Raw genomic sequence first — 124091 nt, forward strand, 5'->3', positions numbered from 1 at the left:
CCACATATTAAACCTTTATTAAAAGGACAGGACATCTTTCTTCTCCCTAATCACGAATCCTAACTGGATCAAGGTCAGATACCCATCCTTGGATTGGGCTAGAGCTGCCAAATAACCTATTCTCTATTGTTATGACAGTTTCCCCATTTCTGGCTAGCTGCCACGTGGAGTTTTTAATATAATGAAGGGAATAGGAGAGACTCCTTTTAAAAAAGTGGTTAGCACCTTTTAAGGCAAAGCAATTTGCTATACTTTACCTTAAAGACCTTTGCTTGCAGTCAGCTTTAACTTTTATTTTTCGTCTAGGCTCTTCTGTGCCTCAAAAGCAGTTTCTCTAAATCCCATAGCTGTTTTTGCCTGCCTTTTCTGCTTTGCTTTCCCTCTTTGTAGCTTTGCAACTGGTTAGAGAGAGGTGCCTTAGATTAATTAGTATTTTCTGCTGGCTTTGCCCTTTGACCCTCTGGGCTCCTTCCGTTACTCTTGACTCCACTAGATTGAGTGATTCATTCTCTAAGTTGTGCCTTCTAAGTAGTTTTGCCAAATAAGATGTTAGGCTTTAACACAGAGCAATATCCATTTGACAAAATCTTTCTAGGTCCTCAAGAAAAGCTAATCTCTAAACTATATGCATACCTATTACAGATGAAGATGCAAAATGAGGTAGTAAAAGATTGTATGGTCCAATGGGTGAAAAACTTGGGTTATAATATCACATTAGAAGAATGGGAGAGGTTGTGGAAATTCAATATTAAATTAACTAAGTCAGTAGCCTTTAAAGAAAATCTGTATAAGATGTTTTATAGATGGTACATGACACCACAGAAATTGTGTAAGATGTATACTAATATGTCTAACAAATGTTGGAAATGTGCTAAACAGGTGGGTTCTTTTTATCATACGTGGTGGACATGTGAGATGGTGAAGGACTATTGCAAAATGGTTCATGAACTATTACAGAAAATTACGAAGACACAGATTTAATTCAGACAAGAACTATTTTTATTGAATATATTTCCTGAGGATTATTCCAAAGAGATGAGACACTTGTTGGCACATATTTGCACAGCAGCCAGGATTCTTCTGGCACAGAGATGGAAACTTCAGGAGACTCCCATGAGAATGGACTTGGTGGGAAAAATTCTGGAAACAGCAGAGCTGGACTACTTATTCCAGCTGTTGGCTGGGAAATCTAAGGAGGAAGCAAGAAAATATTGGTTGAAATTCTATATTTGGCTAGATACTCAAGACTCTTAAGATTCTTTGGTGTGAACTTATATCTCCTTTCCCCTGTATTCTGTACTATAAGATTCTCTTTGTTGGAAATGTCAATTTGAATAGGTATTTTAATAAGAAGACTTACAATATAAAAATATCAAAATATTGATGATGTAAAGTTAAGAGATAATAATGTGTGACAATTTATGTATTTTAAGAAAGTATACTATATGCAGACTAATATTGATTTGTAACTGTCATTTCCTGTCCCCTCTTGCCCCTTGTCCTCAATTTCAGTTTTATAATTTTTTTATTGATTTAAACTACAAAAGAAAGAAGCATTGCAAAGAACACATTAAAAAGGGGGGAAAGAGGGATTGACAGAATGGTGAAAACAGAAACAGAAAGCAGTACAAATATATCAATTATAATTCTACCTCCCCATAAAGTACTCAAATCATTCTACCCACAAGTATAAAAATCTCCATATATTTTACCTTCCTTTCTTTCATTACCACAAAAAAATTCCTTTTGATAAACTAGTAGTAGCAATATGAATCTAAACACTTCTTCTTAAACACAAATAGGTATAACAAGTTAATTTTTTTTTCAAAACTGTCTCAACGCCAATTTTATCTGATTTAACTTAAGCCTATTATAGGCACAAATTAGATTGTTGGTTTAACAAAATCCTTATTAAAACAAGCATATAAAAATCATATCTTTATCCTTAACAAATTACATAGGATATAACTAAATAATTTGTCTATCTCAGCCTAAACCATTTCTCCAAAAAGCATATTAAAAACAAATCTACCAAGTTACCAAATCTACCAGATACACAACAATTATGCTATCTGCCTTTAAAACTGTTAATCCAACTCTTACAACAATATAAGCAATCTCACTAAGTAAGCATACTGTAGATACATCTACTATATAAAGAAATATGTTATCTGCATTCTTTAACATTAATCCAAATTGATTATATATTTAATTACAATTTTACCAGCTCTCTTACTTCTTCAAAATCTCCCTTATTTTTTTAAAATCAGATAGCTGTTCATTATTAATAGTTACATGTTTGTTTACCCACAAACCGCCCCCCCCCCAAAAAAAAATTCAGGAATCCTTCATCCCAGTGATTAAAAACTTTTAAGTTCCTTTAATTTCTGCATCCATATTACATCAGAGTCAGCCCATTTGATCACAGCTTGCCTTTTAAAATCACATACCACTTCTTAATCAGAGTTCCATATCCAGCCATTCACAAAAATAAAAAAAATCCAGGATCCTTCTTCCGGAAAACTTTCCCACATTTTGATTTGTTGATTGGAGTGTACCTTTTCTCTTCTCAATATGGCCTGCCCCCTCAACAACGGGAGGAAGAATTCAACACCATTTTTCCCTCTCCGGATGACTTCACTGGATCTTGATTTCTGGTCGTGTTTTAAAACTGCGACATAGGAGACCATTTTAATTTTCCTTTGTTTATTTCGGAGCATATCACTTTCCCATTCCGATTTCACAGCCGTCAGCATACTCTCTTTAGCACTCAAATCCTGTAGGATTGCAATTTCATTAGCTTTCAGCATAAAACAACTCATTTGGTCTTTAATGAGCTGCATAAATGAGGCAAGATCTTGTTTCAGAGAGATTATATTCAAAAAGATATCTTTTTCATGAGACATTTCGCTAGGCAGTGCCATTTTTCTCTGATAACAAACTCAGTCTCTTAGTTCAGATTGTAAAACAGCTTCAGGCTCCTGCTAATCCACATTCCATGACAGCTCCAGCTGGGATTTCAAATGCCATTCTTTCAAATACAGTCAGGCGATAGAGACAGATATCTCTGGAATATATCTCCTTTGTATTCAGATCGTATTGCAACCTAATAGTAATCACTTTAGTATAAGTCCAATTATAATCCGGGTCAATTTTAGTAGTTATATTCAATCCAATTTAAATAGTTAAGACTGCTCATAACTTTCCGAGGCCTCCTTTGTCTTCTTTTGAGCTAGTCTCTTCTTTTGAGTTATATAAAGTGACCCATCAGAGAACGGAATTGGAAAAGCACCGACTTGTTAAGTAGAATCATCACATTAGGAGTAGAAAGACGCTACTTCAAAGTCGTACTGGAGAAAATGAAAGCAAAAAAGCAGTCGGGCATTCTTCTTTTTCTGCTGGTGCGCCAGCTTTTCATGGCTGTGGAAAAGACAAATGCCTTCTTCAAGCTGGCTGACGGGGTGGTGGGGGCTTCAAGACATACAGGAAACACAGGGGCAGCTGCCGCTGAACCCCTCTCTTCCCGTAAAAATCCCATGCCAAAGAAAAAGCCTCTTCTGGGCTTTTTCTATGGATGCATCACTTCTGTGACACCCCTCCAACAGCCAGAGTCAGGGTTGCCACAGGAGGACAATCTGCGGACCCCTCTGAAGCCAAGATCTGCTTATGGATGGCCGGCCCGCCTGCGCCCCAGAAAATTTGGACCGAGCGTTACAGGCAGTGGCTAGGTGGTTTAGGCTGAGCGGGCTGAAGCTGAATCCGGCGAAGACAGAGGTCCTGTGCCTTGGTCGCTGCGGCCCGGGAAGGGAAATCCCCCTGCCAGTTTTTGACGGCGCGCCACTAACAGCGTCGGGCAGGGTTAAGAGCCTGGGGGTGCTGTTGGAGCCTTCACTGACAATGGAGGCCCAGATAGCAGCCACTGCCAAGTCCGCGTTTTTTCACCTTCGGCGGGCGAAGCAGTTGGCCCCCTTCCTGGAACGTGACGACCTGGCAACAGTGATTCATGCTACGGTCACCTCGAGGTTAGACTACTGTAATGCCCTCTACATGGGGCTACCCTTGTGCCGGACCCGGAAACTGCAGTTGGTGCAGAACGCTGCTGCCCGGCTGTTATTAGGGCTCCCAAGACGGGAGCACATTCGGCCGGGGCTCCGGGATCTGCACTGGCTGCCAGTAATATTCCGAGTCCGGTACAAGGTGTTGGTTATTACCTTTAAAGCCCTATATGGCCTAGGACCTGTCTACCTTAGGGACCGTCTTTCCCCACACGTTCCCCAGAGAGTACTACGCTCGGGTTCACAAAACCTGTTGATAGTCCCCGGGCCAAAGGAGGCCCGTCTAAAATCCACCAGGGATCGGGCCTTCTCAGTAACGGCACCTTATTGGTGGAACCAGCTGCCGGAGGAGGTGCGGGCCCTGCGGGACCTAGGGCAGTTCCGCAGGGCCTGTAAGACAGCCCTCTTCCGGCAGGCCTATAATACTGACTGACAAGGAAATCTTTTGGATGGAACAAAATGCATCTGTAGACCGCCGGTTTTTATCTATCTTGCTTTTATTAATTTATGGTTTTAATTTTACTTGTAAGTGTTTTAAATTGTAGTATTTGTATTATCATGTTGTAAGCCGCCCTGAGACACTTCGGTGCGAAGGGCGGGGTATAAATCCCAATATAAATAAATAAATAAATAAATAAATAAATAAATAAATAAATAAATAAATAAGATGACGGAGCCCGGAACCTCGCCATCAATTTCTAGAAAACTAATAAAACTTTTAAAATCTAGTTTTGCCATCCCATGGCTGGTAACTGGCGGGAGATTGTTGGGTGGGCTTACTTTTTCACTGTCATACTAATGACATGATGCCAGTTCCATTTCCCAGTTCACCTGGCATCCCCCTCCCCACACACACACTGTTGCACTGGTGGGGAAGAGGAAGTCTTCCACTGGGGCTTCTAAGACAACTTGAGATTGGGCTGGGGCTGCAAGGGCTTTTGCTGTCCATAGGTTCTTCAGACTCTTAATTTATAATTTTCATTTACAGAGAAGCACAGCCCAACTAGAACCTGCCTAATCACAAGTAAATCCAAGTGGAATGGTATACTATAGCCCAGAGGTGGCCAAACTTGCTTAATGTAAGAGCCACATAGAATAAAATGTGGATGTTTGAGAGCCCCAAGACATGAACATCTGATGTTTGAGAGCCACAAGGAAGGAAAGAAGGTAGATAGATGGGAGGGGAGGGGAGGGAGAGAGAGGTGGAAAGAAAGCAACTTTAACTTTAAATGCATTCTCCAAGCCACTGGCTGGCTTGGCTTGGAGAAGTAATTAAAAGAGACAAATGCCTTCTTCAAGCTGGCTGACGGGGTGGTGGGGGCTTCAAGAGCCACACAATATGTTTGAATCATGTTAGTCATCATGAACAATAAACACTAGGGAATCTTCTACAATGTCAGGCAATCATCTATGTATTATGTATTATTTGTGACAATTAGGCTACATGTGAATAAAACTGCAGGAATATTTTCCATCTGCATATAAACAGTACTTTCCAGGTTACATTTGTATCTGGCCTCTGCATCCATCTCTAACCACATGAACTGCTGATCTCTGTTCTTTATCCCAAACACATTACTTCAGTGGAGTGCAAAATGATTGATGCTGTTAGCACATTAAGATTCCTGTTCTTTTCTCACAAATACAGAAAGAAAATTGGGGGAGAGATGAGAATGTTATGTTCACATTTTCTTTTACCTGAGAAAGGTGCAGCATGCACTATATTTAAAACAGATCAGAAGCTACTTGCCATGTTAGTATCTGGCCATGGACCCTTGGTGTGCTACAGCAGCTGGTGTAGAAGATGACAATCTTATTGAAACATGACTGTGGAACTGTCACTGGTAAGGCTTTTTGCCCATCTCATGTCACTTTGAACTTGGACCAGAGTGTTGCCCTGCTGCTTGATCTGAGCTGGGGCAAGACCTGGCTGTTAGCCCCTGGCTCTGTTTTCCTCAAGGTCTGTGTTGGAAAATACCTGGAGACTTAGGGGATGGAGCCAAGAGAGGGTGGGGTTTGGAGAGGGGAGGGGCCTCAGCATATGCCATAGAGTCCATCCTTCAAAGCAGCTGTTTTCTCCAGGGGAGCTGATCTCTGCCAGCTGGAGATCAGTTGTAAAAGTGGGAGATCTCCAGGCCCCACCTGGAGGCTGGAAACCCTATTAAGTTCAGATCACACTCTGTGAAAATTAAAGCTTGTTACTGACACAGACAATGTAATAAAGTGATTGATATGAAAGGGAAGTATTCTGGGTGGCTCCCCTTTAGACTTCAGGTAGCAGGGATGGGTCATATTTATATGTATAACTTTTAATGTCTTTCCCCTGTAAGGGGGTGTCTTTGTATCCTTTCAGTGCTGTGTGAAAAGTTGCAGACATGCACTGAGCTAATGAACCACAGAGAGCTTTTTAGCGCATTCCTTTTCCTGAAGTGCCATTTTACTACCTGCAGGGAGCTTGCTTGTCACCCAGGTAGAGGGGGCATTCGGAAAGACAGCATCCTGCTTGCACTCCACAGTGGTACAATCCAGAATTCTGTCACTTCAGTCTACCACTCCAGGGCCAAATCACACATGCTTGCTAGAGATCAGTCCATTGATCCCCAAATGCATACTGTAGTAGTAGAAAGCATTGAGGGGAGAGGGTTTGATATGGAATGCAGCCGTTTCACTGAAGAAAGTGGTGTTTAATTCTTCCTCCCATTTCATTTTCTGGTTTTCAAACATTCCCCAGCTATTTTAATCCTTGGAAGAAAAAAAGGGGGGCAACAATGACTTTGTTGCCTCTCTGGACTTAGAGCAGAAAAGGGAGGCATTTTAAATCCAGGAAGTTGCACAGGGGCAAAGTCTAGATTTATTCTCCATCTCCCAATCAGTTACCACGATCCATATCCATTCTCCCCCGGCTGTTTCTATGCAACTCAACTATACATCTGTGGATCTATCATACAAACTCAGTATCATCTATAATTTGACCCTTTGTCTCTTTCTATGGATCAAAAACTGGCTGAGTAATAGGAAGCAGAGAGTGAGCATAAATGGGCAGTCTTCGCAGTGGAGGACAGTAAGCAGTGGGGTGCTGCAGGGCTCGGTACTGGGTCCCATGCTCTTTAAAGTGTTCATAAATGATTTAGAGTTGGGAGTGAGCAGTGAAGTGGCCAAGTTTGCAGATGACACTAAATTGTTCAGGGTAGTGAGACCCAGAGAGGATTGTGAGGAACTCCAAAGGGACCTGTTGAGGATGGGTGAGTGGGCATCAATGTGGCAGATGCAGTTCAGTGTGGCCAAGTGCAAAGTAATGCACATTGGGGCCAAGAATCCCAGCTACAAATACAAGTTGATGGGGTGTGAACTGGCAGAGACTGACCAAGAGAGAGATCTTGGGGTCGTGGTAGATAACTCACTGAAAATGTCAAGACAGTGTGCGTTTGCAATAAAAAAGGCCAACACCATGCTGGGAATTATTAGGAAGGGAATTGAAAACAAATCAGCCAGTATCATAATGCCCCTGTATAAATCGATGGTGCGGTCTCATTTGGAGTACTGTGTGCAGTTCTGGTCGCCGCACCTCAAAAAGGATATTATAGCATTGGAGAAAGTCCAGAAAAGGGCAACTAGAATGATTAAAGGGCTGGAACACTTTCCCTATGAAGAAAGGTTGAAACGCTTGGGACTCTTTAGCTTGGAGAAACGTCGACTGCGGGGTGACATGATAGAGGTTTACAAGATAATGCATGGGATGGAGAAAGTAGAGAAAGAAGTACTTTTCTCCCTTTCTCACAATACAAGAACTCGTGGGCATTCTATGAAATTGCTGAGCAGACAGGTTAAAACGGATAAAAGGAAGTACTTTTTCACCCAAAGGGTGATTAACATGTGGAATTCACTGCCACAGGAGGTGGTGGCGGCCACAAGCATAGCCACCTTCAAGATGTGGTTAGATAAAAATATGGAGCAGAGGTTCATCTATGGCTATTAGCCACAGTGTGTATATGTGTGTGCGTGTGTGTATGTATATATACATATATATATAATTTTTTTTTGGCCACTGTGTGACACAGAGTGTTGGACTGGATGGGCCATTGGCCTGATCTAACTTGGCTTCTCTTATGTTCAATGTTTTATACTGTGCATTAAACCAAACCATCACTGATACATTTCAGGGGAAGAGGGAATGCTGAAACATCTTTTCAGCATTCTCTTGTATGTAACATCTTTTTATAAGGTGTAAGCTGTAACACCCATCAAAATAACACAAAACAATTTTTGAGTCTCCTAGAGCTCTTTCTCACACTGGATGTTGAGAGGAAATTGGAAAGATGTTTCAGGTCATGAAGGAAGAATCTTATGCACATTTACTATGACTGAAGCCCTATTTAATTCAGCAGGGCTTACTGTTAAGTCTTCAAATGGACTACAGGATATGTTGCAGACATCCAGGTTCATTACTGCAATATACTGTATGAATCTGCCTTTGAAGATTGTCTGGAACCTTCAGTTGTCAATTTTCAAAATATAAAATTACAAGAGAATGTCATAATTTTTAAAAGTCCATTTTGCTAAAATCAACAATTTTCATCTTTTAACTAGGAGGCAAGGTTGCAGTTTTAATGACATTTGGGAGGGTACACTCCACAGTTCCCTGTACTTCCTGTTGTACAATATTTCTATTCTGCCTGTTCCAAAAATCCTTGTCTAGTAATCAAAAACCAGTATTTACAAAAAACAGGGTATAAAATTGTATACCGTTATGAGCAGCAGTTTGTGGGTATAGGGTGACTACATAAATTGGTGGGGCACCAGACAATGTCCTGCTGCCCTGTGGATCAAAAGCAAAATAAAAACAGGACACAAGTAGATTCTGAAAAGGGATAAATCTGGGGCAAAAAATGGAGAACTGTATAGGTTTGAGATCCATCAGTTTCATTCATCATGGACCATGAGTTTCCACAGACCTTTTAGTTTAATGGACCACTTATGACACAATCTGGAGAGTCGCCTATTCAAAAAGACATGGCTGATGCTGGCCTATCTAGACTAAGATATTGAAATCCAGCAGAAGATCTGCACAAATCCTGCAATCACAAAATTTTGATCTAGGGAGTGGAGGTTTTGAATATGGATGCAATCAGTTCCACCTGATAGTCATAACCTGATAAATTCCAGTGAAATACCTGCGGGATTTGACTTGCTAATAGAATTCAAACAGGCGTTGATAGTTTTGCAGATCTGTTGCTTACCGTAAATGGGACAAAATACCTCAGCCTGAATGCAACTGTGGTGGGGCCTGCAAAACTGTTTTCTATCTGTCACAGGAATGTAAGCATCATGCTTTCCAGGGTGATATGATGGAGCTCTACGAACTGTCCTCAGCTATGATTGAGTGGATTGAAAATGTAGACTTTAGTACTTAGGGGAATTGCTCAATCAGTCTGCATATCTGCTGTATCAAAGTGGTTATGTATGTTACACACAAAGCTATCTAAAAGGCAACCTTGGTCCTGTACTCCCAGAGGTGCCTTTGGAAGATTATGCTGCATACAGATGGGCACTTTAAATTATATGAAGACCCCCTCCACTTTTTTTTAAAGACAGGAGGATTGGAACTAGAAATAGTGAACAATATGAACCACAAAATTCCATCTTTCTATATTATCAGGACCCACATATATATAACATACCCACAGTCTTACAACCTTTCTCAAGCACTGAGAGCTTAGTCTTAAAATTACAGCCATGGATCTGGGAGCTGAACATATACCTAGGTAAAATGCATACCTAATTCTCCAGATTCCAGAGCACATTGTTTCAATCCGCAGCTCCTTTTAGACAAAAGCATTTACACTAACTTTCAAAACCTTGAGGAGGTATTCATAGCCTGAGTTTTAGCACCACCTGCTGGACCAGATTTTCAATATAATAATACCCACAAACACTAAAGATCTGCGACAATACAGAAAAACGCAACACAGATATTAGTTCGAATGAGACCTTATTGCAGAGAGCTACTACATGCAATACCATAGAATATAATGGTAGATAAAATTTTTCTGCCATTCTAGGTGGAAAAAACTCAAAATTAACTGATCTGAGGATTTTATCTTGTTAAAAAAGGAGAAAACATTACCTGCTAGTGTCAATGAATTGAAAATGAGAGAAATGGCCAAGCACCTAAAATAAACCAAACCAAACCAAAGCATCTTCATATTCCCAAGGCAATGACTTTCACACACAAACAGCACCTACATGAAATCAGCATGAAAAAACAGCCTGTGATGCTTTCCTGACCTGGAGTGGAAGCAACAGCTGCATATCTGTACAGCTGAGGCTGTATCTCCTGATTGCAAAATGGATTCCACAGAGTAAAAAAGAGCCAAGTAGTTCAACACAGGGTTGAAATGGCAAAAGCCACAGGACAGAGAAACACAGGACAGTACAAAACTGCACCTTCCCAAGAATGGGTTGCCTGACGCTCGAGTAAACGAGGCTGTGATCACACACACTAACTCAGGGGAGGGGTGTCAAACGTGCAATTCAGGGGCTGGATCAGGCCAACAAGCAAGTCTGCTTTCTTCTCCCTCTCTCTTGCTTCCTTCTGTGTAACAGCATGCTTTGCCAGGCTTGCTCAATTGTGCAGGAGCTAAGAACAAGGCCTCTATTTTCTCTATTGGCTGAGGCTCCTCCCTTGGGGAGGAAGGGGGAGAGGAAGAGCTTACTTTGCCAGACTCCCTGAATTGCACAGCAGAGCTATTGAGGCAAGTCTCTTTTCCTTCTATTGGTTGAGGCTCTGCCCCCTCATTATCCCCTGGGGAGGGAGGGAAAGAGCCAGAGCTTCCTTTGCCCAGTCCCCTTGATCACATGGGAGACAAAATCTTTAAATTGTGTTTGTTTGTGTCCTTTATAAAGTTTTATATCTCCACTACCTGGCATTACATTTTATGACACACATGGCCTGGCCTGACAAGGTCTTATTTATGTCAGTTCTGACCCTCATAACAAATGAGTCTGACAGCCCTGCACTAAATAATGCACTTCCAATCCACTTTCAATGCACTTTCCAACTGGATTTTGCCAGTTCATACAGTGAAATCCAGTTGGAAAGTGATTTGAAAGTGCATTATTTGCTAATGCGTCAAAGAAAAACAAGATGCCAAAGAAGTATTTAAATTTTATTTTGTACTGATTTAAGCTTCCTACCACTAAGGTAAATCTTGAGAGTTGGCTGTGAGAATTGGAGTAGTAAAAGGTAAAATTTGCTTTTTTCTCCCCCCCCCCTTTTTTTGAGAGTCTTTATGAGTGTATTGGATTAATGATATGTTTTCATATATGCATTATTGTAAAGACTATATTTTTTGAATGGAGATATTTAAAATAAAAAAAAACTGCATTTAAAAAGAAAGTGCATTATTAGTGTGTGTGATGATAGCTTGACTCAGCATGCCTGGACCCTAAGAGAGGCCCCCCCACTCCTAACTTCCTGCCCTCCTCCGCCTCACTCGCTACCTGCTCAGCCTCTCTCCAAGGGTGCTGGGGTGATTGTGGGCGATCCACTCCTTCACTCGCCTGCCTGGCCATCTCCTCACCAGCCAACATGGGCAGCAGCTCCTCCTCACCACCAACCCTGCCTCTCTCCAGGCTTGGCAGAGGCTGCCAGCCCTGAGAGGAGAGCCACCAGCCAAAGGTGCACGAGCCCTGTGGCTGGCCAGGTGGGCATGCCACTGCATGGTCCGGGCCAAGGTCACCATGGCAACGGTGGGCTTCGCCCGGATGTGCACTGGCTGTGGCAGGAAAGCCTGTGAGGAATTTAGTGTGAGGGGTGAGTGAAGCCAGGGGGCATCTTAAAGGGAGCTGCTTCTATGAGACACCTGTATGTGCTTTGCCACACCAGAAAAACATGAGCAAGGATGCCTGGCCAGTGAACCTGAGGTGGGGAGAGGAGCTAGCACGCAGGTCTGGCCAAGGGGCCTTGGAGAGTGGCCGGGTGAATCAGTCAGTGGCTGTCATGAGCCCTGACGAGGAGGAGCTGGAAGGGTTAACAGACCTTGCCAGAGTTGCCAGCCAGTTCCTCAGCTGAACAAACAGCAGCTGGCCCATCAATCACTCTCCAGGCACCAGTGTCAGCTGTTGACAATCAATCTCCTCCAAGCTCTCCTCCTCCCATCTCAAGAGTTTGAAGCAGGCTCCGGAAAGAACTTTCAGAGCAAAGACATGAGGCATGCCGATGCTTCAGATCTCTCAGTCCTGAGTTCTAGCAGAGTCACTGCCACCGAGGGAGCAAGCTGATTGAGACTCCCATATAGCTCCCATCCAAGACCTGGTAACCTTGTGTAAGCAACAAGTCTATTCTCTGGCTTGCATCCACGCTCCTTCCTGATCCTGACCTGCTTGATTTCCTTGGCACCGTGACCTTTTGGCTTTTGAACATAGACTTCTGATTCCAGTTTGTGATTCTGCATTGGTGATTTGGCTGCTGCTTGACTTCCTGGACTTTGACCTTGGACAGGCTTTGGACTCCTGCCTGCCTGCACCCTGAGAACGTGACAGATTGCTTCCACCCACACTCTCACTCCACAAGATGGATGAGGAGGCAAGCGGAGGCTCTGGGCAGCTAGCAGCCTTGCTCATTCAGGTACAGCACCTCACTCAAATGGTGGTTCACCTGCAACAGCAGCAGCAAGCCACTGTTGCTGTTCCACCCAAGTGCCCGGTTCTTCCCCCAGAGAAGTTCACTGGGAAGGTGGAGGAGTTTCCTGCATTCCAGGCACAGTGCCAACTGTATATTGAACTACGTGCCTGAGACTTCCTCGATGACAAGACCAAGGTATGCTTCATTGTCAGCCTCTTAAAGGGGTAGGCAGCTAAATGGGCTACCCCTTTGCTTCTAGCCCCATCGCCCCTGCTGACTGACTACCAGAGCTTTCTGGATCATGTGGTGGTAATCTTTGCTAACCCCCAGCAAGCAGCCACCGCCAGTCAGAAGTTCCGGACCCTGAAGCGGGGTAGGGACTCGGTTTCCCAGTACTCCACCAAGTTCAAGCTTCTGGTCCAAGACCTGGCCTGGAATGAGGCTGCCCTCATGGACCAGTATATGGAGTGGATGGCTTACGAAATCCTTGATGAGCTGGCACGAGTAGACCAACCAGCCACACTACAAGGCCTAATCATGCTGTATCTCTGCATCAATGGCCACCTGGAAAGCCGCCGCCAAGCACAAAGCAGCACCCGTCCCTCTCAGCTGCCCCACGGCCTAGCGACAGTGACAACCCCAATGCACACCAGTCCTGAGATTGATGACCCTGAGCCCATGCAACTCAGGGCTGCATGGCCCCGGCTCACCCCCAAGGAAAAAGCACAGCACCGTTCACAGTATCTCTGCTTGTACAGTGGAGGGGCGAGGCACTTCTCCTCCGGCTGCCCCACCAAGCGCACCCAGCCCAGTACTGCCGCCAGTAAAATACCAGCCCCAAGTCTGAGTGGACCCCCTGACTTGGGGCACCTAGCCAGGTCCTCTGAACCCTATGTTACTGGCCAGGGTCCATTCCTCGTACCGGTCACACTTGACTTACCGGACGGGTGCTGGCCGTTTGTCTACGCCATGGTCGACTCTGGGGCCACCCGCTGCTTCGTCAATGTGGCCTTTGTGAAGCAACACCAGATCCCAGTGCAGGACAAAGACACCCCTACCCTGGTCAAAGCCATCGACGGGCGCCTCCTCTGCTACAGTCTGGTGACCCAGGAGACCCACCCAGTCATGCTCCAGATCCAACACCATCATGAGCAAGTACAATTTGATGTTGCTCGCATGCCCCGCTTTCCCCTCATTCTGGGACTCTCCTGGCTCATAAAGCACAACCCCCTCGTGGACTGGGCACAGGGAAAGCTGAGCTTCAAGGACCCTTGTCCTCACCAGGCCTGGTTGACCGCACTGGCCACCGCTGCCCCGACTGCTGGTCCTCTACTTCCCCCGGCCTACACAGACTTTGCCAATGTCTTTAAGGAAAAGGGGGCCAAGCAGCTCCCCCCGCACTGGGCTTATGACTGCGCCATCAATTTGGTACCAGGGGCACCCCTGCCTATGGGGCGACTCTACCCCATGTCCGAACCGGAGCTAGCAGCCCTGCAGGGCTTACTCGCCAAAAACCTGGAATGGGGTTTCATCCAGCCATCCACGTCCCCGCTGTCCGCCCCTGTTCTCTTTGTCAAGAAGAAAGGTGGCGAGCTCTGGCCCTGCAATGACTACCGGGCCCTGAACAAAATCACCGTCCGGGACCGCTACCCCTTGCCGCTGATCCCAGGATCACTGGATCACCTTAAGGGGGCCCAGGTCTATACCAAGCTGGACCTCCGGGGCACTTACAACTTAGTGCGGATCTACACTGGAGAAGAATGGAAGATGGCTTCCGGGACCCGTTATGGCCAGTACGAGTATCTCGTGATGCCCTTCGGCCTGACCAATGTCCCCACTGTCTTCCAAAGGCTGATGAACGACATCTTTCGTGACCTGCTTGACCGCTTTGTGATCATTTATTTAGATGACATTTTAATTTATTCCCAAAGCCCTGCCCAGCACGCAGGGCACGTCCACCAGGTTCTGCAATGCCTGGGCGAACATGGTCTCTATGCCAAGCTAGAGAAGTGTGCCTTCGATTTAACAGCAGTCGAGTTCCTTGGCCACATAGTTTCACCCCATGGGACTTGGATGGACCCGAACAAAGTCAAGGCGGTCCTGACCTGGCCGACGTTGTGGAACCACAAGGACGTACAGCGGTTCCTTGGCTTTTCCAGTTATTACCGCCAGTTCATCCCTGCCTATGCCGATGTAACCACACCTCTGACCCAGCTTCTCCGACCCAAAGAGCCATTTCACTGGACTCCAGAGGCAGACCATGCCTTCACTACCCTGAAAACCTGCTTCACCACCGAGGCGCTCCAGTGTTACCCAGACCTGCAGCTGCCGTTCACAGTAGTGGCCCTCAGCACAATGCTATCCCAGTGGGAGGACCCCTCCCAGCCACTACAACCCTGTGCATACTACTCGCGGCAGCTGACGCCCACAGAGCGCAACTACACCATCTGGGAGCGGGAACTCCTGGCCATCAAGATCGCCTTAGAGGTTTGGAGGAATCACCTTGAAGGGGCCCACCACCCCATCCAGGTCCTGACTGACCACCGGAACCTGGAGCATCTACAGACTGCTCGACGCCTCACCCAGTGTCAGATCCGGTGGTCCCTCTTCTTTTCCTGGTTTGACTTCCAGATCACTTACATCCCGCACAACCAGAACCAGAAAGCGGGTGCCCTCTCCCGAAAACCGGAGTACGCTGTGCCTCTAATGGAGGAGACCCCAACTGGGCTCATACTTGCATCCCTGGTCTTCGCTGTCACCTCGACTTGCCCGACCTTGGCTGTAGACATCCAGGCCAGCCAGGCCCAAGACCCCTGGGCTCAGCAATGCCTCCTGGAAGTGCAAATTGGCCCAAGCTGGGGACCTCTCTACCCACCAAGGTCTCCTCCTGCACCATGAGCGCCTATATGTGCCTCCAGGGCCCCTACGGATTGACGTGCTCCGCTTGACTCACGACTCCCCTCCTACAGGGCACTTTGGCCGACACAAGACCCTGCACCTGCGGGGGTGGGGGGATAGTGTCATGAGCCCTGATGAGGAGGAGCTGGAAGGGTTAACTGACCTTGCCAGAGTTGCCAGCCAGTTCCTCAGCTGAACAAACAGCAGCTGGCCCATCAATCGCTCTCCAGGCACCAGTGTCAGCTGTTGATGATCAATCTCCTCCAAGCTCTCCTCCTCCCATCTCAAGAGTTCGAAGCAGGCTCCGGAAAGAACTTTCAGAGCAAAGACATGAGGCATGCTGATGCTTCAGATCTCTCAGTCCTGAGTTCTAGCAGAGTCACTGCCATTCAGGGAGCAGGCTGATTGAGACTCCCATATAGTTCCCACCCAGGACCTGGTAACCTTGTGTAAGCAACAAGTCTATTCTCTGGCTTGCATCCACACTCCTTTCTGATTCCTGATCCTGACCTCCTTGATTTCCTTGGCACCCTTTTGGCTTTTGGACATTGACTTCTGATTCCAGTTTGTGATCCTGCATTGGTGACTTGGCTGCTGCTTGACTTCCTGGTCTTTGACCTTGGACAGGTTTTGGACTCCTGCCTGCCTGCACCCTGAGAACATATGGCAGCCAGCCCCCGAGAGCCCCTCTTGCTGGCAGCAGAGTGGGTGAGGTTTCCATTGCTAACCTCCCCCCTGTGGTATCTGTTCATGTGCACCACTTCCTTTGTGTCCAGCTGCTAGTCCTCATGGTTCCAAGGGAGAAGCAGCTGTGGCAGCTGCTGTTGTTGCCACAAGTCATGTAGGGTGCTCAATTCAGTGCCTCCGAAGGCCACCACCCTACATGATCATAGAATCATAGAGTTGGAAGGGACTTCCAGGTTAATCTAGTCCAATCCCCTGCACAATGCCGGAAACTCTCCCTAAATTCACAGGATCTTCATTGCTGTCAGATGGCCATCTAGCCTCTGTTTAAAAACCTCCAAGGATGGCCTAAGATTGCCTAGTGGGTGCACTGGCCCTAGCCCTCACACTTTTACACACAAGATGCCAATGAAGCTGGTGGTTTGTGATAGGGAAAGGACTCTTTAGGTTGGGCTTCTTTCTTTTTTGTTTGCAACCCAAATGTGAACTTGACCTATTTGAATAAATGTAAGTTTAGGTATATTTGGGAGATTTATTTACTGCACTCAGTATCACACTTCTATGACTGGGCAAACTCTGCTATATTAATCAAATATCTCAATAGTGTTATAGGCCCAGAGGGAGTTTTAAAATGAAATTTTCTTCCATCTCTTGCTTGAACAATTACAAGAACGAAAGATGCTGGGAATTTGCTGAGCAGCTGGTCCCAAGCTCAAGTACAGAAAGAAACTTTCTCTTTCTCTCTTCCTTTTGGATTTGAATAGTGGAGATAACTTCAGTGCTTGTCTTTTTAGAATTGAGCACCAGCTCAAGGATGAAAAAACTTAATTTTTCATTAACTGCTCCACACAACTTGGAGGTCTGAAAATGAGATCACAAGATGGGAGAACGCAGACCGTAAAGCGTAAAATCTGATAATTAGTTCACTGGCTAATTCCCAACTGGTGTACATAAAAGGACAAGAAACTGCAAAAGGGAAAATTGAAGCCTTAAGAAAGCAAACCAGGTGAGCAAGATGTCTTTGTTTAGAGAACTTTTCTCAATTGGGCTAAAAGAAAGTGGAAATGCAGAGACCCATATAGAAATATTATTAAGTCTAAATGATAAGCTTGCAACTGCTCTCAGAAATAGAGTCTTTGGACTAGACCATCAGGAACCAAAGTTCTGTACAGCCAAAACAACTGCTGACCAGAAGTGCCTGGAGCTTTGGCAGAGGAGATTTCCTTATCATGACCAGAAGCCAACTTAAAACTTCAAATAAAGGATTTGATAACAGGTATAAAATGCCCCGTGGCGCAGAGTGGTAAAACTGCAGTACTGCAATCTGAGCTCCCTGCTCACGACCTGAGTTCAATACTGGCAGAAGCTGGGTTCAGGTAGCTGGCTCAGGTTGACTCAGCCTTCCATCCTTCCAAAATCACAAAATGAGTACCCAGCTTGCTGGGGGGAAAGCGTAGATGACTGGGGAAGGCAATGGCAAACCACCCCGTAAAAAAAAAGTCTGCTGTGAAAACATCGTGATGCAATGTCACTCCAGAGTTGAAAATGACTGGTACTTGCACAGGGGACTACCTTTGCTTTTTTAACAGGTATACACATAAGTGATTGTGCCAATGATAATCAATTGTGTGTAAGTTTTATAAAGGGAAAGACAACTTGGCCTTCTGTTCCCCAATGAAGTCAGAGATGCTCTAAACAGCCACTTGAGCTAATTCACACTGGCTTATGTGGGCCTATCGGGGGGGTGAGGGTGGGGCTCCCTCTGGGTGTCCTGCCCCCCCGGGGAAAGTGCACGCACAATACATCGCCTCTCCTTTCCCGGTGTAGTGAATGCTGCGTGATCACTGTCTGGCTATGCCTGGCAGATGATCACTGCAATGGCCTCTCCTACATTACTGCATCCGTGGCAACACCTTCTCGCTGGTCCCCCCCGTTTTCACAGAGTATGCCACATCATGGTGCGACCGAATATCCGGCGGTATAACCGGATGGGCAGGCTGGGCTCACCAACCTCGCCAGCCAAGAGAAGGAAAACTCTAACATCAAGCCCGGGCAGACAGAGCTCGCTAATGTAACATCTACCACCTGGAGGACTCGCTGCCGGCGTCCCGGCTAACTGGGCCATGGCAGATGACCCCATGGTGAAAGGGTGGAGCCAGTACTGCGCACACTGCGCTTCACCTAAAAATTCCTCTGCGCAGGCCTGAAGGGTATCTACATCCACAACCTACAACATACCAAGTCCTGCAACGATGGGCAACGGGCGAAACGGCAGGTGGAAGATGCCACTGGAAGCCGCAGTCCCGATCCTGCATGTAGGCGGTTCAGGGTATTGGTCGCCTGATGCTGACACGGAGACGAAAGCATTTTTCAGCAGCACCCTGAACGACCAAGCAGCCTTATTTAGGGACAGCACTGCTTGCTCCGTATGGAGAGGGGCCTAGAAAAGGTGGCCTAAATAAAGCTCGTCTCCTCCCCCCCCCAGTTGGCTAGCCGCAGTCAATGGGCATCCTTACTTACGGTTGAAAAATAACAACAAAGAAAAGGCATGCACCTGCCTCACAAAGTGTGCAAAGACTAAAGCTTGCGTGTTGGAACATCAGAACCATGCTTGACACAGTAGACAGTGGTCGCCCTGAACGACGCTCTGCTCTAGTTGCCCACGAACTTCTCAGGTTGAATATCGACATAGCAGCTCTCAGTGAGGTCCGTTTCCCTGAGGAAGGTAGTCTTCAGGAACACGGTGCTGGTGATACCCTATACTGGTTGGGTAAGTCAAAGGCTGAGAGCCGCCTTTCTGGGGTTGGCTTTATGGTCAGGAATTCCATTGCCTCTAAACTTGAAAACCTGCCAACAGGTCACTCAGATCGCATCATGTCTATGCGCCTCCCACTTCAAAACAAGCAGCATGCAACACTCTTCAGTGTGTATGCCCCAACCCTTCAAGCAGATTCTGCAGAAAAGAACAAGTTCTATGCTGATCTACGCTACCTCGTATGGAAGACCCCTACAGAGGACAAGGTGATCATCCTTGGCGACTTCAATGCCAGAGTAGGTAAAGACTCGGAAGCCTGGAAAGGAGTACTTGGCAAACACGGCGTTGGCAACTGCAATGATAACGGGCGCCTCCTGCTAGAATTCTGCACGGAGCATCAGCTCACCATTACCAACACTATCTTCCAGCAGAAGAACAGTCTGAAGACAACCTGGATGCACCCATGGTCCAAGCATTGGCACCTTATCGACTACATTCTGGTGCGCCAGAGAGACCTTCGAGATGTCTTACACACCCGAGTAATGCCCAGTGCGGAATGTCATATGGATCATCGCCTTGTACGCTGCAATCTCCGTCTTCACTTTAAATCTACACCCAGGAGAGGCGGTATCCCCCGGAGGAAGTTTCAGATTGGCATCCTTCAGTCAGCCGAAGTTAAAGCTGCCTTCCAGGCAAAACTCCAGACAAGAATTGGGGACCCCAGTTGCCTCACAGATCCTTCTCCAGAAGCACTCTGGGAACATCTAAAAACTACCATCCTGTTGACCTCTGAAGAAGTCCTCGGGTTCTCCACAAGGAAGAACAAGGACTGGTTTGACAAGAACAATCAAGAGATCCAAGAATTACTGGCGAAAAAGAGATCTGCCTACCAAGCACATCTTGCTCAGCCCTCCTGTCCCAGGAAAAAAGCAACCTTTCGCGCTGTATGTAGCAACCTCCAGCGCAAGCTTCGATACATTCAGAACGAGTGGTGGACCAAGCTTGCAGAGAGAACCCAGCTGTGTGCAGACACTGGTGATTTAAGAGGGTTCTACGAAGCCCTGAAGGCAGTATATGGCCCATCATATCAGGCTCAGAGTCCCTTGCGTAGTGCAGACGGCCAAGTGCTCCTCACAGACAAGGCATCCATACTGAACCGGTGGTCGGAGTATTTTCAGGTTCTCTTCAGTGCCAATCGCGTAGTTCAAGATTCAGCAATCCACCTCACCCCACTTCAACCAGTGAAAACAGAGTTGGATGAGATCCCCACCCTAGAAGAGACTGTTAAAGCCATCAAGCAACTGAAAAGTGGCAAGGCAGCGGGAGTTGATGGAATCCCACCAGAGATCTGGAAGCATGGGGACACAGTACTACATAGCACACTTCACAAAGTACTTGTCACCTGCTGGGAACAAGGCAAACTACCACAGGACTTTCGCGATGCAATCATCATTACTCTACATAAGAACAAAGGGGAAAAGTCAGATTGCTCCAACTACCGGGGGATAACCCTGCTCTCCATCGCAGGCAAAATCCTTGCTAGAATACTCCTGAACAGACTGGTGCCCACCATTGCAGAAGAACTTCTCCCAGAGAGCCAGTGTGGCTTCAGAGCTAACAGGAGCACCACCGACATGGTATTTGTTCTCAGGCAGCTCCAAGAGAAATGCAGGGAACAGAACAAGGGTCTATATGTGACTTTTGTCGACCTTACCAAAGCTTTTGATACCTTTAGCAGGAATGGCCTGTGGCAAATCTTGGAATGTTTAGGATGTCCCCCAAGGTTCCTCGGTATGGTCATCCAGCTACATGAAGACCAGCGAGGCCAAGTTAGACACTGCAACTCTTGGAGTCCTTCCCAATAGGCACAGGTGTAAAGCAAGGCTGTGTTCTCATGCCAACTCACTTTACAATCTTCTTTAGCATGATGCTTCAAAGAGCCGCAGTAGATTTAGAGGACGACGATGGTGTCTACATCCGCTATCGCACCGATGGCAGCCTGTTCAACCTGAGGCGACTAAAGGCCCACTCCAAGACAATGGAAAAACTTATCCGAGAGCTACTGTTTGCTGATGATGCTGCATTTGTCTCCCATTCGGTATCAGCTCTGCAGCATATGACGTCCTGCTTTGCAGAGGCTGCCAAGCTATTTGGCCTAGGAGTTAGTCAGAAGAAGACAGAAGTTCTCCACCAGCCTGCACCCCAGGAAGATTATCACCCTCCTTGCATCACTGTGGGTGAATCAGTTCTGAAGACAGTCCAGCAGTTCAGCTACTTAGGGTGCATCATCTCCTCAGACGCCAAGATCGACAAGGAGATTGACAATAGACTGGCAAGGCAAACCGTGCATTTGGCCGACTGCATAAGAGGGTGTGGAGCAACAAGCTTCTGAAAAAAGGCACAAAGATCAATGTTTACAAAGCGGTTGTGATGACAACCCTCATCTACGGCTCCGAATCGTGGGTTTTATACCGTCATCATCTGCGACTCCTTGAGCGCTTTCATCAGCGCTGCCTTTGCACCATCCTCAACATCCACTGGAGTGACTTTGTGACCAACACTGAAGTCCTCAAGTGGGCGGAGGTTACAAGCATCGAGGCATTGCTGTTTAAGACGCAGCTGCATATCTTCAGGATGGAAAACCACTGCCTTCCCAAGATTGCCCTGTATGGCAAACTTTCCACTGGCCATCGAAATAGAGGGGCACCAAAGAAGAGGTACAAGGACTCCTTGAAGAAATCCCTTGGTACCTGTTGCATTAACCATCACCAGTGGTCTGACCTAGCCTCAGATCGCAAAGCATGGAGGCACAATTATATCAATTATATCATTGAACTGGTTTTTAATGTTAGTAGTTTCATTGTTGATGTTTTATATTGTTGGATTTAAATGTTTTTATAATATCACTGTATGTTTTGTAATACGTTGTTAGCCGCCCTGAGCCCGCTAAGGTGGGGAGGGCGGGATAGAAATAAAATTTATTATTATTATTATTATTATTACACCATCCACCAGGCTGTCTCTTCCTTTGAGAACGCACGCATAGCTGGTCTTGAGGACAAAAGGAGATTGAGGAAGAATCATACTGCTACAGCAGCAACCCCAAATCAGACTTTTCCCTGCAGCCACTGTGGCCAGACCTGCCTGTCCTGCATTGGTCTTGTCAGCCACCAGCGAGCCTGCAGCAGACGTGGACTACTGCACCTTTCTTAAATCTTCATTCGCGAAGTCAAGCCGAGAGAGATGTGGGCCTATCAAATCAGCATCAACCGGAAACAATACTCATTTGTTATGTTTTATTGATGATTTTTCAAGATAGACCATGTGTTATTTGCTGAAGGAAAAATGCTAACTGAACAGAAACTGAGAGACTGTATTGCCATAGTTTCTAACAAGTTCAAAAGGAAACCCCAAGCCTGACTGTGGTGGTGAGTAGATGCCTAGATCAGTGCAGGCATTCCTAAGAGAGCATGGAATTCAGCATAGCCTTACTGTACCACACGGACTAGAAAGGAATGGGGTTGGTGAATGCAATAATTGCTTTATAACTGACACGGTCTAATGCATGTTTATTGACTCAGGCCTTCCCTACAAGCATTTGGAAGAATCTGCAACGACTGCAGTTTACTTGCAAAACAGATGCCAACCAAAGCCACAGAGAGAAAATTCTTATATGAGTTATGGCATAACAGAAAACCAACTGTAGAACACATTAGGGTATTTGGATCCAAAGCCTAAGCTCACATACCAAATGAAAAGAGATCCAAACTAGAACCCAAAGCTGAAGGAGGCATCTTTGTAGGCTATTCTTCAGTGATCAAGGGATACAGAATTCTAGATCCAAGCACTAACCAAATTACTACTTGCTGGGAATTTGCTTAACAGCCAGTCTCAAGCTTTGAGTGCAGAAAGGAATTTTTTCCTCTCCCTCTTCCTTTTGAATTTGAGTAGCAGAGATCATTTAAGTGCTTGGCTTTTTAGCTTGGCTTCTCTTATGTTCTTATAAGAGTTCGTACCCTTGAGGCCGGTGACTGACCTGGAGAAGCAGAGACAGTCAGTTAGGCACTCGGAGAAGACTCTCAGGGACGTATTAGATGAGCCCCACTCTTAACGTGGCAGCCCCATTGCTGCCAGGGAGCATGAGGGTCAAGAGGGAGCAGGGCACTGTGCTGAGGATAAGGGGAATGCTGATCAGGGTCAGTTCTTGGAAGGGAGACCTCCAAGGAGGACTCTGCAGAGGAAGGCAAATCACCTTGCCTGGTCACATGCCTTTGATATGGGTAAATACAGGTCTCTTGACCAACGCCCCTAAAGGACCCCCACACCCAAGGAAAGTCCCTAAGAAAAGCATGAGGTTATAACATGTATACATCAGCAATTGCTTAACTGACCAGACTATGAAGGTAAATGCCTAACCAGCAACTATTCATCCATAGCAACTGGAAAGCACCAGTTTGCTAAAATGCTGTGTCTGCAGATAAAGTATTTTTTTTCTCTTTCAGGATATGTTACGCAAAGAACAGAATGTCCATTTATGACTGTTATAGAATAAGACTGGGAGCCCTCCGTCTGCGGCCTGATTGGTCAGAGGGACAGAGAGGGGGGGGATGTAGCGTCGAGAGCCTTAAATTAAGCTGGGCTGCGACACAGACTTTAGAGACTGCCCCTGCCTTGGATGCATTCTCTCCATGCTTTTGCAAAAACATGTATTAAAAATAAACCTGCTTGTTGCTGACCCTCCTTGTTCGGAGTTTTCTTGGTAAGATGAAAATTGCCCATAACACCTTGAAAGCCCCTTGCTAGGGTCGCCGTAAATTGGCTGCAAATTGACTGCACTTTACGCACACATGACACCAGATTAGTTATTGTTAGGAATCCCAAACCTTGCTAAAAAGTTCTGAGAGTATCAGAAACATTTGAAAGCTGCAAAGAAAAATGATTCATCTTCTATTTTCTTCTATGTGTGCAAAACCATCACTTGGGGAACCACAGCAGGGAAGGGAGAAAAAACCTTCAGGGCCTGTTCAAACATACATTTTAATCAGTTGCCACTGCTGTTTCCTACTGGATTAAAAGTGGCTGATCAGACAGCAACATCTGCCTCTTAGTAGTCAATCGCTATCACACCCCTCCCCCCTGCAAACCGGATTATTTTGTTACCTGCTCCTTGGTGGTGTTTTTTGAGTTGTCCAGTTTCACCTCGTAGTTTTCTCCATCTGGATAGTTTTGCTGCTATATTAACCAACTTCCTGATGTCTGAAGGCTGTCTCAGAGCAAAAGGAGCCTCATACATCTGGTTTATGGTTGCCATTTTTTTTACTACTTAGCGATATGCGCATAACTGCATAGTGTTTTCTGACCTATGCACACAATGTGCTTATGAGCATTATGCGCTTATGCACATAATAGTGGGGGAAACAAAAAAAAGAGCTGCATGGTGCCATCGTGCGGACGGCAGAAGACGGTTTCACTGCGGAGTCCCGCATTGGTCTTGTCAGCCACCAGCGAGCCTGCAGCAGACGTGGACTATTGCACCATTCTTAAATCTTCGTTCGCGAAGCCAAGCCGAGAGAAATAGGATTCAAATTGCAGTATGGCAGTCTGATCAATAATATCAGGAACAAAGGTACTCAGAACAGAACAAGGTCAGTTTAACACAGATTCAACATGCTGTGTGAACAGGGCCTCAGACTGAAAACCAAGATAAATATGAATAATGTAGACCATCATCATGGAGTGTTGTTTATTAAAATATAATCTCTATAAAGATACCGTATTATACAAATAGAGAGACAAAACATTACTTCTATAGTTACTTGCTGTACAAGATTCAGAGGGGAACTATACATGACTGGCTTTGCATGGCTCGAACAAGACAAGTGGCATGTCTGACAAAATTATTTCTGGCAAAGGAGTTCTGATCTTCAGCCCACAAAAGGTCCTATTTTTGCTTTCACAGCAGAATTTTAGAGTCCTCCAAAGAGTCATCTGCATACAGCAGCCCATCCGTCAGCGTGCTTCCTACGGGAAGTGTGCTATCTTGAGACCACAACCTTCCATTTTGAGAGAGGGTATGCTGAAGCAGAGGAATATCTTCCTCTTCTGTTCTCACAAGACTGGCTATGTGTTCCTCACTCACTCCACTTAAAATGTACCTGTCTCCCATCCCATTGCTCTCGTGGACATCAACAGTAACCACTGTGGTCTCTGGTCTTTGGGAACAGGATTCTATGATGTCATGAGGATCAAGGTCTATGTCTATCTGAGGAAACTCAGAGTCTTCCATTGTCTCATCTGCATTCTCCTCTAGAAGATTAGTATTAATATAAAAAACACTGTTTGGTTCACTCTGTTCAGGTAAACTTTCTGACAGTTTCTGTAGATGAAACTTAAGTTCTGAGAAAGTGGGTCGGTCCACAGGATCCGCTCTCCAACATGAATACATTATTTCATACCTGAAACAAAAAAGGAACATGCTGAAATAAAGTGCCAAACATGATTAATGGAAAGCATCTTTCATCTCATTTTCTCCTATATAATTTATCAAATTGCCTTTAAACCTTGGAAATACCCTTAGTATTTCCTGACCAGTTGTAATTTTTTTTTTTTGGCAGACTGCAGAGATGTGTGGGTCTAGAACTTTTTCCACTTAGGGCATTGTCACATTTAGGCTGTGATCACACACACTAAATAATCCACTTTCCAACTGGATTTTACTGTGTGAACTGGCAAAATCCAGTTGAAAAGTGCATTGGAAGTGGGTTGAAAGTGCATTATTTAGTGTGTGTGATGACAGCTGTATAGTGCTAAACAATGTCTCCAAAGTATAGCCAGTTAACACAGTTTGATTTCTGTACGTAGAAATTTTAAAGAAACCCCTAGGCCAAGGGTGGCCAATGGTAGCTCTCCAACTGTTTTTTGCCTACAACTCCCATCAGCCCCAGCCATTGGCCATGCTGGCTGGGGCTGATGGGAGTTGTAGGCAAAAAACAGCTGGAGAGCTACCATTGGCCACCCCTACCCTAGGCTAAAAAACAACCCTAGAAATCTATCCGTACAGTTTTCAAATCCAAAATATCTCAGGAGTTCATTCAGAAAACTCGATCCAAGGAACCATTTTAAGTGCTAGGGGAGGGACAGTGGCTCAGTGGTAGAGCATCTGCTTGGGAAGCAGAAGGTCCCAGGTTCAATCCCCGGCATCTCCAAAAAAGGGTCCAGGCAAATAGGTGTGAAAAACCTCAGCTTGAGACCCTGGAGAGCCGCTGCCAGTCTGAGAAGACAATACTGACTTTGATGGACCAAGGGTCTGATTCAGTATAAGGCAGCTTCATATGTTCATATATGGAGAGCTAGTCTTTCTTGACAACTGAATATTTACTTCAGCAAAGAGAGATATTTATGATACAGAAAAATGTCCTAGGTATCAAAAACATTAGAAATTATCATTTAAAAAAAAACCTTTAAAATTCATGAACTGTTAGTTACCTAATAGCTTAGATTCAAACCATAGTTTTTGTTGTTCCCTCCTCCCCACAGCTTCCCAAAGGAATCTTTCTAGTGTGAGTTATTCAGTAAACAAAAGGGGAGGGGATGACTCTATACAAAGGAGACATTCTGCCTCATGCCAAAGTGCTTTTTCAAGGTCTGGATTGTTTTAATATTGGGAAACACAATGATTCTTATCACCAGAAACAAAAGCAATTGTGTAGGACATTGGAATTTGGCTTGGGGTAGATATATGTTCCAAATGCCATATGTGTAAGTACTTTACAGTATTCCTGGCACAAGGCTGAGATATCCATTAACTCCATCCGTTAATCTCTTTTCCCTTTGCAGAAGGGTACAAAGTTTAGTTTTTAAAAACTCGTTACTTCTTATTTAGTGGATGGAATACAACATGAATGAAACAGAAAGAGTGTTTCAGGGTTTAGGGAGATGCACCTCAGATGCACCTCCACTTTGGCAAGCAGTATTTGAGAACCACAATGCAGTAAGATCAGCTTCCCCTGGGACAGGGGAGGCGCAAGGTGAACTGGTATAATTCTGTTTCCCAGGGGAAGAAGCAAGCTGTTGAACTTCCCAAGCAAGCTGGTGAAAGTCAAAAGTCCAGCCAAAGAGCTGCAGGCAAAAGAGGCCGCAGAGAGTTCAGCTTCCCAAGATGGCACCATGTATTCTGCATAATGGTAGAATTACTACAGAAGTATTAATGAATGATTATATTTTCAGCCAAGGTAGGTGAAATATATTCATATATTTATAAATATGAGAGAATATGCAGAAATATGCGGAAGCAAAGAGCTCCTAGTGGTCTGGATCATGCATACAGGAAAATGAAATAGGAATGAGGTGGCCAAGTGCTGAGATGGTAGAATGGACTGCACCACTTCAGATGGCAGGTGGTGGATTCCAACTCCTTTCATAAAAATCACAAGCAAAGTAAAACAACAACAACACCTTAGCAAGCAGGGAGACAGGTTCTTTGCTTGCTGTTTTCTGTTTCAAGGGAGTTTTTAACACAGGTGAGCATTCCAGTATCTGTGCCTCCACAATCCTGTATTTGCAATCTGAAATGGAACAATTCTTCTTATTCCCTCAGCATTCTACCACCTCACTTCTAACCTCATTCTCTTGCTTGTATGAAAACCAGGTGGAATTGATGAGCAATGGCTTGAAAAACTTACCTGGGGCAGCTGTGTGCTGCAGAGGAAAGGATGAGAAGAGCAGCCCAGAGGCTAAGTAGTTCATACTTTTGGCTGCTAAGTGGCTTGAAATATTATTTTGCCTTTTAATATTTTATGCTGTAAACCATCCTTGAGTGCCTTAACAGAAAGATGGTAATATAAATGCAGTAAATAAACAGGACTACTTACAGTTCATCCAAACAGCCTTCTGGCTGCTTCAGTCTGTGTCCTTGAAAAAGGTAATCATATATTTCATGGTTCTGCACTCCTGGGTACGGAGTCATCCCTCGGGTTGCGATCTCCCACATTGTGACACCAAATGCCCACTATAAGAAGGAAACAAAGAGAAAACATACTCAGATGTCATTTCAGGAAGAATGAGTTATCCTAAATATCTGTTCTGTTCCCGCATACATACTGATTTCTTACTAGTGTTGCTCCGCTCCCAGGCTTCTGTTTCCCCCCAGCACAAGTGATATTTTCTAATATATTTTGGTATAAGAGGTTTATCAGTTGTTTCTTATTGAAGAGCAACACTACAAGAAAGCCAGTTATGAGTGTTGGACTAAGTTCAAATCTCCCCTCAGCCCTGATGCTCACTGGGGATCCTGGGCCACTCAGTGTTTCTCACCCTAACCAATATCACAGAGATGTTATGAAGATAAAATATGGAGTGCATGTTTACTACTCTAAGTTTGCTCGAAGGAGAAGAAAGCTTTTGCATTTTGAATAACAATTACAGCACTTTCTTCAAATGTAGGGGCTCAGAAGTTCCATCTTTTGGATTCTCCACTCAGTTCACTAGAGAAGGCCATTCTGCACATGGATTCCTTGTGCCAACAGAGATATCCTTTCCAGCTAGGGAAACTGGCTTGTGCAGGAGTGCCTAATGTTAAGAAATGGTGGTGGAAAGAGCCATCTTGTCACAGCTGAATTATAGTGACCCTGCAGGGTTTTCAAGGCAAGAGACATTCAGAGGTAGTTTGCCATTTCCTGCCTCCACATCATGGCTTGGGTATTCCATGGAGGTCTCCCTTCAAAATGCTAGGCAGGGCTGACCGTGCTCAGCTTCTGAGATCTGATGAGATCGGACTAGCTTGGGCCATCCAAGTCAGGGCAACATTATGAAATAGTGGATGCTTATTCCCTCATATTTTGGATATTTGCATTGTTTCAATAATCTTCCATCCAACAGGGGGAGCTGCAGCAACAATTTATTAACATAAGAGAGCTGCATCTCTCGACTGTCACATTTACCACCTGTCATCTCCTTGGTTCATCTGCTCACCCTGCCCCAAAAGGAAAAATCCTGGAATCTGAGGTCAGAAGAGAACGCCATGCATGAATTCCTGACACCTTATGTTGTTATCTGGGTCCTGTAATTTACCTATCTTTGCATGTAGTTGGCTGAAAAACCAAATGTGAATATAGATCCAGGTGGGCAGCCGTGTTGGTCTGAAGCAGTAGAACAAAGTTTGAGTTAAGTGGTACCTTTAACCTATGACAGGCTCTCACCACAATTAAAGATACATCAATCTCCAATTCTGACATATTTATAACCTTTGGTATGACCCCCCCACCCCGTTGAACCCAAACAGATGATAACTATATCATTATTCTTTTAATCTGTTAAAAACCCCTTCATTGTTTTTTATAATGACTGCCCACCCTCTCTATGTATGACTGTTACTTCTGTTTTCATTCCATTGTATCTGAAGCAGTGTGAAAAGCATACGGAAGCTCATACAGATGTAAATATAGTCAGTAGTCATTCAATCTGACATACAACAAAGAACTGAATAAGCAATTCCAGGTCAAACACTTGCCAACATTTCAACCAGTGAATACAGCTGTGTTCTTAAAAGAATTTTGACATAGTTAGCTATAGATAATTATCCCTGAGCTACAAACAGTTCCACCTGATTTCCTCACATCAAGTTGCTGTCAGTCTTGCACTGCCTGCTGGTCATGCTGCAGCCTATTTTTGAAGAACGATCTCCACATTTACATACCACATCACTTTTTGTTGTGTAGACTCGATCAGCAAGGCTTTCTATTGCAATCCACTTAACAGGCATTTTTGCAATGCGTCCTTGCCGATAATAATCCCCGCTATAAATCCTCTTGGACAAACCAAAGTCTGCTACACACACGGTCATATCATCCCGTAACCTGTTGGTTGATTAAGGCTCACTATTAATATGGATTAATTTAAAAAGAATAAGAATTACTTGAATAAAATTACGTTATGCACATGCTTCAGAACCAGAAGTCCTAGATTAATTTAGGAAAGCTGAATCAGTTAAAATGAGTTGTAAAACTACTTTAATTTTGTAACTTGTATGCATCATTACTGGTTCTTGGACAGTTCCAAAATATTAGGCAAATTCAGAGGAGGAATTCTATCAGGAGCTCATTTGCATATTATGCCACAGACCCCTGATGTAGCTAATCTTCCAAGAGTTTACAAAAAAGAACTGTGTAAACTCTTGTAGGATTGGCTACATCAGGGGTGTGTGGCCTAATATGCAAAGGAGCTCCTGCTAAAATTCCACCCCTGGCTAAATTATTATTTTGGAATCTCCTGCCATGATTTCAGTGAACACAAGAAAACAGGTTCCATAGCTTCACAGATGCAGGAAGATGCTGGAATAGATTATAGACTACTAGGGATGGACATGAGCTGCATTTTTGTAGTTTGGTTCATCGTAATAGTTTTTAACCTGATAAATGTATTATGGTTTTATATGTTTTATGAAATTGATTGTTTTTATGATATTGTAAGCCGCCCTGAGTCCGCTTGCGGAGAGGGCGGGATATAAATATAAAGTAATAAATAAATAAATAAATAATAAATAAATAATGGCTGAGCCACAAACTGAACCATGAACTGATACACTTTGGTGTATCAGTTTGGTGTAGTGGTTAAGTGTGCGGACTGTTATCTGTGAGAACCGGGTCTGATTCCCCACTCCTCCACTTGCACCTGCTGGAATGGCGTTGGGTTAGCCATAGCTCTGGCAGAGGTTGTCTTTGAAAAGGCAGCTGCTGCGAGAGCCCTCTCAGCCCTACCCACCTCACAGGGTGTCTGTTGTGGGGGGAGAAGACATAGGAGATTGTAAGCCACTCTGTCTCTGATTTAGGGAGAAGGGCGGGGTATAAATCTTCTTCACTGATTCATGAACTGAACTGGTTCATTTTGGTTTGTGAGCCATTTAAATCGCTGCTTTCTGCTCCCTGCAAAAAGTGACAGGGAGCAGAAAGCACGTGTTTAAAGGACCTAACTTTTGGCAGAAAGCAGAAAGCAAGGGGTCAAATGGCTCTGAACCATTGAAACCAAACAGCTGAGGCACTGAAACCAAGCAGCTGTTTTTAATGAAGAGCACATTCTGTTTTCTGTTCTTCATGAACCACCATGAACTGCATCAAAATTCATGGAAGTCTGTGGTGGCTCTCAATTCACAAACGTTGCTTCACAAACCATAAACCAGCCAAAATGTGTGACAAATTAGTTCGTGAGCTGGTTTGTGCCCGTCCCTGTAGCAATATAATGCTTAATATGGACCCTAGAATAAAGCAGAGTGGATGTGTTTTACTGAAATTTCTCCAGAACTAACTGGGACTGATGACTGAAGGCTACTAGTATCTCTTTGCAGCCTGGCCAGACCAAGGTCAACCTACAGAAAGAGAAACTTTGCAACTGGAAAAATCTGAGTTTGAACTGCCCCAGATTTTGGTACTTTGAAACCACCAAAGAACATTAGAAGCATTTGGTGTTACAAACACTTTTGGACTATTTTATTCTGAGCAGGAGAAGGGAATTTAGGAACTTACATGCAGTTTCGAGCAGCCAAGTCTCTATGGAGGAAATGCTTGTTACTGAGGTATTCCATGCCCAAAGCTATATCAATCATAAACTTCAATAAAGTCTGTAGTGGTACATACTGGGGAAGACAATGCAACAAAAATTATTATTGTATCATACAAATAATAAACCTCACACATTTTGAGTCAGGTGCCAACTGGATTTAAAACAACTGAAAACTCAACTGGATGAGAAACTCTGCAGCAATATAATGCTTAATATTAAGGAATCAGGAACCAAAAAAATATTTCACCAATAATTCTATAGGAAGAGAATGCTAGGTGGCAAAAATGAAGTTACATATCCCTCTAGTTCCATCATAACTTACTGCAAGATCACTTAACATAAATTTTTACTTGTGCTTTTTATCTGCCCCCCTCCATTAAGCTCAACAGAATTTCCCTACATGGTACATTAGGTGAATATTTATTTATTTATAAAGTAAAATAAAGGAATGTGCATTATTCTTGTACCTGAAGGATAACAGACTGAGTCCGATACCTCACCCCCTTTCAAGGTGGTAAAAGAACAACAGCAAAACCTATATTCTCCTATACACAAACTTTCCCACTACACATGATGTCATTTCCCACTACACATGATGACGGGAGGGACGGTGGCTCAGTGGTAGAGCATCTGCTTGGGAAGCAGAAGGTCCCAGGTTCAATCCCCGGCATCTCCAAAAAAGGGTCCAGGCAAATAGGTGTGAAAAACCTCAGCTTGAGACCCTGGAGAGCTGCTGCCAGTCTGAGAAGACAGTACTGACTTTGATGGACCAAGGGTCTGATTCAGTAGAAGGCAGCTTCATATGTTCATTTCCCTCTGTCCTTCCATGCATACAGTTCAGTGTATTGGGGATTCTAACCCATGTTGTTGAATGTGGGGCCTTGTTCCCATCATGGGAGAGGGGATACTTGGGATTTTTTAAATTTTTTAATTTGGATTTTTGGACTTTGTAATTTGGATTTGTAACACTTTCCTGTGAGTAAGCACAACTAGTTAAAATAGGACTTACTTTTAAGTACTTCTTCCTAAACAGCCTCAAGCCACAAAAAAGACAGTGTAAAAACACTGTTGGCACCCGGGGGAGGCCAATGGTCTGGTTTGGAGGTAAACAGCTTGCTGCCAGTGGGAGTTGTTCCTGTATAGTCTGGGCACATTTTTACTGTGTGGTTCAGATCCTGTGCAATTTGCCTCCTTAGCATAACTATGCTGCTCGTGGCACTTATGAATTGTGGACCAGAAACCCAGTTTATGAATGCAGCCAAGGAAGAGAAATATAGTTTTTCCAAGACTGCTTTGTTTGTATACCAGGAAACAAGTGATTCCTACCAGCAATTTGACATGGCACAGTCCAGAAAAATCTTTATTACTGGTTTTGTGGAATTTCTAAACTTGGCCTCAAGTTAGCACAGATTCTTGGTGTGAACACTATTTTGGTTTAGGGTTGCCAGGTCTGTATTGGGAAATACCTGGACACTGGGGGTGGATCCGGGAGAGGGTGTGGTTTGGGGAAGGACTCAGCATAGTACAGTGCTGTAGAGTTCACCCTTCAAAGCAGCCATTTTCTCCAGGGGAGCTGATCTCTACCAGCTGGAGATCAGCTGTAGAAGTGGGAGATCTCCAGGCCCTACCTGGAGGCTGGCAACCCTATTTCGGTTTAAGTCAGAATACAAAATGCACGCAGCTGTAAATGGCATTAATGTGCCTTCTAAAAGAAGATTGAGATGGAACTTGGTACAATCCACTAAAAAATGTAGGTGATTATAATAAACTACAATTTATATGTATTGATTCTATTTTATCAAACTGTTTATATCCCATCTTTCCCTGGAAGGATTCACGTCAGTTTAGAACAAATATGCTATCAGGTATGAATCACTAAGAACATAAAAAGAGCCCTGCTGGATCAGATCAGTAGTCCATCTAGTTATTAAAACTACAAACGAGTACCTCCAAAGATTCAGTCACCAGTCCAAAAATCACACAGACAACAAAAATCTCAATCAGCACTGAGGATGGAAGTCCATTAGTATACAGAGTGAACATTGGCTCCTTAGGGCTGTTTCAGGTCAGGAAAATAGTGTGTCATGGTGATGCTTAACTTCCCTCCCCCCTTGCCATGAACTGCAGTTCCAATTCCATTTGGGCCTCCCACCCAAAAAATTAAATTTCAGGAAGAAACTTCAAACATCTGCTTTACATGACCTGTGGCAAACCCAGAAACAATATAGTTAGTGAAAAAAACACGCCAAACATGTTCCAGAATGCCTCCAAAACAAAAATCTTTTTCTAAAATTTGACAGAGATGGTGCTGTCCTCAGCCAGACCATTCTTGATAAGTACAGGGCAACAAGAAAAAACGTCTATGTCTGGGGCGAGGATGAGTAGACACCATTCAGGAGGGAACAGTGTGCAGGACCTGACAAGTGGCAAGCAACTGGCATGTGGAGACTTATGTAGTCACTATTAATTACCAGTGAGGTAGTAGTTTTATATTGCAAGGTGGTTACTTTGCAGCGTATACTTAAAACAATACCCAGTGGATCACTTTACCAAAGGAAGAAGAGGCTTAAGCAGATTGGAGGCTTTTTAAAAAAGAAACAAATTGCTTTATTTGGAGCAACAGAATGAAACTAGTTAATTTTTCACAATTCCTTCTCCACAAAGCATATAGAAAATACACTTTGTTTTCAGTATTTCATATACACCAACAAATTTCTTCCTCAACAAATTCCTTGCTGCCACTGAATTTAGCTGCATCCTACAGAATGAGAAAATGATTGCTTGTCCATTTTCCGTTCCTACAAAGGCTGTCTTTGATAATTCCCAATTACATGCAAAGACATCATTTAATTTTCCACTTGTTTGCAACTTGTGCAGATTCATATGCCAAACCCTGAACAACTTCATTGTTTACAGCAGTTCAACATAATCATTGTTGACTTATCACAGAGTTTTTACTGGGTTTTTTTTACTGGAATAAAGTATGAGAGAGAACAAAATTAAGCAATTGAGTCATATCACAAAATGGAACATCATCAATAGATTTGTTTTGTGGCTGCTTAAACTTTTAGTGCATTGTCTTATTTTAATAATCTTCCTCTGTGGAGAAAAAAAAATAAAAACAGAATTGCCTTCACCATAAAACATAGAAAAGTCTTCTTTCCCATAGGTATTGTTTCTGGAACAACTAAAGTCATTTTTCTGCTGGCCTAATATAAACAAGACATCTAAGCCAGGAAATGGCAGTGCAGCCTGAGCAGAAAGAAAGCAGTCCCACTGTATACAAACCTAAGTGACAAAGCAGATGAATCTGGGTTGGTATAGGTGCTGTTCACATGTATTTCCAGATCACAGCATCCTAGGGTTGCCAAGACACCTGGTGAAAAATGCCCTGTCCATTTAATAGAGGTATAATAGCATTATATTTAGCAGGTGATGTTATTTACCTTCATGAAAAGCTTCAACTGCCATTTTCACACATTAAGTCTCTATTAAAGGGAGAAGACATTTTTCTCCAGATCTGGTGACAACCCTACAATATCCCTTCCATTAAAATTCTAGGTGGAAATGATTTTAAAAACATACATAATCACCTATTTTAAAAAGATCTTGATAGCCCACACCACTTAGTACCTGAGAAAACAGCAGGGACCTTTCAATCATGGCCCCTACTATATGGAATTCTTTGTTCCAAATGGTTCATCTGAGACCAGGTTTCCAGTTCTTTCTAAGCACTTGTAATTTTTTTTTAAATATTGCATTAGAATATTGGCATTAATCTGAGTCCTTTTCTATGATGTTTCCCAGTCCTTTATTGCAGGGCAGGTCTTCACTAGGTTATTTACCTGCGGGCCCACTCCAAGCCTCGAACGAAGGAGGAAGCTGTGCAAATCTCCATATTTCATGAAAGGGAGAATCACCATGGGTTTTGGAACCTGCTGAGAACTTGGTTCTATACACACACCTGGAAAGAATGCAAAGAAATTGGTAAGGAACTTTTATTTAGTAACTGGGGGGCTAGAAATAATGAATGATATTATCAGTCAAATCACAGCCACTTACTATAAAGGCCATAAAGTTAGATACACACATCCATAATATTCTACCATATCATGTAGAACAAAAGGCAGGTCTATGCATAGAAGGGGGACTGAGTCCATCAAGTAGTAGATTGGGAGTCAGGATGTAAATTGTGAATCACATTTATTTATGTTCCCCTATTCCCTTCAAGTAGTAAACTAGATGAAGAAGGAGTGAGCTGGGATTAAGCCTTTTTTCTGGCATGCTATATTATTATAAGCAGGGATTTGGGAGTGTGTTTATAAATGATAATGTCTTCCACCTGCCCCCTATCACACTGGAGACAATACAGGATAGCTGGGAATGCCTTGTTTGGGGGGTCTGTAAAATCACTCCTGTTAAAACTTATGGAATCTTTAGGAGAGGGTGTGGACTTGGGTACCTTGCAATTTTGGTACCATTTATTATGAAAAGCACTAAACAAAATTTCAAGTAGGAAAGGGGCTGGGGGAAAAAAGGCTATGTGACCTCTGCTCCTTCGCTGAAGTTGTTCTCTTCATGTCTTGGGCTGACTTCACATGTGGATGCAGAGGAATTAGTGGTTTGTAAAATGACAAGAATGATTGCTAATTTTCCCAAAGTTTGGATCTTTCCAAAAGTAGCTACAATAACTTTAATAACAAGCTACCAGTGCAAAGTTTTGGGCAGGGATACTTTCCAGTGCAAGTAATAAATCCAGTAATAAATTAGCAATAAAATACAAATTCTTGCAGGATACTCTGTTCTTGTATGCCCTGTGTTCTGTGGTGGAACATTTGTTCTCCATGCAGAAGGTCCAAGATTCAGGGACCAACTTCACAATAAATTCTTCCCCAGATGTAGTCTGGGAGTTGCATGCTTCCCAGGTGTATGTGGACCCAATTTGCATTGGGACCACTGTGCGGAGGAAGAGGGGGCTTCAGCCTTCTCCAGACACTGTCTTCCTGACCTCATATAGTTCCAGGAGGCCACAACTTGCTCTGGTGAGGAAACCTAATGTGTACATACATTTCAAGTTGGGGGGGAGGTATAAGCCCTCTCTCCCCCATGCACTGCGGTTCCAATCCAAACTAGGTCTTCACACACTTAGGAAGCATGGAACCTACAAATCACAAGCATTAGCTGCACACACCCAAGACAAAAGTGTATCATAATTAGGCCCTGGTGTCTCCAATTTAAATGATCTCAGTTAGCAGGCTTTTCTCTGCCATAGGCCCAGGAAAGTTGCTGCTAGTCAAAGCAGATGATAGATCAGTGGACTGATGATATAAGGCACCATCATATGTTTCCCAAGTCTGCACAAATATCTTCAAAGTTTAACTTCCTCCTGTTTCTAGGTCCGTATTTTAAACTATCTTGAGGACAGACTTCATTGAGAAAAGGCAATTTGTGGATGGTCAGAGATAAAAACCCTGGTAACACTATGCGTAAAAGCTAGTCACCCACAACTACTAGTTGTCAGTTGACCCACCAAGAAGCTTGATGACATTGGGATGGTCAAAGTCTTTCATGCATGCTGCTTCCCGAAGGAATTCTTCAATTTCTCGTTGGGAAAAGCTGTCCACTGAAAACAAACAAGGTTGCATTAATAATCTAAAAAGTTTCTTTTTAACTGCAACATGTCCTTTTGCCTTCCATTTCCTTATCTGTAGACTGGAAGCCGTCACATGCCCTGGATAGATAAAAAGAACAGACCATCCCTTGGGGATTGATGTAAGAAGGTTATTCTGGAGGAAATGAAAAACACATTTGCTCGTAAGTTTATGTTGGGTCAGCAAGTGTGGAATTTCTCCAAAACAGAGCTGTTACTTCAGCAATATTTTTTGAGCAAGTACTGGGAAATAAGCAAGAGACACTATTGAAGTGTAATGGAGAAATGTAGCCCTATGCTTAAGTTTGTGGAATTGAATTGAATATATAGACTTCCCCAGTCAATCTTCTCTCCCATCTTCCTCATTCTCTAGCCTCTTTCTTTCAACTTTTAGATTGCAAGCTCTTTGGGGCAAAGATCTCAGCCCTCACTGTTAGCTGTGTAAAGTTCCAATCAATTGTTATCAATTATTATTTTGATGATGTTTGAATGGCACTGAAAGAGTTCACTAGTCACTAGACTTTGGATACAATGTAGTAAATTCTCAGTGATAATCTCTGCAATACTGCCCAGCTATTTAGAATTCCATACTTCAAGGGATTTGAATTTGTTTAAACAAACTCCAGATCTCTCATGATCTGTTGCTACTTACACTTCATGGTTTTCACAGCTACTTTTTGAGTGGATCCATCAGGATTGCTGAGGCTGCCTTCCATCACTGATCCAAACTCTCCTGCATGAATGGGGAAAAAAAAATCTGCATTTCTCTCTACCTCCAGAATCACACCATCCAACACGATGAGCAGTTTCCTTACAAAAGGGGCTCTAGTATCATGGCTGTTCCTAAAGATTCTTCAGATCCATGACACTTTGGAGAAGATCACAGGGATAGGCCCTCCATACTCTCCCATCAATCAAAGAAGTTCAATTGGTAAGTTCACAAGAAAGGGCCTTTTCAGCAGCAGCCCCATGATTATGGAACAACCCCCCCCCCCCAGTTGGGTGTGCCTGGCTCCTTTTGACCTTTAGGAGGCAGTTGAAGACAGTTTTCTTTAGGACTGCATTTGGTAGCAATTTGGTTTAGTAGCAATTCTGAGCAGTGATGATAATGCCCTATGTGTACTCTGAGGCCTTCTTTATATATTACAAAGTCCTTATGTCTTTTCTTCTTGCGACACCCTGTGGAGCTACTGTTGGCTACATTTGTGATATTTATGTGGAGCAAATAGCAGCTCTGCAGGGTGCTTTAAGCGGGGTGGGGGGAGGAAGCATGAAGAGGAAGACAGCCACTGATTCTGCCTTTGCACTCTGGGTGAGAGAAGAAAAGGGCTTGTGTGAATCTGGGAGACACAAAACTCCCACCGAAAATCTGATTCAACATCCTTGTGTGATTGTAGAGAGACTCAGTTGAAGTAGTATTAAGCATGAAAGATCATATGAACCTGTGAGTCACCTCTGAAGTTTACCGTATCCTAACACAACACACTTGCAAAGGTGTTCTGGCATAGAGTGAGCCTCGATCCCACCCTGGGTGCATTCTCAAAACCACTTTGTCAAAATGAAATCACCCAACAAGCCAAGGCAGGGTCATATAAGTATCACATAAAAAAACAAAAAAACTTGTTGGCTAATAATAATAATGATGATGATGATGATGAATTCAGGCCAAAATAATACATGCACCAGGCCCACAGTAGGCTGGAATGCAATGCACAGCATGATTACAGTATAGTGGAGTGAGTATAATAATTTTTTAAAAGGAACTGGACTTCCAGAGGGGTCTGGGATGCTTACCCTCTCCCAGGATCTTCCCCAAAGCCAGGTTGTTCCGGACAATCACAACATCCTGGAGTTTCTTCTGCAGCTCTTCACTGACACCAAGGCTGCCCACTGTAAGAGAGTGACTTTGAGTGAGGTAGCAAAAAGTTATCACACGCCTGAGAAAACAAATGGCCACCAGCTGGTACAGAAGAAAATGACCTTTCTTTACATTTACCGAAGTGCCAAACTGCACATAGTGGAGGGCTTGATATATCACTCGGCATCAATACTCAAAAATTTCCATTTTCCAATAGTAAATTAGATTGACTTCATGTTGGGAAATGGTCAACAGAAAGCCATGGCAAAGGGACAGGAAATTAATTATCAACCAGTTACTAATCAATTTTTTAAAATGCAAAAACTCCTGTGCCCTGACCTGGATAGCCCAGGATAGCTTGATCTTATCAGATCTCAGAAGCTAAGCAGGATCAGCCCTCCAAGGTCTCCAAGGAATACCAGAATGATGATGTGGAGACAGGAAATGCCAAACCACCTCTGAAGTTTCTTGCCTTGAAAACCCTACAGAGTAGCCATAAGTCAACTGTGACTTGATGGCACTTTCCATCACCAAAAGTTGATTCTGTAATTAGAATTATTATTCCATAAATCTTTGAGTTACTCAATGGCATTGTTAGGGGTCCTTTTTTGCTGTTTGTTTTTTTGTACACAGCTGGAGTGACAAACCCTACAACTTACAAGTGAGTTCAACAGCTCTACGGCAGTACGACTTCTTTGCTTTGTAACTGACTGCTGGCTCTGACTCATCACTGCTGAAAGCATACCTAACGGGGAGAAACAAAAATACAACATCTTAAATGCCATCACAATTTATTTCCATCATCTTGAATTTTGCAAGCAAGCTGCAGCTGTAGAAAAAGCCAATGCCTTTCTTGTCAGAGAGCTGTCATAGACAGGTGGTTGGCTTGCAATCAATCAAAACAATGCAAGAGAAAAGGAAATAGTGGCATTCCCAGTTATGTTCCATTTTTCTTGTCTCTGTATTACACAATACACCTGTTTCCAGCATTTGATCATAAACTATGCTTGCCTATAAAAATGTTGAGTCACTCAAACCATGGGTGGGGGTTATGGGACACACTGCCCCACCAATGCTAGTTATTCACTTCCTATTCCTATAATTGTATTTATTTGTGGCAACATAAAACCTATGAACTTTCACTTCTGTTCACTTTTTTCTCCTCCATGGCTTATCAGTCCAAGGCCTGAAAAAGAAACCAAGACCTTTTGAACTATAACACGAACAGAGACCAGTACCCTGGCATCCAGCTCTTCAGCTCCTTTACTTTCACTGGTCATGAAAAAATCCCTCTGCAGCAGCAAAATGGATACAAGCCCTGCCTTGATTTCAAAATATCAAAAATTACCTCCTCATCCTGACACTGGATTTCTTTTCTTCAGAGACCTTAAGGAAGAGGTTTAACTGTTCAAACTTGAGGCCAAACCCCAACACGTGGCACCAAATTTATGTGAAGACCCTATTATTGCAACCTGGTCTATACAGACAGAAGAATGAGAAGGTAAAATCCAGAGATGGTGGTAAAGCATACACACCAGCTCTGCAGAAGTCCCAGCTTTCTGGCACTCGAAGTTTGCCTTTGTATGTTTTTGTTTTTGTGAGATGGCAGCTGTCATTCTTCAGGTTATATTTCAGGAGGGGGGGATGAATTCTGTCTCTACAAACAGACAGAAACTTTAAGTTGCTGAATTATGCACAACTGCTGTTTCACACCCTGCAGCTAATGCAGTTCATTATGAATTGCTGCTTACATAATATTGGAATATTTTTTTGCAATAGTTCTTTCAACCTAAAGAACATAACCCTCTTGATTTCTAAAGCAGTGCAAGACAGATAGGAGGTGGAGGAGGAAGAGGAGGAGACGTTGGAGGAATTGGTTTCATACCCCACCCTTTGCTACCTGAAGGAGTCTCAGAGCAGCTTACAATCACCTTCCCTTCCTCTCCCCACAACAGATACCCTATGAGGTAGGTGGGCTGAGAGAACTCTCAGAAAACTGTGACTGATCCAAGATCACCCAGATGGCTTTATGTGGAGGAGTGGGGAATCAAACCCAGTTCTCCAGATTAGAGTCTGTTGCTCTTAACCACCACACCAAACTGGCTCTGTAAAGCTAAAGACCACTGCATGTAAAGTGATTCCAGCAATAGTTAATAGTGACAGGCTGCTGAGGAGTTACTCTGGCTGTGATCCTTTTGTGAGGAATACTACATGTACACAAGAGGGTCCCAAATTTCACCTGTGATGATATACTACAGTGGACAGCTCCACTTCAGGCTGAATGTGAAAAATTCTGATGTCATTTTTAATTACTTCTACAAAAACACTCTCTTCAAATGAAATACACTGGGAAGAGTGGGTTCAAGAAAACAGATATGCTAGTTTTCTATTTGTGTGGAAGTTTAAAATGTGCTAATCTGACCATTGTGGTATTGAATATATTATCCAGGAGGTAGAACAAGACCTTCCTGTTAGAATTTGAGTTCCTAATCCCTTCTGACTCTCACTAGTGTTACTGCAAAAATAAACAGCCTTCAACTGCTGTGGGCAGTGGTACAGTCTACCACTACAGGACTCTATCACCTCGTTTGGGCTACATGTGTAGCCAAGATTAGGTAAAAATGGGTGACCTGTGGAGTCTGTGGATCTAGCCATGAAATCCTTTGCAGAATAACTCCAGTTGGAGCCTTTTGCAAGCTCCAGCAATTCCCCCCTCCAACCCCAAACCCTGCATAATATAGCTTTAATACATTTTGAGTCCTTCTCAAGGACTCATGTGGGCATTTAGTCCACAAGAGTGTAACCATTTCAACCAAGGAACAACCCCATAAACTACTGCATAATCATGCAGAAAAAAAGAAAAATACTGACATCACAGAAAGGTTTTAGCGCTGCCAAATTCTCAGATGTGTGTTATGAAAAAATGTTTTCTGTACCATAACAATGGTTAGTTGTTTCAAACGTCTGTATGGAGCTTCATTGTATAAAGTCACAAGGGAATGAGTTCTATGAACCAGGATTACAATGGAACTTTGTTGGCGGTATAAAACAAATAATTAGATTACATAACAGAGCAGAAAGTGGGGAACTCACTGGAGAAAACATTAAGGATTAGAACTAGTGTGTGTTATAGTCCAGGGGACTAACCATCACACAGCACAAGCTGTTCCATTTCCAGTGAGCTGTGTCGCATGACCTGCTGTAGACCCATTTGCTGCTCCCAATTTTACAATCAACAATGGCTTGGATCCAGTTTAGCGCTTTTCATAGGCAGAAGGATTTCCACCCATGGAATGTGACTTTTTTTTTTTTTTTGCACTCTTTCCTTGCTGCAGCCGAAAATTCCCACAAATGCTATTTTTGGGGTACCCCAGAAACAACATTTCAGGGGTATTTCTAGCTGCAGTGGAAGGTGAAGATCCTTCTGCCCATGGAAACATCACACTGGATCCAAGGTATGGACAAATTTTCTTCAAAAAGTTTATCCATTAGGCCCATTTTAATCATCAGGTACATTTGTTGAAATTTTAATTTAAAAAGTCAGCCCTCAGATGCTCAAAATACTGTTAATTTTAGCATACAACATAGTTTGTGGATGTTTTCAAATGCTTCTAGTGTGTGGACTAGTCTGCTTCTAGCCTGTGGACTATTTTAAGAGGATCATTTCATGGTACTAAATGTTTTGTGCAGTTTTGTGTTCTTGGCAGGTTTTTAGTAGTGGCAGTTTTTATGTTTTCAGCAATGTTTATGTTTTTCATTATATTTTACTTTGTAAGCTGCCCCAAGTAGGCTCTCTAGGGATGTAGCGACATAAATTTTCTAAACTGACAAAAGTATATACATTTGTGTTTGTATAATCTTCATTATTTTGTTATGAGGGAGTGTTTTCATCTTGGGTTTTCTTGTAGTTTAGGTTTAAAGGAAACATAAATCACTGGATTCTTTTTTGAAAACTTGAGTTAGGTAATAGAATGACGATAAGAAGAAGAAGAAAGAAGAAGATTGGTTTTAATTCTCTCTTCACTATCCAAAGGAGTCTTGGAGAGGCTTACAATCACTTTCCCTTCCTCTTCTCACAACAGGCACCTTGTGAGGTAGGTGGGACTGAGAGAGAACTGAGAAAACTGAGTGGCCCAAGTTCACCCAGCTGGCTTCATGTGGAGAAGTGGGGAATCAAACCCGGTTCTCCAGATTATTGTCTGTCACTCTTAACCACTACACCAAACTGGCTTTCTAGGAGATAAGGCTGCCAGTAGCCCTGATACCTTTATCTGTGGCTTCTCCTGTCCATCCATTCTCCTTTAGTAATGGAGGGAAGGTGGCATGGTATAGCCTGATCTCATCAGATATATGAAGCTAAGCAGGGTCACTACTTCGAAGGGAGGCTCTGCAGAACAAGGCAATGGCAATCCACCTCTTCTCACTTCCCTTGAAAGGGTGGATGATAGAACATAAGGAAGAATGGGTGGTAGAAACCATAGCCACTAGATCGCTTGTTGTATGAGGGAATTTAATTGATAAAATTTCTGGGTTTGATCTTGGCAAGCTTAGCAGGTTAGCAGCAACTATACAATTAGATCCCCCTCTGAACAACTACCAAATGCAACAACTACAGCCAGAGAAAAGAGAGCAGCAACCATGCCAGGAGTGAGACATCACACCTTCCTTGAGAACCTTTGAAACCTATATTTAATTGGTAAGAAAAGCAGGGTTACAATTATTATATTTAATAATACCTTGTGCCAAAGTATAAACATCTACAGTTTAGCAATTCAGGGGCAGACTAGAAAGATATACAGTTTAGCAATTAAGATGCTGTTCTCAATCACATGCTCAAATGAATCATACCTCACAAAAAAGGAGAACTACTGTTATCCAAATCTCTTGATAACATGGAATTGTTTTCTGTCCTTGAAATAACCCTTTAATAATACTTGGCAGTTATATGGAACATTTCTTATGTTCAACTACTATTATACTTAAAGTAAGCCTCAGTTATTCATACTGCCATGTTACAGATGGGGCAGGGGGTGCTGACACTGGGAAACAGGAAGCTTATCTAAGGGCAGAACCAGATGGGATTCATGGGGTTGCCATGAATGGAGCTTCCTGCATTTGTTTTCCATATAAAAATCAGGTGTGCAAGGCCTGCAGGAAAAGCTTAAGCCCTAAACCTCCAGACCACCAAACCCTCACATCACCACCCCAATTAGAATCAGGCCTCTTGCATGTCTGATTTTACAAGAAAACACTGGGAGCTCTGCTGTAGTCAAAGACCACTTGCATGAGTGTGCAGACAAGGCAAAATTTGAATCATGTGAACTGCATGCAAAATAGATGTCTCTCTGATTGGACAACATGGTGACCAGATCACAGGTAGCATGCACTCCTGATACATGTAGCTGCCACATCCCAGTATGCATGGATGTCTGAAAAGGGCTAGCATGGTGAAGATTTTGGTGATATCACACATAGATAGGATTTGTTCCAACAGGTGAAGGTTGACATGAATTCATACCCTGACTTTCTGCTACCAAAAAAGACTTCTCATCACCATATCTCTAGTTTAACAAAACAAGTGTAATTTATTGATTCATCCCAAGTTTAAAAGTTAATCATTGATGTGTCTAGTTCTGTTCACTCTGTCTGTGAGTTAGCAGTTTGCCTTTTCTTGAGCTGGACTATCAACAATCTTGGAATAACAACAATCTTGGAAAAGAAGTGTTGTCCATTTATCTAATTGTATAACCAAGAGCACAGAATTATGCAGTTGTTAGGGGCAGTTATACATCTTTTTCTGGCAACTGCCTGCCCTGGGAGCCCGGCCCAATGTGAAAAATTCCTCCCCACCCTTACATTTTCTACATATGGCAAAAACCTGTGCTGGGTGTGACAGGCAGATCCTCCCACAGGCAGCCTAGAACACAGTTCAGTGGGATGTAAGAGACCACTACTGCTGTACAGTAACCAAGCAAAAGAGGATTTGACATCCATACCAGTGAGTTTCATTTATTTACTAATGTTAATTTATATTCTATTAAAGAATTGCATATGTCCCACAATGAAAGGCTCTGGACAATTTACAACCAATAAAAACAAGTTAAAAACAAAAGACCAAAAGGAGAACTACATTACTTCAGATGGCATAAAATATTTTTTTGCCTCCTCACTTGGGACCATGCCGTAAACACACAGGCAGGTCAGGAGTGGACTGAAGTAAAGATGGAGGAAAAAAGGAGGAGGGTGCTGTCCATAATGGAACTGTCACTGTCCTGAACCACAGAGATGATGCAACAATGGAGTAGCAGGAGCTTCTAGCTCAGTTCTGTTCAGGCCAGCAGGTCATTGACTAGTTATACCCAGTAGGGGTAAAAGCCATGACATCAGTGGCCTTCAGTGGCCCCAGCTGACTGGTCAACAGTTATGTGTTTGCAAACTGCTGACCAGCAACTCCCATGCCTCCACAACTACCTCCCAACATCCACTGGTGAGAGTGGTGGGTCATTTTCCCTCTTGGTCATGACTTAATGAAAAAAATGGTCTTAATGCCACTGCTGTAGATCCATTCTTCCTGAAAGAGAATTTGGGGGAGGAGGTCATTCTGTCACTTTGCATTAACTCTGCTTCTCTGTGTCTCTAAAACCCACAGTGGTGAAAGTGAGATCCAACCTCTGAGTACTCTGCACATGCTGGATGACTTGGGTTGGTCAGCAGCTACCTCAAATAATAGCTACCTACCAATGCCAGCCAAACTTCTTTGTATAACTCTGATGGGATAATCATGGGGAAGCAGATGACCTCCTGCTAGGCTTGCTAAGTCCCCTTAGCCACTGGCAGGGGATGGGAGGGTAAGGTTGCCAGATTCAGGTTGGGAAACTCCTCAAGATTTGAGGATGGAGCCTGGGGAAGACAGGGGCCTCAGTGGGATACATAGAGCCCACACTCCAAAGTAGCTGTTTTCTCAAGACAACTTGATCTCTGTAGTCTGGAGATGAGCTGTAATTACAGGGGATCTCCAGGTCCCACTTGGGGGCTGGAATCTCTGTCACACAGTGGAGTTTTCCAAGAAGGAGCTCAAAGGCCCCCTGGCAAATGCTCAGGCCAGAATAGAGAGGCTTGGCTCACCATTTTGAAGATGAGTTTTCAATTTATGCTTTGGGGAACCCCATCATTTATGGAATTTTATCAGTTGTTCCACTAAGGGGAAGGGTAAAATGACTGAGGTGTATAAAATTAGGTACGGAGTGGGGAAAGTGGAAGTTTTTGTGCCCTGCCCATGGCTTGGTTTTAAATAGCTTGTTTTTAATTTATGTTGCCCTATGTTTTTGCTTGCAAGCTGCCTGGAAATGTAGCATATAAATATCCTGAGTTAATGAATGAGTTGCTCTCTAATAGGGTTGCTAACCTCCAGGGGGGCTGGGGATCTACTGGAATTACAACTGATCTCCAGACTATATAAATAACTTTATTATTATTATTTATTTAAAATACTCATTCCTCCTGGAGAAAGGGGCTGTTTTGGAAGGAGGACTGTATGGTATTATACCCCTCTAAGGTCCCTCCCCTCCTAAAGCCCACTCCCATAGGCTCCACCCTCAAATCTCCAGGTATTTCTGAACCCAGAGTTGGCAACCCTACTCTTCCATAATACCAGAACTCCCAAGCATTCACTGCCACAGGAGGTGGTGGCGGCCACAAGTATAGCCACCTTCAAGAGGGGTTTAGATAAAAATATGGAGCACGGGTCCATCAGTGGCTATTAGCCACAGTGTGTGTGTATATATAAAAAATTTTGTCACTGTGTGACACAGAGTGTTGGACTGGATGGGCCGTTGGCCTGATCCAACATGGCTTCTCTTATGTTCTTATGTTCTTAAGCATTCTGTTAAGTTGCTAGGCAGTACATTCAGGATGGGCAAAAGGAAGTACTTCTTCACTTAAGGAGAAATTCTTCTGTGGAATTCATTGCCATATGTTGTTGTGATGATCATTCAGTTGGCTTAAAAACAGGACTAGCCAAATTCATGAAGGATAGTCATTCAATGGCTATTACCCACAATGTCCTTAGACAGTAAATTGCTAAATAACAGTGCTGCAGAGCAAGAACAGCTTGGCCACTGTCTGAAACAGGTTTAGATGGGCCATTGGTTTGATCTAGCACAGCTGCTGTTATGCTCTCCAATGAAAAGATCAGTAATGCCAAACAAATGACAAGTTGCCTGCCATTACTGGCCTTGCCCTGCCTTGTGCTGCCACAAGGGAGTGTTGGGGTGCACTAGGAAGGTCACACGCTAAGTTCACACAAGGCAACAAGGAAGCCGAACAGGCTTAGCTGTTGCCCTGTGTGATTACAGCATGTGCCCTAGCACAACCGCCTCCTGCCCAAAGTCTGCCAGACCCTTCTGCATGTACAATTGATGCTTACGCAAAGTACCAAGCTCAGTGGAATTCAAGTAAGTTGCTTCAAAACTGAGAGAACAAAGCTTTGCTTTGTTCCTGTTCCCAGAGTATTTAAGGACTCTCTTCTACACTACCAAGCTCAGCTGTTAGTTTCTCTGTTGCTTTTTTACCACATGACTTCCAAAAATAAGGGAGAAACTCTTAAAAAGGTGAACTACTGGAAGTCACACCTCCTAATTCTTGTGCCAAACCCCCAGCAGGTCACTATGAATGTCCTTCTATGGCTTTACTGCAAGCTGCAGCACTCAATTCTGACCCTTGGTAGGCCTGCTCAATATTATAAAGTAGGGATGGTCAAACTGCAGCTTGGGAGCCACATGTGGCTCTGTCACACATATTGTGTAGCTCTTGAAGCCCCCACCGCCCCATTGGTCACCTTGGAGAAGGCATTTGGCTCTTTAAATCACTTCTCCAAACCAAGCCAGCTGGTGACTTGGAGAATGCATTTAAAGTTAAAGTTGCTTTCTTTCCACCTCTACTTTCCTCTCCCATCTATTTGCCTTCCTTCCTTCCTTCCTTCCTTCCTTCCTTCCTTCCTTCCTTCCTTCTGGCTCTCAAACATCTGACATTGATGTCTTATGGTTCTCAAATATCTGACATTTATTTTATGGGGCTCTTACGTTAAGCAAGTTTGGCCACCCCTGTTATAAAGTCACACTGTTGTCCTCTAGCACAGAGACAAAAAGAAACCTTGCATGTCTGAAAGTGGTGCTGAAAGGCTGCACTGATCTCAGTTAGAAGAGTGCTTCAGTGCAGAAGCAAATGGCTCAAAAAGGTGTGGCGGAAAGGAATCCCCATGAATGTACGGTAGGGAACCTTACTTGGCAGCAGCAGAAAAATTCAGTTGGCTTTCTAGAAGAAAGAAATGAAGAATATAATTTGATTTGTATTCATATGTTTTACCTGTGGCTAGGAAAATTTCCCCCCTTCCGTATATGTGGCATCATAACTTCCAGTGATGCATAGTGATGTTATTGTGAGGTGTAGTTGAACACACTATTCTCCCCTTGGAATTATTCAGGGTGAGGACAAAACAAAATTGATAGATACAATACTTAGTATATACGTGATGTAAGACATTCTCGCCTCCTCCCTTCTCGAGAAAAAGGTCAGATTGAGCTGGAGTGACTAGCCCAAAGTCACACAGTAGTGAGCTTCCACGGCAGAGCAGGGATTTGAACCTGGGACTACCAGATCCTACTCTGACTGGCTCCCTAAATAAAACAGTGCAGTGTGGAATTCCAGTGGAAGCCTGACAACTTTAGCAGGACAGGCAGTTTGTACAGCAAACTGATATTAGTTGTTTGTTTCAATTTCTTTTCCACCCTTCCTGCGCACAGGCTCAAGGCAAATCACAACAGGAGGATAAGATAATAAAACAATAGTAGGTTAAAACAGTTATGAATGATATAAAATTTAAAATATAACACTTAAAATAAAAGGTAGCACCGTCAATAAGTGCAATATCACAGGAGCTGGAGCCGCTGAGCCTATAAGATCTACTGAGTCTGGGCCTCCTGATGAAGGAAAATTCAGCAAGGTAGGCTGACTTAATTGGATGCCCATAAGGCATTGGGTACAGACTGGACAAGTCTGAAGTCAAGAAGGACCTTACAGATGTGTTTTGGCAAAAAAAAAACCCCGTAAAAAAAACAGATGTTCAAAACATTTAGCCTTTAAAATGCTGCTTACAATCACATGTCCAAATGAGTCATGCTTCACAAGGATACTCAGCAAAGTCTCTATTATCAAAATCTTCTGAGTGCGTAAATTTCCTTTTCTCCATCCTCCAGATAGAGCCATAACAATACTTAGCATTATACAGAACCAGGCTTCAAGGAACATCATGTTCAGTAATCCTTACAACAGTCATGAAAAATATACATGGATGATTATTATTATTATTATTATTATTATTATCACCAGATCTCTATAGGATTGGAAGAAATGACCTCCACAGTCTCTTAGTGAGGTAAGCTTAATGTCAGGAGTCCTGAACTCACAGATTTAATCAGTATGTTAATATCAATGATGATACACTTTTCCAGAATGCAAAACAACCCTCATGCTTTGTACTTTTTACTTCTGAGTTTTCTAAAGCATCATGGGGACCTCAGAGAGGACTTGATCCCTCACGGTGTGCTGATGTGAGAAACTGATTGCAGTGGGTAGCCAGTGAGGTGGGAAGTAAGAAGCCACTGCTGCTGAGTGGTAACCAAGGGGGAGAGGGATGTAGTAGATTTGAAGAGGGCACTGTTGGGTGGGTCTGCCTAAGAGAGCAGTTGCACCTGACTTTTTGGTCTTTCCAATGCTATCATTTATTGTTAATATTAATCTAGAGCTAAAGTTAATAAAGTTGTTTCAATAGGAGAGAATGCTAAAGTCTCCTACTGAAATCTGTGGAGCTTAAGAGAGCTTAACTTTCAATGAACACAACACTTGGTACTCAGAGCACTTTATAGTTTGTGGATCCAGTGCTTGAAGTGGGGCAGGACGAGATGGACCCACCTTTTAGCACTCTACTGGCAGACTTACTATTCCTCAAAGGTATATTAGGTATAGATTTCAAAAGGTTGGGGTTTTTTTGTGGGGGGAGGGCACCAGAGCTGTGAATCTCCTAGAAGACTACAATTACTCTGCTTAAACAAAGAAGCTGAGCGTTAATCTCTTCTACCAACCCCAAAACTGAATTGTGGCTACCAGCACAGTCCTAAACGGAGTTATACCCTTCAGTGGATTTAAGAGAATGTAATTCTGTTTAGGATTGTCCTGTAAATGCATTGAATGAATGTCTCTAGAAACCAATCTTCAAGCTTAATTTATCTGTTTTTTTCATCCTTTTTTATGTAACTTACCCAAACTTGGTTTCTTCCACCATTTTTTTCCTGATAATCACTGACAGATACAGGATTAATCCAACAGCAGCAATTCCACATATAAATCCCAGAACAATTATGAATGAATCTGAATTTCCAGATGCTGGAACTGATGAAGGTGCAGTGGATATCAAACCTAGGACAATAAGATATGTTACAGAGAAAAGGGGCCATTCATCTTCATACAGTTTGGGAGGGAAGGCTGCTTACAGGGATGCTTCACATCGACAATTTTTAAACTGGTCTTGGTTCAAGATGTGACCAGACTGCAATACAATAATTCCTGGAACAGTCTCAGCCACTCCTCTGAAATAGGTCATACAATCTATCAGCCACTTAATTACTCAAATGTCTTCTCATAAATATTGTCTACTTAACAGAGCATGCTAGGGACAAAGAGAACAGTAATGAAGGAACTGCAGTAAGTTCTGCAATAGGATTCTTCATCCTAACTGTCCATGCAAATAAAATTATGACCACAAATTGTAATTTGAAGGGATTAACTGGCTGAAGGAATTCATGAACCCAACTCTGCAATAACTGAAGGAATATCTCTTATGGTGTGTGCTGGAGAGAGTTTGAAAAGCATTCTGTGCAAGAAGCAAAATTTAAACTGAGGCAGAAAGTCCAGGTTTAGCTGGGGAAGAAAGGCAGCTACTAAGCATAATGATTAATCCATCCGTGACCATGGAACACAGCGTAACATATGACGAAGTGATCTTGTTTAGAGAGAACTGGCTCACCACAACCCACAACCCACACATCATCAAGCGCATCTGGCAGGAGAGAGAAATTTCATTCACAGCATAACCAATTTGCACAGTTCGAGATGGTTTCACAATCCCGTCTTTCCAAAATTTCTCCCCTCAGATTTAAAAGTTCTGATGTATTTTGCCTTGGTTGTGGAGCAGTGCTGAAGCATTCAGTTCTGGCTTGAATTTCTGGAATTTGTAATGGCTGCTGTAATGGCAAGTTCTTTGCCATCACGCAAAGAAGGGTGTGCAAAAAAGGACAAAGAAGAAAAAAATGAGAAGAAATTTACAACGAGCAGTGTCAATTTCATCTCATTGTTCTTGACCATAGTTAACTGGCAGGGCTCCCTCCAGAGCAAAAGGCGGTGGTGGGGGACCTCTTGTCAACTTCAGGTGTTTAGGTAATGCGCATTAGCTCTAGCAGAGATCTGTATTACTTTTGAATTAAATATATACATTCTGTGTGCAGCATCTAATACACATGCAATACTTAGATGAGATGGGTGGGATGAAACCATATAGCCTTATCTTATACTCAGAATAAAATTTCAATGGTCTAACATTTAGGTAAGTGTGTATTCTTAGACATTGATATTATGCTGAATATGCTTATTTTTGGTGGCTAGATACACCAGAATATGGATGAGAATGTCCATTTGAATAAGCAGCAGAAACTAGTACAACTGGGATCCATAATCAAATGTATTTAGATGTATATCAGAAAAGGAGGTAGGAATCTAGATGCATGCACATATATATAAGCTCAAGAAAATAGTTATGTTGCTTAAATATGTTGCTTGTGTGCTTGTATGCATGATTCACCTTGTGTGCAAGTGGGGTGGGAACCATGTGTGCAAATGACAGGAACAAAAAGCTTGCAGCAAGGGCAAACTGTGGCAATTCTAAAACTAATTATGGAAATTTGCTATGCACGATCAGGAGATGACCAGAGCAGAACACCAGACATTGCCAATTTGTGGAAGGTTTACAAAACAGAACAGAAGAAAGCCATCCAGCTGTACCCATATTAAGGACACAGCCTAAATGCCTGTTTTAAAGTTATTTCACTTGTGGAATCTCTCTGCTTGGAGAAAAGGTTGAGCAAGTATCCTTCACAAATGCTTTAGGAATGCAATATCCTAAGTATATAAGGATCTCTGTTTTACCAAGGCTAACCATCTCATAATCAAACTACCTTGATTATGCCTTGCATGAAGAGGACAGGTGGGGTATAAATATTTTAATAAATATTTAATTAATAGCAAACCACTGTCTACTGTGATTGGCAGAAGCTCTCTAAGGCAGTGAGAAGCAAATAGAGCCAAATGTGGCACACTAGGTTCCACCCACTGCACATTCAGATCAAGAGGAGTATGGTTGTGGTCAGATGAGCAGTTTGCTGTACCTTTTTAGATTTAATGTGCATGATCAGACAGCAACGTTTGACCCCCTGTTCTCCAGTCATTGGCACCCTGTTCTGACCTGTCTTCAAAGTGGAGTTCTTAGCCACCAGAGGAAGTCCAGTTGTTATGGATGTCAATGCTTTCACACCATATTCCTGGATGTCTGAACTCCCCTGTTGTGAACTTAAGCTGGTTGGGAAGTGTGAACCTTACTGTCCATTTTGCCCCCCTCCCTTTTTTTATTAGATAGGGACATGTGCATAAGTACATAATCACCCCTGGGGTGTCAATCACAGCTTGTGCATTTATAAACATCTCTCTCTCTGTGTCTCGCACGGGAGCTTCTCAAGACTGTGTTTTCCTTAAGAAAACTTCCAAGGCAGTTTTAAAAACACTTCCCTCATGCTGCACTACATATCCCAGCAGCCTCCTCCAGCAATCCCATTGGGTACCAGCTGCTGCCATCCTGCCAGGAGTTTGAACCACTGCTTGCCATACGCGCTTATGCACTGCTCAGAGGACAAATGATGAAAAAAGCTCCCTGACTGCCCACTTTCTGGTTGCCACACAGGAGTAATCTGACTGATCAACCATGGAGTGAGATGCGCTGAAGTGGGTTACAGTGGGATGTCTGATGAAAGCTCTCCATAACAAAACCCTCTGTATTAATTAGGGACGAGGGCAGATTGTGAAATGCCTGTTGTCTGACTGCAGCCTATGAGTAGCATATTAGCAACAGGACTTGCTGGGCAGTCTATATTACAGGCTGGGAATCTGGGTTTACCAACCTCCCTCTCCATCTCAAAGTGGGCCTTCTGGAAAACCAGTTGTTGGTCATCACTTCAAGATTTCAGGTGTCCTGGGATCCTCAGACTAGCTAATCAGGGACTGAGCTGAGGATCTTTTTATATCCAAAGCAGATATTCATTATAAGCTTTGGCCCCTTCCTAGTAGAGCTGTACAGCTGTAAGTTCAAGTCTTGGGTAAGCTCTCCTTGCTAGAGGAGAAAGGAGATGTATCTTTAATTGTGGGAAGGATATAGGACTTATCTGCAGAGCATATGCTTTGCATGCAGAAGGTGCCAGGTTCCTTCTCCAGGAGTTCAGAAAGATTAATGTCTTACCTGTGACCTTGAAAAATTTGAGACAAACAATATTGGGCTAGTTGGACCTATTTTCTTCACTTATAGTCCACCTTCCTCGCTAAATCTCAAGGCAGATAACACAATTAAAGGGATGATCCATTGGGGGCAACTTCATAAGATTTGTTTTCTGCTGGAGGTTGGTCCCATCTACATTCTGCATTCATTTATCTCCCAGCCTTAGCCCACATCAGTACCTTATTCTGACTCACCATTCCCTGGAATAAAAACTTCTACTGGTTCACTGAATGGCCCAACTCCACCTTTAGTGACTGCTGCTACTCGCACTATGCAGGTGGCATTAGTGGCCACAATAGGAATATGAATAGCACTGGTATCTTTGCTGGTACGGGAAGAGAGATTTCTCTGAAATAAAAGAAAGAAAAGTATTAACTCTAGAGCATTAGTTTGAAAGTATCAACTTTCCCATTAGTATCATTAAATAATTAGATGAAAAAACAAGATTCATCTCCATTTGAAATTTTTCCAGATTACACTTTATGCTTGTTTGTCTACATTAACTAGCAGGCACTATTAACAGGCACAAGAGAACAGCAATCTATTTATAGGGAGTGATAAAGTGCTTTGTAAAAGATAGTTCTTCAGCAACCGGATGTGAACAATGAAGTAGCTGACAAGCATTTCCTTATAAACCCTCTTACTGCTGATGGCACAACTCAATATCCATTTTATCCATTTGTACAAGCTGCTGGCTGTTGACCACTAGACCCAGTCATCACAAATCTGTCCTCCTACTGGCAAAACCAAAATAAATTTAACAACAAAAAGCTGAGTTTTTTTGGAAAACAGTGAAGGAGAACAGTTTGCAAAATCCATTATTTTTTTTAATGCTTAAACTTTGTTTTTTCACTTTCTGACTTTAGAAAACCACCGGAATTATTCCAAGTATTTTAAAAGAGATATTTCTCTTAGCTTTCTTTTGCAATTATACTTCTGTATACTGTTTCACAGATATATTTATTTCATCTTGAATTTTTACTTTATTAACGGTGATGGTGGTCCTCCCCTATTTTGATATGAGCTTCCTAAAGATGTCTTCACATTACAGGCACAATCCAGACAACATTAAGTACATATAAACCATTGATATCAATGAGACAAATTTAAGGATATAGTTACTACTCCTGTTGAAATAAATAGTGCTTAATTTTGGCTGGATTGTACCCTACAATTTTAGTATACACCTGAGATTTTAAAAATGGACACAAAATGTGTGATTCTGAAAAGCACTTGTTTGTAAATTCATATACTGATACACTAATCAGAGAACCAAGATTGGCTGTAGTATCACATCAGTGGTACAGCTGGAGGCATGCCTTAGTTTTATTGCCTTGTAACATGTGACATACTTCTTAGGAGGCAAGAAAATGAGAATATAGACAATAATTGTTTCATCAAATGGGGACTGGAGACAGCCCATGTGTTTGTGCTCTAAATTTTGCAAAGCCATAATTAAGACTGACTTGTGGTTAATAAACCACAGGAGGTGCCACAGGAGGTGGTGGAGGCTACAAGCATAGCCAGCTTCAAGAGGGGATTGGATAAAAATATGGAACAGAGGTCCATCAGTGGCTATTAGCCACAGTGTGTGTGTGTGTGTGTGTGTATATATATATATATATATATATATATATATATATATATATATATATATATATATATATATATATATATATATTGGCCACTGTGTGACACAGAGTGTTGGACTGGATGGGCCATTGGCCTGATCCAACATGGCTTCTCTTATGTTCTTAAACCAAACCCAAACCATGAATCTAATGGACCCTACCTAGCCATAGCTAGTGAAGTGCCCCTTGTTTAGTTGCTGGCACTAACAATAGTTGGTTTAATTGAAACAGAATTTCCTGCTATGTCTGTGCCGAGCCAAAGTTTGCTAACAGGCTATATCTGTATTGAATTACTCAGTGCCAGGAGGTGCTGTGTGATTGTTAAATTCTTAATCAAGCACATTTAACCATAAACATGAGAACACTAGAATATATGTTAAATATTGTAATATTAAGTAAGGATGAGTTGAAACAGGGGGTATTTGTTGCAAACAGTTTCTCCCCCTGAAATAGCCAAGTCTCTTGCTGCAATTTTGACAGAGGGTGTGTGCGTGTCACAAACAGCAGCAAAAATATATGAACATTCAGAGTAGGGATAAGAAGTATTTTCCCCATACCCTAAACTTTCTTAGAGAGGTTAGTACACCGACAAATCTGAATGGATATAAAGCATGATGATATTGTCACAGAGTGAGGGCAAAAAAATTGCCCTCAGTCTGAATTGGTTTTGTAATGTAATGCCACCATCAGGCTGACTATGTGATCTCTGACTGGCTGGGATATGAAGATGATGCTTTAACATATGGTGCTACAGGAGCAGTTGCAAGGGGCAGAGGCTAGATGTGAAAAATATAAACATTTCATGGGCTGGGGGGTACATTTTGAGCACTCAATCCTTCTATCTCATGCTAAAAGAGAGCCGGTTTGGTGTAGTGGTTAAGTGTGCGGACTCTTATCTGGGAGAACCAGGTTTGATTCCCCACTCCTCCACTTGCACCTGCTAGCATGGCCTTGGGTCAGCCATAGCTCTGGCAGAGGTTGTCCTTGAAAGGGCAGTTGCTGTGAGAGCCCTCTCCAGCCCCACCCACCTCACAGGGTGTCTGTTGTGGGGGAGGAAAGTAAAGTAGATTGTGAGCCACTCTGAGACTCTTTGGAGTGAAGGGCGGGATATAAATCCAATATCTTCTTCATCTTCATCTTCTAAAAATTTTTTTCCCATACAGATATTACATTCAGTCACAGAGATAAGCACCCTCTTCTTCAATGTCTACTAATGATCTAAAAACCACCAGTTTTCTTAATTTAAAAAAAAGGTTACTATCAGTGGGAATATTTATTCTGACAACCAGTTATGCTGTTACTATTTGTAGTATTAGATTACTAGGAGCCCAATGGGCATGCACATTGCATCCTTTTCCATTTAGATGCTGCTCTTGTAGCTAAAATTCATTCAGTGATGAGCATGTAGAAATTTATTAGCTCACACAGTCAGTATCAGATAGCAATACAGATTGTTCAACAAGCTTAACTAATACACATTGTACCTCCACCCTTCAGAAAAAAAAATCTTTGTGTTCCGGCTCAAAGTTTCCCTTCATGTTTTGAGAAAACAAGAGATTCCCTTTCCCATAAAGTCATTGTTATTTCCAGGATTTCTAGTGAGTCAGCTGAACAGCTGAAAGAGCAATAGGCAATGCTTCCTAGAAAAGTGCTACTAAAACACACACATGCACACAACTGTTCAGTGACACACAACGCAGCTGGCAGGTTGGCATGTAAAGTTCATAATAAGGTTATAATGTATTATAACAAGAACTGACTAAAGTACTGTTAAAAATTCAGGGTAAACAGGAACTAATCACTTTGCACAATTATAAAACTATTAGGTTGCCAACTTATTTTTTTTCAATGTACCAACACCTCGAGATTGGAAAGTGATAAAAACTAGAGAATGGAAGCACGGGCTGTTGGTTAAAATGGCAAAGTGTCTCAAGGCATACAGGGCTGGGGGATTTTAACTGTATGGCATCCCTTGATTAATTATTTCTTTTTAATTATATCTAAATAAATTTTATTAAATATGAATACTTCTCCATGTTTCCTAAGTCAGTATTTAAAACAGTACTAATAATATTCTGTGACACTGAAAGGCTACCTTTCCTTCTTGCAGTTCTGACCAGGGCTAAATATTTTAGTCCCTCTTTGGCATTAACTCTGAGAAGGAGCTGAAACTACTAAAGTAAAAATTCTGTAAGTAGCCTTCCATGGATAATAAAGCAGAGAATTATAAAACAATCTTGTTGTGTTTTAATACCTTTAGTTTGTTTCATTGTTGATGTTGAGAAATTTGTCCCATTTGGGAGACTGTAGCCTGTAGCTTGGCAGACTAGTCCCCTCCACACTGAAAGGAAAAGAGCAGAGTAGGAGGGGGAAAGAAAGATGGAGGAAGTAGAGCAAGAGCCGTAAGGACAGAAGAATAAAACCTCATATTAAGAATACAAGGTCATACAAAAGACAGTAGTTTTATAACCATGAAGTTTTCCAGTGTTCCCACCAAAGTAGTTCAAAAGAAGTCCTTCTTTGCCCATTCCCTAACAGGTCAGTTTTACAATATCACTATCAATTAGTCTTAGGGTGTGATCACGCAAGAGATTTGGCCTGACCTAGTCACATCTCCCCTCCAGATTTAATGTGCGCAATCTGCCCCCAAGTCCCTCCCATACTTACCTCGTCTTAGGATGGGCTGGAACTGGATTAAAAAGCTACCAGGAAGTTCTAAAGTGCATGCAGGGTGTATTTCCCAGCTGTCTGAACAGCCAGAATATGCAATACATGTGTCCCGCACCTGCAGGAGCAGTCTGAGTGCTCCTCTTGTACATGCACAGCCTATGCCACTCCCAGTAGCAGAGCAGAGGCTGTGTGATTACTGCAGCAGGCATCAAAGAGCACCAGCTTTTACAAAGTAATGCTGGTCTGTGGAAGAGCCCTATAAAAACCTATGAAACATCCCCTTAGGCAGAATAAGGAGGATATATTTACAGGGTATATTTCAGAAGGTGGTACTGAGGGACTGCTGCTCAGCCGCTTGGGGCTGTGAGGTCTGGCACAGCTCCATCTTGCCCCCTATGCTTTTCAGCATCCATAAGAAACAACTGGGAGATGCAGAGATTTGGGTTGGGTTGTCACCAATATGCAGATGACACTTCAAGATAAAGCAGTGGAAAGAAATTTTAATTTTAGAGATGTGCTTCTATCAATGAATAGTACAATGAATAGTAACTTGAAGATTGATGATCTGAAGCTGTGCAGCCTGCCAGTGCAAATGTAAACCAGAGTCCTGATCTATTATTTAATTCTCAAGTGCACATTTATCCCACACTTCCTTCAAAGAACTCAGGGTGGTGTATGCCATTCTCCCCTTTCTCATTTCATCCTAACAACAATTCTGTGAGTTAAGTTAGGCTGTAGAGACTGGGTTGGATTCAGCCAGTCATCAGCAGAAGGGTCTGATGATGGCTGCTTATGTTCCCCAAATTGTCCTCTTGCCAGCAGTCTTTTCCAGACCCAGGAAAATTTAATTTTGGTGCTGTGGGACCGACATGGTGGGGTGGGAGAAGGGGGCATAATGCTCTTTCATACTCTTCCATCAGTTGACAATGAATTATGAAGAACTACAGAAGAATCTATCCAAATTGGGTGAGTGGGCAACATTGTGGCAAATGAAGTTCAACACTGATAAGTATAAGGCAGTATAATTTCCCCTCAGCTTCCCTCACCTACCCTGACCCACCTTGACCTTGGTCAAATACTACATCAGAATGGATGCTCACCACCACTGAGATTACTTAACATGTTGTCTTCATTAGTGCTGAGAAACAGGACTGGAAGCTGCTTAGGAAGACTCAAGTTAAGAGGGAATCTGGTCAGAGTGAATCCTAGTCAAACATCCATCCAATACAATTCTTAAATACAGCTAGGGGATGGGACGGTGGCTCAGTGGTAGAGCATCTGCTTGGGAAGCAGAAGGTCCCAGGTTCAATCCCCGGCATCTCCAAAAAAAGGGTCCAGGCAAATAGGTGTGAAAAACCTCAGCTTGAGACCCTGGAGAGCCGCTGCCAGTCTGAGTAGACAATACTGACTTTGATGGACCGAGGGTCTGATTCAGTATAAGGCAGGTTCATATGTTCATATGTTTAAGGACAGCACAATAAGCACATTATTCCACATTCTGTTCCAAATCTCTGTCCTTAACCATGGTTAAACACGTCTACATACACTCATTGAAGTCTCTCTCATTAGATTTCTGCTATGCAATAAAACCATCTTAATGATAAAAGCCATGTTTTAAAAGTTTTGAGAACTTTCAGGCTGACAATTGCTTTTCCACCTTACTGGGAATAACAGCTAAACAATGAAGATATTTTATTACATTGGAGTAGTTACAGGCCCTTGTAAAATATGAACTGTAGAGATGAAAAAGTTCTGGCATCAAAGGAAGCCAGACATATTTATTTTTTTTATTTTCCCAAGGACCAGGGAAGGGAAGTGCAGACCCTTTGCCTGTCCTCTGCAGTACTGAGTTGATGAATTAGCATTTCTCCCCTAGTCACAAGATCTTTACATTGTTTTAGTGACTTTGACTATCTGGGACATGAGATTTCTAAAGCCCAAAAACATTTAAGTAAAAAGGGAACAGAAAACTCTGTGTGCTACACAACAACAAAAGCCATATGATCACGTTTTCTTCCCCTGTAGGAAATTTAAAACATTTGTGCATTTTTAAAATACTTCACACTATGAAAAATCATGTTAAATAAATAACATAAGTTGGGGGGTGAATCAGAGCAACTCACACAAGGGAGGAAGCAGGATTTGTCTAAGAAACATGATCCTATCACAAGTACAAGCTTCTGTTTTTGCTTCCCCATGAGACTGTTTCAAAACTGTTACGTAACTCAGCATTTAATGATGCAGAAGGCATTACACACAACAAGACTGTCCTCAAACAACTGCTGACTCAAAAGTCTGGGAGTGGGAATGATAAGTGCTTGGAACCAGACCCCCAGGTAATCAGTTCAGCTGGCTCTGAAAGGCACTGTTACAAAAGCAAACACAGGTAGGGATGTGCAGCTGGAAAAAAAAGTTGGTATTTGGTCGATCCAGATATCAGGGAGTTGATCCAAGTGGGTCCAGTGTCATTCTGTGAAGAATATTTTTAGAAGGCTGGAGGGGCTTTAAAAAAATTTTTTTTTTAAAATTGCGCCAAAATTGCAGCAGAGCTCTGGTATCTGTCCTTTAAATAACCACTGCATTTCAAGTGAACTGGATCAAGAGGTCCAATTCTGAAGAAGCTACCCCAGCCATTTTGCATTGCTTGCTATGGGCAGGAGGGCATTCCATGTTTTCTCCAGGGCAAAGAATAGCCAGATACACAAGAGCAAGCAAAGCAACCCCTGGCTAAAAGCCTCTCAAAGCAGACAGAACCAACAAGTCTAAAGAACCAATCCAGAACCAGCCAAACCATGGTTCAATGTAGCAAGTCTAATGCAACCAATGTCAATCTGAACCAAACTTACGTGAAAAGTAAGGATGTAGTAAAACAAGTGACAGGATTGCCCAATGAAAATAACTGGAGATGTTGGAATACCAACTCAATATAGGGGCAGCCAGGAATGCCAATTTACCTGCATGGGCTCCATTGAATTACACTGCAGCACACAAAAGCAGATGGAGCTTGAAAACAGGAAATGCAGAATGGATTTACAATGGGGGCCTCTGGGCCCAGATAGACTGTTCTGGGACTGGAATGTCAGCCCCCAAGTAGAATGACAGCACCTGACATAAGCCCTGTGACAGGAATAATGGCCTCTGGGACTGGAAACAGTGCTCTGGGACTGGAAACAGAGCTCTGGGACTGGAATGACAGCTCCCAGAGTGGAATGACAACCACTGGGAGTAGCATAAGTGTTTTGCAACTTGAATGACAGGCCCCACTGTGGAATGATGGCTCCTAGGAATAGAACCAATCTCTGCTACTGGGACGAAGGCCTCTGAAGAATCCCCAAGTTTCAAATACATTGGGTCAATGGGTCCAATTCTATGGGCCCCAGAACAAGGTGCAGCCTGTCATCCTTCTATGTTTCCAATGGGGGGTACGTGCTTTCTCCAGGGCAAAAGCCAATAGTAAAATACAATTGAGCATTCAAACAGAACCAACAAACCTAACAGAACTAGTGAAAACCAGGGAATCCCAGCAGACTCACAAACCAATGTGACAAGCCAACAGACAAACCAGAGAATCCCAGAAGAACAAACTTAAGCAGAGAAGGGGGGAGTTTTGCAAGTCTAGCAGGACCCAGGGCCAATGTGACACTGCCAGTCCAACAAAACCAATGAAGCTCAGCAGAACCATAAGCCAGAGTGGCAAACCCAACAGAAACAATGTCAAACTAGAGAATCCCAGCAGAGCAAACGTAAGCGGAGGGCACTTTTGCAAGCCCAGCATAACCAATGGCAATTCACAGAAGTCCAGCAGAACTGCCTTCAGTGAGAGCGGTAACTTTTGCATGCTGAATAGAACCAATGGCAATGCACAGAAGACCAGCAGAAGCCAGGCCCAATATGGTAGTGCATACCTGTCACAATCTGCAGATTTCTAAGAGGAATTCAATACTGGTTAAAAACTATGGTTAAGCTTGAAGTAGAATGTATTCCTTAACCATGGCTAAAGTGGAGGGGGGCAGGAATTTGTTTTAGTGACAGTAAGAAGCAGGCAGGCCATACTATGCTCTAAACCAGGAGTGCCCAAACTGTGGCTCAGGAGCCACATATGGCTCTTTCACACATATTGTGTGGCTCTGAGGCCCCCACCACCCTGTTGGTCAGCTTTATATCACTTTTCCAAACAAAGTCAGGGGGTGGCTTGGAGAATGCATTTAAAGTTGAAGTTGTTTATTTCTACCTTTCCCTCCCCCCATCTATCTTCCTTCCTTCCTTCCTTCCTTCCTTCCTTCCTTCCTTCCTTCCTTCCTTCCTTCCTTCCTTCCTTCCTTCCTTCCTTCCTTCCTCCCTCCCTTCCTTCCGGCTCTCAAACATCTGATGTTTATTCTATATGGCTCTAACATTAAGCAAGTTGGCCACCCCTGCTCTAAACTGTTATGTCTGCTCTGCCCCTACCAGGCTTGCCAGGACAGAATGTAGATCCTGTGGGATGGTTTCTTCCCTATGGCTCCCTATTTTATACAAGTACCAAAACAGAGACATTTGTGCTCAAACTAAATAAAACAGTAGCAGTTTCTGTGAGTTTAACAGCCAGAACTGTCCCGATCACACATCAACTAGTGGTGGGGTCAACTTTAAATGTTCAAGAAGAGTGGAGGTAATGAGTTCAGCTCCCTCCCTCACCAACAATGTCTCTCTGGTGATCTCAGCTAAGAGATAAGTGTTCAGGGAAAGGTAATATCAGACCATAAGAGGAACCTGCTGGATCAGCCAGTGGTCCATCTAGCCCAGCATACTGTTTTACACAGTGGCCAATCACTTGCCTTGGACAGTCAAACAAACCAGGCATAGAGGCTGAGGCCTTCCTCCTCCTGCTGCCTCCCAGCACTGTTATTCAGAGGTTTGCTGCCTCTAGACATAGAGGCTCCGCCTTCAGTCACCATGGCTAGTAGCCACTGATAGACTTCTCATCCACAAATCTGTCTAACCCCCTTTTAAAGGTGTCTATGCTCATGGCTATTGCTGCCTGCACAGTTTGATTACTAAGTAAATAATTACTTATTGTTGTCTGTTCTAAACATATTTCCCAACAACTTCACTGGGTGCTCCTGAGTTCTAGTACTATGGGAAAGGGAGAAAAAGCTCCCTCCACTTTCTCCATAATTTTATAAACCGCTTTCCCCCCCTATTAGTTGTCTAGATTGAAGAGATTCAGACTGTTCAAATTGTCCTCTCAAAAAAGATTTTCTAACCCCCAATCATCTTGGTTGCTCTTTATACATTTTCCAATTCTGCAATGCCTAGTTTTGCAGCTAAGGGGCAGATAGGAGAAGGGCTCTGCTTCCTACACCTGTGCATCCATTTCTGCATTTAAAAACACCTGCCATCTATCTGATCAGAGCAACTCCCACTAGTAGGGAACACCCTTTCTTTAACCTACTTAATATTGTAGATGTTTCCACTGTAATCAACACACTTAAAATGCTAATATTGTAGGAAAATGGAACCAGGACCAGCCAGCCATTTCCATTGGATCATTCCCACCCCCCCAAAGGCTATTTGTTTCTCCATACTTACAGAAACATCAGAATTCTGCCAGATGTGGGAAAGTCTGTAGCCTTGAAGTTCACCATTCATCTGTGAAGCAGGAGGTTTTGCCCACGACACTACCACCAAAGAGGCGGACTCATTAATTGAGAGAGTAACATTCATAGGTGAAGCAGATGGTGCTGAAAAACAGATAAAGAAAAGGCTGATCAATCTTTTTTCACTCAATGTGTTGCTTTCAAAAAAACAATAAAACATGAAGTAAGAGGAAGATGCTCTAAAAAGGGTGTACCCCCATGTTTCCTCTTGCCGAATCCTCATCACCCCAGGGGGCTAATTACCCAAGAACAGAGAAAAATATTGCACTTAGAGTTGCCACCTGCCTGGAGAAAAGGAAAGTCCAGTCCCTTTAATAGAGGCTTAATGGGAAGGCATCTACCAGGTGATGCTCTTTATATCCACTCCATCAAAGGTTTCAGCTGGCCATTTCTACTCATTAAGCCTCTGCTAAAATGACAGGATTCCTCCACCTTCCCACGGCTGTTGACAAACTTAGCTGCATCACTGTTTTTTAATAAAGCAAGATATATGCCACAATGCTATAAAAGGAAAAACATGTAATATTGATAAAACAAAAAATACACAAAAGCAGTTCAAAAGATGGTGAGGAACAGGGAAGAGGAGACTGGCTAATGATTTCCACTTTTGGGGGAAAGTGTGTGTTTTAGCAAATATACAGCTTATTGCCTATGCTTCTGTCATACAATAGATAATACTTCTCTGCCGAAACTTCATAAAATGGCACAAGATGGAAAGATTCTGAAGGCATACTTGAGAGACAGTGTTACAGAGCAGATAGATATGAATGGGAGAAATGTGGATCCAGAATTCTGCTTAGCCATGAAGCTCCTTAGATGACCTTGCACGAGCTGTATAGTTTTATCCTGTCCTACCTTCCAGGGTTGTCGTGAGGAGGGGGGGAATGGAAGGGCCCTTTTCTATTAGCTTCCTTGAGCTCCTTGGAGGAAAGACAGGATACAAACATAATATAATTAATAAAAAACTGCTATTATTTCCTTACCTCCTTCTGTTGTACTGGCTGTGATCCAAGAGCTGAAACCAGACCAGCCTACTTCATTCATACAAGAAACACGGATGTTATAATCCTTCATAGGCCACAGGTTTTGAATGCTGTACTGATGAGGTGGTGTGGAAGTATTAAAAACCATAACAGAAGTATTACCCAGTGACACATCCTTCACCTAAAATGAAAATTAAGTTGATAAGCGAAGATTATTAAACAAGAACCCCCAACACTACCAGGAATTAGACAATGTTATCTGCAGAGCTTCTTTTGGTAGAAAAAGCCCAGCAGGAACTAATTTGCATATTAGGCCACACCCTCTGACATCACCAGTTTCACACAGCCCAGCAGGAACTCATTTGCATATTAGGCCATACCCACGCACCCAATGCCAAGCCAGCCAGGACTGCATTCCTACTCAAAAAATGCCCTGGTATCTGTAAACAACTGTACTTTATTTGTAAGGTGACAAGACTCAAGATGGGCAGGAAGCCTTGCCCCAGAATCACAGAAAATAATACAGATGAATTAGTAGCAAGGACAGATCTCTCTGGACATGCTCAGCCTCACTACCACCTCAACTCAGCCTCCAGGGCACACAACTGCTAACTACTGATGTTGCTTCCACATGACATGGAAATTTACTCAGATCTCATAACTGGATGGGATTTTTTAAAAACTGGAGCATCTAGACAATGTCCCATTTACTGATTTTTTAAAGAGTAAAAAACTAAAGAAGCAAACAAAGAAAGCTCTCCAGTGGTGCAGCAGGGGGGAAATGCAGGTGAAATGGTGGCTGACAGAGGAAAGTAGACACAAAACTTCTGGTCAGAGGCTCCGTCGCTAATGTGAATGCTTCTGCATTCACAGCAGTGATGATAGGGATACACTAAACAGGGCATTCTGAAGTTATCTTTGTTTTGCCATCCCTCTCTCTCTCTCTCTCTCTCCCCATGTACTCATTACAAAGACAGAGATCTGTGTTCATGCCAAAATGGATAGGTATGGTTGACAGCAGGAATCTGGAACTGCCAGCCCAGAGGCCACATGCAGCCTCTGTGAGCTCTAACTCAGCTCCCGCCCCCCAGTCTCAGATTCCAAAGACTCCACTCTTTTTTGTTAGACTTATCATATGCTTTTGTCCCAAGCTGAAACATGGGTAAACAAATGGGTGTGAGCAGTGGCTACATAATCAAGGGATGACTGTGCCAACCCCACTGTTGCTATTTACACTGGAAAGTTAGGGCTTTTGTCTGTGGCCTGACTTGTAGGGGAGAATTAGTGGACACAGAGACAACCCTAATGGATCTTCAGCCCCTGCTCAACTCAAGCTACCATTGCTATTAAAAACAAAACAGAACATCAGCTGAACCAGAAGCTGTGCTAGCAGAACTGGGTTTAATCTCAGTCAAAGAGAATCTCCTCAATGCTCTACAAGGTAGGGAAAAAAGCAAAATCATGATTTTTCTCATGCTACCAGATGCTCTAGCAAGCAAACATTAGAAGAGTAATCATAACTAGATGTTTCTATTTCAGGTACATTTTATTTGTATGAAAGAAATTCTCTGAGATGAGGAGGCATGTGAAGAGGAAACTAAAAGGAAAGGTAAATACAGTCAAAACCCTTGGGGAAGCTTGGATGCTATTTAAAACTACAATCCTAGAAGCTCAGATAATATATACCACAAGTTAGGAAAGGCACAAACAGGTATAAGAAAAGGCCTGCATGGTTAACAAACAAAGTAATGGAAGCTGTAAAAGGTAAGAAGGACTCCTTTAAGCGGTGGAAAGCTAGTCCAAGTGAGATTAATAAAAGGGAACACAGGCTGTGGCAAATCAAATGCAAGACTGTGATCAGGCAGGCAAAAAGGGACTATGAGGAGCATATTGCAAAAAACATAAAGACCAACAATAAAAATTTCTTCAAATATATTAGAAGCAGGAAACCAGCCAGGGAAGCGGTGGGGCCCTTGAACGACCAAGGGGTAAAAGGATTACTGAAGGAGGATAGGGAAATGGCTGAGAAGCTGAATGCATTTTTTGCCTCCGTCTTCACTGTGGAAGATGAGAAATGTTTGCCTGCTCCAGAACCACTTATTTTGGAAGGGCTGTTGAAAGACCTGAGTCAGATTGAGGTGACAAGAGAGGAGGTCCTACAACTGATAGACGAATTAAAAACTAATAAGTCACCAGGTCCGGATGGCATACATCCAAGAGTTCTGAAAGAACTCAAATTTGAACTTGTGGATCTCCTGACAAAAATATGTAATCTTTCATTGAAATTTGCCTCCGTTCCTGAGGGCTGGAAGGTAGCAAATGTCACCCCCATCTTTAAAAAGGGTTCCAGAGGAGATCTGGGAAATTACAGGCCAGTCAGTCTGACTTCAATACTGGAAAAGTTGGTAGAAACCATTATCAAGGACAGAATGAGTAGGCACATTGATGAACACGGGTTATTGAGGAAGACTCAGCATGGGTTCTGCAAGGGAAGATCTTGCCTCACTAACCTGTTACATTTCTTTGAGGGGGTGAACAAACATGTGGACAAAGGAGACCCGATAGATGTTGTTTACCTTGACTTCCAGAAAGCTTTTGATAAAGTTCCTCATCAAAGGCCCCTTAGAAAGCTTGAGAGTCATGGAGTAAAAGGACAGGTCCTCTTGTGGATCAAAAACTGGCTAATTAATAGGAAGCAGAGAGTGCGTATAAATGGGCAGTCTTCGCAGTGGAGGACGGTAAGTAGTGGGGTGCCACAGGGGTCAGTACTGGGTCCCATGCTCTTTAACTCATTCACAAATGATTTGGAGTTGGGAGTAAGCAGTGAAGTGGCTAAGTTTGCAGATGACACTAAATTGTTCAGGGTGGTGAGAACCAGAGAGGATTATGAGATACTCCAAAAGGATCTGTTGAGACTGGATGAGTGGGCGTCAACGTGGCGGATGAGGTTCAATGTTGCCTAGTGCATAGTAATGCACATTGAGGCCAAGAATCCAAGCTACAAATACAAGTTGATGGTTTGAGAACTGGCAGAGACTGACCAAGAGAGAGATCTTGGGGTCGTGGTAGATAACTCACTGAAAATGTCAAGACAGTATGCGGTTGCAATAAAAAAGGCCAACGCCATGCTGGGAATTATTAAGAAGGGAAATGAAAACAAATCAGCCAGTATCATAATGCCCCTGTATAAATCGATGGTGCGGTCTCATTTGGAATACTGTGTACAATTCTGGTCACTGCACCTCAAAAAGGATATTATAGCATTGGGAAACGTGCAGAAAAGGGTAACTAGAATGATTAAAGGTTTGGAACACTTTCCCTATGAAGAAAGGTTAAAACGCTTGGTGTTCTTTAGCTTGGAGAAATGTCGACTGCGGGTTGACATGATAGAGGTTTACAGGATTATGTATGGGATGGAGAAAGTAGAGAAAGAAGTACTTTTCTCCCTTTCTCACAATACAAGAACTCGTGGGCATTCAATGAAAAAAAATTATTATTATTTTTTTTGGCCACTGTGTGATACAGAATGTTGGACTGGATGGGCCACTGACCTGATCCAAAATGGCTTCTCTTATGTTCTTATGAAATAAACTTTCTGGCTCTTGTATCCCCAAAGAAGGCAAAACAGTAGTGGATAATGTTATCCACACATGGTAACCAAACATCAACATTATATAGCAATTATAGCCTGCTTTCATAAGTTTTCATGTGTTCTGTGATTAAAACACTCACTTGTCTTGGAGGTTTTTGAATGCTTTCTAACTAAGAAAGTCTACTTCTGTATACATCATGATAACTGTCATGTAACCAATACAGAATATGATATCATAGGAAATGTTTTGGACTCTCCAGCCTGTTTCCGGAAATTCAGAAAGAATGCAGGATCAAATACCATGAACATGTTAACATCCGGAAAGGAAAAACATCTCCCCATTCTTTACCCACCCACAGTAGCCCATGAAAGTTTATTCCAAACTGCTAGATGAACATCCTCTTAGCCAACTGATAGGAAATGGGTATGGGTAGACTCATTGGCTTAAATTATCACTGCAATTCTTCAGAATGTCATTCCATGGTTCAGGTGCCAAGAAGTCAGAGATTCCTGTGCATGAAATATGATGCACTAAAACTTTCCCCAGTTTGTCTTATGAATGAGTACCAGCCCCAGGGGTACCCCCAGCTATCTACACACAACTGTTTTTCCTCTGTTGTATACAACAATTCTTAGGGGGGAAAGAACCAGCACAGTAACAAAGGGCACCACCCACAAAGCTGCTGTATGGAAAGATTCCACCCCTTTGCAAGATATTGGCCTATATGGTGTTGCAGTGTTCCAGCCAAGCCTTCTGGCTGAAACGTTCTCCTTTCTCTCCTCACCGAGCACCTCTCTGTTACTTAGTTAATGTTAAAGCAGTAGCAGTAGCATAAATGTTAACAATAATTAAGAGTACTTATAAAGAATGAAGTTATGCCACAGCTGGCCTTGGGGTTTTTTACACATAAAATCCAATTTTTGCATTTTCAGCCATTAGAATGCAAACCTAAAATCTTTACTGCCACAAATAAACCTTCCATTCTAAAATGCCTCTTGACTTTTTACCTTGTATTGACAATGTTTGTGAAGACAGAAGCAGCACAAAAGGGGCTCTTTTGGTACAGTGTGGAAATTCATGTTAACAGTGCCTAAATCCCTTCATCTGGGGGGGAGGGGAAGTCTCCAGCATGGAAGAACAGCACAGAGAAGTGTGGGGGTAGCTAACTGCATACACACATTATGTGCACATATATAATCAAACCTTGTTTTGAATAGGAGACAATGTTGAGGAGAAAAGCAAGACTGGAAGTGCCAGTTTGGTGTAGTGGTTAAGTGTGTGGACCCTTATCCGGGAGAACTGGGTTTGATTCCCCACTCCTCTACTTGCAGCTTCTGGAATGGCCCTGCGTCAGCCATAGCTCTGACAGAGGTTGTCCTTGAAAGGGCAGCTTCTGTGAGAGCTCTCTTAGCCCACCCACCTCACAAGGTATCTGTTGTGGGAGAGGAAGATGAAAGAGACTGTGAGCCACTCTGAGATTTGGAGCAGAAGGTGGGATATAAATCCAATATCATCTTCTTCTTAACTCTTTTCCTGCCACCCAGTTCTCTGCTCAAAATCTTTGGGGGGAGGGAGAAACAGCTCAGTGGGCGAGGCATTTTGGGCAGAATAATTATAGGGAAAAGGGAAAGCACCCCTGTTACTCTTAGTCCACTCAAAATTGCCTCCTTTGGATTTAGTTTTTCCTGGGGCTCATTTGCCAGTATTTGCATGTAATGTGTAGTTAGATTCTAATATAGCCATGAATCTGTGGCTTATGTTTAACACTGGATGAGGAACCTAATTCCTTCCTTTGCAATAGCACTCCCACTAGCACTGGAACTGGCATCCTTCCCAAATACTCTTCCTCCCTTCCTGTCACATACTCTGGCAACACATGTGTATTCTTCCTTTACTGAGAATGCCCTGTGAGATTTGAAATTGCCTGAATAAATAGATTACATATCTGTCCTGCTTTAATCCAATTTTAGCTATACTTTAGCTATACCTTAGCATGTTTTAGCTAATCTTATTGTTTTGTTATTTATACATCTTCTTGAGCCTAAGTAGCCCTTTCTGTTAACTAACTGCCACCCACACCTATAAGTAAGGCTTGAGCAAGGCTTCAATGTATCTGAAGAAGTGTGCATGCACACTAAAGCTTACATCCAGAATTAAACTGTGTTGCTCTTAAAGGTGCCAGTTGAACTTTGTTGCATTGAATCTACTGTCAAACAGTTATTGTGAAGAAAGTTGTTTCAGAGGGGAAATCGAACTTCCATTTCAGCAACCAAAAGCATTTACTTCCCTTCGGCTTTTAGGCTACTGTTGACCACAGGAGCAAATGAAAGCAAAGCACACTTCATAGATGGTGATGAAATTTCTTTAGCAGCTTATGTGCCATTTGAAACTCTCCATCCATTTTCCAACCACAGAGCACGGATGGCTACACAGTAAGTTCTTTGTCAAATAAAACTATGATGCAGGGGACAATGTTAAAAAATACAAAGAATTCATGGAGGATGGTATCTAAATGAAAAGCTCCTAGGCAAGGCGGTCAGGAGTTCAAACATTATGCTTATTCCTTTAAAACAGTTTTTCATTTGCATTTTTAGCTACAGGCTATTTATAGTGGCATACAGTAAAGTTTTGTTTAAATACTTTTGATATATTGAAAGATGAGCTTATTGCTGGGCAGTAAAGAATGGTTCAATATGATTTACGTCCAATGAAAGCAAAAACCAAAATAATAATGTAAAAACAATTCCTCTCCCCCCTACGTCCTATCCCACATAAACTAGCAACTAGGGTTGCCAATCTCCCACTTCTCCCCAGTTGCAGGCAGGGGATCCCATGGTTTGGAGCCCACACACACACACCCCCAGCTTCAGGGTTATCAGAAAGAGGGTGGGGTGGGAAAAGTCTGCAGGACACTCCGTTATTCCCTATGGAGAATCCTTGGGTATCTGGAGCTCTGGAGGGGCTGTTTTTTGAGGTTGAGGCACCAGATCTTCAGTATAGCATCTGGTGCCTTTCCTCAGAAAACCCCCAAGTTTCAAAATGATTGGACCAGGGGGTCCAATTCAATGAGCCCCCAAAGAAGGTGCCCCTATCCTCCATTATTTCCAATGGAAAAAGGCATTTAAAAGGCATGTGGTCCCTTTAAATGATGGCCAGAACTCCCTTTGGAGTTCACTTGTGCTTGTCACAACCTTGCTCCTGGCTCCACCCCCAAAGTCCCGAGATATTTCCTCAGTTGGACCTGGCAACCCTACTAGCAATACACTCTGGCAAACACTCCAGTAAATAAGTTTTCAGCAGCTAGTAAAAGCTATAAAAGCTGATTTCCCAGGACAGAGATTTCCAAAGTGTGAGTGCCACAATGAAAAAGACATTTTTTCAGCCAATGGGACTTTTTTTCAAAGAGAAATAAGGAAATAGGAGCTCACTAACCCTTCCTTGCCATTGTCTCTCAACATGAAAATGAGTCAAGTTCTGAAAGCAGGAGCAGAAGAGAGGTATTCTCTGTATATAGAACTTCTTCTCACTGGAAACTCACCAGGCTCCAAGCACTCTGGGCTGGCCTATATGGTGCTTTTAAGAAACTGATTTCCCACTCACCTTATGCCGCTCTCACGTTCATCTTCTTGGGGCTGCCTTCCAATTTCACACTATCTGCCCTGGAGCTGCAGAAAGCATCTACATTTTCTTGCAGCAAACAGAAACTGGTTTTTAGCAGTTTCTGTTTGCTGCGCGAAAATGCCGATGCTTACTGCAGCCCCGGGACAGATAGTGTGAAATCAGAAGGAGGCCCCGCTGAAAAGACAAATGTGAGAACAACGTAATGTGAGTGGGAAATAGGTCTGGGATTTTGTTCTAGTTTCCTGGTGACGTTGCCTGTTGTTATGATGGGTGGAAGCAATGCTGTTTTTTTCTTCTTAGGTGATCAGCAACTATCATCAAACACTTCTGCATAAAGAGGCCTAAGGAGTTCTCCAGTAAATGCTTATTTGGCACTCTTAGTTCCTGCAATTGGCAGCAGACACTTTGCCCTTTGGCTGCAATGAGTCACCCCGTCTTGTTTTATTTAAAGGATCTTTTTCTAGATATGACAACCTGGACTCTTCCTGAGAAGGAATCAAAACTGTCATCACCCAAAGTACAAGGAAGCAGATTATTTCTTCGTCTTTGCCATAGGACAAAGTACACTTGCTTTCTCTCTAGTACTGGTACTTATAAAACCTGCCCTCTTTTATTTGTAAAAGGAATGCAGGCAGGAACCATGTGGAAAAGAGACTGATTCGGGATCTCCAATGAATTGAAAGATCTGATTAGGGATCTCCAATGAAACATGTACCTCAGCCCTCAGCCACACATTTACGATTTGATTTTTAATGCAGAAACCTGAAACTTTTACCAATATAGAGCGTAATGGTCAGCATGTTTTGATTGATGCTAAATAACAAAAGTGCATCAGGTAACAAATGAAACATCAGGTATTAAGGAATGCAGTTGTAAAGACTTACCTGAACACTGCACCTGCTCAACGGAGAATATCCATCAAAGCCTGGGACCCAGGATACAACTATCGTGTGAGCTGTTCTGTTTTGAATATGGACATCAACTAGTGGGGATGGGATTCCTGCATTAGAAACAACAACATCTTCAACAGCTATGCTGTACATGGTATACAGTGCACAATACATGCAACTGAAGGGCAATTTCATCACAACAGAAAACCACTGGAATTACTTAAAAGGGGGAGGGAAAGAAAGGGCTGCAGGCAGGTAAGGAGCCACATGGGAGGAGGAGCAAAGAACTATGAGATGCAGCTGACAGAAGTCTAGCTTAGACCAATGTCCAATGCAATTCTGTCTGATAAATTCAGGATCTCCAATGAATTGAAAGATCTGATTAGGGATCTCCAATGAAACATTGCTCCAAGCGTTACAATAACTCTGTGAAGTAAATTAGGCTGACAGCATGACTGGCCCAGGATCACTTAGTGAGCTTTATAGGATTGTGAGGATTTGAACTCAGGGCTCTCACATCCTGGTCCAGCACTCTAATCACTGCCCTACACTGGCTCCACAAGGTGTGAAAGCAAGATCATAACTTCCTATTTCCAACCTGAAGTCATGTCTGTTTCAGATCGGGGCTGATGTGCAAGTATGTTTTCACAAAGTCTACAAATATAAACTCCAAATTATGTAGACCCAAACCTGGGCCTCTAAACAATGATTCCCACTGAGGCTGCACCCCATACCACCTTGACCTAACCCAAACATCATATGAAAACACATCACATGACATCCTGTTAGTAAAGTATACCTAACATTTCCCACCCCTGCTCCCCAGACCAATGGAAGAAAAATCTGGGGATGGAAAGGACAATTCACAGCATGTTATGTTACATCCACCCCAAACCCTAAATATGATGTAAGCAAGTTGGGGAATGCTCTGACCATCCTTGAAAACTCCATAGTACCATGAAGTTTTCAGGGACAGACAAAGAATCACAGCCAGAGGTTTAGGAGGATATAATGTCACCATCATTCCCTCTCTCAACTGCCCCACTGCTAAAGCTCTTGGGGATGCCAGTCACTGGTCTGGCATCCCTAATTCCTTATCTCACTCTTCTTCCAAAGAGCTCAGCGCAGTGTGCAGAGGGTGGTGCACAATATTGCCTCTAAGCTGAGTCAGTGTGAGGTAGCTCTCATACATTTTTGGCTTCGCTCAGGAAAAATGGCTCCAGAGCAAACTCATTTATGCAGTAGCTCACAACTTTAATGCCAGTAGCTCACAAAGTAAAATGTTTGCTCACAAGGCTCCACAGCCCCTATTTTATCCTGGGAACACGCCTGTTCTGTTCTTTAACAGGTTACATTGTCGTACTGATGACAGCACCTAGCCCAAACTCATACTCCAACTTTCCCACTCCTTCGAGAACAGGGCTGCAGAATTTATTGTACCAGAAATGCATTGCCCAGGGTCCACAGGATGACCAAGTCCCACAGAATTTTGTCTCCCGCTTTAGCAGCCTTGGCCCAAATCATGTGATCAACTGCAGGAAACGATCATGCATTTGAGGCCTACACACACTGGATTCTATGTGAGTAGATTCTCCCATGCAAATCAATATTTTTCTGTTTATTTATTTACAACATTTACACAGCAACTTTCCATAATTGCTCAAAGCAGCTTACAACATCCACTGGCCCAAAAAGGATAAACATTAGAAAAGGAAATAATTTTTTAAGAGAAGAAAGAAAGAAAGAAAGAAAGAAAGAAAGAAAGAAAGAAAGAAAGAAAGAAAGAAAGAAAGAAAGAAAGAAAGAAAGAAAGAAAGAAAGAAAGAAAGGGAGAGGGATGCAAGGAGGAAAAGAGAGAGCAAGGTTTGTTCTGATGGCAGAGATGACTCAGTCAAAGAGGGGATTTATTTAATTAAGAAAAGTGGTACAGTGGCCAAGGAGTGACAGAGGGGGAAAGGAGCCTGAACTACATGAGATGCAGTGTAGGGGAGGCTGAAGCTACTTGCTCACTTTCCCCTGTGCCATCTGAATTAGACCCTGTGTTACTTGGGCCATTAAGTTCCCTGCAGCTGCTGTCTGTCTGCAGGGAATACAAATGACTTAGGGCAACACCAATTCAACTCATGGCAAAATGTCCTGAATAGCAAATGGCTGAGCTATCTAGTATCCTTAGGTAGCAGAACCCAATTAGAATGTTTTCCCTTGTGGGGCTTTGGCTTTTTCCTTACATTTGTGGTTAGAAAGAGAAAAATCAATGGCTAGCACAGCAATAGATTCATGGGATCCAAACCTGCTTATCTTCTTCGATTAGGTGCCAAAATAATAGGAAGCTGGAAGCATATGAAACAAATGAATATTTGAAGACCCTATGACAAGGATCTGAAAGGACATTCTGGGAGTTCACCTGACGACCGCATTGCTCATGAACAACAGTTCTATGTTGTAATGGTTTGACTGTAATAAATGAGAGTCTAGGACCTATAGAGTTTTGTTTTTAAACTGCTGTTAACTTTTGGGAAGATGCAGCCTAGAAACCCCAAAGTAAAAACAATAATAAAGGTCCAGGCAAGCCAAAAATGTGCACACTCTGAAATAAAATGGTCTTTTTATTGGCTTGGCAGTAACAGTACAAGCAGTTTAATTTTGCTAAGAACAAGATATTTTTGTAGCTCTCCAAATGGCATTACTGCATTACTGTGAAAAAAAACATTAGAATGGAAAAACCATTAGGGTGGACTGTTTCAAGAATTACAAAGTCATTGATTGCTTATGTAATCCATTGCAAGTAGGGGTTGCCAGGTCTCCCCTGGCCACCAGGAGATGGGGAGGGGGGGGGGTTAGGGTTGCATCAGGGTGGGGAACAGTGCCACAGAGTTCACCCTCCAAAGCATCCATTTTGTTCAGGGCAATGGATCTCTGTAGTTTGGAAATGAGCTGTAATTCAGGTCCCACCTGGAGGCTGGCATCTCTGATTCCAAGATGCAAAGAAATGCAGAGCTAGTGGGTAGAATCATGTAGTTCAATTTCTGTAATAGCAGCATAGAGAGCCAGTTTGGTGTAGTGAGAGAAGATAAAGGAAATTGTAAGCCACTCTGAGTCTCTGATTCAGAGAAAAGGGCAAGGTATAAATCTGTAATTCTTCTTCTTCTTCTTCTTTCCCTTCTTCTCCTGCTGCCCTCAGATCTGCCCTCAAGAGGAATAGATCTGCAGGATTCAAACATTATATACCTGCCTGGCAACCAGCAGGGAGATTGGGGGTAGGGACATAGTGGGAGTGGCATCATGAGCATGATGACATCATTTCTGGTTAAAACCCAGAAATGATTATGGTAGCTCTAGGAATCACAGGGAACTCTATGGTTTCCCCTGCAAGTGACATCCTCACACTTGTGATGACGTCATCCACTTTGAAAGAACTGAAGTCCTTTCTATGGTCTCACATTATCATACCCGCCTGAACAGAGAAGCTATTGAGATTTACAAACACCAGCACAATTTTAACAGAAAGGAAGAAGGCATTTTCATCCACCAATCTTGGTACCCAGCTCTGCAAAACACCCTACAGACTGTAAATTGCAGAAAGTCTCAGAACAACCAACAAATTCCACAGAACAATCAGCACAGTCAACAATCATCTTCCTTATCTTCAAACCCCTTCCAACCTTCCCAGCAATTAACACAGAACAATGATCACATTCAACAGCCAGTTTCCTTATCACTACCCTTCCAGGAAGCCCCACCAAACAACGGGCACATCCACAAACCAATTGCCCTTTCATCACACCCCCTCCAGCCTACAAATAGCAGCTCTCCAGCAGCCCTGGCCCCACTCAATGCACAGCAGCCAAGAAGGTCTGAGTGCCTGCTCCGGCTGCAACGCCACTGAGGATGTTCTCCGCAGCTGAGAACGAAACGTCTGGAAGGAAAACTTTCTCCAGTAGAACACGGCACTTGATCCCGAAAGATTCTACAAACCCTAATGATGTTACCAGCCGTGAAAACCTGAAACTTCTTAGTTGTAGCAATAGGAAAGTAAATGCTGTTTCAAGACTAAAGAGCATTTTTACATAAATTCTGGCAAATAATCAAGTTGGAAAAACTGACATTTTAGATGCAGTAGGTGAGAAAAAGGGAATATATGATTTGACAGGGTGTGACGGACTACACTTTCCATACTTGTAAGACTCCAGCTGGTCCCTCTGTTTGGGCTTCTTCTGGCACAGGTCTGGTGGGAGTTCTGTAGCTGCTTCTGTCCTTTTAACTAAATTGACAATCTTGGTTGAAGTTTGCAGTCTCTTGAAACAATGGGTTTTCATATGTCCCTCTTCCTGGCAGTTAAAGCACATTATCCCTCTTTTTTCTATTTGGCCTGGGAGTGTTTCAGTGCATAAGTTCAAATCCCATCTCTGTCACCAAATATGACAACCTCACCCATGTCTCTCCCTCAGAGGCAAGATCTTCCCTTCATTTTCCTCTCCTTTTCTGACTGAGCAGCCCTATTTATCAGTGTTCTTCTTTTCTGAAATACTATAGTTGTCCCACCCTGTCACAGTATGAAATTCTTCTGTTGCTCAGACCAGGAACCTAAGGAAGAGTCGAGATTCCTCCTTTAACTTAAACCACTGAAATGGCACTCCAGACTTTTTAAAAAGTCAAAAAGAACAAAATATTTTAGTCCATTAGCACCTTACAGACCAACAATATTTTCAGAGAATAAGCTTTCAACTGGATACCTGATGATGGGAGCCTTGATTCTTGAAAACATATACCCTGAAAATCTTGTTGGTTTCTAAGGTGTTGCTGGACTAAAATCTAGCTTTTCTTCTGCAGATGAGCTGAGCTACCTTCCTGAAATTCTCACCATTCATTTTGTTGTTCAGTCGCACTGTCGAGTCTGACTCTTTGTGACCCCATGGACCAAGTCACGCCAGTCCCTCCTTTCTTTCACCATCCTTCAAAGTCTGCTCAAATTTGTGTTAGTTACATCAGTAACACTGCCCAGCCATCTCATCTTTTGCCATCCCGTTCTTCTTTTGCCTTCTGTCTTTCCCAGCATCAGGATATTCTCCAATGAGTGCTCCCTTCTCATTTGGTGACCAAAATATTTTGAACTTCAGCATCTACCTTCCAGAGAACAGTTAGGGTTGATTTCCCTTAGGACTGACTGGTTTGATCTTCTTGCAGTCCAAGGAACTCTCAAGATTCTTCTCCAGCACCACAGCTCGAAAACATCTATTCTTCTGCACTCGGCCTTCCTTATGGTCCAACTCTCACAGCCATACATTACTACTGGGAATACCATAGCTTTGACCAGGGATCATTTTGTGGAAAAATAGGTGGTGGAGCTCATCCAGGATTGTTATGCAGCTGCACCTACTATTCAGTGGACAAAGTGGGAAGGAGGAGGTGGAACTCTCAGAAAGGTTCAGGAGATGTGCTCCTGTGAGCTCCTGCTGAATCCGATGCCTGGCTTTGACTCTACAGACTTTTGTTGGCAGGGTGATGTCTCTACTTTGTATTATACTGCCTAGGTTCACCATAGCTGTCCTCCCAAGGAGCAAATGTCTTTTAATTTCATAGCTACAGTCATCTGTTCATGCATGCCTAAATTTCACTGTCCGTAGATCCTTAACACTCTACTGGAGCCCCACTCCATCCAGTCTTTCTTCCCTCCCCTTCTTCTAACATGTCTTCCTAACTCTCCTAGTTTTTTTTAAAGCAGATGTTGTGCTGCCAGTGAAGCAGCCCAACATAAGTCACACCAGAACTCCATATACTTCAATGGTTCCCATATACCAGGTATACCAGTCCTATATATTTATTATACTTGTTCCTTGTGCATAATTTTGCCTTTGAGAGATTGCCTGTTCAAATTTTGTTATCCTAAATTGCCAGTATTCTCATTTTTTATGGTCTACTCTAGAAGTTAAATCTCAGGGTGGAGGAATTGATGCAGTTGCACAACCTACTGTTTCACAACCCGTTCTGAGGTAAGTTTTGCAAATGTTATTCACCTATTTTAGGTTGCTTTTCTAGTATATAATTAACCAAAACAACAACCACACTCTTGGCTTTTTAAAATTCAAAGCCACAAAGTAAATGAATGCAGTCTTCAGCAATATGTACCATGTGGAGGAGAGCTGTTGAGCAGTGGGCCTTGATATAAGAACTGGAGTATTCCAAGCATGTCTCTGTAAAATGCTGAAAATCAGGTGCGTACTCTTGTGGGTACAAACTCATTAAGAACAACGAACTAGAACATTAAAGACTGCTTGAGACTTAATACTGACCTTTTATGTTGACTCGTCCTTCAGTTGACGTAGCCAGTCCTTTCTCATTATGAGCTTCACAATGGAAAATAGCAGCTTCATTAAGACCTGCAGTAAGATTAAAATAAGCCACACAAAGTGAGAATGAAACAGTACAGCGGGAAATGCGATTGTAACAAAAGGGAACATTTGGCCCATTTCCACAAAAAAAAATTTTTTTAAAAATTAAACATAGACCACAAAAAGAAACCAACTCCCAAGTGTTGTTTTACAGTTTGGATAAACATGTCTTCAACTACAGCACTTCTCTGACCGCAAAGGGAGACGCTTCATGGGAAAGGCTGGCTTCTTTTGTTTTGTTTTTTTTTAAAGCTACTTTCCTGTGCCAAAAATGTGACTGAACTCTTTGATATAGCTATTTAAAGCCTGCCAGTGTCTCATGCTGCAGCTCAGGCTGGGGAGGGGGAGCCATAGAATGGAAAAGTTTAGCAAGCCAGCAGCAAGTAGGAGGGCAATAATTTAAGAGGAAGCATGCCAGTTCTGCGGCATTAAAGTCTCTGAGCTCTTAAGCACAGGCAAATTGCCATGGTATCTCTCTCATTTTACCCCATGCCATGGATTAAAGTGTACTTGCAAAGTTCTTTCTTGCACTTTCAATGCCACCATCTAGCTCTACACTAGAAAGGCAGGAACAGGGGCACAGAAATCCAAGTGACTCCTCAAGCAAGTGGGTTGCTAAAGTTGCCAGGTCCTTTCTGGCCACTGGCAAAGGATGGAGCCAGAGGAGGACAGGGGACCTCAGTGGTGTACAATGCCATACTCCACTCTCCAAAGCAGCCATTTTCTCTGAGGGAACTGATCTCCATAATCTGGAGATGAGTTGCAATTCTGGGGAATCCTCAGGTCCCACCTGGAGGCTGACATTACTATGGGTTATAGAAGAAGGCAAAAACCAGATCTCTCTACCTGCTTCTGGTGTACAGCTGTTTGCAGAGCCTCCAAGAATGCTTTCCTGGTTCTGACTCTATATCAAGGAACCCTCATTTTTATAAGAGGGGGGATTCCTATATGAGTTTTGGACTGTTGTTTTTGTTAACAGAAATAGTCAGATCTATTGATGACTCTATAAAGAGACCTACTGATGACTTCAAAAAGGAAATACATATACACTTCTCTATGGTCCCATTGCTTTTTCTCCTCTGTTCCATCAATTCTTTACTCTTCCTTCATTTACATTTTGTTCTTCCTCCCTTTCTTTCCCCCTCAATTATCCTTTCAGTATTTCTATTTTTTACATTCTGTCCCCATACAGTTCTCCCCTTTGTCATTTGCTCTTTCTAGAATGCCCACTCCAGGTTGGAAAATTCCTGGAGATTTAGGGGGAGAAACTGGAGAAGTTGGCAGCCTTAGTTCTCCTCCTCTTTTTATTTTCTCAGCTGCTTCCTTTCTAGTTTCTTTTACTCATCCTTTTCAGGAAATTTCTTTTCCTGTCTTTAGTTCTTTCTTCTCCATTTCTCACTGCCCGTACACAATGATCTTTAACTTTCCCCATCTGCTTTTTGTTTCCAAACTGCCCATAGAAAAGCTTGCTGGCTTCCAAGTTCTGTGATGAAATGAAATAAAATAAATTGCACCTGCGTGTTCAGGAATACTCAATAGGAATCTAGTGGACCTTTCATCTGAGCTACCAGAGCAGTTCTTTACATTCATATGGTGGTTGCGGCTCACTCTCAAAATCCAGTTCTGAACACTATTCTAGGATCTCTCACCTTCTTTTTGCCTGCCTAGCACATCAAGTCTTTTTTTCCTTTCCTTTCCGTCTTAAAGGGGTGTCAAACTCATTTGTTATGAGGGCCAGATCTGACATAAATGAGACCTTGTTGGGCCGGGCCATGTCAGGCTGGGCCAAGCCATGTTGGGCTGGGCCATGTGTGTAGCTATTTAAGATTAGGTAGCGGAGATATAAATTTTTATAAAGACCACAGACAAACACATTTTTTAAAAAAAAAATGCTTAAAACGTTAGCACTCATTGGTCTTAAAGATGCTTACTTTTTGCTTCCTGGGCAAAGAAAGCTCTGGCTCTTTCCTTCCTTCCCCAGGGGACTGGGGGAATGAAGAGCCTCAGCCAATAGAAGGAAGAAAGGCTTGGCTCAGTAGCTGTGCTGTGCAATTGAGAGAGCCTGGCAAAGCAAGCTATTCCTCCCCCCCTTCCTCCCCAAAGGAGGAGCCTCAGCCAATGGAGAAAATAGAGGTTTTGCTCTGTAGCACCTGTGCAATTGAACAAGCCTGGCAAAGCAAGCTGTTATGCAGGAGGAAGCAAGATATAGGGAGAAGGAAGCAGATGACAATCAGTTGCTTGGGGGTCTGATAGAAGCCCTCCGGGGGCCTGATTTGCATGAACTGCATGTTTGACACCCCTGCTTTAAGAGAGTCACACATGAAGCTGTCTTATATTGAATCAGACCAGTGCTCCATCAAAGTCAGTATTATCTACTCAGGCTGGTGGTGACTCTCCAGGATCTCAGGCAGAGGTTTTTCACATCACCTATTGCCACATCATTGTAACTGGAGATGCTAGGGATTGAACTTGGGATGTTCAATCAGAACAAAGAGATGCTCTACCACTAAGCCACAACCCCTCCACATGGGCAGTGGATGATGAAGGAGCAATGTTTGTGTGCAGACAGCAAAATTAACTTCCGGAGAAGCATCAAAAGGAAAAGAAGAAGCAGGTTTTCTCAAGGCTGAGGAACTCTTCCAACAGGAGTTGGCAACTGAGAATCATTGCTATATAACTCACCAGTCACTTCAGTGGGATATGTGCAAGTCCCATTCCTATCAGTAAGGTTAGATGGAATTTGCTCTGTAGTTGTAACAGTACTTGGAGGCAGACAACCCATTTGCACATTGAGTCACTGCATGGGGAAGGAGAGTGGGCAAAAGCGAGCTGGCACTGTCCCTATGTGCATGGACAAGTATGAATGCAAGGAGGAAGTGCTCCATGCACAGTAAGGCAATGCACAGATGGGTCCTCTGCACAGAGCTACTCTTGGGAGGTGTTTTCTGTGCAGATTGTTGGAGTGACTGGAGTTATCAAAAGACAACTTGCTTTTTGAAAAAGAAAGTTGCAAAGCTTCAACAGCAGCAGTTAAAATATTTTGCCATGATGTTTTGCCCTAATAATATATGAAGTACCAGCATTCTGCCAAGTCTAGTTGAACAGTATAAAAACTGAAATATTGCAATCAGCATCACATGGTCAGATATTGTATACAGTTTTATAATTTTAGCACAAAGCACTGGATTTCCTTGGCACCAAACCTGAGTTTCCTTAGTGATACACATACCCATTCTTTATCCTAGACTTCCTAGTTCTTTTCTGCTCATGCAGAATGTACTCATTTATGCATGAGGATTTTATGCCCCACCTTCCTATTCCTAAGAATAACCAAGGCAGCTTAAATCATAAAATACCAAACTATTAAAATAAACAATGGCTAAGAACAGTAATGTAAAACCAACTAACTGGAAAAGCTCTGTATTGGTTCTCACTGTAAAGCAACAATAAAAACAGCAATGAACAATTAATTCAATGGCAGTCAAAGATCTAAAACCCAGAAGATAAACAGGACTTTTCTGAAAATCTAAGTGCCTTAGGGTTTTCTGCTGTCTCGAGATCTAACAAGGGATATCATGTTCAGCAATGCAATATGCTGCCCTGATGATGCTTCCTGGCTTGTACTGCTGAAGTTTTTAATTCACAGTATGGTCTAGCAAAACATGGAGCATCAGCCTGGTTACTTAACAGTGCAGGAATGGGTTCCCTGAATTGCTCTGCTGCAAGGGTAGGTGATGTCACTGCTGCAGTGCAATGTAGCCACACAATTAGAGGGCAAAATTTCCTCGATAGTATAGAGCTGTGGTTCCTTTCCACCAGACACCCCTCCCCAAAACTGATGAATTATTTACCCTCAATTTGCAATCTTCCTATAAATGGCTACTTCTTTGCCACAACCACACTTTCTACAGCTACAAAATGCCTACAATATTTATACGCACACTGAAAATCCCCATGTGAAGGAAAGGGCAACGGTCTGGCAAACCAACCTTGTTCTGATTTCATCTATAGACTTAGAAGGCAGGCTTAAGCCTTCTTTTTCTTTGCCCTATGCAAGAATGCTGAGGGCCTCGGAATGTGCTGCCCTTTTCACCTCCTTCCTGGAATACACATTTGGGGTAACAAGCTAAGGTAAACATCGGTCGCCTCATTCTGCACGTTGTTAGTAAATGATTGTGTAAAGAATAATGTATATAAATAAAGCAATGCAGCCACTGACAGACAGACTGGACAGACTGGTGCAATGAACATCAACCCTGAGTCGTGTGACATTCCTACACCCATGCATGTTTGTTGTGAAATCCCAGCATATTGCAGACAGTTCAGAGCATGCTTTAGATTTATATGAAGGGCACTGGACTTTTGCCCCCTTCAACACAAAGACCGATTTTGCACTCAGCTTATGCTGCTCTCACGTTCATCTTCTCAGTGTGGCTTCCTTCCGATTTCACACTATCTGCCCTGGAGCTGCAGCAAGTGTCGGTGTTTTCACACAGCAAACAGAAACCGCTAAAAACCAGTTTCTGTTTGCTGTGTGAAAACGCCGACACTTGTTGCAGCCCCAGGGCAGATAGTGTGAAATCGGAAGGAAGTCGCACTGAGAAGACGAACATAAGAGCAGCGTAAGGTGAGTGTGAAATCGGTCAGAGTGAATTGGATTTACTGACTAAATGATTTCATGCAATTATATTCTGTGCTCTCAATCAAATTGGAATAATGAGTTTGCTTACAATAAATTAAATAAAATACAATCAGCTGGGGGAGTTTCCCTGGAGGAAATGGCAACTTCAGAAGGCAAACTTTATGGCAACATATTCTTGGTAATCTCCTCCCCAAACCACCCCCCCCAGTCACTGCCCGAAAATCTTCAGGAATTTCCCAAGACAGAGTTGGAAGTCCTATATTATACATAAGGGGAAATTCATGTGTGGAAACAGCCCTGATGCCAAAAACTCAAGGCTCAGCACCAGAGCCAGTTTGGTGTAGTGGTTAAGTGTGCGGACTCTTATCTGGGAGAACCGGGTTTGATTCCCCACTCCTCCACTTGCACCTGCTGGAATGGCCTTGGGTCAGCCATAGCTCTGGCAGAAGTTGTCCTTGAAAGGGCAGCTGCTGTGAGAGCCCTCTCCAGCCCCACCCACCTCACAGGGTGTTTGTTATGAGGGAGGAAGGTAAAGGAGATTGTGAGCCGCTCTGAGACTCTTCGGAGTGGAGGGCGGGATATAAATCCAATTTCTTCTTCTTCTTCTTCTTCTTCTTCTTCTTCTTCTTCTTCTTCTTCTTCTTCTTCTTCTTCTTCTTCTTCTTCTTCTTCTTCTTCTTCTTCTTCTTCTTCTTCCACACAAGTAGATACTTGGGAGGGCATTTGAAAACCACTGAGAAGGTCATGTCCTCTGTAGCTATCTACCTCCTTTAAAACAATGATAAAAGGATTCCAAAGAGGATCTCAAATGACAAGGAGGTTTATACATGACTTGACGATCCTTTAGTACTAAATTGTTTGTGGCTTTAAAGGTAATAAGGACCTGGAATAAGCCCAGGAAGCCAACAGAAAGTTATTTCAAAACTGGCAAGATATGCTCTCCACACTTAATGCTAAATTGTAATCTGGTTTCTACATTTTTGTGTTAGTTGAAATTTCTGTGTTCACAGGCAATCCTGGACAGAGTGTGTTGCCATAATCTTACATGGACAGGTCAGGCACACACAGTTCCTACTGCAACTATGCATTGAGGAAGACTGCCAGGTTGCCAATGGAAGGGAATCAGGCTTTCATTGAGGCTTACCTTGACTTTACATCAGGACCACCAAGGCGGGAAACTTAGGGTGCACTCCAGGAGGCTGCTCATCCTCTGGTCCCATAGAACAAGGCAAGTCATGTGTTTTGCTTTCATGTGATGTTTGGTTGTGTCTGGGTAGTGGGGGGGGGGGGGCGGAGAATAGCCTAGAGGAACTCTCTTTTTGGGGGGGGGGCATGGTAGGCCTCAACAAGTCTGCTTCTTGCTTTGGCACCTCTTATAAGATCCCATTGAACTTTAGGCCTTCCCAGGGCACAGCTGAAAACCACTGGCTTAAGCCATAGCCAAATCTACAGATAATTTCTAAAATGTACTAACAAATATAACCTCATAAAATAACTCAAGATTTCAGATCAGAAAATAGGGTTGCCAATCCCGAGTTGGAGGCAGGGGATCCCTTGGTTTGGAGGCCCTCCCCCTGCTTCAGGGGTATCAGAAAGCTGGGGGGGGGGGAGAGAATGTCTGCTGGGCACTCCATTATACCCTATGGAGACCAATCCCCATATGATATAATGGCGAATCAATCCATGCTTATCTGGGGCTCCAGGGGGCTGTTGTTTGAGGTTGAGGCACCAAATTTTCAGCATAGCATCTGGTGCCTCTCCTCACCCTCTCCCCAAGTTTCAGAAAGAGTGGACCAGGGGGTCCAATTCTATGAGCCCCCAAAGAAGGTGCCCCATTCCTCCAATATTTCCAATAGAGGAAGGATCCCAGCCCCTTTAAATGTGATGGCTGGAACTCACTTTGGAGTTCAGTCATGCTTGTCACAACCTTGCCCCTGGCTCCAACCCAAAGTCTCCTAGCTCCACCCCCAAAGTCCCCAGATATTTCCTGAGTAAGAGCTGGCAACCCTAGAACAGAAGGAGCTGATGAAGAAACATTATATTCTAACACAAGGCAAGTTCTTTTTTCATAGAGTTCATAACTTCACTCCTCCCTATTATTGAATAATAAAACCTTGCAATTTATTTTACTAACTCAATTAGCTAAGGTGGAGTGATTTCATTTGCAAATGTTAGAAAAAAGGAAAAGGATATGGCTAAAACATTATGTAATACTGGAATTCACAATGACTTGGTAAAAACCAGATAAGCCACTTTGAGAGGCAACACCCATTAATTCCTAAAAATCCAGGAAGCAGTGGCTCTTTTAAATTGTGTTAAATACCTTAAGTTCTTCATAATGTGATGGTGTTCTATTTATTTATTTATAAAACTTTTATGCTCCCTCTCCAAAAACCTGCCCAAGGCAGCTTGCAAAATAAAGGCAGTACAAACAAAACATTAAAAGAACTTAATTAAAATCCACCTGTAAAAACACAGCTCAGCATAAAAACAGAGCACGTGTTGTGGTTATTATGATTCTTGGTTTTGAGGTTATTTACTTCCTAGCATATTTTTTAAGAACTGAATTTCTTGTGCCAATGGTCTTGTTCTTGAGGTTCACCTCTTTTTCTTTTTGCTGCCACTTTCCAGTGGTTTCTTCTCTGCTTCATATCAGAAGCAGTCACATTGGAGCTGCTACTCTCTTAGGGTGGATTGTGTGGGTATATACCTCATTTGACAAAACCACAGGGTTGACAGGTCCAACTCAGGAAATATCTGGGGCCTTTGGGGTGGAGCCAGGAGCACAGTTGAGACAGGCACAATTGAACCCAGAAGGGAGTTCTGGCCATCACATTTAAAGGGACCACACTCCTTTTAAATGCCTTTCCTTCATTGGAAATAATGGGGCTCCCTTTAAACGCCTACACTTCATTGGAAATAATGTGCACCTCCATTTGGGGCTCATATAATTGGACCTTCTAGTCCACTCTTTTTAAAACTTTTTTGGGTTTTTTTTAGGAGAGGCGCCAGATGCTATGCTGAAAATTTGGTGCCTCTACCTCAAAAAACAGTACCCCCTAAGCCCCAGATACCCACAGATCAATCTCCATTATACCTTAGGGGAACCAGTCTCCATAGGGTATAATGGAGTGCCCAGAGGACATTCAAATCTCCCACCCTGCTTTCTGATACCCCTGAAGTCGGGTGAGGGCCTCCAAACCAGAGGATTCCATGCCTCCAGCTGGGGATTGACAACCCTACAAAATCATGTCATTGTCAGTTTTCTCTTCATACAGCACATGGCTAGCCAGCAAACTAGCTCACTCAAGTATTCAAATATTTGAAAATAAGATGAGTTAACAGGCTACTCTGGGGTGTTAACACTTTCCTGTGTAAGTGTAGAATGGCAAGCATTCACACACATCTTGAAACCACACACATCTTGTACTGTCAACTTACCCGGCATCATCAAGACAGATGGAGAGATGTCTGGTTTCTCGTGAACTTTGCTGCTGTTCCAAAACCAGTGAATCACAACAGGTTCAGGAGGCCCCACAGCATGGCATGTGAGATTGAATGGCTTATTTCGGGTAATGTTCAGCTCCTGAGGCTCCTTAATGAAGTACGGCAACCCTGTATGCAGCCAAGGGGGGAGAACTATTAGAAAGACTGGAAGGCACACATAGACTGAAGCAAAACCACTTTAGACTGACTCATGGCAGCTCAAATCATACAGATTAAAAATAGTGATGTTGAAAAATTGCAAATTTGGAAGAGAAATGTTTACACTTTGTGCTTCAAAAGTAAGGGGAATTTGTATTTTTCTGCACATAGATTATATCCATATGGTGCATTTGTGAAGGATATATTAATTGCCACCAGTTTTCAATGTGGGGAGAAAGTTCCCTTATACACTCTACTAGGATGTCAATGTATGTAGTACTGTTGTACCAATCTCATCATTTAATTAACACCTACTACAATATAAGCCTGTTTGTGGCCCTATTCAGACAAACATTCTAGCATGAGAGGCATACTAAGGCTGTATCCACACAGTAGATAAGGAGAGAGGTCACTCATAGACTGTAGAAAATATACAACCACACGGTTATAGTGACCAAATAACAAAATAATATTATCAAAATGTAACAATAAACAAAAATTAGGAGTCCTGATGTGCAGAGGGTCAACTTGAAATTCCTGCTTTGTTCACAATTCATGCAAAGGGTGCTCCATGCAAGTTAATTTCAAAAGTCCAGTTCAGACCAAAATCAATATAGGTATTCACACAATGTTCAGTGATTGCAAACTAATGAATTTTTCATAAGGACACAAAGTGTTTCCAAAACAACTCCAAAGACAGGCACTACACTCAATAAGGCCCAATGAGCCTCACTGAGTGTAGTGCCTGTCTTTGAAATTAACTTGCATGGAGCACCCCTTGCATGAAGTGTGAACGAAGCAGCAATATCAAGTCGACCCCCTGCACATCGGGACTCCTAATTTTTGTTTATTGTTACATTTTGATAATATTATTTCGTTATTTGGTCACTATAACCGTGTGGTTGTATATTTTCTACATACTATGAATCCACACAGTGGCAGGTCACAGCAGCAGCAACAAGCAGCAGAGGAACAGGAAGAAACAGCATCAGCACCCACACTACCGTTCCTAACCAGCTTGCTGCTGTTGCCCCCAACTCCTGCTCCTTTCCCCCACTGTGCCTGTAAAAAACACAGATCAGCAGACCCCTCCCCCCCTTGCAGCTTGGAACCCCTTTTCCCCCACTATAATACTACAGCAGAAATAAGCCCTTTAAAGGATTTAAGGGAAGGGGTACTGAGCTCAGTGCTGCCATTTTGGAGGTGGACCTTAGCTCTGTCCTCCTATCTGTGGCAGCTACAGAGAGCATTCAGATGGACACCGCACCCACATCTATCCCATAGTTTCTCCTTTATTTGATAGAAAACTTTCTCCAGAGTAAAGGGACAAAGTGAGTAGACACAAACTGAGCATACTGTCATCTGGACACTCCCCTTTATTGCCTGGGAGGGAGGGGTGCTGCTTCTTGCTGAAAGCAGCTTAATTTACAGATGACCTTTGCCTGAAGAGGGACCCCTGAATAATTATTGAATACCTCAATAATAATAATAATGGAAAATATGGTTGTGCCTTCAAAAGAGAATGTCTGATGCAACATTTAGAGTGACTGTTAAGAGGCCCCTCAGAGGAGCTTCTGCTAAACTGTTAAAACCAGACAGGCTAAGGGTGTGAATCCAAGATAACAGGGGCCCCGCAGAGAAGGAGCTTCACAGAGGGACAGAGTAGGGGAAAACTACAAGAAATTACTGGAAGGAAAGCAGGAGGTGGAGCATTTGAATTAGATAAGAGGGGGCTTGTCTGCTTGTTTTGGGGATGAATAAAAATGGTCAGAAGGCTGATGATTTTAACTTAGTCATTTTGAGCTTATGCTGACAAGTTCTACTTTGATGTCAAAGTAAAATACCTCGCTTCAAACCAAGCAATGTGTGGGGCTTTGTTATTTACCTGCTACATGCCCACTGTCTTCTCCTGCCCTAACTTTCTTGTGGATCTGGTGCAACACAGATCGCTCTGTAGCCAGGATCCTTCTGAACCCACTCTCTCTGCGGTAGCAAGCTTCTTAGGAACGTGCACTACAAGTGAAATCCCAAGTATTTTATATTGCCACTCTAGTGCACATAACTGTATATTCTCTATGTTTTTGCATCTAGTCTACTGATGAAGAACAAAGCATAAGAGAAGCAAATAGACGATTTAGGTCTGACTTCTGTGTCGCAACTGAGCCTGCAGGCTTTCCCGCTCCTGTCCCAGCAGGCCAGAAACACCCACTGCCTCTGTCACCACGTGAAGAAATGGCCATCTGCACATTACCTGAACGTGGACTGAATGTGGAGGGTGGCTCATGAAATTCATGCACTTTTCTCAAAAAGGTAACTACTCATGTGAAAAAAACCTTCAACAAATATATGAAATGCGTGATAATTGGCTGAATCCAGACTAATGTTTTCAATAACAGAAGGAACTTCTGTCAGCAGGATGGAACTTCTCCACTTCTCCTGCCCAGCTTCAGCCAACTTTATTTACTTAATTAATGTATATCCCATTTTTCTCCTCAGTGGGGACCCTCTCTTTCCACTTTATCCTCCCAGCAACCCTGTAAAGTAGGTTAGGCTGAGAGAGAGTGACTGGCGTAAGTTCACCCAGTGAGTTTTCATGGCATGGGGAGGGATTCAAACCTGCAACTCCCAGATACTAGTCTGATACTCTTAACCAGTGTTCCCTCTAAGCTGAGTTAGCGTGAGCTAGTTCGCAGATTTTTAGCCTCCAGCTCACACATTTTTGTCTTAGCTCAGGAAAAAATGGCCCCAGAGCACACTAATTTATGCAGTAACTCACAACTTTAATGCCAGTAGCGCACAACTTTAATGCTAGTAGTAGCTCACAAAGTAGAACTTTTGCTCACAAGACTCCGCAGCTTAGAGTGAACATTGCTCTTAACCATTCTGCCTCTCAACTGATTTCTTCAAATAATTTAGTCTGGATCTTGTGGATGGGTATGTGTGATTGCAACACCAGTTTCTTCTCAGAGGCTGATTTACATGACAGCAAACCAGAATTCTTCTGAGAGTCACATTCCATAGCAGGGCTAGAAGTTTTAAAGTGCAGATTTTATGGGGCTATGTGTAACTGACTTATCCTACAGTCGAATGGGATTCTGGGAGCTGACTGAGAAAATTATTATTATTGAATTGCCTCATCCCGACCAATGCCAGGCTCTAGGCGATGTACAACAAAAATGTACATAAAATCAATACAACCAATGGATTAAAAACAGTTACAACCCAATGCACATTTTTAATAACGTGCTGTAATTCTGCTTTCTAGGCATTGAGAGCAGTCCCCCTTAAGTGGAAGGGGGAGGGGGGTGCCAGCCTGGCAATCATCGCTGTCCTCAAAGAAAAGCCCGGAGGAACATCTCTGCTTTACAGGTACTGCAGAATTGTAAAAGATCCTGCAGGGCCTTGGTATCTTCCAGCAGAGAGTTCCACCAGGCTGGGGCCAGGACTGAAAAAGTCCTGGCTCTCGTTGAGGACAGCTGGACCTCTTTGGGTAATGTAAGAGATATGTCCCTCCTATTTTATTTCAGGAAAAAGTGACACATTTGGGAAATACTGCAAATGATTCTCTGCTTGCTTTTTCTAAACATAGTTTCCAAAACTGGTTCTCTGTGTAATTCAGTTTATCTCCAGTGCTCCTGGAACAGTCACTCCCATTGTGCTGTAGGGCTGCCAACAACCTGAAGAGAAAAAATGGCCTTCTCTTTTAACTGAGGCTTAGTACAATGTTATTTATCTCCATGCTATGAAAAGTTTCAATTTTTTCAGATCTAGGCTTACCTTCCAAAAGGACTAAGATAGGGTCTGACTCTATTTCGTTACTGTTGACTGTCAATTTGCAGCGGTAAGATCCATTATCGGAGCGCTGGACATTGATTATACTGCAGAGGGGAAAGGAAAAAAAGCTTAGAAAGCCTTCAGTGTTTACTTGGTGACTTAGCCAAGAAGGCAGAATTTCCAGTACACACTTAAAAAAAAAAGTTGTGTATTTTAAAACGGATCTAAAATAAAGCTGATATGTAGGCAACGATAGGAACAGCTGAATATATAAAGAAAAATAACCTGGGAATAATCTAGTTTTGATGAGGATTCTCCAGGGCTTGGAAGCTCTCCCAGTTTCTTTAAAACTAAGAACCTAACTACATGACACAATTTTCCCAGGCTTACCCTGAGTCAAGGTGACCTATGTGGTCTGGAGTTCCATCTGTTCTCCAAGCTCACATGGGCCTAATTCAGACTGGGTCCATGCCATGGAAGGTGTGGGGGGCTTAAACCTTCTCCTCCTGAGCCATTTCTCTGACCTGAAATAACCCAATGGAACTGCTATTTGCTCTGCTGGGGAAACTTAACATATATTGGCTACATTTTAAATTCTGCAGAGTGATTTCAGCTTAAGAAAAAAAATTAAGACCACCATCTCCCCATACCCTGCAGCCCTGGTTCACATTGGGTCCCCATGATCCTGGGAACCATGGAACTCTCAGATCACATCAGTAAACTAAACCTGGAGAAATACAAGTTATACCATATAGTCTGGATCTTAGTCAGCAATAATTGCACTAATTGTCTAGGGCTATGTGCTGGGAGAGTGTAGCTGATCCCATGTCTGGGTTCCATTTCTTGAGCCTCAGGTTTGGGTGTAGGGGGCTAGCTTGTGAAGAGTTACATGGTTGGCCAATCTGCATTAATGTCACCTGCTCTGGCTAGTGACGGCAGCTTCCTTGGATGGGGGGATGGGGTGTTTCCTTCACCCCTGCTGGGGTGAGAAGGATTAATCCTATGAACTTCTATCTGTGGGCCATGTACTCTGACAATGCACCATTCCCTGCTTTCCCTGATGGACACTTTTAACCAATTGGCCCATTATATCCCCCTCAGTCTGCTACAGATCTGGTTGGAATCCTTCCTTTCCAAATTCCTTTTTAAATGCAATCAGTGCATCATCATTAATATTCACTTGTGAGTCTAGGTGCTGCTACTGGATTCCTATACAAAACTACCCATCAGGAACTGTAGGCAGGGATCCAGACCTCTTTCTGTAAGGTGTCTTGGTGAGATATCAAGTGACTCCTGGAACTCCTGGATAATCTCACCTCAGGAGATCTAAGTAAGATCCAGTCCCCATGTTACAGAAGGAAAACAGGAGGTGCAGGTCTCCCAACAGTTAATCTAACATTTGTTTATTTATAATGCATGCAATGGTACTAAAGTTTTTGTAACCTTGATATTCTAACATGTAGTTCCATACATTAAAAAAATCAAGTGTGAACTAAAACATTGTAGGTTATTTACCTGAAAGTAGATATCATCGTGCTTACTTCATTGTCCTCAATCTGGTAATAACGGCTGGCTAGTCGGTCAGCATCAAGCAACTCCTTTCCATTTTTCCACAAGGAAATAAGTGCAGAGTCTTGGTTGATAAGTGATTTAGGAACATCGATGGAGCAATTAAATTTGATTTCCTTATGTTCAGCAATTACGATAGTCCCTACTGTAGGATTAAATTTAATCGACTGAAGAGAACGAGCTGTATAACCTTCGCCGGAGGCCTTATTAGTCCTCATAGTACTGGATTCCACAGGATGTGTTGATGCAATGATTACAGACTTATTGCTTAAGGAGCGGTGTGTGCGGTGTGTGTCCTTCAAGCCTTTTAAAGGCAGGTGTGATTTTGTGGAAAATAAGTCATACCTCTTCCTTTCTTGTCTCCCTTCAACAAGACCTGCAGATTAAGACACACAACACTATTTCAACAAATGCTGTTCTTCATGTTGTTACACATGGTTAGTTTCTCAATTCACATCTGCCAATAATAGTAACTTTGCTCTCTCACACGCTCAAAATTCCTACAAGTAAAATAGCCATTTTCAGTATCAATTATGCAAGCCGCTTTCTCTGTATGTAATTGTTAGTTTATATTTGCTTTTGCTTGCCATTTTCGTGGGTGGGCTCAGAGCTTGTTCATGACAGGTTTGATCATTCCTATATTATATATATATATATATATATATATATATATATATATTTCTATAATTATATATATTCCTATAATTCTTTACCAACTCAATCTGTGGGTATCAAATGAATAGGAACTAACCATACTTTCCTAAATATGCACATTTCTTGGGCAACCCTAATAGCCTGGACTAGCCTGATTTTATTAGGGCTGGGAAGCTAAGCAGGGTCAGTACTTGGATAGGAGACTTCCAAGGAGAATGCTGCAAAGGAAGGCAATGGCAAACCACCTCTGCCTCTGTTCATCTCACCTTCAAAACCCCATGAGGTGAAACTTCTTGTGGTTGCCAGTGCATTTCACTTTACCAGGAGCTGAATCCAAGTTCTTGGGTTTCTAGGAATGAAACTGAGTTTACACACCTCTGCCCAGGACAAGCTTGGTAAGAGCAGCACTGTAGGGTGAACACATGCATTTGCCTGATCTAATTTACTCCCCTGGACTGGATGGGAAGGAGGAATAATGTTATGTATCTTTCCCTTCTGGCTCATGCTCATTTCTTCAGTCTAAACACCCTGAAGAGCACTTTTTGTTGCTGCTCTCACTGCTGTGAAAACAATCTCCCTTCACCTTATATAGCCTTGTTCTGTCATCTAGGAGTGGAGCCAGAAGTGCACAACAGTAATGATTCCTTCTGTGGCTATGGCATGAAAGCAGAAAGAGGAGGAAAGGAGCATGCTGCTGGGAAAGGAGGCAGGGCTTTAGGCAACATCTCTGTATTGCGCAGCTGTGAAAACACCTGAACATTCTAGACCAATTCACATGGCCCATTTTAACAAGGTTGTTCTCTAGCAGAGCCACAAATGTATTTTGTGGGGCTAAGAAAAACCAACCTCTGTGCAGAGAAGAGCTGGATTCTGCAATGTGCATAAATTATATGCACTGTAAACACTATCCTGTTTATGTCATATGCACAGCCATGTCATAAACAGCTTTCCATATAGATCTCTCCAGGCACCGGAAAGGAGAGGGTGTCAGAAAAACAGGGAGTCAAGTAATCACCTAAAAACATTTTATTTGCACATTTTGAATAATTTCTCTACAGGGCAGGCAGCCCTACTCAATGTTTTAAATGGTTTAATGTTTAAATTTAATGCTCTATGTTTAACGCCTATTTATGTTAGATATTATGTTAGATTTATGTTAGATTTATGTTAAAGACGCAGCTGCGCTGGGCAGGGCATATTTCTAGGATGGAAAACCACCGCCTTCCCAAGATTGCCCTGTATGGCGAACTCTCCACCGGCCATCGAAATAGAGGGGCACCAAAGAAGAGGTACAAGGACTCCTTGAAGAAATCCCTTGGCACCTGTCGCATCAACCATCACCAGTGGTCTGACCTAGCCTCAGATCGCAAAGCATGGAGGCACACCATCCACCAGGCTGTTTCTTCTTTTGAGAACGCACGCATAGCTGGTCTTGAGGACAAAAGGAGATTGAGGAAGAATCGCACTGCTACAGCACCAACCCTAAATCACACTTTTCCCTGCAGCCACTGTGGCCGGACCTGCCTGTCCCGCATTGGTCTTGTCAGCCACCAGCGAGCCTGCAGCAGACGTGGACTATTGCACCCTTCCTAAATCTTCGTTCGCGAAGCCAAGCCGAGAGAGAGAGAGAGAGAGAGATGTTAGATTCCTGTGTTGTAAGCCACCCTGAGCCACTTGTTGGGAAGGGCGGGATAGAAGTCATAAAATAAATAAATAAATACATACATACATACATACATACATACATACATACATACATACTCTTTGGCTGAGCCCTGAAGAAGGAGGAGGAAGAAGAGGATTTATACCCCACCCTCAGAGTCTCAGAGCAGCTTCCCTTCCTCTCCCCACAACAGACACCCTGTGAGGTAGGTGGGACTGAGAGAGAACTTCTCAGAGAACTTCTCTTGAGAGAACAGCTCTGAAAGAACCCAAGGTCACCCAGTTGGCTGCATGTGGAGGAATGAGAAATCTGGTTCTCCCAGTTTAGAGTCCATGCAGTTAACAACAACAACAAACTGGCTCTACCATTAGAGAGTTCACCCAACAATATTAATGCACTATCTTCATAACCATACATGCTAGAAAAGCTATTGCATGCAGTATTTAGGGTGTTGGAATAGAATGTGAAATCTTGGGGCAATCATTCACTTTTAATCTAAGTTTTCATCTTAATCATAGGGTTGCTGTGAGGATAAAATGAGAAACTGAAAGTGGAGTACAAATGTGACATAGAACAGAAGCTTACTTTCTTTTCTCAAAAGATGAGATTCTCAGAAGCTATATTTGCTGCCATATTTTGTCCCTATTCTCCGTCTATATGGAACTTAAAAGTACACAGATCTGAATGAGGATTATATCCGCTCTGTGTTTACTGTGAAGATGAGAGCAATAACATCTTCCAACAGTAACAGACATTGTGACACGTTAAATAGTTGAGAAACTGAGAAGCTAAACCGGAGATAAGTCAAATGACTGCAGGTTATAAATCCTGTCATAATGTGCACAAATGCTTAGCCTGAAGCATTTGCTGTGCTCTTGTGAAGAAGATTAGCCAGTTGGGGATAAACAGAGTTTGGGATAAAACTGTCCCTGCCTCTGCCTTTCTACTTGCAAGGGAGCCAGCAGTTTTCTTTGTATCCACCCTCACAGGATCTGGGTTACTTTGGCGAGCTAAAGGATGGTTGCACCATATGTTTGGTACCTTAGTCAGGGTTCAGAAAGATTTGTCTCCCTCTTTTGTTGTCTTCCCCCAGGAGATGAAAACTTTTTTGTTTTGTTAGAGGTTCCCTCACTAACTCTTGTCAACCCCCCTTCCTTTTTGTGGATATATGTGTTTATGTGCTTATAGGTTTTATTTACTTGTTTAAAATATTTTAATTGTTTTAAATACACACACACACAAATATTTAGTCTGAATTTAAAACTGTTTTGATTGTCTGCTGTCTTTGGGACCCTAACTTGAGTGGAAAGGCAGCATATAAATGTTTGAAGGAAAATAAATAAATACAGAAAACTAACATATCAGGTACACTTCTCCCTGACACCTAGTTTGCTCTTTAACGGACTTTTTTTAAATGGATGAGCATAGTATAGGCTGAAGTGGCAAAGTCTACTCTAGACATACATCTGAAACTTTCTTACAATTTAAATCTCAGTCTGTACCAGCCTATGGCATACATGTTTCTGGATGGTGTGAGATCACTAATCAAGGGATGGGGAGAGAACAGCTGAGGAACATATGTGCTTCCTGAAAGATCCTAAAAGATCTACTGAAATAATAATAGTTATATTTATATTGTAATTATGTGGTGGGGTGGGGGTGAAATCTATTTTGTAGTTAAGCTGCACTGAAAGCATTTTTGGTGGAAAGGCAACCTCTACACTGAAGTGAGAGACTGGTAGCAGCCCTTTTAGACTATGCACAAGGTCAGTAATACAGTAAAACGTATATGAAATATACAGAGAGGCTTACTGCTTAATTTTTTATTTTTATTTTATTTTATTTACTTACTTACTTCATATCCTGCCCTCCCCACCAAAGGCAGGCTCAGGGCGGCTTACAAACCAAGGGTTGACACAAACACATTAGTGTGACCGGTAAAATAAACAACAATAAAAACATAAAAACAATTGGTTAAAACATTTTGCATGTGCTACTATAATAGTTTCAGGCAGCGATTGAATTCTGGTGGTTAGCTGTACTCAGAGGTCTCTGCAACATCCTACTTTAGTTTGGGCAGAATCCTACTTAGGTTGGAGGAATGGTTAGATTTGGGTCCAGTAGTACCTTAGAGATGAACAAGAGTTTCAGGGTGCAAGCTTTTGGGAGTCAAAGTGCCCTTTGTCAGACACAGCCGCATAGAAGGCGGCTTTTACTCTCAGCAGCTTACAGCCTGAAACTCTTGTTCATTTCTAAGGTACTACTAGACTCAAATCTAACTACTATACTGCAGACCAACCAGCCAGGCTACCCTCTGAAATGAGGTTGGAGGAAGTTTCTCTAGCCTAAGGAGCCTTCCTTCAACTTATGCTTAGGGAAATGGAAGGACACAGGCTGCTGTAAGTGATTTTCTTTTAAAACCACACCTCAATTTATGGTTGACAGGTCTACCAGGGACTGGATAAAAAATGCTGCAGATCTAGCTCATAGGCCCCACAGAGCTGTTCCTTCTGTAGAGGCACTGAGTCACAGATTAAAATACAGTAAGTGTATCTGTGCAATCCTAAAAAAGAGTTATACCCTTCTAAATCCACTGAAGTCAATGGCCTCAGAAAGGAGTAACTCTGCTGAGGATTGTATTGTGTATGTAAGCGTGCACCATGACAGAAGCAAAACTGAAATACTACATACCAATGTTCTTTGAACTTTGCCAAAGTTGAGCAATGACTATACTGCCAAAGGCTGGTTGAAGGTTTGCAGCCTATGTTTTAAGGGCAAATGACCACAAAGTGCCATAACAATAATGCATAGCATTTTAAAGCACTTTCAGTTATCCAAATAATTTCACATACTTTATCTTGGAATTCTTACAACAGACCAGCAAGGTAGTTCAACATTATTACTCTCATATTACGCCTGGCTGAGCCATGAGCGAGAGGCCATATCTTGCCTAAAATCACCTAGGGAGCCCAAAGTAAAGATGAGGTTTGAGACAGGTCCTTCTTGGCATAGCTTATTCTTTTTTAGCCACTATGTGGAATGCACACATCATAAATTGTTCTTCCAGCCAACTGATAAACTAAGTAAAACAAATATCAGTCAAGTAGTATTTTTCACCATGTGTGTTTGTAAAGTGCTATCAAGTGACTCATGGTGACCCTGTGGGAGTTTCAAGGCAAGAGATGAAAAGAGGTGATTTGCCATTGCCTGGCTCTGCATAGTGACTCTGAAATCCTTTGTGGTCTCCCATCCAAATACTAACCAGGATCAACCCTGCTTAACTTGTAAGGTCTGACAAAATCCAGTTATCCTGGGCAATCCAGGTCAGGGCCATGGGTAGAATTCTAGCAGGAGCTCCTTTGCATATTAGGCCACACAACAGCCTTGTAAGCTCTTGGAAGATTGGCTACATCAGGGGTGTGTGGCCTAATATGCAAAGGAGCTCCTGCTAGAATTCCACCCCTGGTCAGGGCAATATCTAATACCCTTTATTAGGACCAAGTTAAATGTTGCAAGCTTTCAAGTTTCTCAGAGCTCATCAACACCCAGCCTAAATGTTAAAACATAACCAAAATGGGGCAAAGGAGAGAGAAAGTGTTGGGCATGCTGGCAAAATTCCTTTGTCAGCAGATTCTAGTTGTGTTCAATGAAGTGTGGTGTTTTTACTTCTGCTTTCTGCCTTTCAAGAAGCCAATTGTGTTCTGCTTAGCAGTGGAGAGGGACCTGAATGGCTCCTGTTTTTTATATTTTCAAAGGGAGAGTTACCCTGTCTTTGTCCCTGTTTTCAGTGCAATCTGATAACTATTGCATAACACGGCTTAACCTTATTAAGTCTGCATAACATTTCTAATATTTTATGAAAGTTCTAGGGCCAAACTAGAAGAGACACAAGGAAATCCATGAATGAATCTCCGAAGCATTTTTAAAAAATTGTTAAATAGCAGCCGGGGGAGGGGAGAATTCAGATCTGGGACATGACATGGAGGGGTTGACCCATTCTCTCCCGCCACCATTTTTCCGTTCCCCACATGCAATTCACTACTTACATACAGGCAAAGTAACCAGTATGTTCTCCACCCCACTCCCCACTGAGTACACAGAAGCTGCAGGGCATTGTTTGAAGTTGAGAAAATAGCTTATGTGAAAGGACTAAACTATACTTCCCCTCATGGTCAGAATTGGGGGCGGGGGGGGGGTTACCAGTAAAATACTTCAGGGGGTACATTAATGATCTCAGAATACATTTTTTTTTTAAACGAGAATGTTTTCAGCCCTTATGGTTGTGTGTGAGTTAGGGTTGCCAGACTCCAGGTGGGGCCTAGAGATCTCCTGATTTTATAATTAATCTCCAGCTGGCAGAGATCAGCTCCCCTGGAGAAAATGGCTGCTTTGAAAGATGGACTCCATGGCATTGTACTACGCTGAGGTCCCTTTCCTCCTCAAACTCCCACCTCCTCCAGGATCCATCCTCAAAGTCTCCCTGTATTTTCCAACACAGACCTGGCTACCCATGTGTGTGTGGGGTGTGTGTATGTGTATGTGTGAATGAGAGATTTCAACAGCTGCCCCATTTTTTAAATGTATCTTAGCTCTTCCTTGGAACAGTAGGGCATGATCTTCCCAAAGTTAAAACAATCATTTCCACTTATTTCAGTGGGAAAGATTTAATGATCAGTTAAGGATATTTTTTTTCTGAAAGCAACAGAATTCAGATGTGCTCTGATATGTATGGCTCGCACTCTACAATTTAAAAAAAATATTAATGGATGATTGATCTTAATTGATGTGCTTTTAAATTTAATCAAAAACAAGACTACTCTTCTTCCACACTTTTGTTTACCCATTCTGACCTTTACCTGAGGTGAGAAGAGACTTTTCGTTTAACCACCCTTTCCCTCATTCAACAGGATCAGAGGCTTCTTTCAAGTGAACATATAAAAGGAGCTTGTTTGATGTATAACTGTAGTGTTTGCTTCCCAACCAAAGCAGGTTTCCCAGTCTCTCAACGTTGTGGATGTGACAAAAGCATACATACAGAATAAAAACCTTTCCAAGTATCATCATACTGATTCCCTGTTATCATCTTATTTATTTATTTATTTATTTATATTGGGATTTATACCCCGCCCTTCGCACCGAAGTGTAAAAACAAACAAACCATTAAGATTGGAGGTTCCCCCATTTCTTAAGAATTACTTTGCAAATCCAAACACATGCCTCTTGGAATCCTACAGGATTATAAAGGCAAGACCTTTATCCCATTGTATTTGGCAAGAATGTTCAGATTAATGATCAGCTGCATGTCTGTAAAGATGAATCCAGACTAAATCAGTGATTTCTACCAGTTTTGCCTTCCCACTGCAAACCCCCCCCCCCCCCATCATTCCAAGGCGTCCTCGGTCCCCCAGGAGCAGCTTTTTGTGTTGATCAGCAAACTGCAGTGGGAAGGGGGAGGCAGAAACATTCTGTTCCACTGATGAAAACTTAGGCTAGATCCAGCACTGCCAGGGCATCAAATTATCTATATCATAAACATTCTCCAACCTTCCAATCTAAACATTTAGGTTCCTCTTCTCTATGACAAAATAAAATAAATGTTCTTTGTATCTAAATGGTCTCCATGCACTCCGTACTCTGATCCATCCGCTTAAGTGATAAGCAGATGCTGTGTGGGATGTTTCCAGAATATCCTTCTTCTCTGGTATTGACACCACTCACCGGCTGAATGTTCTCCTGAAAATCTATTTTTTTTTTTAATTTAAAACATTTTTATATGGACTTTTCCATCTAACCAGAGCCCCCAAAGCAGTAACCATAAAAACATTAAAATACTTGAATTATTAAAAACAACATTTAAAATTATAAATTAATTCAATAAAAAACACATAAAGCCAGAAACAAGGAGGAGGCCCAATAAACTTTACTAGGGGTATGCCAAATGAAACAAAAACTCTTCACCCACTAGCAGAAGACACCAATAGTGGGAATCACATAAATCTCCCTGGGGAGGATGTTCCAAAGTTTTGTACTCTGAACTAGGGTTGTCAGGTCTGTGAAGGAAAATACCTGGAGGCTTTGGGGGTGGATCCAGGAGAGGGTGGAGTATGGGGAGGGAAAGAGTCTCAGCATGGTACAATACCATAGAGTCTACCTTTCAAAGCAGTCATTTTCTCCAGGGGAGCTGATTGCTGTCAGCTGGAGATCAGCTGTAAAAGTAGGAGATCTCCAGGCCCCATCTGGAGGTTTTAAGTGCTAATCTGAAGAACTACCATAAAACTGTAGCACAATCCTTTCTGCCATAATGCTCTTGTTTCCCCTCTGTTTGGTGGTGACAGAGGGTAATCATTCCACTCCTCATTATCAGAATATCCCTCTACCATGCCCTTCCCTTTGCTATGGAGCTTCTGAAGTTTCTGCCTAGAGTTTCAAGGCAAATCAGATTAAATTAACAAGAACTACAAACCAAAAGGGGAAAACTTGTCAACTGTACATTTTAAAGCAGTCTCTCTTCCAAAGAAGTGAAATTGATGCAGTTTGCCTCCTCCTCTTCAGAAAATCTTCATTCAGTTAATTTGGATTTAAAAAACAGACAAATCCTTCTTCAATTATTTCACACTGGGGAGACTACACATTGCACAGTCAGTTCTTAATCAGGCTAACACGTGCATTAGCAATAAAACACAACCTCCCGCCCCGCCCCCCGCCCCCCCAAAAAACTTATCTAGAAAGCATCTGAGAGGTGAATAAGTGCCTTTTTCAGATTTGGCCAAGCTTTCCATGGCTATAGCCACAAAATATCCCCAAGGAATAAATTTCTTTTACCCTCCAGGGATCTGTCCCCCAGATTTTATGATGTTACTGTTAGTCCTTTAACAAAGTTTGCTATCTCTCCAGTTGCCACTAATCTCAAAATGCATGTATTGGTGGGTGGCCAACATGCATTTCTGTTATACCTAGAAGTGGCAGGGCCTGGTATCTTGGCTGCCTGGGATATATACCTGTAACATACTTGTCCTGTTAAATATGGGCTTGTTTATATACACATTTGTATGTGTACGCTTAAAATGGTTTACATGTACATGTCCAGTTTGCACTGTGTAGTAGCTAGAACACTGGACTAGGATCTTGGGAGACCCAGGTTCAAATTCCCATTCTGTCATGGAAGGTGGCTGGGTGACCTTTTAGCCACCCACTCTCTCTTTCTTGGCATAACATTCACAGGGTTGTTGTCAGGATAAAAATGCAGGAGGATAGAATTTATTTATTTATATTGTAAGCTCCCTGGAGTATCCATTGGGGAGAAAGGAGAAGTATAACCATCTAAATTTTTAAAAATGTATCCCACAGTGTTTCCAATTAACTCATAATGGGGTATATGGGAATAGTTTTACCTTTACATGATTACACATATGAAGTTGCCTTATATGAATCAGCTCAGTAATTCATCAAGGTTAGTATTGTCTATTGAGACTAGGAGTGGTTCTCCAGGGTCTCAGGTCTTTCACATCACCTATCACCTGGTCCTTTTAACTGGAGATGCTGGGAATTGAACCTGGGAGCTTTTGCATGCCAAGCAGATGCTCTACCCCTAAGCCACTCTGTCAAACAAATCACTCATGTGAGATAGGCTGATCCAAAGGACCATGGCTTCCACCAGTCAGGCCACCCAGTAAACTCTGTAGCTGAACAGGGATTTGGAACTCTTTCCTACAGCTAAACCCAGCAGTGCAGCCAAATAAAACAGCATGGTGTAGTAGTTAAGAGTGACAGGGACTCTAATCTGAAGAACTGGGTTTGATTCCCCATTCCTCCACATGAAACTTGCTGGGTGACCTTGGGCCAGACACAGTCCTCTCAGGACTCTCTCAGCCTCACCTACCTCACAAGGTGCCTGGTGGGGAAAGGAAGGGAAGGTAACTGTAAGCTGCTTTGAAGCTCCTTAGGATAGAGAAAAGCAGGATATAAAAACCAACTCTTCTTCTGGATAGCCTACACTTGCTAGAAGGATACTGTGTGATGAGCCCCCTGACAGGTTTAAAGGTACTTGTACAAAGGTATTTGCACCCAACCTGTGTGCAAAAGCTACCAGCTGCCTTGAATAAAACTTTGTTGGTCTTAAAGGTGCCACTGGACTCAAACTTAGTTCTAGCTGCCTGCATGACTGTCCTGTCTCCCAAGCAAACCCGGGGAACTGGCCTAAACCGCAGCCTGAGCAAACATACAGAGGCTGAGGGGAGAGTACCAGTCAAGGCCAATAGGAAGGAACAGAGGCGCCAAGCAGCTTTCTTAATCTCAGGGAAGATGAGTGCTGGCTGGTTTCCAATGAATATTGCACCTTAAGTACTGACAACGGGGTGGAGACACGCTTAATTTATACAAAAGCTATATAATGTGAGTGATTTTAAAATCCTGTCTGGAAGCTGTGGCCACTGAGCCAATCCCTTGTTCCCTTACTGGTGGGAAACAGATTCTGGACTTTCTCAGAGACGCTCATGCTGCTATTAGTTTACAGGCGCCACCAGATCTGAGCTGTGGCACATAGAAATGTAGTGGAATCAACCCTCTGCGAGCTTCCTGGTTCAGATGAAGCAGGAGAAAAAAAAAAAACTCCCACTCTCGCAAAGTCCTTTTGTGAAAAGCCCCCTCCCCCGGCACCTTCCAGGAGCAGCCGTTGTTCTCCCAACGATACGGCCAGAAAGTGTTGGAAGCGTTCATGATGCACAGGGGGACGCGCACATCGGGCACTCAGTCTCACAATCTCTGCCCCAAAAGGAATTGCACGCGCTCGCTCGCTCTCTCCCTTCGGCATCAAAGGCTTTAGAAAGTGCATTTTACCTTGTCCAGAGGAGGCCGGCCCATGCAGCACCGCCAGCAGGAGCAGCGACAGCCAGACAAGTTCTCCCATGGTAGAAAAGGTTTAGCAACAGTCCGATCTGGGCACTCAAGGACCCCGGGATTGCCCCTTTCCCAACGGGCCGAGACCTCCAGCCCAGAGCGGTAATTCTTCCTGGCACTGCCTGGCTGGCTGGCAACCCCTGGGGCGCTCAGCCGCCGCCACGAAACTTCCCTCCGGCCCGGAGACTGGCCCAAAACAAAAGTCCTCGGGAAACTTTAGAAGAGGCGGGACGAGGGCCGGGAGTGTGAAAGGTTCCACCTCCAAGCTCAGTGGAAAGGAACGTGTGTGTGTGTGTGTGTGCGGGGGGCGGATACTCGGGGAGGGGGAGGAGGTGCTTCTCTGTGCCTAGAATCAGGGGCGGGGGGCGGAGAGCAGAAGAGCTCGGACTCCTGAACCAGGAGATTCTGCCAAACGTAAACCAGGCGTTTACTTCGAGAACTCCCCTTTAGCACAAGTCCATCGAGTTGTTCAACTCTATACTATTCTGCTGCACCTCTGGACGTGGTGGCAGTAGCAGCGAAAATCATGAGACCAGAGCCCATGGCTTTCAGAAACTCTAAAATGTGGCTTTCCTCTACCCTCTTTATTTATTTTTAAAACAAAATCTTGAGAACCTCTTTCCAAATGATAATTTCAGAGCAGTAGCCGTTTCAGTATGCTGTGGCAAAACATTTTCAAGGACTAGCGCCCACTTTGTCAAACACACAGACATTGCATCTGAAGAAGTGTGCTCTAACCCACGGAAATTTATGAGGGAATAAAATCCTGTTAGGCTTGAAGGTGCCAGTTTATTTTTGCCCAAAATGGCTCTTAATGTACGCAATTTGGTATGAATAAATATATCAGGGTCAGATCATAACAAGATCAGCTCAATCTTCCCTTGCTTCTCTTCACACTTATGGCATATAGTGTTTGTATTTTTTTCAGCATAGTCATATTTACTCAGAAGTAGGTCCCACTGTATTTATGAGGCTAACTCTCGCTAGAAGCTAAAATGAGGCTATCATACTCTGGTAATGTTATGAGAAGACAAGAGTTACTTGAAAAGTTGGGTTCAGATGAGTAACCATGTTGGTCTGCAGCAGCAGAACAAAGTTTGAGCCCAGTGGTACTTTTAAAAGTAACAAAATTTTATTCAAGGTATGAGCTTTCGTGTGCAAACACACTTTTTCGGGTCCAATAATGCTAGGAAAAGTTGAAAGCAATAACAGAAGGGGAAGATGCAACATGAGATGGATTGACTCAACTAAGGAAGCCATGGCCCTCAGTTAGAAAGGCCTGAGCAAGGTTGTTAACATAGGATGTTTTGGTGGTCATTAATTCATAGGGTTGCTATCAGTCAGAAGCTACTTGACAGCTCTTAACACAACACACATACACCCTCTTGTAAAATTTCACAGGGTTGTGACCTTCATTGGAATGATGAAATTTCACTGTGTGTGCTACCACCATTTAAGTCCATTTTACTCTCTCTGCTTTTCTCTGCCATGTCTCAAAGTGGCTTATCCCTTCTCTTCACGACAACAGGCACCTTGTGAGGTAGATGGAGCTGAGAGAGTTCTGAGAGAGCTGTGACTGACTCAAGGTCACCGAGCAGGCTTCATGTGGAGAAGGGGGGAATCAAACTTGGCTCTCCATATTAGAGTCTGCTGCTCTTAAGCACACTGGCTCTCATGACAGATTGCTCTTTGGGCAGTTTTAAGATTGAAAGATTAACCCATGCTATCAAGAACTGCAAGAGTTTGAAGGGTGAGGCCAACAAAACAAAGTGCTTTTTCATACAGTGTGTTATTAACATGAAATTCACTGTCACTAGATCTAGATGTGCAACACTATGGGGTGGAAGACTGATATAGAACATCAAACTCCAAACTTTCAGAACATACAGGAATCTGTTATATAGCATACAGAAGTGACTAATGATTCCTAATTCAATACTTATAATTCAATATACAGTGTACACCCAGACAAATACAAATATATATATTCTAACTCCAGCATCAAGGCCCCCTGGCTTTGAGGAGCAGTCCCAATCATTAATAAACCAAAGGTACGTATCTTTCTTGGACCTATAGCTGACATATAGCAGTAGTAAATGTGATGGACAAACTGGAACTGATAAGAATTGACCCTATGTACTGACCCAAATCCCTCCTTTCTATCTCTGGAGCCAGGAAGCTCTCAGAAAGTCAAGGAGGCTAGGTTCTGATACCCTATCTATTCAGAATTCAGAACAGTGGAACCACTAACCTATGTTTCCTCTAAACCAGGGTTGGGGAACCTGTTTTCTGCCAAGGGCCATATGGATATTTATAACATAATTCGCGGGCCATAAAAATTATCAACTTAAAAAACAGTGCTCTGCTGAGGGAGAATGATTCAGGCCAGCAAAATTAAGGCAAATAATTGTTTTTCTATTTGAAGTCAGGTGGGGAGAGCCTAATTTGGCACACACACATGGCCCGCCGCCCTAGGCAAATGCATAGATCCAGGGCTTTTTTGTAGAAAAAGCCCAGCAGGAACTCAGTAGCATATTAGATCACATCCCCTAATATTAAAATATTAGGTCACATACTCATTAGCATATTAGGCCGCACCATCTGGGAGAATCACGTGCAAACTGAACGGTGACAGTAACTTTTCCAGGCCCTGCAGCAATTCTGGCAGCCAGCCAGGCCCCAGGGAGGCTGCCATACAGTACATCTGGGCCCTGTGATCCTTGCCTAGCCCTGGGGAGGCTGCTGCACAGCACAGCTGGGCCCCACAATCCTCGCTGGCCAGCCAGGCCCCAGAGAGGCTGCCACATGACTCGGTTCGGCTCAGCAATCCGCAAGGGCCACACCAAGTGATCTTGAGGGCCGCATACAGCCCTGGGGACTGAGGTTCCCCACCCCTGATCTAAGCTGTGGGTCTTGTGAGCAAAAAATCTACTTTGTGAGCTAGTGGCATAAAAGCTGTGACCTACTGCATAAATTAGTTTGCTCTGGGGCCATCTTTCTTGAGCTGAGACAAAAATGTGTGAGCCAGAGGTTAAAAAACCATGAGCTAGCTCACACTAACTCAGCTTAGAGGGAACACTGCCACTAACTCCTGGATGTACAAAGATTCTCTACGGCATAAATTATGAACAGTGTTATCAGTATCAAAACGTCACAGCACCAGCAGAGTTCTGCAGACTCCTGGGAGGCGGAACCAAAGATTCAACTTTACATGCTAATTTACCATAGAAATTAAAGTAATAGGTTTAGCAGGGAACTGAGGCTCAGTCCAGCCCTAATTCTGTGACAGTCTGTGACAATGTGATTCTATAAATTTGCGGACAAAATAAATTTATCTAATTTGTGGGAATTATCTAACTTGTAGGAAATGGAACTTTCATGTTTAGAGTGAGAATGCCTCTGAAGACCAGTTGCTAAAGGGGCCCTTCCTTGTATTTTTATGTTGTAGGCTTTCCAGAAGCATTTTATCAGCAACTGTGAGGAATAGGATGCTACAACCGATAAGCTTTTGGTCCAATCCAGAAAGATTCTTAAGTAGCAACTTTCTTGATCTCAATGCGTTTCAAGATGTGATACTCTTCATCAGGGGAGATGAATGATGGAAGTTACTATTTACTACATTTTATTCTACCCTTTCTCCAAGAAGGTCAGATCAAGGTTTGTGATTTTTCCTGTCTCTATTTTATCATCACAACAATTCTGAAAAATAGGTCAGGCTGAAATAGTGATTGGCCCAATGTCACCTGGTGAACTTCATCGTAGAGTCTGAACTCAGGTTCTAGCCTCACATTAACCACAGTCTGGCACGGAAGCAGCCTGGTCAGGTCATAAATTTAGACTTATTCAAAACAATAATTGAGTGCTCAAGAGCCAAGAATGTAATCTTGCTGGCTGAAAGAAATGTGTGTTTTGTTTTGTTTTTTAACAACCCTCTTCATGTGCCATTCTCTCAGCAGTTCTACCAGTCTCTACCAGTTCACAACCCATCAACTTGTATTTGTAGCTGGCATTCTTGGCCCCAATGTACATTACTTTGCACTTGGCCATACTGAACCTCATCTTCCATGTTGACGCCCACTCAGCCAGCCTCAATAATGTTATGGTCACTGCTCCCAAGCGGTGCGATCACTTTTACCTCTCTCACCAAGTCTTCATTTTCATTTTCATTTTATTCGATTTATATGTCTTGGGCATTACTTAGTCTTGGGCATTACTCACCAAGTCTTGGGCATTACTTAGGACCAAATTCAGGATTGCCCCACCCCTGGTAGGTTCTGTGACCATCTGCTCCATAGCACAGTCACTGAAAGCATCTAGAAACTCAATCTCTTTCTCTTGACCTGAACACATATTGACCCACATATTGACATATTGATACCTTCATTATAGCTTTTTAAAATATACAGTCCCCTTTTAAACCCTGTTTGTTTATGAGGCTCTCCTTCTGGAGGGTCTACTTACCTAATTGGGAACACATGGAAAATAGGGATCTGGGTTCCTGGTCCTTACACAGCCCCCAGGCTAAGAGTCACAGGCCAAGAGCCCTTTAGCTCTCGCCCTTTGGCTCATGCCTCTGGCAAGGCGCAGCTTAAAAATGCAAAGAGGGTGGGGCCTCAGTCTGCCCCAGGTTCACAGCCACTCCTAATCAATCAGCAACAATCACCTTCAGCCCACTCAAACCAAACAAACAGCAGTTCCCCACCAACAACAAACTCAGAATTTTTAGCAGTCACACAGTCACACAAACTCAGAAATTCTCAGCAACTTCCCCAGCTGTTTAGAAAACCAAACCTCACCCTTATAGCACTTCTTATCTGCTCTCTTTTAGAGCTCTCTGAAATGGTAAATTTCAGTCTCAATGGATGCACTGTAAACACGGAAAAACATTCCTCCAAACCATCATGAAACTGTAAATCACACATAGTCCTGCTGTTAGAACTCAATTCTTCCCTTCCAAATGTCATAATATTACCAATATATGTTACCTGCCACCTAAGAAGACCAAACCATTTTTTAAAATTGTTTACTAGAGAACTATATGAAAAATTGCTTTTCATTAATCTAATGCCACAGATCTTATCAGCCACATCCAAGCATAAATGCTGAAGAAACTAATAGTTGCGCTTAATATCCCTTAATAAAGAACATCTTAGTTCTAAACACATTAGGATCTGATATATTCTATTTCTTTTTGTAAAAATTGCTTTAAATAGCATTGCAATAATGCTGTAAAACTGGCCAGAATTAAAAATAACCATGACAACCATCTTCGTAGACAAGCACTAAATATAATCAGATATGTATGATATTCCAGACATAAAGCTTCAGTAAGAAATAAAGGGGGGAGACCTAGCAAATTGTTCCCAGATGCTGCTGGCTCTGAAGAATGCTTGCTCAGTACTGAGTGCAAGCTGCTCTACTGGCAGAGATCTCTGCATCTTTTACTCAAGAACTCCAAACATCTGTAAGCAATCAGCCACTGGGAAAAGGCACGTGCCTCTAGTAACTGTGGAGTAAACTGGATGTGATACCAGCAGACTCGCATCTTAGAACTGAATCTCTGCCAGTTTTCTGTAAAGTGGGGTTTGGCAGAAATTTAAAGGCAGCACAGGTAGGCAATATGTGTGTATACTGAACCTTCCCCCACATGCTCCCTCCCTTCTGAAACTGCTCCAGGCTCCCCAGCTTCCCCCATAAGGGAAAAAAATAATGGGCAAAACCAGCTTTAAATAGAGACCAGTGTGCGGTAGAGGGAACAAAGGTGCAGCACACCCCTGCCCTTTCTGCCTATGCTATACTTTCAATTTCTTTCTCTGACCCACCTCCAGCTTTACAGTGGTGACCTGATTCTGGTATGTGGGTCATGCCACTGTAACATCTAGCTTGTCCCTCAGAAGGTAACAAAACAAACACTGCAGAACAGCTGATAGAGGAGGCACAGAAAAGGTCTCTCTCCTCTTTAACATATGGTTCTCTCTTTTGCTGCATTCCAGTGGGGTCCAGCCCCTTCTTTCTGCTTCAAAGTTCTACTGATGCAAGGCAAGAGAAAGAGGCCTCTGGCCATTTATTAATAGTTAAGGACCTCATTTTAAATCTTGTATAATCTTTACTTTAGTTGCTTTCGAACTGTCCATGGTTATAAAAATCTGCTTGCATTATCTAGCTTGAGGGAACTCATTCTGCATAGTCTTTCAAGAAGCCTCTACCAGTAGACTTTCCTTTGTTCCAGGGTTTGCCAGGGCTTTCCCTAGCACAGGGGTCCCCAACCTTTTTGAGACTGCAGGCAGGCACCTTTGGAATTCTGAGTTGGCAGTGGGCACAGCAACAAAATCCCTGTCACAAAATGGTTACTGTAGGAGCCAGTCATAAAATTATTGCTGCAGCTTAACTTCAGTTATTCAATAAAGATCCTTGGCAGCTAATGACAAAGCAACTTTTTTTTTTAATCTGCCCAGCCAATCAAATCTCCAAGGTCAACCAGAAGCCTTGCTGGGCAAAATTTATACTGGCCCTGCCCACTTCCTAAAAAAAATTGGTGAGCACCAGAAAAGGTATAGGCAACCACAATATTGGGGACCCCTGCCTCAGCATTTGTGTTAAATGCTTGGTTCTAGCTTGGTATGGCATGACGTACAAACCGGTGAAGAAGAAGATGATGATATTGGATTTATATCTCGCCCTCCACTCCGAAGAGTCTCAGAGCGGCTCACAATCTCCTTTACCTTCCTCCCCCACAACAGACACCCTGTGAGATGGGTGGGGCTGGAGAGGGCTCTCACAGCAGCTGCCCTTTCAAGGACAACCTCTGCCAGAGCTGTGGCTGACCCAAGGCCATTCCAGGAGGTGCAAGTGCAGGAGTGGGGAATCAAACCTGGTTCTCCCAGATAAGAGTCCATACACTTAACCACTACACCAAACTGACTCTCCAAGCACCCTGAAGCACCCTGTTTTATTTATTTATTTATTTTATTTTATTTTATTTTATTTATATCCCGCCCTACCCCACCAAAGCGGGCTCAGGGCGGCTCACAGCATAAAAATTCTAACAATAAAATTCAGAATTAAAATAAAATAGTAATTACATAGTTAAAATATTAATATTGATACATCAGTCCATATCAGTCCCTGAAAATATCCTGAAGCAGTTCCCTCATTTCCAGCAGCTATAGCAGGTTCCCACAGATTGGGATGGGGGAAAAATAGTTTCATTATTAGAGAATGGTGTCTCCAGATAGACCCTGAGAGTTGCAGAAGACTTTAGGAAGGGGTCTACAGTGTCTACTGAGAATCTGGCCACAATTGAGCATGTGAAAATGAGCCATATATGGTGGCTATGATTTTACCTCTACATAATTTGTAAGCTTCTGCCAGAGACATGCACAATAAGCTGGAAGGATCATAGGCAAATACAAGGAAAGCAGGAACCACTGGTCCCCCTGTATATCTCTGACTGCTTATTATTTGTTAATTTTTCCAAGGGGTTGGAAGTTGAAGAAATGGAAAATTAACTATAAAGAGCAAGATAAACTGTGTTTAATAATAGAGGTGGGGAAGAATGTTGGGAAAAAATAGCAGAGCACTAAAAATGCACTGCAGAATAAAAGCAGCACATAGTCTTGTGTTTGATTATAGAGAAAAACATTACTAAGAAATAAAAGGGAGGGTTATAGGTTTGCCAATCCTCAGGTTCCAGTGGGAGATCTTCTGGTTTGGCAGGCTCTTTCTAGCCCCTAGTCAGCTGGTTGGTGGGGGGAAGCCCTACCCCAATAGCCTACATGTGCCTTCAAACCTCAGAAGGTTTAAGAAGATGCTGGGAACAGCATGCTTTTAGAAAGACTTGTACGCCTTTAAATCTTCCAGCTGGGCTGAATGGGGATGGGGTGAGCCTGCAGAACAACCTGCCTGTGGGAAGGAAAAAGAAGGAAAGGAGCCCAGAACCTCTGTTTGTTTTACAGTACCTTAAGAAGCCGTTTGCACTCTAAAATAGTAAACTCTGGTTTCCCTGTGTAAAGTCTGACACTGGGTTGAGTATATAGCAGTCAACAACTCTCATGTTGAGTAAATTGCCCCAGTGAGACCACAAAGTGTGTGCTTCCAAACTATGTTTATTTTGGCTGCTCTGTGCATCTGTGTATGTGAGAGAGAGAGAGGGGGGGGAGGGAGGAAGTGGAAGTGCAGTCAGCTGCTTGGGGATGAGGAAATGAAGACTGTATTCAGGGGAACTGCACTGCTGTATTTTTATTTGTTTTAGGAAATGGAAAAGTCTCCTGGCTCCACCCCCGAAGTTCCCAGGTATTTTCTGAGTTAGACTTGACAACCCTAGTTATAAAGGTAAAGGTAGTCCCCTGTGCAAACACCAGTCGTTTCTGACTCTGCCACTCTGGGGTGATGTCGCATCACGTTTTCATGGCAGACTTTTTATGGAGTGGTTTGCCATTGCCTTCCCCAGTCATCTACACTTCCCCCCCCAGCAAGCTGGGTACTCATTTTACCAACCTTGAAAGGATGGAAGGCTGAGTCAACCTTGAGCTGACTACCTGAACCCAGCTTCTGCTGGGATTGAACTCAGATCATGAGCAGACCTTGGACTGCAGTACTCTGCCACAGGGCCATAATATTGTTATATTGTTATATAGTCATATTGGGATATAAAATAATAAAGAGTAAATTGTGTAAGTAGCTTCTCCTAATCTAACCTCTATGTCGGTTAAAACTCTTGTGATGTCTAGAAGAAAATTAAAAATTCCCCAAACTTAGTACATGACTATAAACATGGAGTACCCCCAATAAAACATTAACCAATAAGGAATCTCAGACCACCTCATTTAGACTACTACTTCCAACTTCTCTAGCAGGAACTTCTACACAATGTCAAATTGACTTTATGCTAATTAACTATTATTTGTAAACACAAATACAGATTAACTCATTCATGACACAAGTGGGGACACTTGTATATTCCAATAAAGTGGCCAGCAGTTTCCACGTGCCTATGATTTTTCTTTGCCTGTCTCTGGGACGGTTCCTTCAGAATTCTCAACGGGAGAACTAGGCTGCATGCTACTAGATTTTAACATGGTGAGTTAATTTCAGGCTGTAATTTCATTCATGATGCCAGTCAGACCTATTGACTTCATAACTGCTCTGTGCACCCCTGAGCAGTAGTTGTCAATCCTTCCAGACCAGGTACTCATTAAACATGGTGGCAAATGAGGTGCAAGCACATTTGAATTATGTAACAGGAAGATTGAGAGCCAGAGCTATGACCTCAACTGGTGTTAAGGCCAGTGTTGAGGCAATGGATCAAAAGACCTGGATAGGGAACACAAGATGAATACCAGATGGTATAACATAGGAATGACCCAAGGTCAGGGCCATATTGGAATCCACCCCATCATTGAGTGACCTTGGCTTACTGTCCTGTTGCTGCAGTCAGTATGGCACCTGTGTTCCCCATGTGTGTAAAGTGGCAACAGGTCCTTCCAAAAGTCACCCTCCAAGACTGCTCTATAAGGGCTAATGACCCATCAGTTGGAGCTCCACAACACATCTGAAGGTCTGTCCATTAGCTGAAGACCACTATCCTAGAAAAGACCCAGCACTCCATTGTTGCTGTACTTATTAAGGGATAATTGTTTTGTGCATCTTTAGAACTGTGCCTAACAGTGCAATACAGAATCACACCCTTCCATTCTTACACATAAGCCTTTTGCCAACTCAGAACAGCATAAATAAAAATAAAGAAATGTAATTATATTAATGTTTGCCAGCTCAGGTTGACTCAGCCTTCCATCCTTCCGAGGTCGGTAAAATGAATACCCAGCTTGCTTTGGGGGGGGGGGGAAGTGTAGATGACTGGGGAAGGCAATGACAAACCACCCCATAAAAAGTCTGCCGTGAAAACATTGTGAAAGCAACGTCACCCCAGAGTCGGAAATGACTGGTGCTTGCACAGGGGACCTTTCCTCCCTTACTGCCTTTATTCTTGTTGGATGTCAGCTATCTGCACTGTTTATACTTTCTGTGGCATGATTTAACATGCAGCATGGTGTTCTACTATCTGCTTGCATACCTTACCTGCTTTTTCAAAAAACTTTTCTAGAGTAGCACTATAGTGTTGATTAAAGATCAGACAAAAATTCCATGCAGATATACCAACAAGAATTTTTAGAAATGCTTTGAAAATATAAGCAGAATATTGAAGGAGGGCAGCTATATGCTTATACAGGAATTTTCCAAACAATTTTAGAAGAAGTGATACCAGATGTATTGTAATACAGAGTATCCAGCTCTCTGGAAATTATTTTCAAAGTTAAAAGTCTGACAATATGCTGGAAGATGCTGATATTGGAAATGGATTTTGGCAGATACTGACATCTAGGGGTGACTAAAACTGTGCATACCAAAACTACTTCTTTTGGGAAATTATTTAAGGTACACAAATCCTGTCCTCCTTTTTATAAAATCATCTGGAGGAAGATAATTCTTTGAAGCATGTGCAGACTGCTTCTCCCTCATTTCTGGTTAATCACAACTATGCTTTGGTTATCTGGTATTTCAGGGTAGGACTGAGTCCGTGCATGCAGTTTTGGAAATGTAGTACCAGTGCTGTAGCTTCCAAACACAAATGTGGAATGAATTATGAATGAATTAATCTTTAGCTTTAGAACTGCTACAGTCAATAGTAGAGAAAGAAGACGACATTGGATTTATATTCCACCCTCCACTCAAGAGTCTCAGAGCAGCTCACAATCTCCCTTATCTTCCTCCCCCACAACAGACACCCTGTGAGGCGGGTGGGGCTGGAGGGCTCTCACAGCAGCTGCTCTTTTAAGGACAACCTCTGCCAGAGCTATGGCTGACCCAAGGCCATTCCAAGCAGGTGCAAGTGGAGGAGTGGGGAATCAAACCCGACTCTCTCAGATAAGAATCGGCACACTTAACTACTACACCAAACTGGCTCTCTGCTATTTGTTTCTGCTATTGGTTTACTGCTGACTGCCGTCATTTATCTTGTAAAATAAAATATCTCTTGGTTTAAGGTGGCTGTTCAAAATTGCCATACAATTAAAATCTTCTAATCTCAATGAATCCAGCAGTCAGAAGAGTGTAACTCTTTTGAGGATGGCATTGCAAGTCAGAGGACTCCCCTCATACCCCAGGTTAGTACAGCATTCTGTCAGAAAATGCATATTGATTTGAAGTATCATGTCTGTGCATTTTACTGCAATATGACCATATTGTCTTAATCCTCTCTGAAAGAAGCCTAGAGAAATAAACCACATGGCATCATGACAGCTGTCTGACACCTAGTGCTACTAACTGGAGATGCAATTTAATTGTAATTACATCATCACTTATTTTCAACAGATGACTTTTCAAAGTCTGGAATGGGAAAGCTTCTTTAGAGTGGAAGTCACAAGCAGTTGGGTCCTACTGAGGTTCACGGCTTTAAAATGTTTAAGGTTACTTTTCTCAGAGAAGATTAAATGTCAGATGATTGGAAAGGATTGCAATACTAATACAACTGGAATGACTATCAGTCTGGATAATACAGTCTCTCCCCTCCACCCCAACCTGGATTGCCCAACTAGAATAATAGAACTGGAAGGGATCATACATGTTTATTCCATCCAGCCTGATCTCATCAGATTTCAGAAGCTAAGCAGGATCAGCTTTGGTTAGTACTTGGATAGGAGGACCACCAATGAGTTACTGCTCAGAGGCTGGCAATGGCAAATTATCTCTAATGTCTCTTGCCTTGAAAACCTCATGAAGCGCTACTATAAATCAGCTGTGACTTGATGGCACTTTAAACACACAGAGAAAACAGTTTAATCCAAACGCAGGACAAACAAGATAACAAGGGACATTTTTGTGTGTGAATTATTACAAGAAAAATCCTTTAGAAAGAACTTCAGAAGCGCATCTTTAAGATCCTCAACATAATGTTGCTCTTTACCGCCATTTAACTAACCTGTTGTATGCATAACCAAGAAGACTGGAGTTGTCCTACTATTTACCTCTTTCCAGTCCTTTGTTCCTTTTCTCGTATATCTGTCCCAGTCCTAGGACTGGAGACAGGTAACTATATTATGCTAATTATAAACAAAAGGAAATGGATAGAACTTTTTGTTCTTCTGCCTTAATATTAGATCCAGGTGGGCAGCTGTGTTGGTCTGAAGCAACAGAACAAAGTTAGAGTTCAGTGGCATCTTTAATACCAACAAAGTTTTATTCAGTCAAAATAAAACTTTGTTGGTCTTAAAGGTGCCATTGAACTCTAACTTTGTTCCCTTATTATTAGTTTGCAGGAACCCAATGAAGTTGATGGGCAGTAGATTCAGGACAGACAAAACAAAGTACATCTTCACGTTAAGAGTGAAATTAAAATGGCTTTCAACCTTTATTCAAAAGGAGGGGAAGTAAGAACAAGACTGCACATACTTCTTGTCTTATGCTGCTATAGACCCCTGATGGCATGAATGCAAGAAGCAATTCTAAGCATGTATACTCAGAAGTCCCATTTAGTTCAGTGGGACTTACTGTCGGTGCGGGTGTGCGCAGAGTGAGCGGTGTGATATATACAACAGTGAGCCCCAGTAAGTAAGTGAGCCAGACACCTGCAGCTAGTGCTAAAACAGTGTATTTACAGAATATATACAATGTGTTCACTAGTGCAGTAATATACATCAACCTTAGGATCAAAGTGCTCTGCCAGCATGTGACTCCTCAAAGAGAGACCTGTGCACTGGTAGTGCAGTCCATATATAGGTCCATCAGCCAATCCTGGCAGTCCATGGTCATGCTGACTCAGCAGGTACTTTCCTGTCCTTTACCGGCCAGAACCGGCTTGCTGATAAGGTCACTGTGACTTAGCCTGCCAGCTAGATCACTTGCTGTCATGTTGTAGCTGTCAAACTGTGTAAAGGCAGACTTAATACTAACACATCTCCTAGTCTAACGTACACAGTTTACATAGACACTTGACAACTTCGCACCATACACAATGTTATGCAATGTTCACTCACATGCCTGTACATTGTTTTCTGGACAGCAGTATCACAGCATCATACATTTACACTTTGTTATTTACAGTTTACAATTTCCAATCCAGGCACTCATCATCACTGTCCTGGTCAGCCATTTCCCTCTGGCGTTTGGCCTCAGCCTCCTTGTTGCATGCCTCACACTCTGCAACCCAGACCTTCCATGCTTCAGCTTTTTTCTTCAGCATTTCTTGGAACCCTGGTGGTTCTGGTGCAGTGACCAGTGTTACATAAGGTACTTCATACCTAGCAGGAGGGATACCCTTAGTAGCTCTGGAAGATACTCGAGGCCCTGCACTTGCACTGGGCTCGTTTTCTCTAGGCTGACTGCTTGCCACCTCCTGGGCTGGCAACACCACCTCCTGGCTTGGAGGTTCCACCTCCTGACTTGACACTTGAGGCTCTGTACTAGCACTGAGCTCACCTTCTTCAGCCTCCTTTGGTGCTAACTCTTGGCCGGGAGATTTTGGCTCCTGCTTAATCTCCCTGGGCACGGCTCCAGCACTGTTATCAGTACTTGGCAGCAAAACGACTCCCCCCTCAGCACCATGCAACATAGGCAAGCTGGTATGTTCGTTAAACTTCGCTGAGCGACTGAAAGTCAGCTTGGCCTTCTTATCGCAAAAGCGATAACACTTAGTTTCTGGCTTGTAGCCCAGAAAAGTTAGGCGTACTGCCCGGCCAGCTCCCTCCTGTTTTCCGAGGGAATATTAACCCATGCCTGCGTCCCGAAGACTTTTAAAAATCTTAACTCAGGCACTCTACCATATAACCTTCTGTAAGGTATGTCATACACAGCTTTACTCCAAATTCTGTTATACAGGTACACCGCAGAGCCAATGGCCTCAGCCCAATATGCAATTGGTAAGTTGGCATCCTCTAACATAGAATACATCAAATTCTGTAGGATTGATCCATGCCGTTCTGCTAGCCCATTTTCTTGGGGCGTGGCTGGGTTTGCTAACCTGTGAGCAATGCCTTTGCTCTCCAGCCAACGTTTAAACTCATTAGAAGTAAATTCCCCTCCGCGGTCGCTCTGGATTGACTTGATATGCAAGTCCAACTCCCTTTCAACCGCTTTAGCCCATTTGGTAAACAATTTGTACACCTCGGACTTGTGCTCCATGGCAAACACCCAGGAATACCTTGTATAGTCGTCGGTAGCCACTAGGCAGTACCGCCTCCCCGACAGACTTTTGGGAAATGGGCCAATTACATCGAGATGTATTAGCTCTAAAGCACGTTTGCTCTTCCTGGTGCTTTCTCTAGCCACAGCACAAGCCCTGCTCTTGGTCTTTTTACAGATCTGGCAGTCTAGGTAACACTTGCAGGGCTTCACCTTCAAACCTGGCATCATCTGTAGGGTTTTTTTCAGTGCATAAAACCCACAATGCCCAAGTCTTCTATGTAACAGATGGATACATTGGTCGTGCACTGGCACATTGGAAACTTGTGCAGCCTGGGCACAATCACTTCTGACCACATATACATTTCCATCCCTTTTGCCAGTAGCAAGCAGCTTCCCCCCACCTCCTAAGATCTTACAACAGGATTTCTTAAACACCACCTCATAGCCGTCATCAATTAAATTGCTGACGCTTAGCAAATTAGATCTTAGCGAGGGGACACATAATACATTCTGGAATGTGCAATTCAATACAGGAAAATTTACACTCCCAGTACATTTTACAGCCGCAGAAGAACCGTCGGCTAATCTCACATGGGAGAGTTCAGGAATGTCAACATCTCTCAGCAGCCTCTCATCGCAGCAGAGATGGCTTGTTGCACCAGAGTCTAATATCCATCGAGACCCGGTACTCTCTCCTGAAGAAGTGACCAGCTGGGCTTCTTCCTCACATCTGCTGGTGGTCCTCTGCCCCCGCTGCCTCCGTCCACGCCGCTTCCCTTTCTCTAGGCAAACGCGTAAAAGGTGCGAGGATGAGCCGCAACCAAAGCAACGCCTGACCGACAGTGCTGTCGGCTCCTCTTCAGCCTTTGGTTGTCTGCCAGCAGCACAAGCCGGCTCCTGCTTGGAGTCTTCCCAGACGCTCCAATAGCCACACATTCTCCAGCCGATACTCCCGGATGGGTCACAGCTGCAATCCGCTCCTGGAAGTCATGCAAGTGGGCACACACGTACTCCATAGTCAGAGTAGCCACATCAACCGTTTCCAGGGAGGTAATTAGCGGTGTAAACTCCGGTGGCAAAGATGACAACAAGATATACACTCTGTCATCAGGAGCAACAGTTTTTCCCCGGGCTTCAAGCTCCACGAAGCAGTCTGTAAGCTTCTTGATGTGCTGCCTCACACATCCTCCAGCCGGCATCAGAGTGCAGAACATTTTTCTGGTCAAGGCCATTAGGGAGCCTGCAGTGGCACTCACGTATACCCCACTGAGCGCGTCCCAGGCAGCCTTGGCAGTGTCCTTCCCACGCACATATACTAATTGGTCATCTCCCACGGCCAGCACAATATTGGCCAGCACCTTCTTGGCCAACACAGTCTTGTCAGGAGATAACATGGCAGGGGGATTACTCACAAACAGCCATTGACCCGCACGCTTCAGATAGTGTTCCATTCGTAGGCTCCACACCGCGTAGTTGGCTGAATTGAGCCACTGCAAGCTGTTGCTGAGCCATGTCGCAGACTCCTCCAGACAGCTGGCTGCCGTCCTCCCCCTTGCTCTCGGACTGAGATAGCTGGTAGTCTTCGTCCTCCACGGCGTTCCTCGCCTCCGGCTCCTTCACAACTCTCGGTCAGCTCAACACTCACGTTGCTCCTCCGCGCAGCAGAACCGCACTGGACCCATAACCCTGTCAGTGAGGGTGTGTGCAGAGTGAGCAGTGTGATATATACAACAGTGAGCCCCAGTAAGTAAGTGAGCCAGACACCTGCAGCTAGTGCTAAAACAGTGTATTTACAGAATATATACAACGTGTTCACTAGTGCAGTAATAGCATGTGACTCCTCAAAGAGAGACCTGTGCACTGGTAGTGCAGTCCATATATAGGTCCATCAGCCAATCCTGGCAGTCCATGGTCATGCTGACTCAGCAGGTACTTTCCACCTGTCCTTTACCGGCCAGAACCGGCTTGCTGATAAGGTCACTGTGACCTAGCCTGCCAGCTAGATCACTTGCTGTCATGTTGTAGCTGTCAAACTGTGTAAAGGCAGACTTAATACTAACACTTACTCCCTAGTAAGTGTGCTTCAATCCTGATACTTAGCTTTGCAATCCTATCATTTGCCTATATTTCTGTTGCTGGGAGCAGTGGTCAGAGAAGCCTTCATCTGTTCACTTCCTCTGCTCTCTCCAGCACATGAGAAAATGAACATGTGAGTCTGCTTTATACTGAATCAGAGCACTTGCCTATCAAGGCCAGTACTGTCTATTCTAAGTGGGGCTCTCTAGGGTCTCAAGCAGAGGTTTTTCGCAACCTCAAGCAGAGGTTTTACTAACAACCTCAGTTACTTAAACTAGCTTTATTTGGAGGGGGGATTTTAATTGACCTTTCTCCAAAAAGGACTCCAAAAAGGATTGCTGATGCATCAGTCTGTAGGATCAGGCTGATAAGTTGTTGTTGTTGTTGTTGTTTTTTAGCAGAGTACATGTGAGATTCTCTGGGCCAGTTCCTGTCTTGTAGCCATTTCTGTTTGGTTCTTTTCCTCATAAGGCTTCACATCTTTCTCTCAAGCCTGTCCTGTCCATATACTCTGCTCTAGAAAAACTGTTGACTTTTTAGTTTTAGTCTTAAAGACATAATATCTATGCATCCCATGGTTCCCCCTTGACACAGATAGTACCACTGATAATATACCGATCGTTATTTGAAGAGAGGGGGCTTCTTGACTTCATAGCATTGTTTTAACTAAGTCAAAGTTCATGCCTTACCCTGTGATAAGGGTTGGGTTTTATCAGATGTGTCAAAGGCTCATCACAGACCTGACTGACAGTTACATTAATGTCTATGGATGCACAAAGGTATTTAGTGTGTGATTTTATTATTCACCGCTGTTCTTGCCTAGCTGCTTTCTCTGGGCCTTGACAAGAGCATCCAAGGATATCCTTTATAAAATACTGTGCACAATGTTTACGTATTTAAATTTTAAATTAATGTTGTATGCTTCCTACTAGATTCTTATACATTTGAAAGGTTTTTGCATTATGGCTTTAACCTGAATAAATGGTTTTTAACTTTGGAACAGCTTTTTCTCTCTTTTTGAAACTACTGGGTCATTGCGAGTCACCTCCCCCCCCTTCTTATTGAACCCAGTGGGAATGGGAGTCCTATGAAAGTTCCTATACTCCTAAAATTCCCTAACAGTATTCCAGTAAACAGCTAAATAGAAACCTAGTCAGTTCTCAGTGGATGTATATGAAACAAATGGCACTGTTTTGTGTCACTGGTGTTAGTATTTCTTGAGGACATATACGAGAAACTTTTAAAGCAGCTGAGTATTTTGGCTATGGTTACAGCTCCCAAATCCATGGAACTGAATGGAACTTCTGGCATGTTAACTGGTTCAGCCGTAATCCAAGGCACAAATTGCAATGGACATTGCTTGGCATATTAACTTGCTGGACATACTCCAGATGCTTGTCATTATGTTGATGGGTTTTACAGAGCTGAGCCTTATTAAATGTTTGCATAATTGTGGCTTTTGTTGTCCACTTGTTGAAAACAACTTGAACTAATAATATATTGTTCAGTAAAATAATGAGGACCTGCTTCACAGCTATGTTGAAATTCAAGAATGCTGCTTGTGTTAGACTTTTACTGGAGCTCTGAAACAATAAATGCTAGCTTAGCACCATGTGCTGCTAAAAAGAGAGGGCTTCACTACGTAAATATATATTAAAGTTGTACTCTAAGCCAGATCACATGAATGAATGCACAGGCAGTAGCAACAACTTTCCATTTGAAAGGCTGTACCTATACTGTCTTTCTTCCCAGGTTCAATTCATACAAGGACAGTTGTATGTTTCCAGAAGATGCAGCCAGGAGGGGGTTTCCTTGGCTCACATAGCCTTATAAGAGCCCGAGACAACCCTTTCATCTTCCTATAGAATAGTCCAGGGGTGGCCAACGGTAGCTCTCCAGATGTTTTTGCCTAAAACTCCCATCAGCCCCAGCCAGCATGGCCAATGGCTGGGGCTGATGGGAGCTGTAGGCAAAAAAAATCTGGAGAACTACTGTTGGCCACCCCTGGAATAGCCAATCCACAAGGAATGAGCTTGAGAATCAGATCCTTATGCAGGCAGTTACACACCAGGAAGTCAGGAGAATGGAGAAGAAAATGTTCTGGGCAAGCATTTTAACCCTCACCACCAGTCTTATGAAACTGTGCCTCTCAACAACTCATATACCATATGGCCCTTCTGCTCATCTTGTGCACTTCTGGGCCTGATTTAAATGTGTTGGTAAGCCAAATAACTTACCCATGAAACTTTGCATCTTCTTACTCAGACTGGGCTACTCCCTGTGTAAAGCAGCTACCTATGCTTAGTTAACTGTCCAGTGAACCATTCCTGGGCAGGAGATGCAAGGCACACTAAGTTTGCCTAGCTGCTTTGCAAAAGTAGAAGGCCAGTTCAAATGAGATGTGGGTCAATGTAAAGTTGTGCAGCTGAGTTCTTTTCCATTGGCATTGTCATGTTTAAATCAGGCCTTAACTTATACACGCAGAATAAGGTGGTACTGTAGACTGTACCACTTCAGACTGCAGGTGGTAGATATCATTAGGAAACATTTCCTGACATCAAAGGTACCACTGATTTCAGCAGAACAGTGATTGTATTTAGGATTAGAGGGATTTAGAATTGGAAGCATACCCTCCACCAGTATTTCACAAGTAAAACAGGAACTCACATCAAGTACCAATGGCTATGGATCTCTGCCATTACAGATGGCTAAAAGTTGTTCATCCTTTGTTAACTTCAGAAGCAGTATGTTAGTAAACAGATCACAATGGTTTTATTTTTCTTAAAATTACAAATTTTGTTCTTACAAGTAATCTTATTCTACTTCTAAAATAACTATGGAGGCCCAGATAGCAGACACTGCCAAGTCCGCATTCTTCCACCTTAGGCGGGCTAGACAGCTGGCTCCCTTCCTGGAACGTGACGATCTAGCAACGGTGATCCATGCTACGGTCACCTCGAGGCTGGACTACTGCAATGCCCTCTACATGGGGCTGCCCCTGTGTCGAACCCGGAGATTGCAGCTGGTGCAGAACGCCGCCGCCCGGTTGTTATTGGGGCTCCCAAGGTGGGAGCACATTCAGCCGGGACTTCGGGCTCTGCACTGGCTGCCAATATCCTACCGAGTTCGGTACAAGGTGCTGGTTATTACCTTTAAAGCCCTATATGGTTTAGGACCTGCCTACCTGAGGGACCGTCTCTCCCCGCATGTTCCCCAGAGAGCACTGAGATCGGGATCTCGAAATCTCTTGGTTGTCCCCGGGCCAAAGAAAGCCCGCTTGAAGATCACAAGGGACCGGGCCTTCTCTGTAATGGCTCCATTTTGGTGGAACCAGCTGCCGGAGGAGGTAAGGGCCCTGCGGGATCTCACCCAATTCCTCAGGGCCTGTAAGACAGTCCTCTTCTGGCTGGCCCACAACTAACGGCCCTGTATACCGACTACTGAATACTGTATACTGAATTTGTATCTGAATCTGAATAGAGTGTAGCTCCACGACCGCTGTCTGTTTTAATGATGTACATTTATAACAAATGTTTGATTTTACTTATATATTATGAAATGTTAATTTTAAAGTGTAATTTTATATTTTTATGTTAGTTTTATATATGTTGTAAGCCGCCCTGAGACACTCGTTGGGAAGGGCGGGATATAAATCCCAGATAGATAGATAGATGATAGATAGATAGATAGATAGATAGATAGATAGATAGATAGATAGATAGATAGATAGATAGATAGATAAAATAATTGCAACTCAAAATTATTGAGCTACATTAACTATTTGAGATAAACCACTGTGGGAAAACAAAAGCAGTGCACTGACATCCTGCGTCCATGCATTTGTAATTTCTATGCAT

At 43.0% G+C, this 124091-nt stretch overlaps 1 protein-coding gene across 1 annotated transcript; it reads right to left on the reverse strand.

Annotated features, from left to right (window-relative positions):
- Positions 1 to 24736: 24736 nt before the first annotated feature.
- MERTK (MER proto-oncogene, tyrosine kinase) lies at positions 24737 to 104179 on the reverse strand. The gene is made up of 19 exons (XM_060248256.1): positions 103921 to 104179; positions 92715 to 93144; positions 91203 to 91303; positions 87222 to 87395; positions 79040 to 79126; positions 72744 to 72859; positions 64646 to 64826; positions 63595 to 63746; positions 53920 to 54073; positions 50391 to 50547; positions 39735 to 39820; positions 39012 to 39107; positions 37870 to 37950; positions 37098 to 37190; positions 35413 to 35531; positions 31531 to 31640; positions 29709 to 29868; positions 27886 to 28022; positions 24737 to 25470 (listed from the first exon to the last, which is right to left on the reverse strand). Exons 1-19 carry the CDS (start codon positions 103988 to 103990, stop codon positions 24969 to 24971), a joined length of 3006 nt encoding a protein of 1001 aa, XP_060104239.1. The 5' UTR covers positions 103991 to 104179; the 3' UTR covers positions 24737 to 24968.
- Positions 104180 to 124091: the final 19912 nt, after the last annotated feature.

The sequence above is a fragment of the Heteronotia binoei genome, chromosome 1 (assembly GCF_032191835.1).
Source record: "Heteronotia binoei isolate CCM8104 ecotype False Entrance Well chromosome 1, APGP_CSIRO_Hbin_v1, whole genome shotgun sequence".
NCBI lineage: Eukaryota > Metazoa > Chordata > Lepidosauria > Squamata > Gekkonidae > Heteronotia > Heteronotia binoei.

Excerpts from the sequence above, each read along its gene's own strand:
- MERTK (XM_060248256.1), bottom strand. The coding sequence starts at position 103,990 with ATGGGAGAACTTGTCTGGCTGTCGCTGCTCCTGCTGGCGGTGCTGCAT. Across the intron at positions 72,860-79,039 it reads AGGACGAGTCAACATAAAAG|GAATCCCATCCCCACTAGTT; the intron begins GTCAGTATTAAG and ends TTTCTAATGCAG. Across the intron at positions 35,532-37,097 it reads CAATGTCATCAAGCTTCTTG|GTGTGTGTATAGAACCAAGT; the intron begins GTGGGTCAACTG and ends CATTCTTTCCAG.